Source organism: Balaenoptera borealis (genome assembly GCF_965194805.1).
Source record: "Balaenoptera borealis genome assembly, contig: HAP1_SCAFFOLD_1510, whole genome shotgun sequence".
Taxonomy (NCBI): domain Eukaryota; kingdom Metazoa; phylum Chordata; class Mammalia; order Artiodactyla; family Balaenopteridae; genus Balaenoptera; species Balaenoptera borealis.
The window spans coordinates 1-121,715 of record NW_028122717.1 but is presented as its reverse complement, the minus strand read 5'-3'; the positions used below and the strand labels follow the sequence as shown (position 1 = coordinate 121,715).

Here is a 121,715-nt window from a genome sequence, read left to right as displayed (position 1 = left end):
CTGACACTGTACCTAACAGAGGCCCAGATGCTAGTACTAACTAAGGCCTTGACACTGTCCGTAACTAAGGCCCTGCTGCCATCAATATCTAATGTCCTGACACTATCCTGAGGTAATTTCCGGACCCATCTCTTACCAAGCTCTTGAAACTGTCCCTAAGTAAGCCCTGACGCTGTCCCTAAGGGAGGCCCTAAGGCTGTCCGTAACAGAGGCCCTGATAATGTCTTTAACAAAGCCCCTGAGGCTGATCCTACCAAGGCCCTTATACTGCTCCTAAGTCATGCCCTGATACTATCCCTAGCTAAGGCTCTGACACTAGGCCTCACTCAAGCCCTGTCGCTCTCCCTAAGTCAGGCTCTGACGCTATCCCTACCTGAAGCCCTGACACTGCTCCTAAATTAGGCCCTGATGCCCTAAGTAACTAAGGTCTTGACACTATCCCTAGGTCATTTCCTGACACGATCCCTAAACTTTACCCTAACCCTGTCCCTAGCAAATGTCCTGCCTCTTATGCTAACTAAAGCCCTTATGCTGTGACTACCTCAGGCCCTGAATTTAGTCCCAAGGCCGTGATACTGTCCCTAACTAAGACCCTAACACTATTCCTAACTCAGGACCTGACACTGTACCTAACAAAGGCTCTGATGCTAGTCCTAAGTCAGGCTGAGACACTGTCTCTAAGGCCCTGCTGCAGTCAATATCTAAAGTCCTGTCATTATCCTGAGCTAATATCCTGACCCATGTCTTACCAAGGTCCTTAAACTGTCCCTAAGTAAGCCCTGACGCTGTCCCTAAGGGAGGCCCTAAGGCTGTCCCTAACAGAGGCCCTGAAAATGTCTTTAACAAAGCCCCTGAGGCTGATCCTACCAAGGCCCGTACACTGCTCCTAAGTCATGCCCTGATACTATCCCTAGCTAAGGCTCTGACACTAGGCCTCACTCAAGCCCTGTCGCTCTCCCTAAGTCAGGCTCTGACGCTATCCCTACCTGAAGCCCTGACACTGTCCCTAACTAAGGCCCTGACACTACACCTAACTCAGTCCCTGACACTGTACCTAACAAAGGCTCTGATTCTAGTCCTAAGTCAGGTTGAGACACTATCTCTAAGGACCTGCTGCCGTCAATATCTAAAGTCCTGACATTATCCTGAGCTAATATCATGACCCATGTCTTACCAAGGTCCTGAAACTGTCCCAAAGTAAGCCCTGACACCGTCCCTAAGTGAGGCCCTGAGGCGGTCCCTAACAGAGGCCCTGATAATGTCTTTAACGAAGACCCTAATGCTGATCCTACAGAGGCCCTTATACTGCTCCTAAGTCATGCCCTGACACTGTCCCTAACTCAGGCCCTAAAGATAGGCCTCACTTAGACCCCGTTGCCGTACCTTAGTTAGGCTCTGACGCTGTCCCTACATAAAACCTTGACACTGGTCCTGATGAAGGCCCTGATGCTGTTCCTAACTAAGGTCTTGATGCTCTCAGTAACTAAGGCCTTCACGCTATCCCTCACTCATTTCCTTACACTTTCCCTGGCCTTGAACCTGACTGTGTCTGGAGCTAATGTCCTGCTTCTTATCCTAACTGAAACCCTAATGCTCTCGATAACTAAGGCTCTGACTAGTCCTAACTAAGGCCCTGGCACTGTCTCTAACTAAGGCCCGGAATCTATCTCTAATATAGTTCCTGCTGCCGGCAATAACTAAAACCCTGACACTATCCTGAGCTAATATCCTGACCCATCTCTAACCAAGGTCCTGACACCGTCCCTAAGAAAGCCCTGTCGCTGTTCCTAAGTGAAGACCTGAGGCTGTCCGTAACTCAGTCCCTGAAGCTATGCCTAACTGAGGCCTTGACGCTGTGACTAACTCAGGCCCTGATCATGTCTTTAACTAAGACCCTAATGCTGATGCAATAAAGGCCCTGATGCTGCTCCTACATCATGCCCTGACAGGGTCCCCAGCTAAGGGCCTGACGCTAGGCTTCACTCAGGCCCTGTCGCTCTCCCAGAGTCAGGCACTGATGCTGTCCCTACCTGAAGCCATGATACTGGTTCTAAGTAAGGCCCTGATACTCTCAGGGACTAAGGTCTTGACACAATCCCTAGGTCATTTCCTAACACGATCCTTAGACTTTACCCTAACGCTGTCCCTAGCAAATGTCCTGCCCCTTATGCTAACTGAAGCCCTTATGCTGTGCCTAACTCAGGCCCTGATTTTAGTCCCAAGGCCGTGACACTGTCCCTAACTAAGGCCTAGATGCTCGTCCTAAATCCGCCCCAAAACTGTCCCTAACTAATGCCCTAACTGAGGCCCTGCTGCCGTCAATATCTAAAGTCCTGACATTATCCTGAGCTAATATACTCACCCATGTCTTACTAAGGTCCTGAAACCGTCCCAAAGTAAGCCCTGACGCTGTCCCTAAGTGAGGCCCTGATGCTGTCTCTACCTCGGAATCTGACATTCTAGTGTCCTGACTCTCCCTAACTGACATCCTGACGTCAGGATGACGTCAGGATAAGTGAGGCTCCGACACTCTTCTTAACTCAGGACTTGCCGCTGTCCCTACCTAAAACCCTGACACTGTCTGTAACTAATGACCTGACTTTTTCCCTAACTAACACCCTAGTTTTGGCCCTGACTAACGCCCTGACACTGGTTCTAATTATGGCCATGATGCTGGCTCGAAGGCCCTGAAGATATCCCTAAGTAACAGCCTGAACTCTGTCTAACTAAAGCTCTCACGTTATCTCTAACTGAAGCACTGACACTGTCCCTAACTTAGGCCCTGACACTGTCCCTTATAGTCTAAGCTGTCACTAAATAATGCCCTGATCCTGTCCATAACTAAGGCCCTGAATATGTCCCTAAGTACATCTCTGATGATGTCCCTAACAGCCTGAACTCTCTTCAAGTTATCTCTGAGGCTCTGACACTGGCCCTTCCTAAGGCCTCACCCCGGGGTTGTCCCAGGCTGCTGGGCAGTTTTCTCTTGTCTGCATCTCTAGCCAGCTGCCTGCCATTGGCCACTCTAAGATTCTGTGATGCAGTGGTCCCACGTGGGATGTGCCTGTGTAGGCTCACCTGCGGGAGAAGAGTCATGGCCACTCCGCCCTCCAGGGGACTGCGGCTCAGGGTAGGAATCTCTCAGCCAGTGTCTGGACACAGGGTTCTGTGTCCTTGTTTGTTGTAAGTCCCTTGGTGTTACCTCTAACATTTTGTAAATGGATCTCCCCCTCAGCATATTTGTGATTTAAATTATTTACCACATTAAAATTCAGGAATGACATTATTAGAATGAGCAGGAAGATATCGGATGCCCCCCCCAAATGATCTATTACTTGGAGGATTTAAAATTCTAATGAGAAAACACTCACTCTCCTCACCCTCTTGGGCGTCAGCACAGGCGGGAATCAGCTGCATTCTTTATTTATCCCTCTGATTTTCCAGAACCTTTCCTTCAAGGAGAAGTCTCTGGGCTCTGCGGGAACTGTGAGTGGTGACCATCAGGTAAATCTGAGACTGAAAAGCAAGGGGAAAAGAGAGAGGGGAGGAGATGAGGATCGGTGATGGGGAGAAGCAGGATGCTGAGAGTCTGGGTTAGTCTCCAATGAAGCTAAGGACCACCAGGATCTGGCCCCACCGGCCTTGTCACCTGGTGTGGGGACTGGGGACAGCCAAACCACCATGGCCACTCTCAGAGAAATAAAGAAGGTGGGAGGGCACCCCTGAGAGCCAGGTTGAAAATGGTCATGCTGTGAAATAATAAGATGCCCTTTTCAGAAAAGTGAAGACGGTTCTCTTGGTTCTTAAAGACTTGAAAATACTCTGTGTCCTTCTGGAGGCATGCTGAAGCCGTCAGCCTTTGAGGGCAGTAATGGGAGTGCTTCTGGGCTCAAGACCATCCAGCGCTCACTCCTTGAGGGTGCAGAAGATGACCAGTGTCCACCCCTCGGGTGCTGTGGGGCCTGAGAGCCCCTGATCACCGAGGACGGGAGGGGCCACACAGACACTCCACTGGACCACCGGGGGCTTGGCTGGTGGGCTACAGTCCTTTATCAGATACATGGTTTGCAAACATTTTGTGCCATTTTGGATGGTGGATTATCTTATTCCTTGCTCCTTTTATACACAACTGTTTTTCATTTTGAGGAAGTCCAATTCATCTATTTTGTCTTTTGTTGCTTGTGCTTTTGGTAGCAGATCTAAGAAATCATGACTAAATCCAAGGTCATGAAGATTTACTCTCATGTTTTCTTCTACGAGTTTTATAATTTTGGTTCTTGCATCTAGGCCTTTGGTCCATTTTGCGTTGATTTTTGTATACAGGGTGAGGGGAGGTAAGGGTCCAAGTTTATTCTTCTGCATGTGGGTATCCAGTCGTTTCAGAACCTGTGCTAACTGTTTGGGAGAAAATACGTGCAAATGATGCAACCAACAAGGGCCTCATTCTAAAATATACAAACAGCTCATACAACTCAAAAAAGAAAAAAAATCAAAAAACAGGCAGAAGGTCTAAATAGACATTTCTGCAAAGACATACAGATGGCCAATAGGCACATGAAAAGATGCTCCACGTCGCTAATTATTAGAGAATGCAAATCAAAACTACAGTGAGTTATCACCTCATAGTGGTCAGAATGGCCATCATTAAAGTGTCTAGAAATAAATGCTCGAGGGGGTGTGGAGAAAAGGGAACCCTCCTACACTACTGGTGGGAATGTAAATTGATGCAGCCACTATGGAGAACAGTATGGAGGTTCCTCAAACACTAAAACTAGAATTACCGTATGAACCAGCAATCCCACTCCTGGGCACACATCCAGACAAAACTATAATTTGAAAAGATACACGCACCCCAGCATTCACAGCAGCACTATTCACAACAGCCAAGACATGGAAGCAACCTGAGTGTCCCTCAGCAGATGAACGGATATAGAAGATGTGGTACATATATACACTGGAATATTACTCAGCCATAAAACAGAATGAAACAATGCCATCTGCAGCTACATGGATGGACCTAGAGATTATCATACAAAGTGATGTAAGTCAGACAGAGAACGACAAATACCATATGCTATCACTTATATGTGGATTATAAAATGAGACCCAAATGAACCTATCTACAGAACAAAAACAGACTCTCAAATATAGAAAACAGACTTGTGGTTGTCAAGGGGAAGACAGGGGAGAGGGATGGATTGGGAGTTTGGGATTAGTAGATGCAAATTATTATATATAGGATGGATAAACAAGGTCTTACTGTACAGCACAGGGAACTGTATTCAATACCCTGTAATAAACCATAATGGAAAAGAATATGAAAAATATGTATATATGTATGTATGTATATATGAATCACTTTGCTGTACAGTAGAAATTAACACCACATTGTAGGTCAACTATACTTCAATATCAATTAGTTTGAAGGCACTTTTATAAATCAGGCCTTATTTCTCTTGTCCTTTCATCCTGGGACAAATGTATAACAGAAACTAACCTGGATTACTCCGGGATGAACTCATATCATACAGAACTTTAATTGTTGAACAAACCATGAATATCAGTTACACCATGGGATGTCCTGATCCAATATGAAGTTTGTATACCTTGTATCCAGCCTGCAGAATCCACTAAATTTGGAAATTCAAACTGAAATGAAGCCACCTATCCCATGACTTCTCCACAACTAGTTATACAACATCAATTGGAAACCATATACAATCAAATGAATGCAGACAGAAACAACTATAGCCTTCCTTTTTTTCCCTTTTAGATAAAGACGGTATTTAAGGTGATGTCTTGGGCCGTTTCAGGATGTTACTCAATTTCCTGGGTATCTGCCATGCACACAGGAGGTACACATGTTAGTTAACTTGTTTGTGCAACTATATGAAGGTAGTTAATACCACAAACCTGTATACGTAAAGTGAATTAAATGCTAATGTCATGTTTTGCATTTTTAATGACAAAGAAAAAAAAGTGTAGCGCTGATATTTGTTACAAAAATGAACATTAAAAACATTCTTAGTGAAAAAAGCCATACAGAAAAGGCCACCTAGATCCCATACTCATCTTGTCTGCTTCAAATCCATCAAGGTTGTCCAAATGAGGGGGAAACTCAGTAATGGTTCCAGAAAAAGAAAACTGAATCAGGATGGAAAAAGACATTTTCATACAGTTGGGACAGCAGGTGAAAGTTGAAGTGGGGCTCAGTATTAAATTATAATGTGGACATCAGGATTTCCTCATTTAGGGGTTATGTGCTGGTTCCTTGGGCAAAACACACTAAGCATTTTGTGTGAAGTGGCAAATGTGAGTACTTTTCGCCATTACTGCAACTTTTCTGTACATTTTAAATTACTGGAAAGTAAATTACTTTTCTAGACAACCATGTCAGTATCATGCCAGAAAATCAGATAAGACAGACATCAAATTTTGTTATAGAGGCCAAGACTCACCCAGACCAAGTTCAACCAAAGTTGTAACACTTATTTCCGTTGTAGGAGTCTGCATGGTATTAAGAGGCACCGTGGGAAGAGTATATTAGTAGCTACCATGTCTTGGGTCCTGTGGATTACCTGGGGTGCAGTAGACACTGAGATTTTAGTATTGCAATTTTTCACATTACTTCAAAAAATATGTTAAAAAATAAATTCAGTAAAGTTGCAAAATATGGAATCAATATACAAAAATCAGTTTTGTCTCTATACACTAATAATGAACCACCAGCAAGAAAAATTAAGAAAACAATCCCATTTACAATTCCATCAAAAAGAACAAACTATATAGCAATAAATTTAACCAAGGACATGAAAGACCTATACTCAGACAACTATAAAGCATTGATAAAGAAACTGAACACACAATAGAAAACAATATTCCATGCTCATGCATCAGAAAAATTACTACTATTAAAATGTTTATTCTACCCAAAGCCATCAACAAACAGTGCCAGGAAAACTAGACACCAGACTCCAAAGAACGACACTGGTCACCATCTACACGGCACATAAAACTAACTAAAAGCGCACAGTATTCCACATTAAACCCTTTCTCTCCTGAGGCCCCTGAAGATGCGCCCCACCCACCCAGCAGTCAGCTGCACAGGAAGATTCTCCACACTTGCTCATTTCTTCCTCTTCTGGAGTCTCCTAACCAGTGGCTCCTGAGAAAACCCAGCTGCTGTCAGTGTGGACAATGCCTCATGGTCCAGAAGCCTAAGCCCTGACAGGAGACAAAGCTCCTGTCTGCTTGTCACGGAGCAAAGTCTTTGGGCAGGGTGCACCTGTGCCCCCAGGGTCAGACAGGTGGGTTCGGCGCCCCCTGTGGGACGTCAGAGAAGAGCCGGGAGCGCCGCACTCACAAACCCAGAGGCCTCATCCGGAAGGCAGTTCTGCTGTATATACTAAGTTTGGAAATCCAAACTGAAATGGAGCCAAGTATCTCACTGCATCTTCTCAAAAGATGCTTAAGGAGCAATTAATTACAAACCATATATAATGAAATGAATGTAGACACAAACTTTACAACTTAAACCAAAATTCACTCAAAATTGCCCATAGACAAATTTAAATTACCAAACTATAAAAGTCCTAGAAAAAAAAGAGATAATCTACATGACTTTGGGTCTGGTGACCTTATTCAGAAAACCGGAAGACAAACCACAAACTGCAAGAAACTGTTTCCAAAACACATATCTGATAAAAGATTTGTACTCAAATTATGCCAACAGTGCCATTAAAATTTGGTAAAGATTGAAACACACACCTGGCCCAAGAAGATAAACAGGCAGTAAATAAGCATACAAGAATATACTCAAGATGCTGGTGGAATGCACGTACAACCAACTTTGGAAGACAGTTTGGCAGTTTTTTCCAAATCTAAAAAGTCTCACCTTAGGATCCAAGAAGTGTACCTCTTGTATTTAGACAACTGCTCTGAAAAACTGTGTTCAAACCAAAACTAGCATCAAGTAATGCACAGCAGCTCTATTCATAATGGCTAAAAACTTAAAGATATCAGGATGTCCTTCTGTAGATGAATTCATAAGCAAATTAGGGCACATACATGTCAAGGGGAGAAGAATACACCACCCCAAAATATGCCCATTTGACAAAAGGATTATTTTGGACTGATTAATTTAAGAAACAGCAGACCCAGGAGAATCTTTCAAAACCAAGTAGAAAATGCCCTTTTAGGAGGTAAATTTACATTTATTAAGGATATCTCCATTTGTAAGGGTATGTCCCTCTCTGGACGAGGAATTGAATGATGACTAAATATCAAGAAAAGCTTGTTGGGACTTCCCTGCTGGTCCAGTGGTTAAGACTCCATGCTCCCAATGCAGGGGACCAGGGTTCAATCCCTGGTCAGGGAACTAGATCCCGCATGCTGCAATTAAGAGCCCGCATGCCTCAACTAAAGATTTCACAGGCCGCAACTGAGACCCGGCACAGCCAAATAAATAAATGTTTAAAAAAAAAAAAGCTTGTCAATGAAACAGGCCTGGATGTAAATCTGTGTAACAACCATACCCTTGTTTACTGGGCTTTGACTAATAACATCCCTTAAATGGCTTCCTCCATTCCCTAACATCTTTCTTTTGTTCTCAGCAGAAGATAGCATTTAAGGTAATGGCTTGGGCCATTTCAGGGAGTGACTCAGTTTTCCTGGGTATCTTTCAAGTATACAGGAGGTACGCATGGTATATATTAAACTTCTGATTGTTTTCTCCAGTTCGTCTCTTTTTCATTACAAGGGAGATCTCAATAAAGAACATAGAAATGTAGAGGGAAAACTATTTTTCCTCTCATATACATGCAATGCAATAGTATTCAGATATATAAAGAAATGGACCATCAACCCGTGCAAAAAAAAAAAAAAAAAATAGATGCATCTAACACTTAACATTGCTAAGTGAAAGAATCCAGTCTGAAGTGCTACACACTGTATGACCTCATTTATATGACATTCTAGAAAAGGCAAAACTGACAATGGTAAACAGTTTATGGAATATGTGGTTGAAATAGTCCATATGATACTTTAGTGGTGAATACCTGTCACTATGCATTTGTCTACACCCACAGATTTTTACAACCCAACAAGTAATTTACAATCTATTCAAACTTAGCTACTTAGGATATGGGAGTGTCAAAGACTGGAATACAGAATGTAACAAAGAATCTAACTGATTCAGAAATGTATGAAAAAACTCACTGTTGGTAGTGGGACAAATGGGCTGACCTAAGTTAACTTTGGAAATGTACAGAATCTGTAGGCCAAAGACAAAATGTGCCATACATACACAGTGGACTCTGTGTTCTTTCCATGAGGGGTAGTAGCTAACGGTACCGAAACTACTATATCAGTAATCGAATGGAACAAGCACTGAATTTAATAAATGACAAATGGTGGAAGCCAGGTTTCTTACCACTGGAGTGGGATGTTACAGTCAAACAAAGGGAGAAGGTTACAATATCCATGTCATAACAGATCCGCTTGGAGATATCAGTATAAACTCTCTTTAGCCTACACATAGTTCCACATGGAAATCTTTATAATTACGGGTATATGCATAGGCTGGGATACATGCACATATTTCCATGCACTGTCAGCTGAGCATATTTAGCTCCCACGTGTAAGTTTTTAATACCATTCTCTAATAAAAGGAACAAGGGCTCTTTGAAGAAAGGGCTGATGCTAGGACTGAGACAGTAAATCTAGGAAGCAGGATAATCTTAAAATATCAGAAAGTAAAGAAGTACCAAAATTTTTTAAAATCCACAAAAGAAAAATTATGTAAAATGAAAACAGGAGCAAATGGAAAAAGCTCTCAACAGCCAAAGCAAGAATTAAGTAAGCAGTCTAATAATGTAGTGCTGGATTATAACCAAAAGTTTACAGTAATTATTCACGTGTCCAAACTGGTAAAATAAATTACATAGTTTTCGATGAATGGTGTTAAATAGAAATCTCCTATGCAGAAAGCTTCTAAGCAATGTATATAGCCACTCAGCTGTCCATCAAGGATGTGAAGCTAACCCCTCTCTCCTCAAGTGTGGGTTCTGCATTATGACTTCCTCCTAAATAAGACACACAGGATGGACATGGGGAAAAAATTAACCTCACTGTGGGAAAACTTGACACACACTACTTCAGCTAGGTGACCAAAGTTAAGAATATAAGTGAGAAGTTTCCTTAAGAGCCTGTCCTCTTGATATATAGTGAAGAGGAAGCACTTCACCTCTGTGGTCTGCTTTTTCAAAGCCAAGTCTAACCACGACAAAACCACCAAGCAAATCCCAGTGCCCGGCAGTCTATAAAATACCTGACCAGTCCTCCTCCACACTGTCAAGGTCATGGAAACAAGGAGAGTCTGAGCAACTGTCAAAGCCCAGAAGAGACTAAACAGACATGATGGCCCCATGTCCTTTGACATCCTGGAACAAGGAAAGGTATAACAAAGGGCACATGAATAGGGACTTCACTTAATAATAAAGTATCAATATTTGTTCATTATTTGTCATGATTCTGTAGAAATTTTGACAGGAAAGATTAAAAGTCGAATAAGAGAAACCTACTGTAACAAACTGGAAATCTAGAGGAAAAGGGGGATTTCTTTGTAAAAACACATTACCAAAATGCACCCTAAATTAAGGAAAATACAAAAAGACCAGTTAATCACTGAGGAACCTCTTCCCCATACTGGTTATCCTATCACTGTTCCAGGGTTTCCCTCTCCCGGGACAGGGAAGGAACAGGGACAGAGCTGTTTGGCAGCTCCCCTAGTATCTGACCCCACCCAGTGTCTTCATCTCCCCCAGCCACGCCTACCCAGTGAGGACACCTGAGGAAGGATCAGGGATTATTGATTCAGATGTATCAACCAGGACTTTTTCTTTTCCCAGCGACTGGACACACTTACTGAAGTAAAATAAATTAGTATTTATTGTAAGGGTAGAAATAAATTAATACTTGCAAGTGGCAAGTTGAAGAATGGGTTTGGACCTGGCAGGTCCAGTGGCTCACACTGTCTCAGTGTGACCTTGCTTCTCTCCAAAACTTTGTCCTGCTCAGTGCCTTTGGGGGACCCCATTCACAGGCACAGGCTCTCTCACTGCCCTTGGGCCAACAGCAATTCTAGGCTGACAACCACTCACCATCCATTTTCCAAGAAAGAGTTTCTCCTTTTCTTGGATTCCAAGAAAGTCATGGTTTTAAATGCCTTTGATCTGGCTTGGGTTGCATTCTCATCCTTGACCCATCACCAGAAGATGGAAAGTGGGACTGGCTAGATGTGGGCTGTAAACCCATCTTCGAGCTGGGTGGAACATGGGCTCATCCTTCTGCAACTGTTTGGACTGGAAGCAGGTGAGATGTAATTCCCAAAGGAAAACTGAGGCACTTGGGCCTCAGAACAGACGCTGGCTGGCAGAAAGCAGCAGATTCTAAGTCAATGACAGCTCACTGCACAGCACAGAATCTGACACAAAAGGAAGAAAGGGGTTCACTCAGGGTCAGGGGCTGCAGCTACTCATCCAGTGCTCTTACTGTCCTCCCAAGACTGCAAGAAGTTCTTTCACTTACTGAAAAGTCAGGATCGTTGGTGGTGGTAAACTCAAGTCTCTTTCCTTGGGCATCAGGTCCTCACATCTCAGAGGCGGGCCCAGAACAGCCCATGTGCCCTCAGAAGACACACAGACCTCATTCCTGCCCCTGAGAGGTGGGAGCCCTTGAGTTATGCCATCTCCATGGCCATATTAATTGCCCATCCCTGAAAAACAATACTGCTCCTTTTCCAGTTTCTTCTCTCTCCTTTACTAAGAGGAAGAAACCAAATGCTAGGGTGGTAAGGAAACTCTTGTGCAATGATGTAATGGGAGGCTCCAGAATTATTCCAAACCATGGCACCCATAATTGGCAGGCTTTCCAGAGGCCACATGGATGCATATGGCTCTCCAAGACAATGCAGTGTCAGTGTGAACCTTCCACTGGGAGGTCCAGTTGCCTCCATATCTTTGATTCTTAATGAATATGAATGTCAAAAGTTTCTAACAGGGGCTTCCCTGGTGGCACAGTGGTTTAGAATCTGCCTGCCAATGCAGGGGACACAGGTTCGAGCCCTGGTCTGGGAAGATCCCACATGCCGCGGAGCAACTAGGCCCGTGAGCCACAACTACTGAGCCTGCGCGTCTGGAGCCTGTGCTCCGCAACAAGAGAGGCCGCGATAGTGAGAGGCCCGTGCACCGCGATGAAGAGTGGCCCCCACTTGCCACAACTAGAGAAAGCCCTCGCACAGAAACGAAGACCCAACCAGCCAAAAATAAATAAATAAATAAATAAAAATTAAATTAAAAAAAAAAAGTTTCTAACGACTGACAGGACAAAGGATTGCAGGGCCATGGTCTGCTGTATGGTTGTTGTGTCAGGGACACACTCCGATGTTTAGAGGGTTATTACTTCTCTTGGCAGCCTATGAGGCTGTGAGCAGGAGGCCTTTTTCTCAACCACATGCGTGTTGGTAGTTGAAACTTCTCAAAGGAATGTCTACACTGACCAGGTAGTTCTTGAATTGCCCGGCATCCTGGTCAGCTCCGTAACTGTACATGAGGGCCTGACAATGCCCAGGATGGACTGAGCTAGAGGACCACAGAGGCCTACCTGGATTGTCAGAGGTCAAGGGCTGTCCTGCCTGAGACGTGATCATCTATTCATGCCCACTCAGATGGGACAAAGGATGCCTCCAGTGCCAGGAGGGCCCCACCAGCCCTTAAGAAGGCAGCATCTGGGGGCTGGCAGGTCACTGCACCCAGTCCTGTATAAATCCACACATGTCCACTGAGTGCCCTCCTGTCTGGGCTGTGCTGGAACCTGGGGCTGCCCAGGCAGAGTAGGGCCAGCGTCACCCTTCCCAGGTGGGCGGGCAGAAGGAAACCATGCATGACTTCTGACACCCTCCCCAATCCTTGACAGAGGTTGAGTTGGATGAGAAACAGTCCGAGACAAGAACAGACATTTCATTCTTCTCTCAGAGCCCAGGACTGGGGGAAGGGAGGCCAGAAAAACAGTTACTGACCTCAGCTCCCTGACTCCTGTTTGACCCTGGGCAAGTCCTATCCATTCTGGAGGCTTCAGAGAGAAGGAGACGGGAAGGCAATGAGGGTCAACTGTGCTTAAACCTAACTCTAACCTTTACCCTAAGAACCCTAACCTCTAACCTTAACCCCCTAACAACCCTAGCCCCAGACCCTCGCCCTTGACCCTTTAACCACAACCCTCTACCATAACTCTCCAACCATGACTCTCCAACAATGACCCATAACCCTAAACCGTGACCCCTGAACCCTCACACTGACTCAACCCCAGGCCTAAAGCCTGGCCTAGTGGGTACCAAGGGATGACTGTATGAACTCTCAAATAAACCAAGGAATTAAATCTTCCTGACCATGAATTTAGCAATGGTTTCTTAGATTTGACAGTAAAGCATAAGAAATGAAAGAAAAAAATAGATAAATTGGATTTCCTCAAAATTACAAACCTTTGTGCATCAAAAGAGGTTATCCAGAAAGTAAAAAGACAGCCCACAGAATGGAAGACAATATTGGCACATTATATATCTGATAAGACTCTTTACCTAGGATATACCCAGGGCTTTTACAACTCATCAACAAAAAGACAAACAATAAAATTTTTGAAACAGACAAATGGCTTGCATGGACTGCTCTCCAGGCAAGACATACAAATGGTCAACAAGGACATGAAAAGATGTCAAACATCAGTAGTCATGATGAAAATGCAAATTAAAGCCACAGTGTGATGCCCCTTCACACACACTAGAATAAAACTAAATTTTAAAATAAATTTTAAAATATATAAATAAAAATAACAAATGTTGGCAACAGTGTAGAGAAATTGAAACCCTTAAAAGTTACTTGTGGAGATGTACAATGGTGCAGTCTATGTGTACAAAACTTTAGCATTTACTCAAAAATATAAAATATAATTACCATGTGGTTCAACAACTCCACTCCTAGATATATACCCAAAAAATGGAAAACAGGTGTTCAAACAAAAACTTGAACACCAATTATTCATAGCAGCACTGTTCACAATAGCTCAAGGTAGAAAAGATTTAAATGTCCATCAGCAGGTAAATGGATAAGCAAAATAAGGTAGATCCATAAGCTGCATTATTCTGTCATATAAAGGAATAAAGTAAAATTATACAGTCGCTGTGGAAAACTCTATGGTGGCTCCTCAAAAACATGGAAAATGTATGAGCCCTTGATTCCACTCCAGGGTGTACACCCAAAATATTAGAAAGCAAGGACTGGAACAGATATCTGTACCCCGTATTCATAGCAACATTATTCACAATAGCCAAAAGGTGGAAGCAACACAACACATCCTTCAACAGATGAATGGATAAGTACAGTGTATTATATACACAATGGGGTATGATTCAACCTTTAAAACTAAGGTAATTCTCACACATGCTACAATGTGGATGAACCTTGACGTCATTATGCTAAGTGAAACAAGCCAGACACAAAAAGGACAAACGTTCTACGATTCCACTAGTATGAGGTATCCAGATAAGTCAAATTCAAAGACAAAGTAGAATAAGGTTGCCAGGGGTTGAGGTGAGTTAGTGTTTAATGGCTACGGTTTCACATGGGGAAAATAAAGTTCTGGAGATGGATGGTGAGGATATTTTTACAACAATGTGAATGTAGTTAATGCCACAGAACTGTATACTTAAAAATGGTTTAAATGGGGCTTCCCTCGTGGCACAGTGGTTAAGAATCCGCCTGCCAATGCAGGGGACACAGGTTCAAGCTGCTGGTCCTGGAAGATCCCACATGCCGCAGAGCAACTAAGCCGACGAGCCACAGCTACTGAGCCCTCGTGCCACAACTACTGAAGCCCATGCGCCTAGAGCCCGTGCTCCACGACAAGAGAAGCCACTGCAATGAGAAACCTGCACACGGCAACGAAGAGTAGCCCCCGCTCGCCGCAACTAGAGAAAGCCTGCACACAGCAACAAAGACCCGACACAGCCAAAAAATAAAAAATAAAATAAAATTTTTAAAGAAGCTTTAAAAAAAAGTGGTTTAAATGGTAAATGTTATGTGTTTTTAATCACGATGGAAAAAATGAATGAAATAATGATCAATGTTACAATGTGGATAAACACTGAAAACATCCTAAGTGAAAGAAGCCATACAGAAAAACCACCCAGATCATGCTCATCTTGTACACTTTAAATCCAGCAAGGTTTTTAAAGTGAGGAAAAGCCCCAGTGATGGTTCCAGGAAAAGAAAACTGTATTCGAATGGGAAAATACATTTCCACAAAGCTGGGGCAACTGGTGAAAGTTGAAGCAGGTCTGTGGATAGGATTATAATGTGGAAACCATCATTATTCCTCATTTTGGGGTTATGTGCTGGTTCTCTGGGAGAGTGGCCCTCCCACTCTCACAGGGTAAAACAAACTGGAGTATTTTGTGAATGTGGAAAACTTGATACTGTTATTTAAAGTTTTTTATACACTGGAAATTTACTAGAAAATAAAGTACTTACCAAAACAACCATGTCGTACCACGCCAGAAATACAGACATCAAACTCTGTTACAGAGGCCAAGCCCTACCCAGATCCAGCTCACCCGCAGTGGGGATGCCAGTCACCCTCATAGGAGTCCACATACTATGAGAGGCACCGTGGGAAGATTGGGAGCCACTATGTCCTGGGTGCTGTGGATGACCTGGATGTAGTTGAAACAGTGGCATTTCTGAATTCAAGTTTTCCACATTCAACCACCAAAAAACCGTTACAACTAAAAAATGAATTCAGTAAAGCTGCAGGATACAAAAAAAGAAAAATCAATGCACAAAAATCATTTGTGATTCTATACACTGATAATGAACCATCAGAAAAAGAATTCTAAAAAAAATCCCACTTACAACTGCATCCAAAAAGATAACCAGGAGTAAATTTAACCAAGGACGTGAAGGACCTGCACACTGAAAACTGGAAGACACTGATAAAGGAAACTGAACAGACAAAAATAAATGGAAAGAGACCCCGTGCTCATGGGTAAAAAGAATATTGTGAAAATATGCATTCTAAGGTGGGACTTCCCTGGCCGTCCAGGGGTTGGGACTCTGTGCTCCCACTGCAGGGGGCACAGGTTCGATCCCTGGTTGGGGAACTAAGATCCCGCATCCTGCATGCCACATGGTGTGGCCCAAAATTTTTTTTTAATTTAAAAAAAATATGCATCCTAGCCAAATTAATGTATAGATTCAATGCAATCCCTACCAAAAGTGCAATGACATTTTCCATAGAAACAGAACAAACAATCTTAAGATGTGTGTGGAACCACAAAGGACCCAGAAGAGCTAAAGCGACCCTGAGGAAGGAGAACGGGCTGGAGGCATCTCGCTCCCTGACTTCACACTTCATTACGAAGCTACAGTCCCAAAAAAGTGTGGAATCGGCACAAAAACAGGCACGCAGACCAGAGGAACAGAGCAGAGAGCCCAGGAATCAACCTACAGGTGTGTGATCAGTTAATTCACAAGAAAGGAGCCAAGAACATACACCAGGGAAAGGACAGTCCCCTCAGTAGACGGTGCTGGGAAAACCGGACGCCACACGCCAAAGAACAACACTGCACTCTGTCTACACCACACACAAAAGGGGCCCAAAACCCAGTTTTCCACATCAAGCCCTTCCCCTCCTGGCTCCTCTGAAGACAGACACCCTCAGCGGTCAGCCACGTACAGGAAGCTTCTGCCCACTTTTCCTCACCTTCTCCCTCAGCGGCGTCACCTCCCGGCAGGTCCTGAGGAGACCAGGCTCCTGTCAGAGAGAAATGGACCCCACGATGTCCCAAAGCTGAAGCCCCAGGGGGCCCTGAGGAGACTCGGCTTCTGTTAGTGTGGACTCGACCCCGGTTGTCCCGAAGCCCAGCCATCAGCGTGGACTCGGCCCCACGTGTCCCAGAAGCCAAAGCCCCAGCGGGTCCTGAGGAGACAGGGCTCCTCTCAGCGTGAACGTGAACAGCATGATCTGAACAGACATCCCACCAAAAAAGATATACAGATAGTAAAAGTCATACAGAAACAAGCTCAACATCATATACCATTAGGGAATTACAAATTAAAATCATGAGATATCACAGCACACCTATTAGCACTGCTAAGCTCCAAAAATATGACAATACCAATGGCTAGAGGGTGAGGAACAAAAGGAGCTCTCCCTCATAGCTGGGGGGAGGCATGTGCAGCCACTTTGTAAGACAATTTGGCAGTTTTTTCCAAAGCTAAACAAGTCTCACGTTGGGATCCAACAATCATGCTTCCAGCATTTAGGCAACTGCTTTGAAAATCTATGTCCAAATGCAAACAAGGATGCAATTATGCACAACAGCACTTTCATAATGGCTAAAAACTTGAAGAAATCAGGATATCCTTCAAAAGATGAATGCATAAGCAAATTGGGGTATATCCATGTCAAGGCGAGTAGAATATGCCACCCCAAAATATGTCTCTCTGGCATAAGGATTATTGGTCTGCTTTAAAAAAAAAAAAAAAAGGGCCTCCCTGGCGGCTCAGTGGTTAAGAGTCCGCCTGCCAATGCAGGGAACATGGGTTCGAGCCCTGGTCCAGGAAGATCCCACATGCCGCGGAGCAACTAAGCCCGTGAGCCACAACTACTGAGCCTGCGCTCTAGAGCCCGCGAGCCACAACTACTGAGCCCGTGTGCCACAACTACTGAAGCCTGCACACCTAGAGCCTGTGCTCCATGACAAGAAAGGCCACCACAACGAGAAGCCTGCGCACCGCAATGAAGAGTAGCCCCTGCTCGCCACAACCAGAGAAAAGCCTGCATGCAGCAACGAAGACCCAATGCAGCCAAAAATAAAATAATAAATTTATTCAAAAAAAAAATCTCAGAAAACTGAGATTGCCGTTTTATGAAGGACATTTACAATAGAGCAGTCTCCATTTATAAGGGCATGTCCCTCTTTGCACCAAAAATAGAAGGATAATTAAATCTTAAGTAACTCTTTTCACTGGAGAAGTCCTGACTTAAATGTGCAAACACTCATACCCTTGTTTACTGTGCTTTGCAGGATAACCTGCCAAAACTGGCCTTCCCCCCCTTCCCCAGCATCTTTCTTCTGTTTTTAGCTGAAGACGGTATTTAAGGGGATGGTTTTGGCCATTTCAGGGAGTGACTCAGTTTTCCTTGCTATCCCCCCTGTATTCAGAAGGTATACATGTAATTAAACTTCTGCTTTTCTCCTGGTAATCTGTCTTTTATTTCAGGGGCAGGGGGGCCTCAACCAAGAACCTAGAAAAGTAGAGGGAAATTGTCTTTCCGCCCATACACGTGCAGTGGACTACTACTCAGCAGGAAGGAATGCACCATCAGCCCATGGAAGGACATGGATAAATCCTCAGTATGTACTGCTACGTGAAAGCATCCAGGCTGAGGAGGCTGCACACAGTATGACCCCATTGGTGACACTCTGGGAAAGGCAAAGCTACACAGATGATAAGCAGATCATGGGGTGGGGGTGTGAAGCGTTCCATGTGACACTCTAGGATGGATACCTGTCACTGTGCATTTGTCTAAGCCCACAGATGTGTGTAGCCCAAGGGGCCAATCATAATCTATTCAAATTTAGTTATTTAGGATGTAGGAGTGTGGCAGGATGGAATACATAATGTGACAGAGTCTAAACGTATTAGAAATATATGGAAACAACTCACTGTAGGGGATGGGGTAAAAGGTGCTGACCTAAGTTACCTTTGGAAATGAATGGAATCTGTAGACTAAAGGCAAACTGGACCGTACATATACAGTGGGCTTCATTTTACGAAGTTCTTTCCAGGGTGTAGTAGCTAACAATTCTGAAACCTCTGCACATGTAATCTGGAAAGGAGCAATGCATACATAAACGGCAGATGGTGGGAGCCAGGCTCCTTGCTGTGGGAGTGGGAAGTTACAGATAAGCAAGGGGAGAGCCTCTGCCCTCGTAATCCTGGATCTGGGCTTCCTGGGAGGATGTTGACTGGCCAGGGGAAACACACAGATCTTCACGCTGGGAAGACCCTGCAGACATAGGAACTTCACGCCCCATCTTTCCACCCATACCTGCTGGAAACACTCAGCCCTCCATCATCAGTCAATTGCAGCGTTTAAGACATTCTCGCCCCCAGGCAGATAAAGGAGCATGAGGGTCTTGCTTACCCCTAAGCTGTCCCAGAATCCAGGCCCTGGGGATGGAGCCAGGTTGGGGCTTCCTGGGCCTCTGACCAGCAGGTGAGAGGAAGGAGGAAGACCAGTCCTGAGGACAGAGGTTCCCTCAAGTCTGTGAGCCCAGGAGCCCCGATGGGATTCATTCCCAGTGAGGACATGGGCGGGGTCTGCAGTGGTTCTGTGCTCCCCCTGGACCCCTTTGATGAAGCCATGGCAGCACTGGCCCCAGACGTCTCCTGGCAGCGTCTCAAACTCTGACACAGCGGTTTTACAAAGGAACACGAGAATGGAGCTGAGCCCCTGACGGCCACTCTTTTCTGGCTCTGAGTTGCTTCCAACAGGACCGCAGTCACCTGCACGTAGTCTGCTGTGACCTACCTGCCCCCATCGGCCTTTCCTCTCCCTCCCTGCGATGATTCCCGTGACATTTCCAGCCTGGACCCCTCCCCCAGGCCAGACGCCTCTGTCCAGTCACTGCACCCCCATCTCACCTTGGGGGCTAACAGGGCCCTCAGGGGACTGGGATCCTGCAGCTCCCCACACCCAGGAGCAGCCCCACCTTCCCTGGTTGCTGAGCCCAGGCACCGGGTGTAACCGAGCGGGACCCTATGGGGCATTCCCAGGACAGAGCCCTCCCCCACATCCTCTGCTGGAGCTCCTCTCTGAAGTACCTGGATAACAGTATCTGATGCACGCTTCCTGAGTTGTTTTACAGATGCTAAAACCACCACCAAACGGAAGAAATTAACTACCTGATGATCTTGAACAGGTAGCCCCGGAACTTATGCCTAAGAATTTAGAATGTTAACTGCCTGTTACCTCACCATCAACCAGAGAATTGTGCACCAGCTGATCTCATACCCTGCAACCCCCCTCCTTCACTTGGCCTTTAAAATTGCTGTGCTGAAATCCTTCAGGGGGTTTGGGGATTTAGAGCACAAGCCGCCTGTTCTCCTTGTATTGGCACTTTTACAATTAAAGCTGCACTTCCCTTCACCACACCCGGTGTCAGTAGACTGGCTTTACTGCACTCGGGCAAGCGGACCCAAGTTTGGTTCGGTAACACTGGGGTCTCCCAGGCTCCCACTCTCCTTGTGCCCCACTGACTGTCATCTGCTCCTCCAGAGTCTTGTTGCAGCAAAAATAGAAATGAAGTTCTCCCTCCCCTGAGAACAAGGAAAACAAAGGGAACAGCGAACAGGCTAGAGAAGAAACATAACCTGGCCTGAAAGAGTTCATCACTCCTTGTTTTACTTTGTCACTAATTTGTAGTAACTAGATTTGTACTTTACAAAGCGAACCTCACTCCCTGACACTACGTAATTTACCTCTGGCACCCATCACCCCTAACTCTGTGTGAGTCACATCCCCTGCCTCTCACTCCCTAACCTTATTATGTCCAGCACGTACATTCTATACGCCCCTTATAACAAATCACCCCCTATAGTCTTTGCATTTCAGAAACAAGGTCACCGGCCGATAAACCAGAGGCAAACGGACGCAATTACCAGACTGCTGGACCCCAATTACCGCGCGGCCTGATGCCAACTATGACTGTTTTGAAATAATGCAAAGAAAAGGAGGAATGCAAGACCTTCACTACTTTGATCCTCATCCTATACCCCGGACTGCGAGAGCCCCACGTATAAAACCTTCCCTGATTCTCAAGGAGGGCGGGCCCAGTTCTTGAGGCGCTAGCCGGCTGTGTCTTCCCTTCTGCCTGGCAGAAGAATAAAACCATCTCTCTCTTCCTCCAAAATCCCTGGCTCCGTATTTCTGTTCAGCCTCGGTGCACGGGGAAGCCGAGATTTCGACAACAGTCTGTGGCCAGTTCCCACACTAATTCACCTCTATGCCCACAGCCCTGGCCCAAGCCCGATCCTGTGCCTGGTTCCTCCATCAGGCCCTGGCAAAACTCCCTGCCCGCACGGTGCACCTCACATCCCACCCCAACGTGGTCTTTCTGAAGCATAAACGAGACTGTGACTCTCCCCCCACTGTAATCCCCCAAATGTTTCCCCACTTTCGCTAGGGTATCTGCTGGGAGAGACATCTGCCAAGGCCCTGAGAGTCCCCGGCACCCCCACGAGGCTGCTGGCTCCTGGGTTCCCTGACAATGAGCACCTCAGCCGGCCAGGCGACACGGCAGGAAACACCAGAACCGCTCACCTCAGGAGGGGACTGGCACGGCCACGGCCTGATCAGAGAGAGCAGAGAAGGGCTCCCCAGCTGGGACACAGACTCTGCACGAGTGGCCTCTCCGTGAGCCACTACATCACCTTGTGTGACTTGAGGGAAGGACCGAGGCACGCTTGGCTCCTAAGGAGGATGGGATAGGCTCAGTCACGTCCCCCCAAATTCACATGCTGAATCCCTAACCCCCAGGACCCCAGGATGTGGCTGTATTTGGAGATGGGATTTTTAAAGAGGCGATCAAGGTAAAAATGAGGTCACTAGGGTGGATCCTAATCCAATAGGATTGTTGTCCTACAAGAAGAGATTAGGACACAGATAGGCAAAGCGGGAGACCACGTGAGGACCTGGGGAGAAGATGGCTGTCTAAGCACCAAGTAGAGAGGCCTCAGGAGAAGCCAGCCTGCACACACCTTGATCTCAGACAGCATCCAGGACTGGGAGATGATAGGTCTGTTATTCAAGCTGCCCAGTCTGTGGTATTTGTTACGGCGGTCCTGAGCAGACTCACACGCAGGGTAACTCAGGGCTCAGACTGGACAGAGCCCACTCTCCATCCCCCTGTACGGGAGTTACAGGATCCTCAGGAACTGAGGAGGGGGTCCCTGAGGAGAGGCACAAGATAGAAGATGCTAGGCGTTAACACGACTGCATTCACGTTAAACGTGCCTGAAGTCCATTCACACGAGATGGTCTTGTCCTGTATGTACATCGGCACCTTCAGTCTGAACGGAGATCTTTGGCTTCACCACCTCCACTGAGAGCATTAGCTTCACCTGCTGTGGACCGTCTCCTATAGGATTTCCAGAACCACAAAGCATCGAAGCTTCACAGGACCCAGAGTCTGTGCGCTACCGTCCAGGTGACCCTCACAGCAGAGCCACGCAGCTGCCCACCAGATCCCATTTCCCTTTTTCCTGTTCACAGCTACCCTGCACCTCCCAGCCTTCCCACCCCTTACAGCTGGGGCACAGTGTCTCGTGTTACCAAGGGGGAGAGGTGGAGGTGGTGAGGGCCTTGGCCAGACTGCATCCTAGGACGGAGGGCATGATGCCCACCTGGTCACCCCACCCTGCTGGTTGGAGCCCTCACCTGGAAGCAGGGAGGAGAAACAAGGGGGACAGAGCCTGGGCCCTGCCACCCACCTGCCCTGGACTCTCACATGAAAGGGACAGAGACATCTTGAGCTTCAGCCCATTTTGGGGGGGGACACTTTGTTCCAGTAACAAACCTTTGCCCTAAAAGCCAAGGTGCTTTACAAACCCCTCCCCAGCTGTCACAGAAAGTCAGACTTAACTTCATCACACTTTTCTCAAACCCCAGCTCATGCTGAGACCACCACTCAGCCTTAGAGTCAGCATTGGGCCCCCAGAAACCCTAAATCAGTGGCTGGACACCACAGTGTTGAGGGGTCAAGTAGGAAGCCCATCCCTAAAGGTGCGGGTTGCACACGGCCTCCCGAGGTTCTTACACCGGTACATGTTGGGGGTATTTCAATCCTGACTGAGGACATTTCATGTCACCATTCATGTTGCTAATTAAGAAACCACTAGTTAGAGGAAAACCCTATCAAGATACTTGCTACACCGATGAAAATTTCTGAAGTTGGTCGGAGGCGGGGCATTTTCTCACATGCTGCCAGCAGCCCCCCACAAGGACCATCCTCATTGGAAAGCTGCTTGGGCCGTTCGGAGGCATCTCTTTGTGAACGTTAGCTGACCTCCAAGCCAGCTGCTCCTGAACTTTACCCACCCTTCCCAGGAAAGCCGCCTGAATATGTGCAAGGACCTCACAGGCTGGAGGAAAGGGCTTGCAGCCACCCCAGCGACAGCACACGTGCTACATGGGCTCCTGCACGTCACACAGGACGGTTCTGGCCCCGGCTGCTCTTCTAGAAGCTTTCCATTCCCTACCCGAGTTACCCCTCCTGTCCTGGCCCCCACTGCCCTTTTCTCGCTTCCTCACCTCTGCCTGGGGAGAACTTCCAGCAGAGCCCCACTCAGACCGGGCCACCCTCAAGGCCGTGGCCCCTCCCTCCCTCCCACCAGCCCAGCCCCGAGACTGCTGACGGGGCAGAGAATACGGCGTCAGGCACAGCTGCAGGGCTCTTGCTGCCTGGAGGGGTGTTTACATTGACCTCAGCCCAGGCACACCTGGGGAGGGCTGGCCGGCCGGGTCAGGCTGCCCAGGTCAGCCAATCCTCGCCCCTCAGGGGCTCATAATTGCAGAAAACGGGCCTTGTTGTGCCGGCCAGGCCCAAGGAACAGGTGTGGGGTCCTGAGGGTCAGGATTGACATGGGGCTACAACTCTGGCTGATTTTCTAATCATTTTAACTAGCTCGTGAGTAGGAAACAACTTCAAGAAGACCCTCTCCACACGAGAGGAACCCAGGAGTCAGGGAGAGGAGGGGTGGTGGGTGGAGACAGAGGCCTGGTGCCGGGCTGCAGCGGAAGCCCCCGGAAGACCAGGCGGACGGAAGCCGCACAGAGTGAAGCCCAGGGTCACAGACCTGTCGGAGCTGCTGTTTGTTAGTTCAGGTCCTGCTCTGAGGTGCTCAGGGTCAGCTCTGACCAACAGGTGGGCTGGGGTGCTCTGCAACGAGGGCCACGTGCACGGTTCCTGTGTGCCCAGCCCTGCCGGGTGCCTGCCCAGGTGAGCTCCATACCCTGGGAGGGGCCTGCCCACGAGAGCCCCGGGGGCTGCCGGGTGCCTGCCCAGGTGAGCTCCATACCCTGGGAGGGGTCTGCCCACGAGAGCCCCGGGGGCTGCTGTGTGCCTGCCCAGGTGAGCTCCATACCCTGGGAGGGGCCTGCCCACGAGAGCCCCGGGGGCTGCCGGGTGCCTGCCCAGGTGAGCTCCATACCCTGGGAGGGGTCTGCCCACGAGAGCCCCGGGGGCTGCTGTGTGCCTGCCCAGGTGAGCTCCATACCCTGGGAGGGGCCTGCCCACGAGAGCCCCGGGGGCTGCCGGGTGCCTGCCCAGGTGAGCTCCATACCCTGGGAGGGGCCTGCCCACGAGAGCCCCGGGGGCTGCTGGGTGCCTGCCCAGGTGAGCTCCATACCCTGGGAGGGGTCTGCCCACGAGAGCCCCGGGGGCTGCTGGGAGGAGCACGTGAATGAGCCTTCTCTCTATGCAGCCAGCACAGAGTTGCTTAGCCACTTCCCTGTGGGCGGTGCTGGGGTGAGATGAGAACCAGGAGCTACTGCGGGCCCCCTGAACCCCCATCTAGGCCCAGCCACAGTGATGAGGTCAGTAGGCGGTTGCTGGCTGCTGTGCTGCGTGACGGAGGCCCCACCAGTACCTCTTGTTTCTTCTACCTGACACCACAGAGGCCTCCCCAGGACAGAGCCGACAGCCTGCACAGGATGAGTGGGAGCTCCTGGTGACCCTGCAGGGGACGTGAGAGGGACGGACCAGGCAGGAGGGGAGTGGGCACCCAGGCAGAGCCGTGGGGCTTGGGGCCCAAGGGGGCATCTCTGGGTCTCAGCTGGGAGTGGACGGGCAGGTGGTGAGTGTCACCCAGGAAAGCTGCTCTGGTGACGTGAGGCTGAACACGCTTCAGGGTGATATAAACTTCCCGGGTGACCCCAAAAACAGGATTGTGAGATGAATCCCATGAAAGGAAGGAATCTTGCTGAAGGGAAGGTTTGCAAAGTGAATCCGCCTAAGAGGAGGCCCTGTGAGCCAGTCCCCTCAGAGGGGGGACATGGAACCTACTGGGAGCAATCATGCACCCTGGGTGGGCGATGGGCACAGACCCCACTTCCTGCTCCCACATCTGTGCTTCTGCGTACGTTACTTGGCTTCTTGGAGTCTCAACTTCCCAGTCTGTTCATCGGGTGACAGTAGCATGGATTGACTAGTAATTTGCTCAGAACAGGGTAGAAAGGGATCCCATGGAAATTCCACAGAACACCATCAGTATGGGAATCGCAGGCCCTGTTTCCCGCAGGACTGTCTTCAGGATCAGGAGAGCAAATCTGAGCAGACTTGCAGCAGAGCCCAGGGATGGGCTCAGTTTGGTGGGTCCTCCTGTTTCCTGAAGCTCAGAGAAGGGAGACTCCAGTGGGTAGTGGCATGTTTACCCCACACCTGGGAGCATCTGGACCTCAAGTCCCAGCAGCCGCTGAGCCCTATCAGCCCAGTATCTGGGGCCCCAGGAGGCAGGCGGGAAGCCTGGAGGGCTCAGGCAGGAAGCACTGGTGTGGTCATCACCCGTGCAGAAGCTTCCGAGCCAGTGTCCAGTGGGAGCTCTTGCCCTGCCCATGAGTTTCAAATCCACAGCACAGATCAGCTGCTAGCAGCTCAGTTTGTTCTCTAGACACAAAGCAAAGTCCTCAGACCAAGTATATCCATGGCCTGTGAAAAGACACGTCTGGTCTGGCACCAGGAGCTGCCTCTGGGTCCCTCCTGATTGGACGCCCAGCAGCCAGTGTCACCACGTCATGACCGTCAGGTGGTGTCGGGCATGGGGGGACGAGAGCACACGGTCCAGGCCCACAGGGGACCATGCTGTCCACGGAACCAGTGTTGTGGCTATAGGTGTGCCCTCCACCACCCCACAGGCAGAGACCACCATCCCCTTACACACTGTTACCAAATTAAGTCATATAAACCCTACTCGGGCCCTAGCCTGGCTGAGGATCACTGCCTCGACAGGGAACGTTTCCTTTTTCCATTCTGGTTCAAATAGGTGAATAACGAAACCAAAGCTGAGACCGACAGAGCACAGGCTTTATTGAGTGGCCAAAGAATGGAGAAGAGGGAACTAAGTTCACAAGTAAACTTCTCGCCCACCCGGAGAGAGTGATTTAATTTTAAAGAGTAAAGACACAATCAGCTCAGTAATTGGCCACGGGGGCTGGAGGGGCCAAGGCTAACCTGAGCTGGAGGAACGTGGGTGCCTGCCTGGATGCTCAGAGGCCAAGGGCTGTCCTGAGACCTGCTTGGACACCCGTGCAGATGGAACAAAGGATCCGTCCAGTCACAAGAGGGCCCCACCAGCCCTCACGAACGCAACACCAGACTTCCCTGGTGGCGCAGTGGTTAAGAATCCACCTGCCAATGCAGGGGACACGGGTTTGAGCCCTGGTCAGGGAAGATCCCACATGCTGTGGAGCAACTAAGCCCGTGCACCACAACTACTGAGCCTGCGCTCTAGAACCCGCGAGCCCCAACTGCTGAAGCCCACGCGCTTAGAGCCTGTGCTCTGCAACAAGAGAAGCCACCGCAATGAGAAGCCCCCACTCGCCGCAACTAGAGAAAGCCTCCGGGCAGCAATGCAGACCCAACACAGCCCAAAATTAATTAATTAATTAATTAAGAAAAAAAAAAGGCAGCACCTGGGGGCTGGCAGACTGATGCACCAAGTCTTACATCACGTCTAGTTAGTATCCTGCATGTCAGGGCCATGCTGGACCTGGGGCTGCCCAGACAGAGTGGGGCCTGCATCACCCTTCCCAGGAGGGAGGGTGGAGGGAAACCCTGCATGACCTCTGAGGCCCTAAGAACCCTTGACTAAGGCTGAGCTCAATTTGAAACAGTGGGTGACCAGAGCAGACATTTCATTCATCTATCAATGAGAATCCAGCACTGGAGGAGCAGAAAACAATGGCCTCGCTCAACCTTGACGCTAATCCTGACATGGACCCTAACCCTAAACTCTGATCCTGACCCTAAGCCCTGACCTAACCTTAGCCTAACCCGTACCGTAAACCTGTACCTTACCGTAACCCATGCTCTACCCGCATCCTACCTGTACCCCAATTCTCACCCATACCCTAACACCCACTCTAACACAGAACCCTAACACGCTGAGACCAAAACCATAAACCTTAACCAATAAGCAAAACCATAACCATAACCAAACCATAAAATATATTCATTAACCATACCCATAAATAACTCATTAACCACAAAACTTAAACCATAACAGCAACCATAAACCATACACAGCCCCAAGCCTCACACCAGCCCCAGCCCTAATGCTAACCCTCCAAACCACTTACACCAAGCCAAATCTAATCAGATTATACAAATACATCTTGAAAAAGAAAACTGGGGAATACTCTGGTGGCCCAGTGGTTAGGACTCTGTGCTTTCACTGCCAAGGGCTCGGGTTCCATCCCTGACTGGGGAACTAAGATCCCACAAGCCATGGGATGTGGCCAAAGTAAATAAATAATTAAAATGAAATAAAACCACTATTTTAAAAAAGATTTTAAAAATAAAGGAAAAAAACAAGAAAACTACCCCAGTACAACTTATAAATAGGAATGTAAAAATCTATCACACAATAATAGCAACATGAAACCAACAGAACTTTAAATGGATAATGCCATAAGCCAAGTATCTCTACACCAGGAATTTCAGGTTGCTCAACATATGAAAAGTAAGCAATGTATTCAACCACAATAATGGTGTGAAGTAAAAACACATAATCATATCAATTAATGCAAAAAATCTACAATGAAAATCCAGTGTTATTTCATGACAAACACTCAAGAAAGCAGGAATAAAAGGAAAGTTGTTCAATATGGAAAAGAGTAGTACAAAAAGCCACAGCAAACATCATGCTCAACGTTAAAGACTGAAAGATTTACTCCTGAAATCAGGAACAGGGCCAGGAAGCTGGCCTTCATCACCGTTACTCAATAGTGTACTGGAAGTTCTACCCAGAATCTCGAGGAAAGAAATAAAAGGCATCCATGGGTGAATGGCAAAATTAAAACCGTGTCTCTTCACAGAACATAGGTCACATCATCTTATATATAAAACTACCTATAATCAGCAAAGAAATTATTTGAGCTAATCAACTAATTAATAAGCAAAGTTACAGAACAAAATATCAATTCATGAAAATCTATCTTATATGCATACGCTGGCAAAAAATAATCTGAAAAAGAATTTATGAGAACAATTCCATTTTTAATAATGTCAACATCAATATTTAGGAGTATATTTAATCAAGGTACAAGACTTGTTTTTCTCTATGTAAAGTTGTATGTTTGAAATTACTGGAAAGTCAATTACTTTTCAAAACATCATGTATGTCAACAGCATGCCAGAAAAGCAGAGAAAACATCAAACTTCCATATAGAAGCCAAGCCTTACCCAGATCCAGTTCACCCAAAGTCCACATGTCATTTAGAGGCACTGTGGGAAGGTTATATTAGGAGCCGCTGTCCTCCGTGTTGTGGACGACCTGGATATGGTAGAAACAGTGGGATTTTTGAATTCCAATTTTCCACTTCATTCCACAAAAAAACTATGAGAACTAATAAATCAATTCAGTAAAGTTGCAAAATCAATACACAGAAATCAGTTGCCTTTCTAAACACTAATAATGAACCATCAGAAAGAGAAAGAAAGCAACCCTATTTACAACTGCATCAAAAAGAACAAAATACCTGGGAATAAAGTCAACCAAGGAGGTGAAAGACCTGCACACTGAAAACTTGAAGACATTGATGAAGACATTGAAAGACACACCAATAAATGGAAAGATATCCTGTTCTCATGGAATGGAACAATTAATATTGTTAAAATATCCATGCTACCCAAAGCAGTGGGCACAGTGAATGCAATCCCTCCCAAAATTCCATGGTATTTTCCCCCAAAATAGAGCAAATCCTCCTAATATCTGTGGGGAACCACAAAGGACCCCAAATAGCCAAAGAAACCCTGAAAAAAGAGAACGGGCTGGAGGCATCTCCCTCCCTGACGTCACACTCTGCTGAGAAGCTACAGTCACCAAAACAGTGTGGAACTGGCTCAAAACGGGCACAGGGACCAGAGGAACAGGACAGAGAGACCAGAATTCAACCCACACGGACGGGGTCGGTGAATTTATGACACAGGGACCAAGGACACACCAAGGAGCACGACACTCCCCACGATAAATGGTGCTGGGAAAACTGGACGCCCCATAACTCACGCTGGCTACCCTGCACCCAAACCTGACCAAAAACCCAGCTTTCCACGCCAAGCCCTCCCTCGCTCACACGAAGACGGACCCCCTCAACGGTCAGTCGCCCACAGGAAGCTTCTCCCCACTTTTCCTCACCGTCTCTTCACCTTTTCCTCAGGCATCACCTGGGTCCTCAGGAAACCTAGTTCCCTAGTCAGCGTGGACGCAGCCCCACTTTGTCCTGAAGCCGAAACCGAAGTGAGTCCTAAGGAGACGGAGACCGAGCTCCTCTCAGCAGAGACGCTGAGCCGGGCGTCCTACCCGAAGGCCCCCACCCCCGCGCCTGAGGCGGCTCAACTCCTCTCAGCTGCCCTCACAATCGAGTTCCATGGAACGAGCATGCGCTGTGGGTCAGAGAGGCGAACTCGGCGCCACCCTGTGGGCAGTGCAGGAAGTGCAGGCCGCGCCTCCCTCACAGGTCACTGGGGGCAGCGTGCCCTACTGACAGGACTGCTGAATCCATTCAACTGGAAATTCAAACGAAAACGGAGTCTCTATCCCAAAAGTTTTCTAAAAGTAGTTAAGGAACAATTAATTGGAAACCATTTGGAAGGAAGTGAATGTAGATGCAAACTTTACAACTTATACCAAATTCACTCAAAGTTATTCAGAGGCAAATTTTATTTTAGTTTATAATTTATGTTTGGCTGCGTTGGGTCTTCGTTGCTGCATGTGGGCTTCCTCTAGTTGCGTCGAGCGGGGCTACTCTTCGTTGCGGTGCACGGGCTTCTCATTGCGGTGGCTTCTCTTGTGGGCGAGCACGGGCTCTAGGCGCGCAGGCTTCAGTAGTTGTGCCGTGCAGGCTTGGTTGCTCTGCGGCATGTGGGATCTTCCCGGACCAGGGCTCGAGCCCGTGTCCCCTGCATTGGCAGGCGGACTCTTAACCACTGCGTCACCAGGGAAGTCCCCACAGACAAACTTTAAATACAAAACTATTCAAGGGGCTTCCCTGGTGGCGCAGTGGTTGAGAATCTGCCTGCTAATGCAGGGGACACGGGTTCGAGCCCTGGTCTGGGAAGATCCAACATGCCGCGGAGCAACTAGGCCCGTGAGCCACAACTCCTGAGCCTGCGCGTCTGGAGCCTATGCTCCGCAACAAGAGAGGCCGCGATAAGACACTAATGCTGATGCAACAAAGGCCCTGATGCTGCTCCTACATCATGCCCTGACAGTGTCCCCAGCTATGGGCCTGACGCTAGGCCTCACTCAGGCCCTGTTGCTCTCCCAGAGTCAGGCACTGATGCTGTCCCTACCTGAAGCCCTGACACTGGTCCTAAATAAGGCCCTGATACTGTAACTAAGCTCTTGACACTATCCCTAGGTCATTTCCTGACACGATCCCTAAACTTTACCCTAACCCTGTCCCTAGCAAATGTCCTGCCTCTTATGCTAACTAAAGCCCTTATGCTGTGACTACCTCAGGCCCTGAATTTAGTCCCAAGGCCGTGATACTGTCCCTAACTAAGGCCCTAACACTATTCCTAACTCAGGCCCTGACACTGTACCTAACAGAGGCCAAGATGCTAGTACTAACTAAGGCCTTGACACTGTCCCTAACTAAGGCCCTGCTGCCGTCAATATCTAATGTCCTGACACTATCCTGAGGTAATTTCCGCACCCATCTCTTACTAAGGTCCTGAAACTGTCCCTAAGTAAGCCCTGACATTGTCCCTAATGGAGGCCCTAAGGCTGTCCCTAACGGAGGCCCTGATAATGTCTTTAACAAAGCCCCTGAGGCTGATCCTACCAAGGCCCTTGTGCTGCTCCTAAGTCATGCCCTGATACTATCCCTAGCTAAGGCTCTGACACTAGGCCTCACTCAAGCCCTGTCGCTCTCCCTAAGTCAGGCTCTGACGCTATCCCTACCTGAAGCCCTGACACTGGTCCTAAATTAGGCCCTGATGCCCTAAGTAACTAAGGTCTTGACACTATCCCTAGGTCATGCCCTGACACAATCCCTAGACCTTAACCTAACCTTGTCTTTAACTAATGTTGAGCTTCTTATGCTAAATAAATCCCTGATGCTGTTCCTAAATAAGGCCCTAAAATTAGTCCCGAGGCCGTGACCCTGGCCCTAACTGAGGCCTGGAGGCTCGTCCTAACTCAGGCCCTGACACTGTCCCTAACTAAGGCCCTGACACTACACCTAACTCAGTCCCTGACACTGTACCTAACAAAGGCTCTGATGCTAGTCCTAAGTCAGGCTGAGACACTGTCTCTAAGGCCCTGCTGCAGTCAATATCTAAAGTCCTGACATTATCCTGAGCTAATATCCTGACCCATGTCTTACCAAGGTCCTGAAACTGTCCCAAAGTAAGCCCTGACGCCGTCCCTAAGTGAGGCCCTGAGGCGGTCCCTAACAGAGGCCCTGAGAATGTCTTTAACGAAGACCCTAATGCTGATCCTACAGAGGCCCTTATACTGCTCCTAAGTCATGCCCTGACACTGTCCCTAACTCAGGCCCTAAAGATAGGCCTCACTTAGGCCCTGTTGCCGTACCTTAGTTAGGCTCTGACGCTGTCCGTACGTGAAGCCCTGACACTGGTCTTGATGAAGGCCCTGACGCTGGTCCTAACTAAGGCCCTGATGCTCTCAATAACTAAGGTCTTCACCCTATCCCTAGCTCACATCCTGACGCTACCACTGGCCTGGAACCTGACTCTGTCCCGAGCTAATGTCCTGCCCCTTATCCTCACCGAAGCCGTAATGCTCTCCCTAACTAAGGCCCAGACTAGTCCTAATTAAGGCCCTGACACTGTCCCTAACTAAGGCCCGGAATCTATCTCTAATATAGGCCCTGCTGCCGGCAATAACTAAAATCCGGACACTATCCTGAGCTAATATCCTGACCCATTTCTAACCAAGGTCCTGACACCGTCCCTAAGAAAGCCCTGTCGCTGTTCCTAAGTGAAGACCTGAGGCTGTCCGTAACTCAGTCCCTGAAGCTATGCCTAACTGAGGCCTTGACGCTGTGACTAACTCAGGCCCTGATCACATCTGTAACGAAGACACTAATGCTGATGCAACAAATGCCCTGATGCTGCTCCTACATCATGCCCTGACAGTGTCCCCAGCTAAGGGCCTGACGCTAGGCCTCACTCAGGACCTGTCGCTCTCCCAGAGTCAGGCACTGACGCTGTCCCTACCTGAAGCCCTGACACGGGTCCTAAATAAGGCCCTGATACTGTAACTAAGCTCTTGACACTATCCCTAGGTCATTTCCTGACACGATCCCTAAACTTTACCCTAACCCTGTCCCTAGCAAATGTCCTGCCTCCTATGCTAACTAAAGCCCTTATCCTGTGACTACCTCAGGCCCTGAATTTAGTCCCAAGGCCGTGATACTGTCCCTAACTAAGGCCCTAACACTATTCCTAACTCAGGCCCTGACACTGTACCTAACAGAGGCCCAGATGCTAGTACTAACTAAGGCCTTGACACTGTCCCTAACTAAGGCCCTGCTGCCGTCAATATCTAATGTCCTGACACTATCCTGAGGTAATTTCCGGACCCATCTCTTACCAAGCTCCTGAAACTGTCCCTAAGTAAGCCCTGATGCTGTCCCTAAGGGAGGCCCTAAGGCTGTCCCTAACAGAGGCCCTGATAATGTCTTTAACAAAGCCCCTGAGGCTGATCCTACCAAGGCCCGAACACTGCTCCTAAATCATGCCCTGATACTATCCCTAGCTAAGGCTCTGACACTAGGCCTCACTCAAGCCCTGTCGCTCTCCCTAAGTCAGGCTCTGACGCTATCCCTACCTGAAGCCCTGACAATGGTCCTAAATTAGGCCCTGATGCCCTAAGTAACTAAGGTCTTGACCCTATCCCTAGGTCATGTCCTGACACGATCCCTAGACCTTAACCTAACCTTGTCTTTAACATATGTTGAGCTTCTTATGCTAAATAAATCCCTCATGCTTTTCCTAACTAAGGGCCTGAAATTAGTCCCGAGGCCGTGACCCTGTCCCTGAGGCCTGGAGGCTCGTCCTAACTCAGGCCCTGACACTGTCCCTAACTAAGGCCCTGACACTACACCTAACTCAGTCCCTGACACTGTACCTAACAAAGACTCTGATGCTAGTCCTAAGTCGGGCTGAGACACTGTCTCTAAGGCCCTGCTGCCGTCAATATCTAAAGTGCTGACATTATCCTGAGCTAATATCCTGACCCATGTCTTACCAAGGTCATGAAACTGTCCCAAAGTAAGCCCTGACACCGTCCTTAAGTGAGGCCCTGAGGCGGTCCCTAACAGAGGCCCTGAGAATGTCTTTAACGAAGACCCTAATGCTGATCCTACAGAGGCCCTTATACTGCTCCTAAGTCATGCCCTGACACTGTCCCTAACTCAGGCCCTAAAGATAGGCCTCACTTAGGCCCTGTTGCCGTACCTTAGTTAGGCTCTGACGCTGTCCCTACATAAAACCTTGACACTGGTCCTGATGAAGGCCCTGATGCTGGTCCTAACTAAGGCCCTGATGCACTCAGTAACTAAGGCCTTCACGCTATCCCTCGCTCATTTCCTTACACTTTCCCTGGCCTTGAACCTGACTCTGTCCTGAGCTAACGTCCTGCCCCATATCCTCACCGAAGCCGTAATGCTCTCCCTAACTAAGGCCCAGACTAGTCCTAATTAAGGCCCTGACACTGTCCCTAACTAAGGCCCGGAATCTATCTCTAATATAGGCCCTGCTGCCGGCAATAACTAAAATCCGGACACTATCCTGAGCTAATATCCTGACCCATTTCTAACCAAGGTCCTGACACCGTCCCTAAGAAAGCCCTGTCGCTGTTCCTAAGTGAAGACCTGAGGCTGTCCGTAACTCAGTCCCTGAAGCTATGCCTAACTGAGGCCTTGACGCTGTGACTAACTCAGGCCCTGATCATGTCTTTAACTAAGACCCTAATGCTGATGCAACAAAGGCCCTGATGCTGCTCCTACATCATGCCCTGACAGTGTCCCCAGCTAAGGGCCTGACGCTCGGCCTCACTCAGGCCCTGTCGCTCTCCCAGAGTCAGGCACTGATGCTGTCCCTACCTGAAGCCATGATACTGGTTCTAAGTAAGGCCCTGATACTCTCAGGGACTAAGGTCTTGACACAATCCCTAGGTCATTTCCTAACACGATCTTTAGACTTTACCCTAACGCTGTCCCTAGCAAATGTCCTGCCCCTTATGCTAACTGAAGCCCTTATGCTTTGCCTAACTCAGGCCCTGATTTTAGTCCCAAGGCCGTGACACTGTCCCTAACTAAGGCCTAGATGCTCGTCCTAAATCCGCCCCAAAACTGTCCCTAACTAATGCCCTAACTGAGGCCCTGCTGCCGTCAATATCTAAAGTCCTGACATTATCCTGAGCTAATATCCTCACCCATGTCTTACTAAGGTCCTGAAACCGTCCCAAAGTAAGCCCTGACGCTGTCCCTAAGTGAGGCCCTGATGCTGTCTCTACCTCGGAATCTGACATTCTAGTGTCCTGACTCTCCCTAACTGACATCCTGACGTCAGGATGACGTCAGGATAAGTGAGGCTCCGACACTCTTCTTAACTCAGGACTTGCCGCTGTCCCTACCTAAAACCCTGACACTGTCTGTAACTAATGACCTGACTTTTTCCCTAACTAACACCCTAGTTTTGGCCCTGACTAACGCCCTGACACTGGTTCTAATTATGGCCATGATGCTGGCTCGAAGGCCCTGAAGATATCCCTAAGTAACAGCCTGAACTCTGTCTAACTAAAGCTCTCACGTTATCTCTAACTGAAGCACTGACACTGTCCCTAACTTAGGCCCTGACACTGTCCCTTTTAGTCTAAGCTGTCACTAAATAATGCCCTGATCCTGTCCATAACTAAGGCCCTGAATATGTCCCTAAGTACATCTCTGATGATGTCCCTAACAGCCTGAACTCTCTTCAAGTTATCTCTGAGGCTCTAACACTGGCCCTTCCTAAGGCCTCACCCCGGGGTTGTCCCAGGCTGCTGGGCAGTTTTCTCTTGTCTGCATCTCTAGCCAGCTGCCTGCCATTGGCCACTCTAAGATTCTGTGATGCAGTGGTCCCACGTGGGATGTGCCTGTGTAGGCTCACCTGCGGGAGAAGAGTCATGGCCACTCCGCCCTCCAGGGGACTGCGGCTCAGGGTAGGAATCTCTCAGCCAGTGTCTGGACACAGGGTTCTGTGTCCTTGTTTGTTGTAAGTCCCTTGGTGTTACCTCTAACATTTTGTAAATGGATCTCCCCCTCAGCATATTTGTGATTTAAATTATTTACCACATTAAAATTCAGGAATGACATTATTAGAATGAGCAGGAAGATATCGGATGCCCCCCCCCCAAATGATCTATTACTTGGAGGATTTAAAATTCTAATGAGAAAACACTCACTCTCCTCACCCTATTGGGTGTCAGCACAGGCGGGAATCAGCTGCATTCTTTATTTATCCCTCTGATTTTCCAGAACCTTTCCATCAAGGAGAAATCTCTGGGCTCTGCGGGAACTGTGAGTGGTGACCATCAGGTAAATCTGAGACTGAAAAGCAAGGGGAAAAGAGAGAGGGGAGGAGATGAGGATCGGTGATGGGGAGAAGCAGGATGCTGAGAGTCTGGGTTAGTCTCCAATGAAGCTAAGGACCACCAGGATCTGGCCCCACCGGCCTTGTCACCTGGTGTGGGGACTGGGGACAGCCAAACCACCATGGCCACTCTCAGAGAAATAAAGAAGGTGGGAGGGCACCCCTGAGAGCCAGGTTGAAAATGGTCATGCTGTGAAATAATAAGATGCCCTTTTCAGAAAAGTGAAGACGGTTCTCTTGGTTCTTAAAGACTTGAAAATACTCTGTGTCCTTCTGGAGGCATGCTGAAGCCGTCAGCCTTTGAGGGCAGTAATGGGAGTGCATCTGGGCTCAAGACCATCCACCGCTCACTCCTTGAGGGTGCAGAAGATGACCAGTGTCCACCCCTCGGGTGCTGTGGGGCCTGAGAGCCCCTGATCACCGAGGATGGGAGGGGCCACACAGACACTCCACTGGACCACCGGGGGCTTGGCTGGTGGGCTACAGTCCTTTATCAGATACATGGTTTGCAAACATTTTGTGCCATTTTGGATGGTGGATTATCTTATTCCTTGCTCCTTTTATACACAACTGTTTTTCATTTTGAGGAAGTCCAATTCATCTATTTTGTCTTTTGTTGCTTGTGCTTTTGGTAGCAGATCTAAGAAATCATGACTAAATCCAAGGTCATGAAGATTTACTCTCATGTTTTCTTCTACGAGTTTTATAATTTTGGTTCTTGCATCTAGGCCTTTGGTCCATTTTGCGTTGATTTTTGTATACAGGGTGAGGGGAGGTAAGGGTCCAAGTTTATTCTTCTGCATGTGGGTATCCAGTCGTTCCAGAACCTGTGCTAACTGTTTGGGAGAAAATACGCGCAAATGATGCAACCAACAAGGGCCTCATTCTAAAATATACAAACAGCTCATACAACTCAAAAAAGAAAAAAAATCAAAAAACAGGCAGAAGGTCTAAATAGACATTTCCGCAAAGACATACAGATGGCCAATAGGCACATGAAAAGATGCTCCACGTCGCTAATTATTAGAGAATGCAAATCAAAACTACAGTGAGTTATCACCCCATAGTGGTCAGAATGGCCATCATTAAAGTGTCTAGAAATAAATGCTCGAGGGGGTGTGGAGAAAAGGGAACCATCCTACACTACTGGTGGGAATGTAAATTGATGCAGCCACTATGGAAAACAGTATGGAGGTTCCTCAAACACTAAAACTAGAATTACCGTATGAACCAGCAATCCCACTCCTGGGCACACATCCAGACAAAACTATAATTTGAAAAGATACACGCACCCCAGCATTCACAGCAGCACTATTCACAACAGCCAAGACATGGAAGCAACCTGAGTGTCCCTCAGCAGATGAACGGATATAGAAGATGTGGTACATATATACACTGGAATACTACTCAGCCATAAAACAGAATGAAATAATGCCATCTGCAGCTACATGGATGGACCTAGAGATTATCATACAAAGTGAAGTAAGTCAGACAGAGAACGACAAATACCATATGCTATCACTTATATGTGGATTATAAAATGAGACCCAAATGAACCTATCTACAGAACAAAAACAGACTCTCAAATATAGAAAACAGACTTGTGGTTGTCAAGGGGAAGACAGGGGAGAGGGATGGATCGGGAGTTTGGGATTAGTAGATGCAAATTATTATATATAGGATGGATAAACAAGGTCTTACTGTACAGCACAGGGAACTGTATTCAATACCCTGTAATAAACCATAATGGAAAAGAATATGAAAAATATGTATATATGTATGTATGTATATAGGAATCACTTTGCTGTACAGTAGAAATTAACACCACATTGTAGGTCAACTATACTTCAGTATCAATTAGTTTGGAGGCACTTTTATAAATCAGGCCTTATTTCTCTTGTCCTTTCATCCTGGGACAAATGTATAACAGAAACTAACCTGGATTACTCCAGGATGAACTCATATCACACAGAACTTTAACTGTTTAACAAACCATGAATATCAGTTACACCATGGGATGTCCTGATCCAATATGAAGTTTGTATACCTTGTATCAAGCCTGCAGAATCCACGAAATTTGGAAATTCAAACTGAAATGAAGCCACCTATCCCATGACTTGTCCACAACTAGTTATACAACATCAATTGGAAACCATATACAATCAAATGAATGCAGACAGAAACAACTATAGCCTTCCTTTTTTTTCCTTTTAGATAAAGACGGTGTTTAAGGTGATGTCTTGGGCCGTTTCAGGGTGTTACTCAATTTCCTGGGTATCTGCCATGCACACAGGAGGTACACGTTAGTTAACTTGTTTGTGCAACTATATGAAGGTAGTTAATACCACAAAACTGTATACGTAAAGTGAATTAAATGCTAAAGTCACGTTTTGTATTTCTAAGGACAAAGAAAAAAAAAGTGTAGCGTTTATATTTGTTACAAAAATGAACATTAAAAACATTCTTAGTTAAAAAAGCCATACAGAAAAGGCCACCTAGATCCCATACTCATCTTGTCTGCTTCAAATCCATCAAGGTTGTCCAAATGAGGAGGAAACTCAGTAATGGTTCCAGAAAAAGAAAACTGGATCAGGATGGAAAAAGACATTTTCATACAGTTGGGACAGCAGGTGAAAGTTGAAGTGGGGCTGAGTATTAAATTATAATGTGGACATCAGGATTTCCTCATTAAGCGGTTATGTGCTGGTTCCTTGGGCAAAACACACTGAGCATTTTGTGTGACGTGGCAAATGTGAGTACTTTTTGCCATTATTGCAACTTTTCTGTACATTTTAAATTACTAGAAAGTAAATTACTTTTCTAGACAACCATGTCAGTATCATGCCAGAAAATCAGATAAGACAGACATCAAATTTTGTTATAGAGGCCAAGACTCACCCAGACCAAGTTCAACCAAAGTTGTGATACTTATTTCCCTTGTAGGAGTCCGCATGGTATTAAGAGGCACCGTGGGAAGAGTATATTAGTAGCTACCATGTCTTGGGTCCTGTGGATTACCTGGGGTGCAGTAGACACTGAGATTTTAGTATTGCAATTTTTCACATTACTTCAAAAAATATGTTAAAAAATAAATTCAGTAAGGTTGCAAAATATGGAATCAATATACACAAATCAGTTTTGTTTCTATACACTAATAATGAACCACCAGCAAGAAAAATTAAGAAAACAATCCCATTTACAATTCCATCAAAGAGAACAAACTATTTAGCAATAAATTTAACCAAGGACATGAAAGATCTATACTCAGAAAACTACAAAGCATTGATAAAGAAACTGAACACACAATAGAAAACAATATTCCATGCTCATGCATCAGAAAAATTACTACTATTAAAATGTTTATTCTACCCAAAGCCATCAACAAACAGTGCCAGGAAAACTAGACACCAGACTCCAAAGAACGACACTGGTCACCATCTACACGGCACATAAAACTAACTAAAGTGCACAGTATTCCACATTAAACCCTTTCTCTCCTGAGGCCCCTGAAGATGCGCCCCACCCACCCAGCAGTCAGCTGCACAGGAAGATTCTCCACACTTGCTCATTTTTTCCTCTTGTGGAGTCTCCTCACCAGTGGTTCCTGAGAAAACCCAGCTGCTGTCAGTGTGGACAATGCCTCATGGTCCAGAAACCTAAGCCCTGACAGGAGACAAAGCTCCTGTCTGCTTGTCACGGAGCAAAGTCTGTGGGCAGGGTGCACCTGTGCCCCCAGGGTCAGACAGGTGGGTTCGGGGCCCCCTGTGGGACGTCAGAGAAGTGCCGGGAGCGCCGCACTCACAAACCCAGAGGCCTCATCCGGAAGGCAGTTCTGCTGTATATACTAAGTTTGGAAATCCAAACTGAAATGGAGCCAAGTATCTCACTGTGTCTTCTCAAAAGATGGTTAAGGAGCAATTAATTACAAACCATATATAATGAAATGAATGTAGACACAAACTTTACAACTTAAACCAAAAGTCACTCAAAATTGCCCATAGACAAATTTAAATTACCAAACTATAAAAGTCCTAGAAAAAAAAGAGATAATCTACATGACTTTGGGTCTGGTGACCTTATTCAGAAAACCGGAAGACAAACCACAAACTGCAAGAAACTATTTCCAAAACACATATCTGATAAAGGATTTGTACTCAAATTACGCCAACAACGCCATTAAAATTTGGTAAAGATTGAAACACACACCTGGCCCAAGAAGATAAACAGGCAGTAAATAAGCATACAAGAATATACTGAAGATGCTGGTGGAATGCACGTACAACCAACTTTGGAAGACAGTTTGGCAGTATTTTCCAAATCTAAAAAGTCTCACCTTAGGATCCAAGAAGTGTACCTCTTGTATTTAGACAACTGCTTTGAAAAACTGTGTTCAAACCAAAACTAGCATCAAGTAATGCACAGCAGCTCTATTCATAATGGCTAAAAACTTAAAGATATCAGGATGTCCTTCTGTAGATGAATTCATAAGCAAATTAGGGCACATACATGTCAAGGGGAGAAGAATACACCACCCCAAAATATGCCCATTTGACAAAAGGATTATTTTGGACTGATTAATTTAAGAAACAGCAGACCCAGGAGAATCTTTCAAAACCAAGTAGAAAATGCCCTTTTAGGAGGTAAATTTACATTTATTAAGGATAATAATTTGTAAGGGTATGTCCCTCTCTGGACCAGGAATTGAATGATGGCTAAATATCAAGAAAAGCTTGTTGGGACTTCCCTGCTGGTCCAGTGGTTAAGACTCTATGCTCCCAATGCAGGGGACCAGGGTTCAATCCCTGGTCAGGGAACTAGATCCTGCATGCTGCAATTAAGAGCCCGCATGCCGCAAGTGAAGATTCCGCAGGCCGCAACTGAGACCCGGCACAGCCAAATAAATAAATGTTTTAAAAAAAAAAAAGCTTCTCAATGAAATAGGCCTGGATGTAAATCTGTGTAACAACCATACCCTTGTTTACTGGGCTTTGACTAATAACATCCCTTAAATGGCTTCCTCCATTCCCTAACATCTTTCGTTTGTTCTCAGCAGAAGATAGCATTTAAGGTAATGGCTTGGGCCATTTCAAGGAGTGACTCAGTTTTCCTGGGTATCTTTTAAGTATACAGGAGGTACGCATGGTATATATTAAACTTCTGATTGTTTTCTCCAGTTCGTCTCTTTTTCATTACAAGGGAGATCTCAATAAAGAACATAGAAGTGTAGAGGGAAAACTATTTTTCCTCTCATATACATGCAATGCAATAGTATTCAGAGATAATAAAGGAATGGACCATCAACCCATGCAAAAAAAAAAAAAAAAAAAAAAGGATGCATCTAACACTTACATTGCTAAGTGAAAGAATCCAGTCTGAAGTGCTACACACTGTATGACCTCATTTATATGACATTCTAGAAAAGGCAAAACTGACAATGGTAAACAGTTTATGGAATATGTGGTTGAAATAGTCCATATGATACTTTAGTGGTGAATACCTGTCACTATGCATTTGTCTACACCCACAGATTTTTACAACCCAACAAGTAATTTACAATCTATTCAAACTTAGCTACTTAGGATATGGGAGTGTCAAAGACTGGAATACAGAAAGTAACAAAGAATTTAACTGATTCAGAAATGTATGAAAAAACTCACTGTTGGTAGTGGGACAAATGGGCTGACCTAAGTTAACTTTGGAAATGTACAGAATCTGTAGGCCAAAGACAAAATGTGCCATACATACACAGTGGACTCTATGATCTTTCCATGAGGGGTAGTAGCTAACAGTACCGAAACTACTATATCAGTAATCGAATGGAACAAGCACTGAATTTAATAAATGACAAATGGTGGAAGCCAGGTTTCTTACCACTGCAGTGGGATGTTACAGTCAAACAAAGGGAGAAGGTTACAATATCCATGTCATAACAGATCCGCTTAGAGATATCAGTATAAACTATCTTTAGCCTACACATAGTTCCACATGGAAATCTTTATAATTATGGGTATATGCATAGGCTGGGATACATGCACATATTTCCATGTACTGTCAGCTGAGCATATTTAGCTCCCATGTGTAAGTTTTTAATACCATTCTCTAATAAAAGGAACAAGGGCTCTTTGAAGAAAGGGCTAATGCTAGGACTGAGACAGTAAATATAGGAAGCAGGATAATCTTAAAATATCAGAAAGTAAAGAAGTACCAAAAAATTTTAAAACCCACAAAAGAAAAATTATGTAAAATGAAAACAGGAACAAATGGAAAAAGTGCTCAACAGCCAAAGCAAGAATTAAGTAAGCAGTCTAATAATGTAGTGCTGGATTATAACCAAAAGTTTACAGTAATTATTCACGTGTCCAAACTGGTAAAAATAAATTACATAGTTTTTGATGAATGGTGTTAAATAGAAATCTCCTATGCAGAAAGCTTCTAAGCAATGTATATAGCCACTCAGCTGTCCATCAAGGATGTGAAGCTAACCCCTCTCTCCTCAAGTGTGGGTTCTGCATTATGACTTCCTCCTAAATAAGGCACACAGGATGGACATGGGGAAAAAATTAACCTCACTGTGGGAAAACTTGACACACACTACTTCAGCTAGGTGACCAAAGTTAAGAATATAAGTGAGAAGTTTCCTTAAGAGCCTGTCCTCTTGATATATAGTGAAGAGGAAGCACTACACCTCTGTGGTCTGCTTTTTCAAAGCCAAGTCTAACCACGACAAAACCACCAAGCAAATCCCAGTGCCCGGCAGTCTATAAAATATCTGACCAGTCCTCCTCCACACTGGCAAGGTCATGGAAACAAGGAGAGTCTGAGCAACTGTCAAAGCCCAGAAGAGACTAAACAGACATGATGGCCCCATGTCCTTTGAGATCCTGGAACAAGGAAAGGTATAACAAAGGGAACGTGAATAGGGACTTCACTTAATAATAAAGTATCAATATTTGTTCATTATTTGTCATGATTCTGTAGAAAATTAGACAGGAAAGATTAAAAGTCAAATAAGAGAAACCTACTGTAACAAACTGGAAATCTAGAGGAAAAGGGGGATTTCTTTGTAAAAAACACATTACCAAAATGAACCCTAAATTAAGGAAAATACAAAAAGACCAATTAATCACTGAGGAACCTCTTCCCCATACTGGTTATCCTATCACTGTTCCAGGGTTTCCCTCTCCCGGGACAGGGAAGGAACAGGGACAGAGCTGTTTGGCAGCTCCCCTAGTATCTGACCCCACCCAGTGTCTTCATCTCCCCCAGCCACGCCTACCCAGTGAGGACACCTGAGGAAGGATCAGGGATTATTGATTCAGATGTATCAACCAGGACTTTTTCTTTTCCCAGCGACTGGACACACTTACTGAAGTAAAATAAATTAGTATTTATTGTAAGGGTAGAAATAAATTAATACTTGCAAGTGGCAAGTTGAAGAATGGGTTTGGACCTGGCAGGTCCAGTGGCTCACACTGTCTCAGTGTGACCTTGCTTCTCTCCAAAACTTTGTCCTGCTCAGTGCCTTTGGGGGACCCCATTCACAGGCACAGGCTCTCTCACTGCCCTTGGGCCAACAGCAATTCTAGGCTGACAACCACTCACCATCCATTATCTGAGAAAGAGTTTCTCCTTTTCTTGGATTCCAAGAAAGTCATGGTTTTAAGTGCCTTTGATCTGGCTTGGGTTGCATTCTCATCCTTGGCCCATCACCAGAAGATGGAAAATGGGACTGGCTAGATGTGGGCTATAAACCCATCTTCAAGCTGGGTGCAACATGGGCTCATCCTTCTGCAACCGTTTGGACTGGAAGCAGGTGAGATGTAATTCCCAAAGGAAAACTGAGGCACTTGGGCCTCAGAACAGATGCTGGCTGGCAGAAAGCAACAGATTCTAAGTCAATGACTGATCACTGCACAGCACAGAATCTGACACAAAAGGAAGAAAGGGGTTCACTCAGGGTCAGGGGCTGCAGCTACACATCCAGTGCTCTTACTGTCCTCCCAAGACTGCAAGAAGTTCTTTCACTTACTGAAAAGTCAGGATCGTTGGTGGTGGTCAAGTCAAGTCTCTTTCCTTGGGCATCAGGTCCTCACATCTCAGAGGCGGGCCCAGAAAAGCCCATGTGCCCTCAGAAGACACACGGACCTCATTCCTGCCCCTGGGAGGTGGGAGCCCTTGAGTTATGCCATCTCCCTGGCCATATTAATTGCCCATCCCTGAAAAACAATACTGCTCCTTTTCCAGTTTCTTCTCTCTCCTTTACTAAGAGGAAGAAACCAAATGCTAGGGTGGTAAGGAAACTCTGGTGCAATGATGTAATGGGAGGCTCCAGAATTATTCCAAGCCATGGCACCCATAATTGGCAGGCTTTCCAGAGGCCACATGGATGCATATGGCTCTCCAAGACAATGCAGTGTCACTGTGAACCTTCCATTGGGAGGTCCAGTTGCCTCCATATCTTTGATTCTTAATGACTATGAATGTCAAAAGTTTCTAACGGGGGCTTCCCTGGTGGCGCAGTGGTTTAGAATCTGCCTGCCAATGCAGGGGACACAGGTTCGAGCCCTGGTTTGGGAAGATCCCACATGCCGCGGAGCAACTGGGCCCCGTGAGCCACAACTACTGAGCCTGCGCATCTGGAGCCTGTGCTCCGCAACAAGGGAGGCCGCGATAATGAGAGGCCCGTGCACCGCGATGAAGAGTGGCCCCCACTTGCCACAACTAGAGAAAGCCCTTGCACAGAAACGAAGACCCAACACAGCCATAAATAAATAAATAAATAAATAAAAATTAAATGAAAAAAAAGTTTCTAACGACTGACAGGACAAAGGATTGCAGGGCCGTGGTCTGCTGTATGGTTGTTGTGTCAGGGACACACTCCGATGTTTAGAGGATTATTACTTCTCTTGGCAGCCTATGAGGCTGTGAGCAGGAGGCCTTTTTCTCAACCACATGCATGTTGGTAGTTGAAACTTCTCAAAGGAATGTCTACACTGACCAGGCAGTTCTTGAATTGCCCAGCATCCTGGTCAGCTCCGTAACTGTACGTGAGGGCCTGACAATGCCCAGGCTGGACTGAGCTAGAGGACCACGGATGCCTACCTGGATTGTCAGAGGTCAAGGGCTGTCCTGCCCGAGGCTTGGTCATCTATTCATGCCCACTCAGATGGGACAAAGGATGCCTCCAGTGCCAGGAGGGCCCCACCAGCCCTTAAGAAGGCAGCATCTGGGGGCTGGCAGGTCACTGCACCCAGTCCTGTATAAACCCACACATGTCCACTGAGTGCCCTGCTGTCTGGGCTGTGCTGGAACCTGGGGCTGCCCAGGCAGAGTAGGGCCAGCGTCACCCTTCCCAGGTGGGAGGGCAGAAGGAAACCATGCATGACTTCTGACACCCTCCCTAATCCTTGACAGAGGTTGAGTTGGATAAGAAACAGTCCGAGACAAGAACAGACATTTCATTCTTCTCTCAGAGCCCAGGACTGGGGGAAGGGAGGCCAGAAAAACTGCTACTGACCTCAGCTCCCTGACTCCTGTTTGACCCTGGGCAAGTCCTATCCATTCTGGAGGCTTCAGAGAGAAGGAGACGGGAAGGCAATGAGGGTCAACTGTGCTTAAACCTAACTCTAACCTTTACCCTAAGAACCCTAACCTCTAACCTTAACCCCCTAACAACCCTAGCCCCAGACCCTCGCCTCTGACCCTTTAACCACAATCCTCTACCATAACTCTCCAACCATGACTCTCCAACAATGACCCATAACCCTAAACTGTGACCCCTGAACCCTCACACTGACTCAACCCCAGGCCTAAAGCCTGGCCTAGTGGGTACCGAGGGATGACTGTATGAACTCTCAAATAAACCAAGGAATTAAATCTTCCTGACCATGAATTTAGCAATGGTTTCTTGGATTTGACAGTAAAGCATAAGAAATGAAAGAAAAAAATAGATAAATTGGATTTCCTCAAAATTACAAACCTTTATGCATCAAAAGAGGTTATCCAGAAAGTAAAAAGACAGCCCACAGAATGGAAGACAATATTGGCACATTATATATCTGATAAGACTCTTTACCTAGGATATACCCAGGGCTTTTACAACTCATCAACAAAAAGACAAACAATAAAATTTTTGAAACAGACAAATGACTTGCATGGACTGCTCTCCAGGCAGGACATACAAATGGTCAACAAGGACATGAAAAGATGTCAAACATCAGTAGTCATGATGAAAATGCAAATTAAAGCCACAGTGTGATGCCCCTTCATACACACTAGAATAAAAATAAATTTTAAAATATATAAATAAAAATAACAAATGTTGGCAACAATGTAGAGAAATTGAAACCCTTAAAAGTTACTTGTGGAGATGTACAATGGTGCAGTCTATGTGTACAAAACTTTAGCATTTACTCAAAAATATAAAATATAATTACCATGTGGTTCAACAACTCCACTCCTAGATATATAGCCAAAAAATGGAAAACAGGTGTTCAAACAAAACCTTGTACACCAATTATTCATAGTAGCACTCTTCACAATAGCTCAAGGTAGAAAAGATTTAAATGTCCATCAGCAGGTAAATGGATAAGCAAAATAAGGTAGATCCATAAGCTGCATTATTCTGTCATATAAAGGAATAAAGTAAAATTATACAGTCGCTGTGGAAAACTCTATGGTGGCTCCTCAAAACCGTGGAAAAAGTATGAGCCCTTGATTCCGCTCCAGGGTGTACACCCAAACTATTAGAAAGCAAGGACTGGAACAGACATTTGTACCCCATATTCATAGCAACATCATTCACAATAGCCAAAAGGTGGAAGCAACACAACACATCCTTCAACAGATGAATGGATAAGTACAGTGTAGTATATACACAATGGGATATGATTCAACCTTTAAAACTAAGGTAATTCTCACACATGCTACAATGTGGATGAACCTTGACGTCATTATGCTAAGTGAAACAAGCCAGACACAAAAAGGACAAACGTTCTATGATTCCACTAGTATGAGGTATCCAGATAAGTCAAATTCAAAGACAAAGTAGAATAAGGTTGCCAGGCGTTGAGGTGAGTTAGTGTTTAATGGCTACGGTTTCACGTGGGGAAAATAAAGTTCTGGAGATGGATGGTGAGGATATTTTTACAACAATGTGAATGTAGTTAATGCCATAGAACTGTATAGTTAAAAATGGTTTAAATGGGGCTTCCCTCGTGGCACAGTGGTTAAGAATCCGCCTGTCAATGCAGGGGACATGGGTTCAAGCGCTGGTCCTGGAAGATCCCACATGCCGCAGAGCAACTAAGCCCACGAGCCACAGCTACTGAGCCCTCGTGCCACAACTACTGAAGCCCATGAGCCTAGAGCCCGTGCTCCACAACAAGAGAAGCCACTGCAATGAGAAGTCTGCACACAGCAACAAAGAGTAGCCCCCTCTCGCCACAACTAGAGAAAGCCTGCACACAACAACAAACACCCGACACAGCCACAAAATAAAAAATAAAATAAATTTTTTTAAAAAGCTTTAAAAGAAATGGTTTAAATGGTAAATGTTATGTGTTTTTAATCACGATGGAAAAAATGAATGAAATAATGATCAATGTTACAATGTGGATAAACACTGAAAACATCCTAAGTGAAAGAAGCCATACAGAAAAACCACCCAGATCATGCTCATCTTGTACACTTTAAATCCAGCAAGGTTTTTAAAGTGAGGAAAAGCCCCAGTGATGGTTCTAGGAAAAGAAAACTGTATTCGAATGGGAAAATACATTTCCACAAAGCTGGGGCAGCTGGTGAAAGTTGAAGCAGGTCTGTGGATAGGATTATAATATGGAAACCATAATTATTCCTCATTTGGGGGTTATGTGCTGGTTCTCTGGGAGAGCGGTCCTCCCACTCTCACAGGGTAAAATAAACTGGAGTATTTTGTGAATGTGGAAAACTTGATACTGCTATTTAAAATATTTTATACATTTGAAATTTACTAGAAAATAAAGTACTTATCAAAACAACCATGTCATAGCACGCCAGAAATACAGACATCAAACTCTGTTATAGAGGCCAAGCCCTACCCAGATCCAGCTCACCCGCAGTGGGGACGCCAATCACCCTTGTAGGAGTCCACATACTATGAGAGGCACCGTGGGAAGATTACATTGGGAGCCACTATGTCTTGGGTGCTGTGGGTGACGTGGATGTAGCTGAAACAGTGGGATTTCTGAATTCTAGTTTTCCATATTCAACCACCAAAAAACTGTTACAACTAAAAAATGAATTCAGTAAAGCTGCAGGATACAAAAAAAGAAAAATCAATGCACAAAAATCATTTGTGATTCTACACACTGATAATGAACCATCAGAAAAAGAATTTAAAAAAAAATCCCACTTACAATTGTATCCAAAAAGATAACCAGGAGTAAATTTAACCAAAGACGTGAAGGACCTGCACACTGAAAACTGGAAGACACTGATAAAGGAAACCGAACAGACAAAAATAAATGGAAAGATACCCCGTGCTCATGGGTAAAAAGAATAGTGTGAAAATATGCATTCTAAGGTGGGACTTCCCTGGCCATCCAGGGGTTGGGACTCTGCGCTCCCACTGCAGGGGGCGTGGGTTCGATCCCTGGCTGGGGAACTAAGATCCCGCATCCTGCATGCCACATGGTGTGGCCCGAAATTTTTTTTTAATTAAAAAAAAATATGCCGGGCTTCCCTGGTGGCGCAGTGGTTGAGAGTCTGCCTGCTGGTGCAGGGGACACGGGTTCGAGCCCTGGTCTGGGGGGATCCCACATGCCGCGGAGCAACTAGGCCCGTGAACCACAATTACTGAGCCTGCATGTCTGGAGCCTGTGCTCCGCAACAAGAGAGGCCACGATGGTGAAGAGGCCCGTGCACCGCGATGAAGGGTGGCCCCCGCTTGCCGCAACTGGAGAGAGCCCTCGCACAGAAACGAGGACCCAACACAGCCATAAATAAATTTTAAAAAAAAATTTTTTTTAAAAATGCCTCCTAGCCAAATTAATGTACACATTCAATGCAATTCCTACCAAAAGTGCAATGACATTTTCCGTAGAAACAGAACAAACAATCTTAAGATGTGTGTGGAACCACAAAGGACCCAGAAGAGCTAAAGCGACCCTGAGGAAGGAGAACGGGCTGGAGGCATCTCGCTCCCTGACTTCACACTTCATTACGAAGCTACAGTCCCAAAAAAGTGTGGAATTGGCACAAAAACAGGCTCACAGACCAGAGGAACAGAGCAGAGAGCCCAGGAATCAACCTACAGGTATGTGATCAGTTAATTCACAAGAAAGGAGCCAAGAACATACACCAGGGAAAGGACAGTCCCCTCAATAAACGGTGCTGGGAAACCGGACGCCACACGCAAAAGAACAACACTGCACTCTGTCTACACCACACACAAAAGGGGCCAAAAACCCAGTTTTCCACATCAAGCCCCTCCTCTCCTGGCTCCTCTGAAGACAGACACCCTGGGCGGTCAGCCACGTACAGGAACCTTCTGCCCACTTTTCCTCACCTTTTCCCTCAGCGGCGTCACTTCCCGGCAGGTCCTGAGGAGACCAGGCTCCTGTCAGCATGAACTGGACCCCACAGTGTCCCAAAGCTGAAGCCCCAGGGGGTCCTGAGGAGACCCGGCTTCCGTTAGTGTGGACTCGACCCCGGCTTGTCCCGAAGCCCGGCCATCAGTGTGGACTCAGCCCCGCGTGTCCCAGAAGCCAAAGCCCCAGCGGGTCCTGAGGAGACAGGGCTCCTCTCAGCGTGAACGTGAACAGCATGATCTGAACAGACATCCCACCAAAAAAGATATACAGAGAGTAAAAGTCATACAGAAACAAGCTCAACATCATATACCATTAGGGAATTACAAATTAAAATCGTGAGATATCACAGCACACCTATTAGCACTGCTAAGCTCCAAAAATATGACAATACCAATGGCTAGAGGGTGAGGAACAAAAGGAGCTCTCCCTCATAGCTGGGGGGAGGCATGTGCAGCCACTTTGTAACACAATTTGGCAGTTTTTTCCACAGCTAAACAAGTCTCACGTTGGGATCCAACAATCATGCTTCCAGCATTTAGGCAACTGCTTTGAAAATCTATGTCCAAATGCAAACGAGGATGCAATTATGCACAACAGCACTTTCATAATGGCTAAAAACTTGAAGAAATCAGGATATCCTTCAAAAGATGAATGCGTAAGCAAATTGGGGTATATCCATGTCAAGGTGAGTAGAATATGCCACCCCAAAATATGTCTCTCTGGCAAAAGGATTATTGGTCTGCTTTGAAAAAAAAAAAAAAGGGCCTCCTTGGCGGCTCAGTGGTTAAGAGTCCGCCTGCCAATGCAGGGAACACGGGCTCGAGCCCTGGTCCGGGAAGATCCCAGATGCCGTGGAGCAACTAAGCCCATGCGCCACAACTACTGAGCCTGCGCTGTAGAGCCCGCGAGCCACAACTACTGAGCCTGTGTGCCACAACTACTGAAGCCTGCACACCTAGAGCCTGTGCTCCATGACAAGAAAGGCCACCACAATGAGAAGCCTGCGCACCGCAATGAAGAGTAGCCCCTGCTCGCCACAACCAGAGAAACGCCTGCATGCAGCAACGAAGACCCAATGCAGCCAAAAATAAAATAATAAATTTATTCTAAAAAACAATCTCAGAAAACAGAGATTGCCATTTTATGAAGGACATTTACAATAGAGAAGTCTCCATTTATAAGGGTATGTCCCTCTTTGCACTAAAAATAGAAGGATAATTAAATCTTAAGTAACTCTTTTCACTGGAGAAGTCCTGACTTAAATGTGCAAACACTCATACCCTTGTTTACTGTGCTTTGCAGGATAACCTGCCAAAACTGGCCTTCCCCCCCTTCCCCAGCATCTTTCTTCTGTTTTTAGCTGAAGACGGTATTTAAGGGGATGGTTTTGGCCATTTCAGGGAGTGACTCAGTTTTCCTTGCTATCCCCCCTGTATTCAGAAGGTATACATGTAATTAAACTTCTGCTTTTCTCCTGGTAATCTGTCTTTTATTTCAGGGGCAGGGGGGCCTCAACCAAGAACCTAGAAAAGTAGAGGGAAATTGTCTTTCCGCCCATACACATGCAATGGACTACTACTCAGCAGGAAGGAATGCACCATCAGCCCATGGAAGGACATGGATAAATCCTCAGTATATACTGCTATGTGAAAGCATCCAGGCTGAGGAGGCTGCACACAGTATGACCCCATTGGTGACACTCTGGGAAAGGCAAAGCTACACAGATGATAAGCAGATCATGGGGTGGGGGTGTGAAGCGTTCCATGTGACACTCTAGGATGGATACCTGTCACTGTGCATTTGTCTAAGCCCACAGACGTGTGTAGCCCAAGGGGTCAATCATAATCTATTCAAATTTAGTTATTTAGGATGTAGGAGTGTTGCAGGATGGAATACATAATGTGACAGAGTCTAACTGTATTGGAAATATATGGAAACAACTCACTGTAGGGGATGGGGTAAAAGGTGCTGACCTAAGTTACCTTTGGAAATGAATGGAATCTGTAGAGTAAAGGCAAACTGGACCGTACATATACAGTGGGCTTTATTTTACGAAGTTCTTTCCAGGGTGTAGTAGCTAACAATTCTGGAACCTCTGCACGTGTAACCTGGAAAGGAGCAATGCATACATAACTGGCAGATGGTGGGAGCCAGGCTCCTTGCTGTGGGAGTGGGAAGTTACAGATAAGCAAGGGGAGAGCCTCTGCCCTCATAATCCTGGATCTGGGCTTCCTGGGAGGATGTTGACTGGCCGGGGGAAACACACAGATCTTCATGCTGGGAAGACCCTGTAGACATAGGAACTTCACGCCCCATCTTTCCACCCATACCTGCTGGAAACACTCAGCCCTCCATCATCAGTCAATTGCAGCGTTTAAGACATTCTTGCCCCCAGGCAGATAAAGGAGCATGAGGGTCTTCTTTCCCCTAAGCTGTCCCAGAATCCAGGCCCTGGGGGTGGAGCCAGGTTGGGGCTTCCTGGGCCTCTGACCAACAGGTGAGAGGAAGGAGGAAGACCAGTCCTGAGGACAGAGGTTCCCTCAAGTCTGTGAGCCCAGGAGCCCCGATGGGATTCATTCCCAGTGAGGACATGGGCGGGGTCTGCAGTGGTTCTGTGCTCCCCCTGGACCCCTTTGATGAAGCCATGGCAGCACTGGCCCCAGACGTCTCCTGGCAGCGTCTCAAACTCTGACACAGCGGTTTTACAAAGGAACACGAGAATGGAGCTGAGCCCCTGATGGCTACTCTTTTCTGGCTCTGAGTTGCTTCCAACAGGACCGCAGTCACCTGCACGTAGTCTGCTGTGACCTACCTGCCCCCATTGGCCTTTCCTCTCCCTCCCTGCGATGATTCCCGTGACATTTCCAGCCTGGACCCCTCTCGCAGGCCAGACGCCTCTGTCCAGTCACTGCACCCCCATCTCACCTTGGGGGCTAACAGGGCCCTCAGGGGACTGGGATCCTGCAGCTCCCCACACCCAGGATCAACCCCACCTTCCCTGGTTGTTGAGCTCACGCACCGGGTGTAACCGAGCAGGACCCTATGGGGCCTTCCCAGGACAGAGCCCTCCCCCACATCCTCTGCTGGAGCTCCTCTCTGAAGTACCTGGATAACAGCATCTGATGCACGCTTCCTGAGTTGTTTTACAGATGCTAAAACCACCACCAAACGGAAGAAATTAACTACCTGATGATCTTGAACAGGTAGCCCCGGAACTTCTGGTGCCTAAGAATTTAGAGTGTTAACCGTCTGTTACCTCACCATCAACCAGAGAACTGTGCACCAGTTGATCCCATACCCTGTGACCCCCCTCCTTCAACTGGCCTTTAACATTGCTGTGCTGAAATCCTTCAGGGAGTTCGGGAATATAGAGCACAAGCCGCCTGTTCTCCTTGTATTGGCACTTTTACAGTTAAAGCTGCACTTCCCTTCACCACACCCGGTGTCAGTAGACTGGCTTTACTGCACTCGGGCAAGCGGACCCAAGTTTTGTTCGGTAACACTGGGGTCTCCCAGGCTCCCACTCTCCTTGTGCCCCACTGACTGTCATCTGCTCCTCCAGAGTCTTGTTGCAGCAAAAATAGAAATGAAGTTCTCCCTCCCCTGAGAACAAGGAAAACAAAGGGAACAGCGAACAGGCTAGAGAAGAAACATAACCTGGCCTGAAAGAGTTCATCACTCCTTGTTTTACTTTGTCACTAATTTGTAGTAACTAGATTTGTACTTTACAAAGCTAACCTCACTCCTTGACACTATGTAATTTACCTCTGGCACCCATCACCCCTAACTCTGTGTGAGTTACATCCCCTGCCTCATACTCCCTAACCTTATTATGTCCAGCACTTACATTCTATATGCCCCTCATAACAAATCACACCCTACAGTCTTTGCATTTCAGAAACAAGGTCACCGGCCGATAAACCAGAGGCAAAGAGACGCAATTACCAGACTGCTGGACCCCGATTACCGGGCGGCCTGATGCCAACTATGACTGTTTTGAAATAATGCAAAGAAAGGGAGGAATGCAAGACCTTCACTACTTTGATCCTCATCCTATAACCCGGACTGCGAGAGCCCCACGTATAAAACCTTCCCTGATTCTCAAGGAGGACGGGCCCAGTTCTTGAGGCGCTAGCCGGCTGTGTCTTCCCTTCTGCCTGGCAGAAAAATAAAGCCATCTCTCTCTCCCTCCAAAATCCGTCTCCGTGTTTCTGTTCGGCCTCAGTGCACAGGGAAGCCGAGATTTCGACAACAGTCTGTGGCCAGTTTCCACACTAATTCACCTCTACGCCCACAGCCCTGGCCCAAGCCCGATCTTGTGCCTGGTTCCTCCACCAGGCCCTGACAAAACTCCCTGCCCGCACGGTGCACCTCACATCCCACCCCAACGTGGTCTTTCTGAAGCATAAACGAGACTGTGACTCTCCCCCACCTGTAATCCCCCAAATGTTTCCCCACTTTCGCTAGGGTATCTGCTGGGAGAGACATCTGCCAAGGCCCTGAAAGTCCCCGGCATCCCCACGAGGCTGCTGGCTCCTGGGTTCCCTGACAATGAGCACCTCAGCGGGCCAGGAGACACGGCAGGAAACCCCAGAACTGCTCACCTCAGGAGGGGACTGGCACGGCCACGGCCTGATCAGAGAGAGCAGAGAAGGGCTCCCCAGCTGGGACACAGACTCTGCACGAGTGGCCTCTCCGTGAGCCACTACATCACCTCGTGTGACTTGAGGGAAGGAAGGACCGAGGCACACTTGGCTCCTAAGGAGGATGGGATAGGCTCAGTCATGTCCCCCCAAATTCACATGCTGAATCCCTAACCCCCAGGACCCCAGGATGTGGCTGTATTTGGAGATGGGATTTTTAAAGAGGCGATCAAGGTAAAAATGAGGTCACTAGGGTGGATCCTAATCCAATAGGATTGAGGTCCTACAAGAAGAGATTAGGACACAGATAGGCACAGGGGGAGACCACGTGAGGACCTGGGGAGAAGATGGCTGTCTAAGCACCAAGGAGAGAGGCCTCAGGAGAAGCCAGCCTGCACACACCTTGATCTCGGACAGCATCCAGGACTGGGAGATAGGTCTGCTATTCAAGCTGCCCAGTCTGTGGTATTTGTTTTGGCGGTCCTGAGCAGACTCACACGCAGGGTAACTCAGGGCTCAGACTGGACAGAGCCCACTCTCCATCCCCCTGTACGGGAGTTACAGGATCCTCAGGAACTGAGGAGGGGGTCCCTGAGGAGAGGCACAAGATAGAAGATGCCAGGCATTAACACGACTGCATTCGTGTTAAACGTGCCTGAAGTCCATTCAAACGAGATGGTCTTGTCCTGTATGTACATCGGCACCTTCAGTCTGAACTGAGATCTTTGGCTTCACCACCTCCACTGAGAGCATTAGCTTCACCTGCTGTGCACCGTCTCCTATAGGATTTCCAGAACCACAAAGCATCGACGCTTCACAGGACCCAGAGTCTGTGCGCTACCATCCAGGTGACCCTCACAGCAGAGCCACACAGCTGCCCACCAGATCCCATTTCCCTTTTTCCTGTTCACAGCTACCCTGCACCTCCCAGCCTTCCCACACCTTACAGCTGGGGCACAGTGTCTCGTGTTACCAAGGGGGAGAGGTGGAGGTGGTGAGGGCCTTGGCCAGACTGCATCCTAGGACGGAGGGCATGATGCCCACCTGGTCACCCCACCCTGCTGGTTGGAGCCCTCACCTGGAAGCAGGGAGGAGAAACAAGGGGGACAGAGCCTGGGCCCTGCCACCCACCTGCCCTGGACTCTCACATGAAAGGGACAGAGACATCTTGAGCTTCAGCCCATTTTGGGGGGGACACTTTGTTCCAGTAACAAACCTTTGCCCTAAAAGCCAAGGTGCTTTACAAACCCCTCCCCAGCTGTCACAGAAAGTCAGACTTAACTTCATCACACTTTTCTCAAACGCCAGCTCATGCTGAGACCACCACTCAGCCTTAGAGTCAGCATTGGGCCCCCAGAAACCCTAAATCAGTGGCTGGACACCACAACGTTGAGGGGTCAAGTAGGAAGCCCATCCCTAAAGGTGCGGGTTGCACACGGCCTCCCGAGGTTCTTACACCGGTACATGTTGGGGGTATTTCAATCCTGACTGAGGACATTTAATGTCACCATTCATGTTGCTAATTAAGAACCCACTAGTTAGAGGAAAACCTATCAAGATAATTGCTACACTGATGGAAATTTCTGAAGTTGGTCGGAGGCGGGGCGTTTTCTCACATGCTGCCAGCAGCCCCCCACAAGGGGCATCCTCATTGGAAAGCGGCTTGGGCCGTTCGGAGGCGTCTCTTTGTAAACGTTAGCTGACCTCCAAGCCAGCTGCTCCTGAACTTTACCCACCCTTCCCAGGAAAGCCGCCTGAATATGTGCAAGGACCTCACAGGCTGGAGGAAAGGGCTTGCAGCCACCCCAGCGACAGCACACGTGCTACGTGGGCTCCTGCATGTCACACAGGACGGTCCTGGCCCCGGCTGCTCTTCTGGAAGCTTTCCATTCCCCTACCCGAGTTACCCGTCCTGTCCTGGCCCCCACTGCCCTTTCCTTGCTTCCTCGCCTCTGCCCGGGGAGAACTTCCAGCAGAGCCTCACTCAGACCGGGCCACCCTCACGGCCGTGACCCCTCACTCCCTCCCACCAGCCCAGCCCCGAGACTGCTGACGGCGCAGAGAATACGGCGTCAGGCACAGTTGCAGGGGCTCTTGCTGCCGGGAGGAGTGTTTATATTGACCTCAGCCCAGGCACACCTGGGGAGGGCTGGCCGGCCGGGTCAGGCTGCCCAGGTCAGCCAATCCTCGCCCCTCAGGGGCTCATAATTGCAGAAAACGGGCCTTGTTGTGCTGGCCAGGCCCAAGGAACAGGTGTGGGGTCCTAAGGGTCAGGATTGACATGGGGCTACAACTCTGGCTGATTTTCTAATCATTTTAACTGGCTCATGAGTAGGAAACAACTTCAAGAAGACCCTCTCCTAATGAGAGGAACCCAGGAGTCAGGGAGAGGAGGGGTGGTGGGTGGAGACAGAGGCCTGGTGCCGGGCTGCAGCGGAAGCCCCCGGAAGACCAGGCGGACGGAGGCCGCACAGAGTGAAGCCCAGGGTCACAGACCTGTCGGAGCTGCTGTTTGTTAGTTCAGGTCCTGCTCTGAGGTGCTCAGGGTCAGCTCTGACCAACAGGTGGGCTGGGGTGCTCTGCAACGAGGGCCACGTGCACGGTTCCTGTGTGCCCAGCCCTGCCGGGTGCCTGCCCAGGTGAGCTCCATACCCTGGGAGGGGTCTGACCACGAGAGCCCCGGGGGCTGCTGGGAGGAGCATGTGAATGAGCCTCCTCTCTATGCAGCCAGCACAGAGTTGCTCAGCGACTTCCCTGTGGGCGGTGCTGGGGTGAGATGAGAACCAGGAGCTACTGCGGGCCCCCTGAACCCGCATCTAGGCCCAGCCACAGTGACGAGGTCAGCAGGCGGTTGCTGGCTGCTGTGCTGCGTGAGGGAGGCCCCACCAGTACCTCTTGTTTCTTCTACCTGACACCACGGAGGCCGCCCCAGGACAGAGCGGACAGCCTGCACAGGATGAGTGGGAGCTCCTGGTGACCCTGCAGGGGACGTGAGAGGGATGGACCAGGCAGGAGGGGAGTGGGCACCCAGGCAGAGCCGTGGGGCTTGGGGCCCAAGGGGGCACTTCTGGGTCTCAGCTGGGAGTGGACGGACAGGTGGTGAGTATCACCCAGGAAAGCTGGTCTGGTGACGTGAGTCTGAACACGCTTCAGGGTGATATAAACTTCCCGGGTGACCCCAAAAACAGGATTGTGAGATGAATCCCATGAAAGGAAGGTTTTGTAACAGGAATCTTGCTGAAGGGAAGGCTTGCAAAGTGAATCCGCCTAAGAGGAGGCCCTGTGAGCCAGTCCCCGCAGAGGGGGGACGTGGAACCTGCTGGGTGCACTCATTCACCCTGGGCAGGCGATGGGCACAGACCCCACTTCCTGCTCCCACATCTGTGATTCTGTGTAGGTTACTAGGCTTCTTGGAGTCTCAACTTCCCAGTCTGTTCATCGGGTGACAGTAGCATGGATTGACTAGTAATTTGCTCAGAACAGGGTAGAAAGGGATCCCATGGAAACTCCACAGAACACCATCACTATGGGAATCGCAGGCCCTGTTTCCCGCAGGACTGTCTTCAGGATCAGGAGAGCAAATCTGAGCAGACTTGCAGCAGAGCCCAGGGATGGGCTCAGTTTGGTGGGTCCTCCTGTTTCCTGAACCTCAGAGAAGGGAGGCTCCAGTGGGTAGTGGCATGTTTACCCCAAACCTGGGAGCATCTGGAACTCAAGTCCCAGCAGCCGCTGAGCCCTATCAGCCCAGTATCTGGGGCCCCAGGAGGTAGGCGGGAAGGCTGGAGGGCTCAGGCAGGAAGCACTGGCGTGGTCATCACCCGTGCGGAAGCTTCCGAGCCAGTGTCCAGTGGGAGCTCTTGCCCTGCCCATGAGTTTCAAATCCACAGCACAGATCAGCTGCTAGCGGCTCAGTTTCTTCTCTAGACACAAAGCAAAGTCCTCAGACCAAGTATATCCATGGCCTGTGAAAAGACACGTCTGGTCTGGCACCAGGAGCTGCCTCTGGGTCCCTCCTGATTGGACGCCCAGCAGCCAGTGTCACCACGTCATGACCGTCAGGTGGTGTCGGGCGTGGGGGGACGAGAGCACACGGTCCAGGCCCACAGGGGACCATGCTGTCCACGGAACCAGTGTTGTGGCTGTAGGTGTGCCCTCCACCACCCCACAGGCAGAGACCACCATCCCCTTACACATTGTTACCAAATTAAGTCATATAAACCCTACTCGGGCCCTAGCCTGGCTGAGAATCACTGCCTCGACAGGGAACGTTTCCTTTTTCCATTCTGGTTCAAATAGGTGAATAACGAAACCAAAGCTGAGACCGACAGAGCACAGGCTTTATTCAGTGGCCAAAGAATGGAGAAGAGGGAACTAAGTTCACAAGTAAACTTCTCGCCCACCCGGAGAGAGTGATTTAATTTTAAAGAGTAAAGACACAATCAGCTCAGTAATTGGCCACGGGGGCTGGAGGGGCCAAGGCTAACCTGAGCTGGAGGAACGTGGGTGCCTGCCTGGACGCTCAGAGGCCAAGGGCTGTCCTGAGACCTGCTTGGACACCCGTGCAGATGGAACAAAGGATCCGTCCAGTCCCAAGAGGGCCCCACCAGCCCTCACGAACGCAACACCAGACTTCCCTGGTGGCGCAGTGGTTAAGAATCCACCTGCCAATGCAGGGGACACGGGTTTGAGCCCTGGTCCGGGAAGATCCCACATGCTGTGGAGCAACTAAGCCCGTGCACCACAACTACTGAGCCTGCGCTCTAGAACCCGCGAGCCCCAACTGCTGAAGCCCACGCGCTTAGAGCCTGTGCTCTGCAACAAGAGAAGCCACTGCAATGAGAAGCCATCAAATTATGAAAAATGTTGTTAAGAGGATGCATGGGAAAGGTGGTATCTTTGGAGCAACAGAATCATATTTTTTTCTGGTATATTCTGAAAAATAATTCTATTGATATCCACAGTTTTTAGTACCCAAAAATGGATTTAGCCCTATATATTACATAAGTACATGTCTATGCAATGTAATAAAACGCCTACAAACGTACTGAAAAACTTCAAATGGAATTTGGCGACTTGAGACTTTTCAGAAATTTCCTTGCGGCCCAGTCACGTCAAGAGCCGGGGGTTCGAATTCCCTCGCCACTTCCGCCTTCACACCCTCCCACCACACGCACAGTTAAGCTCTGGAATCGTGGAGCTGACGAGAAACGCCTGCCTCTCTCACAAACTCCAAACATACACTCACCGGCCAGGGCCCCTCACAGTCTCCAGGCTGGTCCCAACCCTGGCGGAATCACTTCCAGCCTTTCCTTCCCCGGTGGCGCACCCCTCCCATGATGCCCTGGGGCGCACCCCTCCCATGATGCCCCGGGGCACACCCCTCCCATGATGCCCCGGGGCGCACCCCTCCCATGATGCCCCGGGGCCCACCGGAAGCAACTCCTCACCTCTCTGGGAAATTGAAACCGCCTTTCTTCTCGGTAGTTACCGGCTGTTTCCTTGGAAGTCCACGGCTGCTGATTTTTTCACGTGTTTTCAATACTGTGATCCACCCACCCTCCCCGAACTAGATGGTAAGCTGTTGGAGAGAACCAACTTCTAATCCCCAATGCCTGGAACGGTGTCTTTATAAGCCATTTGCTAAATGAAGAGCAGCTAAACGTTTTGTTTGACAGAGTGAAGCAAAGCTGCGTAGAAAAACAGCAGATAACAGAGCCAACGCTCAGCAGAGAATATGGAAGAATAGCGTTACCTTTATAATAACAGCTGGCATTTAAAACCCTAAATCCTTACCTTAGTTTGCAAGGCTCTAAGCCTCTGGCCCCTAGCCGCTTCTGCCACTTCATTCCTTGCTACTGTATCCCTGGCTCCTTTCATCCCTGCCCTACTGGCCTTTATTCTGTTCCTGTGCAGGCAAGTTCCCCTCCCAGAGCCTTTGCATTTGTTTCCTCTGCCTGGAATACTGTGCCCCGTTGATATTCGCCTGGCTTGCTCTTCCTCTAAGTGCTCAAATATCATCTCTTTAGAGAAACTTATCCTGATTGATCCATTTCAAACCCACACAGCCACTGTTTCCTTATCCTAATTTTCCTTTCCTTCAGAGAATTTATCACTAATTGACATTTGATATCTGTTTGTTTGTTGTCTGTCCCCACATACACACACACTAGAATAGAGTTTCCATGAGGGCAGAGACTTTGCCTGTTCTGTTCCCTAGTGCTTAAAATCTTCCCAGCATGTAGTAAGCCCTCAATGAATGTTTGGTGAATAAACAATTGAATACGTGCATGCTCCCTGTTACCGGCTCTGTGCATTACAGCTTCAAAATTAGCAATTCCATATGTGAATTTCATCACCATCCTGGTTTTGTGAGAGATCTCAAGCTGGTTCCATCTAGCCCCATCTTGGTCAAGTTTGAGGATTTTGCCATCATACCCCCAACCACCTTTTGGGTAGGGTGATAAATTTATCTGGGTTTGCCCAGGATTGTCCTGATTTTAAAACTGAAGTCTCAGGAATCTCTTCAATTCCAAGCAAATTAGGAAGGTTGGTCACCCTGCTTTGAGGTATCTAGGCTCCATCTTCCTCGTCTTGTTTTATTGTTGTGAGTGTGTGGAATGAGGGGGTGGGGGGTGGGGGGTGGCGGTGACTTAAGAGTGTTCTGGGCCATCTGGAGAGGAAATTGGCTATATGTAGTGGGTAGAATGGGAGGGCTGGATGGCCAGTAGTGAGGCTGTGGTCAGCTGATGGGCCTTACCAAACAGCAACAAAAAAGAGATGAAAGAACAACATAGAAGATGCTGTCCTGGCTTCCAGAGCCCTCTGGCACAGGCAATGGTTGGTACATTCTCTAGAGAAAGTTCCTGGCTTCTAAGTCTCAGGCTCTGCTGTTGACATGGCCTCACCCACTCCATGTCACTTTCAAAAAGTAGCCTATCATGCATTTATTAACTCAGTTGTCACAAGAACCCCATGAGTTAGGTATTGTTATTATCCCCATTTTACAGATGAAGAAACTGAGGCTCAGAAAAGTAGAATAAGTTGCGCAAATTCAAATAGTTTAAATAGTGAAGTCAGGATTTGCACCTCAGTATTCTGACTCTCAAAGTCCACTCTTAGTCACTACATTATCATGCAGCTCTTAACAATGTAAATATGCATTTGGGCTATGCCTAGCCAAGGGCATAAAATCTTTTTTTTTTTTTAGGCTATGTTGTTTCATACCCCAACAGTTGAAATTAAAAGTAATTGATCACGAGTTTCTTAGTTCTAATGAGGCTTTAAGCACTGAAGAAACCAACAAAAAAAATACAACTACTAGACAAAAAAGGGCAAATGACATGGACCCTAAGTCTCACAGGCATCAGTCAAGATTATGAGGCCAGATAAGAAAGTCTCCAGTTTACTGGACAGACCTAACTGGTAGAATTTCTTCTCTGAAAACAATGTTCCCAGGCCATGCACACACTCTCTCCATGATATATTCAGAGGATGCCTCGTTTGCGTGTAATTCTGAGAAGCATGTATAATTCTGAGAGCGTTAGTGTCTTAACAGGATCTTGCAAAGCCAGAAACAGCTGTCTTGTAGTGAAAACACAAACTGGACTTGGATTCAAACCAGACTTGTTCTAGCTCCCATTCTGCCACTTACTAGCTGTATGACTAGTCACTTAATCTTGCCAAGCCTCAGTTTTCCAACCTGTAAAACTGATAAATCTATGTCCTCACTGATTGAAGGAAAATCAGTTTAAATATTTCTCTGGATAATCCCCCATCAACTTTTTGCTTTGCAAAATTGTAGTGTAGAAATGCCAGCAGTGGGCTTCCCTGGTGGCGCAGTGGTTGAGAGTCTGCCGGCCAATGCAGGGGACACGGGTTCGAGCCCTGGTCTGGGAAGATCCCACATGCCGCAGAGCAACTGGGCCCGTGAGCTACAACTACTGAGCCTGCACGTCTGGAGCCTGTGCTCCGCAACAAGAGAGGCCTGCGCACCGCGATGAAGAGTGGCCCCTGCTCGCCGTGACTAGAGAAAGCCCTCGCACAGAAACGAAGACCCAACAGAGACAAAAATAAATAATTAGTTTAATAAATAAATAAATACATTTATTAAAAAAAAAAAAAAAAAGAAATGCCAGCAGTATGGAAGTTTATGTATTGCACTTGAAAGAGTTCTGAACTAGCGCTCTTGGATCTGAGAGTAGAATGGGAAGGGGGTCTGTCTAATTAATTAGCATTAATTAGGTAACCTGTCCAGAACCTCAGTTTCTGATTCTGTAACATCAGGGTTAGATTAGGTAATATTCAAGGTTCCCCTCTAGTTCTGGATCTAATATTCTCACTCAATATTTTTAATTAGGCGATTAAATATAAATTTGTATCATTCACTAATATACCTGTCCTGTGACTTTTGCCCAGAAATTTCTGTTTCTGGCTGGGGAACTTCTTGCTGCTTTTGGAAATTTCATCTGTTACATAGCTCTTAGATAGTTGTAACGGGTAAGGGATGATCCTCCTATCAGCACAATTAACTGCCCTTTCTTCTCAAGTAGCCCTCTGCGGAATGAACTTGATTACACTTGTTTCCTGGGCCTCTCTATTTGGCCCTGCTGCTGCTTTCTCCATCCAAATCTGCATTTCCTCTGAATGTGCCTTATATAGTGATTGGTGGAGACATTTGCTCCCAAGGAGATCAGGAAAACGTTTTCCTCCTCCTTAACACCTGCTCACTCCTTAATCCTTGGCTTCAAAGCTTCCACCCCCACCATCCTGCTGACATTAATGTCAGGATCACCTCTCTGACTGACCCAATGCCCTTTTCATGGTCCTCCTTTTCTCCATCTTCTCTGTAGAGCTTTTTACTATATCCTCTCTCTTGAAAATACCACCCTCTCGAAAATACCACCTCCCTTGACTTCTTCTGACACTAATAATGAAGTTCCCATCACTTTAGAGTTGACAAAATGATTTTGTAACAAGACTGGAGAAAACCCTCATTGACAGAACTCCTCTCAGGGCTGGGAGAGATGGAATGATGGTGTGGGGTGTGAGCTGGGGACTACAGGGTATAGTGGTGGGATAAAGATGAAGCTCCCAAAGGGAATATGTGAGTAAAAATAGGTGATCACCAAACTTGCTAAGGATAAAAGTGGTGTTCTTTACTTGAGGACTTTTATTTTGTTGAGTAACCAGATGAGTTGGCATGCAGGTCAATGGCAGAGCTAAAGGGCCCCATGTAACAGAGGAACAACTGAGTACCCGCAGGGGTCGGGCAGACACCTCAGGGGAAGAAAGGAAATCAACCACCTGCATCAGTGTGACGGAAAATGGACTTCGTGGAAGTCATTGCTGATGGAAACTGAATACTTTAGGGGATGTAATATAATCCTCTTCTAGTCTGCTCTACAAAATCTTCAGTAAAGCCTGCATTGCTCACTTATGCTTTTTGTGCTAGTGGATTATTTGCCAAGGTCTGTGTCAAGGTTGATAGAGATTGAAGCATACTGTTTGGCACTGGCTGGAAAGAGACTGGCTGCGGAGACAGCCACGTCTTGACAGTATCTCATTTGACCCCCACACTATCCTCATGACTTGGGCAGAAACAGAATTATGTTTCTGATTTTGCAGCGGAAGGAGAAAACATCACAGCTGCGAAGAGAGGTGATGGGACTTGCCATTTATGGCAGTAAATGACAGAAGTAAAATATGGATCCACGTGGCTCTTTTGACTCCAGCAAGATCTCACTCAGGTATTTGTTTACCTGAAGAATAACCTTTTTTTTTTCCACTCTTTTTGTCTTCATTTCCGCCTCTCACCTCCTCAACATGCAGCCTTTCTCTGAGAACCCAGCTTCCTTAATAAGTTCAACTATCAACTGCATACAGGTGACACCCTCATACTCACAGACCTACATCTTCAGTCTTAATGTCTCCTGTATGTAAACTTTGAATCCTTATCTCTACCTACTTAGCTGGATATCACCATCATCTCAATCTCAATCTGTCCAAAATCGAAATTCCTATTTCCCCCCTTCACTATTTCTCCTGGGCAGGTATCATGCCCCTAGATTTCTAGGCTGCAATGAGGGCTGGATGAAAGGTAGGATCCTCTGATTCCTTTTTCCTCCTCAAACTCAGCATCATCAAAGTCTTGTGGATCCTGCCTTCAGGGTAACCCTTGGGTTTTCTCTTTCCTTTTACATCTCATTTCTGTACTGCTTAATCAAGGCCCTCTTCATTTTACACCATGATTATTTTTATATTCAATGCAAATAGATATTACTTGCATGTTTAATATTATGTTGAGAGGATTGTAATATATTAATGTGGGATAGGGCCTCGAAAAATAAGTCTAGAGGACTTCCCAGTGGTCCAGTGGGTAAGACTGCGTGCTCCCAATGCAGGGGGCCCAGGTTCGATCCCTGGTCGGGGAACTAGATCCCACGTGCATGCCACAACTAAAGATCCCGCATGCCACAACAAAGATCTCACATGCTGCAACTAAGACCTGGAGCAGCCTAAATAAATAAATAAATGTTAAAAATAATAATAATAAGTCTAGAGCTCAGAGAGGTCTTAAATGAGAGAAACATATTCCTTTCACCTCCTGGGGTTCTCTTTTTGCCAGGCCTAAACGGGACAGTGAGGCAGACAACTTCAAGCCCACACAATACTCTTCTTGAACCTACGGGATGGACCCGGAGATACCAGGGGACAATCACTGGGAAAGCCAGCCCTCTGGTGCTATGGAGAATTTTAACACACATCTGAATTTATAGGGTCGTCCAGGGGTTAATTCTAACTGCCCACCTACTCCCATAAATCATATCAGAGCCTGTATAATCATCTTGGCAAGTTGTACACCAAGATTTTCTAAATAGTTGCTAAGTGGTTCTAGGACCTCAGGTTCTCCCTCTCCATTATATCCTACCATCAGTTCTATACTAATCTTCAGATATATGTGTGTGTCTACACACACACACACACACACACGTTCACTTTTCTGCTTAAAACCTTGAAAGCTTCCCCAATGATCTCAGAATAATGTCCTGACTCCTTCCATGGGCATTGGGAGCCCATCACAGACAAGCCCAGCCCACTTCTCCAGCCTCACCTCCGTGTTACCCCCAACCCTTCCATCCAGGCTTGCCCATTCCACCTTCCTGAAACACACCCTGGGAAGTCTTGTTTCTAACCACAATCCCCACGTTCCCTAAGCCTGGAACCTCCTCCCTGTACTCTTAAAATCTGCCTCCTTTAAGAGATAGTAGAGGATAGAGGAAAAGGCGAGGCTTTGGAATCAGCAACCTGGGGTTCCAATTCTGGCTCCATTGCCTACTAGCTGTGGGGCCTTTTGGTCAATCACTTAACTCCCTTAGGCCTCAGTTCCCCATATGGACAATGGGAATAATAAGAATATAAACAGTATAACCCCCTAAGGCTTGCAGAGAAAAATAAACATAATAAAATATACAAAAGTGCTATGTAAACAGGAAAGAACTATAAAAAGCATTATTATTATTATTTTTTATTATTATTATTATCTCCACTGTCACATCCCCTTCAGATCTCTTCTCTCCTCCAAAGCAGTATCATTATCATTAATAACAATTCTGAGAATATTTTACATAGACAACATACCTTACGGGTTTTAAATACCTTGTCCATACATCTAGTCCACTGTGCATCTCACTCATCTTGGCACTTAACCTTGGAAAAGTAATTTATCTTTTCGTGTCTATGTACTCTCTTCCCATGTCCATTATCTCCTCCTTTGGAACAATGTCCCTATTTCATATCTCCTTTCCCCATTGCCAGCACTCAAAAGTGATGGGCTTGCAAAAGTGAAAGGTTATAGGCATTGGCTCTAGAGCCAGAGAGAATTTGAATCCCATTTCTGCCACTTACTAGTTGTGTGGCCTTAGGCAGTTTATTTAAACTCTCACTGGCCCAAATTTCTTCAGCCATAAAATGGGAATGATGTTAGCACCTACCCCACAAAACTATTATGATGCTTAAGTGAGTCAATATGGATAAAGCCTGGCACGTAGTGAGTTCTTAATAAATATAAACTATTACTATTAAGTGAGACTGAGTCTGATTCCATTCTTTTCTGCCTTATCACTTCAGCCCTCTTTCAACACAGAATCCCCATGAATCATCCTTATTCATTTATACACAGGAACAAAATCTACTGAGCATCTGTTACATACAAAAGACTGTCCCTTGGATAAAAGCAGCTGTGTTTATGCCTGATCACTTTCTGTTGCTTTCTCCTGGGCCAAATGGTACTAAGAATGAGACAAGTTCTCTGTGGATTGCAGCCTTCAGCTTTCTCCTCTTGTTTTCTCAAGCAGGGAGTAAGATGGTGTTCCAACATCAGATCACCAGGTACAAAAATTTCTTCATATTTTTTTACTGAAAGGCTTCTCAGGCCCCTTAACATGCTAGTATTTATGGTGAATCTCCAACAACAGGGAATAGAGTTGGCCACATTTCCTGAACTCATTTAGCCACGGGACCTTTTATTTCACAGTTTCTCTCAGAATCAGCATTCTGTCAAATCTACTTTGGAAAATGCTACGTGGAAGTCCTATTCCTATCTGTTTCTCCTTTGTCCACAATTTCATTTTGACTAATGCAAACTGTCCTTGGAAATGCCTAACTATATGAGACTACCCACTGGAAGACTAGAGAATCTTTTTTTCTTTTTAATTGAAGTATAGTTGATTTACAATATTGTGTTAGTTTCAGGTGTACGGAAAAGTGACTCAGTTATATTGTTTTCAGATTATATTCCATCATAGGTTATTACAAAATATTGAGTATAATTCAGTACACATTGATCATATACAACATAAACAAGTCAGGCTGTATTGCTGTAAATGGCTCTAACTTCTAAAATGTATGGTAATTCCTACATAGTCAAACATTACTTATGTTTCAGCCAAAAAACAACCCCGAGCAACCATAAGAGTTGTCACAAAGACCATGTATTTTCATTAGAACTTCCCATGGAACTTATGACTCCTTTTGTTTGTTTGTTTTTTCCTTTAGCTTGTTCATCTGTTTCCCATTCTATAGCAGATTAGAAAAAGGAAGATTGGGCTCACAGAGGCAAACACACTAACCACAGACAGAATACAGCTGAGTACCTTGCCGTGAAGGTGTAGATATAAAAACTAGAAAGGTGACACAAAAATTCATTGCAACCTAGGAACAATTAGTGCAGGGTAAAATCCGCGAAGAAACTATAATATCCCTGACGACTTTATTACATCACCTCCCAGGCCCCTGAGTGATCAAGGAAAAGTTGAAGTCTATTCAAGATACTAGATTAAATAAATCAAGATAATATATAATACATTTTAGAAAGTTTTCCATCTACAATGGATTTTTTAAAAAAATAAATTAATGGATAAGAATAGATAGGTTAGATGGACCTAGAGATTATCACACTAAGTGAAGTAAGCCAGACAAAGACAAATACACGATATCGCTTATATGTGGAATCTAAAAAAAAACATGATAGAAATGAACTTATTTACAAAACAGACGTAGACCTACAGATATAGAAAACAAATTTATGGTTACCTAAGGGGAAAGGGAGGTGGGGGATAAATTAGGAGTTTGGGATTAACACATACACACTACTATATATAAAATAGAAAAACAACAAGGACCTACTGTATAGCACAGGGAACTATATACTCAGTATTTTGTAATAACCTATAAGGGAAATGAATCTGAAAAAGAATATATAGATATATGTGTGTGTGTGCGTGTGTGTGTGTGTGTGTATATATATATATACACATACATGAATCTCTTTGCTGTACACCTGAAACTAACACAACATTGTAAATCAAATATACTTCAATTAAAAAATAACGTTTTAAAAAAAAGAATGGATGTGTTAAATGGCCAATCTTATGTTTTCCGGAGATTTCTGAGAAGAGGCGCACACCACCTCATGTTTACGATGCTGGGTAAAGGAGACGTACTTAGTATCCATGCTATTGATCATCCATCGCTTGACAATTCACCCTGTGGCTCTGCCCTTCACTGACCTTCTTAGCACACTCTGCCCCAGTTCTGCTCAGCCTCTAGAACTCTCTAAGTCTCAAAGATCTGTGTCCAACGTCAAAATCCCTACGCAGCTGACTTGGCATTATACAGCCTCCGCTGGTCATTTATCCAAGTAACTTAACAAGAGTGAAAGATCAGGGCTACGATGCATTTACATCTAAGGAGTAAATGGTGATCCCCCAATACAGCCACGTTAGAGTGCTGGGCTTGCGCATTTGGGAGTATAAAGGGAGTTGGGGGGCCACACTTTCGAAACTGCTTCGACCACAGCACCGCAAGGTAAGTGCTCACAAGTGCCCGCTTTTTTGCTCCATGTAGCTGTGATTATACCTGATCAGGTTACCTGGAGAGGAGAGAAGGCAACACAGCAGCCTTTGCTGAGGGCCTACTAAGCGTAAGGAACTGTGTTAAGGGCAATATGGGAGACAAGATGGCGAGGCCTTTCAAGAAGCTTCTACAAAGAGTAAAAAGACAAGAATATAAGCAATTATGACACCAAAAAAAAAAAAAAAAAAACTAACCTGCAGGATATAAAGCTGAATATAATACGTGCTTACCCCTATAATTGTTTAGGTCAGTATTATAATTGCAGTTAACAAATAAACATGCTAATTTGTGATATCTCTTCTGTGATTGCCTTGAAGTATTATTTGAAATTTTTGTGGTTGGTTATGTAAATTTTTTTCTTATGTCAGGATTTCTGGGAGATGATTGCGGGAAGAAATTCTCCCATGCATTTGATCCATCTCAGAATGCATCCTCGTTTGCTTATTAATGACCAGTGTCCAGACTGCTCATTCATGGCATGCCTTGTGGACTTCGGGCTGGGTCGTGTCTGACACTGCAGGAGCATCCCTCAGAGGGGTTCTGTAGCTCTAGGAGCTTGCGATGCTTCGATTTCTGGCCACCATCTTCACCAGAATACCTTCTGTCATACATTCACAGGGTTAAGAGAAACCTTGGGGATTTTCTGGTCCATCTGTCTCATTTACAGAAGGAAACCAAAGCTCAAGGAAATTACAACAGCTACTTTACAGAGCTGGCATTAGAAAACCGAGGTTCTGCCTCCAAGTGTGATTTCGTTTGAACCAAGGATTCAGAATATGATACTTAATCATTTAATCTTTTCCTGAGAAAGTTGTGAGAAATTTAGGATATAGCTGGAGATTATTAGGGACTCATAAAAGGAAGAGACCAAGAGTACACGACCAAAGTAGGAAAGCAAGTGTTGAAATGTCTCTTCCTGCCTAAATGGTATTTCACGACATGTTCCCCAGGTTCCATAAAAGTACTGTGTGGTAAATGGGAAGTTTAAGTTAAATTTGATATTGAAAATTATTCAGACTCTTACGGTATCCTGAGATCTTCATGTAGGTTATCAACTTCTGGACTGAGATTCCTTAGTCCCAAATAAGTTATCAGCTACCCTACCTTCATATTCTCCAAGAGAATATAGGATATTTAAGAGAGTGCCCTTCCTGGACCTCTTAAAGAAGTCTTGCCCATAATTCACAACTTTTCTCTCATTGCCAAAGAATTCAACTTCTGGTCTAAAAGCATCCAAGTTACAATCCGGATCATTCCCCTCCCTCCTTCCTTTCTTTTTTGACCCCTCACGGCCCCCTACCCTCAGCCAGAAGCATCATCTCTCTAAGTCCCCATAACACTTCATTTAGACGCTTACAGAATTTGTATTATTCTTCCTTGTTCAAAGATTTATTTGAGCATTTCCTTTAACTGTTCCTAAATTTTGCATTCCTTTAGGGTAGAGAGTGTCTTTATCCTTTTTTATATCCCCTTAAGGAGCTGACATGGTACTTTGCACACACAGAAGATACTCAAAAAAAATGTTAATCAGTGCTGTAATTACCCAATTATTTAAAGAATGATGACTTAACCGAAGGGAAAAATGGAAAATGTATTTCCATCCCACACCATCCACTGTGTACTATTTAAATGTAGCTAAACTTAGAAAAGTACAAATTCTAGATTTATTTAAACTCTTCATAGTTCATTTGTTCTTTGTTTTGTTTAGTTTTGATTTCTGGAATCACTCTCTCAGAAGCCACTTCATTCCTGAAGGACACTAACCATTGCTTTGGAAACCAAGAAGGTAAGAGTCACTTTCATCTTGATTGGGAATACAATAATTGAAATTAGCAAACAGTGTTTTACACATTCTCATTCTTGCCACACTCATAGGAATCTGAAACTGATGAAATTAAAATCCATTACTTAAGTATTTCTAAAGGCAGATTACAAAATATGCAGCTAAGGAAGCAGGTCTTCCCAAATTTGCTCATCACACTAACAGGAATAAAACACACTGCAGAACTTTGACACACAAGCTCCAGGTCAATATACTTAGGTTGGCCCCAAACATGATGTTCGTAGGCTCAAGATTCAGTCTTCACACAAGTCTAACTTTGCTGTTTTTTGAGCAGAGGCCGCACCCATGAATCCCCTCAGCTGTGTCTTTACTCACAAATGATGCTGAGAGAATAAGGAGAAATGGATTCAAACCTATGTCCACTGTAGTAATAAAAAAAAAATTACTCGCCCACCTCAAGATTTGTGTTTATTGGAAGTAATTCTAGATGAATTAGGACCAAGGAAACCAAAGTATAATTAAGTCATGACCACACCATTGCTGACAAGATGCAGTAGCTGAGAAATTCCCAGGAGAGGGCTGAAAGTTGAGAGCAGTGTCATAGCGCACTGACAGCAGTAAGAGGGGTTGGGGAACACTCAGAAGGTGGTGCTGGAGGTCAGGGAGACTGGGATGGCCATCCCCATTGGAAGACCCCTAAAGACAGGAACAGAGGGGATGGTTGGAGGGACACAGCTGTGTAGGGCTGGAAGCAGGTCAAGCTCTCAAAACCAAGAAGCAGATAATTAGGGGACTTTCTGGGGGTAGAGTTTCCAGGGACACCATGAGTCATGCCAAGAGAGTTGGATGAGACCTAACAAGGGAAAGTTTTATCAGCCAAGAATACATGGTTTTAGCCCTGGGTCCCAGAGTACAGTTGTATAAATATGGGGACAAGATCTGACTTAGCAACCGGACGCACACAGCGTGCGTTGAGGGGCTTCGCTTGACAGTGAGTGGTGAGCCATCGGTGTGAGGAGGCTGCCAGAGGGCAGTCACCACCTCGGGCATGACACCTAGGTCAGGAGAGGTGAGGGCACATGCTGATGGAGGACAACATGTGGTCTGGATGTCACACTTAAGAGATTAACAGAAGTGAGCTCACTGTGATGGTAAAGGAGATGCAGAAGCACATCACGGAAGAAACAGATGAAGACAGCACTGGAGCTACTTAGCCTGGAAAAGAAAAAGCTAAGGAGGGACTTCCCTGGAGGTCCAGTGGTTAAGACTTCGCCTTCCAGGCTCAATCCCTGGTCGGGGAGCTAAGATCCTACATGCCTTGCAGCCAAAAAACCAAAACATAAAACAGAAGCAATACTGTAACAAATTCAATAAAGACTTGAAAAATGGTCCACATTAAAAAAAAAAAAAAAAAAAAAAAGCTAAGGAGAACGCAGAGCAGCCATCAAATGGGTGAAGAGTTGTCTTGTGGGGAGAAGGTTTGAACTCTTTCTGTTGTTACCAAGAGCCGAAAGGAGGATCAAACATCCTGAAGTCACAGAGAGCCAGATTTCAGTTTAAAGCAAGAAGTATCTTTGGCCTGCAGAAACTACCCCAAATGATTTTCCAAAATTTTCAAAAGGGAAAAAAGTCATCTTGAAGGCATTTGAGTAGGCTGGACAACACATTTGCAAGAATATCGCTGAGACAACTCATGCATCATCTAGGCAGTAAAAGTAGGAGATACTGGATTCTGAGTCATGGTTAGAGCTGTGGGTGGAAGAAGAAAAATCTTCCCCTCAACACACGCAGTGACTTGAATCCCAGACGGAAAGTCTTGTTTTTCTAAGAGACCTAAAGGTATAGTTTGACCATGAGTCATTGTAGTCTTTCCCCAACTTCAGACTTCATTCTTATACTACTATCACAAATTTTGCAATACCCATTTAAGACCAGTACTGCTAATTCACTTAATATTTTGATTTACCTTGATTCCTTTTTCTTCTTAGATGTGTTTTTCAAAGTTAGCCTATATGCTTGCTATGAAAGTCTGGACCGTCTATCTCAGCATCAGCTGAGACATTTAGATATTCAAAATCTCAAACTCTACTCCAGCTCTGCTGAATCAGAATATCTATTTCAACAAGATTCCCAGTTGGATTCCTATGCCCACCAAAGTTTGAGAAACACTGCTTTATATCACTACTATAAACAGATATTTCACTGTCTCTAAGTCGTTAGCACATATTATTCTATTTTATTCTAACTTTCTTCACATTTTCACAAAATATTATCTCTAAACTTGGGATGCATCTTATAATCAATGAAAGGAGCACTGTAATTAGCAGGGTGTTTTCCTTTATTAGTGGGACACAAAATAGGTTATCTTACAATCGATGGCATCTTACATTTTGCTAAAATAAGGTAATAGACTTTAATATAACTATTAAAATTAAGAAATAGTTGCCTAAAATCATTTTGTATTGGACCATTGGGACTATGCCATGGTTTTGGAAAGAGTGGCTTTATAAAAGCAAAATAATGCTCCCAAACATCACTGTGTTTGAGGCCCTTGAGAACAATTCAGTTTCCTCAGTCCCAACCACAGAGATTCTGTTGCAGATGATTTTGATGTGGATCAACTTTCGACACTTTGGGTAGCAGGCTGAACACTAAGTCAAGCTAAATGACATCAGATCATACACTTGCAGCCTGATGAGATTCCCTCACACTATAGTGCAACCATTCTCAAACTGTGGCCCATGGATCCTTGGAGATTCCTAAGAACTTTTCAAGAGGTACATGAGGTCAAAACAATTTTCATAATACCCAGATGCCATGTGCTTTCTTCACTGTGTTGACTTAATGATGCAAAAGCAAGGATGGATAGACAATCTGACACTTTATTACAAATCAAGATATGGCACCAAGCTGTACTAATAGTCATAGTATTCTTCACAGCCATACACTGACAGTGAAAAAGAATTTTTTTTTAATTTAAAAAGCCAGCTTCAGGACTTCCCTTGTGGCACAGTGGCTAAGAATCCGCCTGCCAATGCAGGGGACACGGGTTCGAGCCCTGGTCTGGGAAGATCCCACATGCTGCGGAGCAACTAAGCCCGTGAGCCACAACCACTGAGCCCGTGTGCCACAACTACCGAAGCCCACACGCCTAGAGCCCATGCTCCGCAACAAGAGAAGCCACCGCAATTAGAAGCCCGCGCACCGCAACGAAGACTAGCGCTCGCCGCAACTAGAGAAAGCCTGCACGCAGCAACAAAGACCCAACGCAGCCAAAAATAAATATAAATAAATAAATAATTTTTTTAAAAAGCCAGCTTCATTGAAAAATAACCTAAAATTTGCAGCAGTGGAGAGTATTAATTTGATTACATCTCAATTTTATCCACATCTTTATAATATTCTACATGATCAAACAGGAAGTCCATGAAAAGCACTCCTTTTGCACACTGGACTTTGACATTTGTCTCAAGAAAAAACACATGTGCAGTTGTCTGAGTTGCAAGATGAACCAGCCACTTGATTCATGAAGCACCATTTTTACTTGAAAGAATGACTAGAGGACAAACTATTGTTTCTCAGACTTGTATATCTGGCACACAGTTTCTCAAAAAGCAGTGAAGTGTGTTTATCCTTTCAAGGAAAACTACTGACAGTGTTTTTTACTAATGATATAGTTGAGTTTTCAAGCAAAAATTAAAACTTTGGAAGACTTGTATCTACTATCATTAGCTTGACAACGTCCTAATATTTGAATTTTCTAATGAGATCAGTACTGATATTAATGATTGTGATTTTTTATACTGTATAATGAAACGTGCCAATATTTGGAAGTTCTGTATAATTCAGTGAACAATATTTTCCAAATGATCAATGTATGATGTTTACACATGGGTAAAAGTTTCATTCAACGTTCAACACAGACCAACAGATCATAATGTTTGTTGATATGGTTTCAGATTCCACATTGCAACTAGCCTTTAAGGAACTACCACAGAAACTACCACGTGTCAAGTTTTGGTATAGTATCTAAAAAGAATATCCGCAATTATTTGAAAGGGTAATTAAAATACTCTTTCCTTTTCCAAATTATATATCTGTGAAAGATTTTCTATATCTACTTTAACCAATAAACAAACAAAAAAAAAAACAAAAAACCATACAGCAACAGACAGAATACAGAAGCAGGCATGAAAATCCATCCATCTTCTACTCAGCAGACATTAAAGTGAGTTGCAAAAATGAAAAACAATGGTACTCTTGCCACTAATTTTTTTGTTTTGGAAAATATAGTCATTTTCATAAAAATATGTCATTAATGTTAACATGCAATGAATTTGATAGGAACTTTAAATGAATTAGATTTTCTCAATTTTGACTTCTAATACCATAAATATTGGTAGATATGACCTGCATAAACCAAACTCACTGGGTTCTCAATGGTTTTTAAGAGTGTGAAGGGGTTCTGAGAAAACAAAGCTTGAGAACTGCTGCTGTCGTAAAACTCACTTAAGCCACAAAAGTAGGGACTATCTTCACAGATGAGGAAACAATATGGATGAATTCTTCCTCTCCACCAGGCAGTAACTGAGAAAATTTAAACTGCATGAAGCCTGCAAGCCAGAGGTCCTCTTTGTGGTGCTATATTGAGTTCCAATCTCTTAACTATGAAAACTTAACCACGAGCACACAGATGGTTCAGCAGAGCCGCTGGCCAAAGTAAAATTGAAATGCAACTTATCCTGAATAAGATCCAGAGGGAAGCAGTTGCTCCTCTTTCTGTAGGACTAGATCCCCCCAGAATCTCAAGGAGGGATATTGAAACAACAGTCAGTTACCAATGAAGAGTAATTTCATAAAGTGTAAGATTGAGGGCGGGGGAAGTTCCAAGGGACAACCATAAAATGTTCAATTTTCCCACTTCTAATAGGAAACATAAAAGGCTTTATTCAAAACATATGACCTATTTCTTAAGAGAGATATGGGGATATATGTGTGTAATTGAACTCCATTTTATGGTCACTTACAGAAGAATGTATGGAAAAGAAAAAGCAGAGAAAGAAAGGGAGAAGGGGAAGAGTTGTGGGGAAAAGAAGTAGAGGGTCAGGAAGGATACGGGAAGAGGTCCAGAGGGAACAGGAAAAGCAAATGCAGATGAGGAAAAGGAACCAGAAAAGTCACACAACCTGCAGGGGCCTTAGAAATGAGCTAGGCTTGCTTCTTCATTTTAAGTGAGATTAGTGGCCCAAAGAAGTTAAGTGGTTTGACCAAGTTCAGTGCCGGGACTTTAAGCCAAATTTTCTAGCTTCTAAGCAAGGAAAACACATAAAGAGAAGGTCTGTGAAAGGGGATGGTTTGGAAAGAAGTGACAGGGGGGGATGAGCGGGAGGGTGGACAGAGAGAGAGAGGCAGAAAGATACATAAACACACCATACACGCACATGCACACACACACACACGCTAAGCAGTGAGTTCTAAAGCATTTATTAAATTAAACACTGTTTGTCACACCCCGACACTGCTACACATAACTAAAGTTTGGAGACCCCTGCCTTAAGCCCAGTACTTCTCAACTCTACTATGCCTAGAAATCACCTGGAGATCTTGTTAAAGTGCAGATTCTGGTTTTGTAATGCGGGGTGGTTCTGAGATTCTGAATGTCTAACAACTCCTCGGTGATGCTGATGCAACATGTTCAAGGACCACTCTTGGAGTCAGAAGGCCCTACACCAGCAGTTCTCAGAGTGTGGTCCCTGGACCACAATGATGAATTCACCATCAGCTGATGAATGCACCACGAGCATTGCCTAAGAACTTGCTAGAAATGCATATTCTCAGGCCCCATCCCATACCTACTGAATCAGAAGCTCTGGGGGTGAGGCCCAGAAATCTGTGTTTTAACAAGCTCTCCAGGTAATTCTGGTGCATGTTAAAGTTTGGAACCATTGCACTAGGCCATAATGTCTCCTATCACCTTGTTGCCTGTAATTGGCTAAACAAGTGTGGCAGTACTTTATGTTCAAGTCATTACTTTTCACTGGGCTATCTGAACTTTCTACTAGGAATTATCAACACTCACCAAGAGGAACATCTCAATCTTGCCAACTATTCAGTTGGATTTCATGTCTGATGTCTAAAGGAAAAGATTCTCCTTGGATACAGAGAGTCTAAATTATACTCCCAGTTAAATGCCACCCATATCCCACCCCACTCCGTTCCCACAATGATAAAAATCAGTGTTCCCAAATCTGAGTAGTTTAGAGGAATTTTAAGAATCATGATACGGAAATGAACAAACCAAAAAACCTCAGCTCTCCTATGTCAAAAGAAAACCAAACTTTCACTTCAGGGTTTGGAGGAAGCGGTTTAGAAAGGCCACCACTGACAAAACGGTGCACTGTTAGTGGAGATGTAAATTTGTGCAGCCACTACAGAAAACAGTATAGAGATTCCTTTAAAAATTAAAAATAGAACTACCATATGATCCAGCAATTCCACTTCTGGGTATATACCCAAAGGAAATGAAATTACTATCCCAAAGAGATACTCCCACGTTCATTGTGGCATTATTTAGAATAGCCAAGACATGGAAACGATCTAAGTGTCCACTGATGGATAACTGGATAAAGAAAAGGTCATATATAATGGAATATTATTCAGCCATAGAAAAGAATGAAATCTTGCCATTGGCAACAGTGGACCTTGAGGGCATTATGCTATGTGAAATAAGTCAGACACAGAAAGACAGATCCTGTATAATCTCACGTATATGTGGAATCTTAAAAAACCAAACTCATAGCAACAGAGATCAGATCAGTGGTTGCCAGAGGTGGCGGGTGAGAGGTGGAAGAACTGGTTGAAAGGGGTTAAAAGGTACAAACTTCCAATTATGACATAAATAAGTTCCGTGGTTGTTAAGTACAGCATGGTAACTGTAGTTAATTACACTGTGTTGTATATTTGAAAGTTGCTAAGAGAGTCGAGCTTAAAAGCTCTCATCACAATGGCTTCCCTGGTGGTGCAGTGGTTGAGAGTCTGCCTGCCAATGCAGGGGACACGGGTTCGAGCCTTGGTCTGGGAGGATCCCACAAGCCGCGGAGCAACTGGGCCCGTGAGCCACAACTCCTGAGCCTGCGCGTCTGGAGCCTGTGCTCGGCAACAAGAGAGGCCGCGATAATGAGAGGCCTGCGTGCCGCGATGAAGAGTGGCCCCCACTTGCCACAACTAGAGAAAGCCCTCGCACAGAAACGAAGACCCAACACAGCCATAAAAAAAAAAAAAAATATCATCACAAGAAAAAGAAACTGTAAGTGAAGGGATAGATGTTAAGTAGACCTAATGCTGTGATCATTTTGCAATATATACATATATCAAATCATTATGTTGTACACCTTAAACATATACAGTGTTATATGTCAGTTACATCTCAATAAAACTGGTGGGGCAGGTGGGTAGGAAAGGCCACCACTGTGTCCTCAGGACTCACTGGACACATCCTCTTGTGTCTGTCTCCAGGCGACGCCGGGGTGAGCAAGAAGGGCGGGAAGAAGAAGGGCTCCTCTTTCCAGACCGTGTCCGCTGTGTTCAGGGTTTGTTTTTTGGCAGCTTCCACATTCGGTTGTATTTCTGCCCAGTGCAACGGCGTTTGCTAAGGTTAATGTGCTTCTTCTGGTTTGTGTCTCAGGAAAATTTAAACAAATTGATGGCCAATTCAAGGAGCACTCATCCTCACTTTGTGCGATGTCTGATTCCCAATGAGACCAAGACTCCTGGTGAGTAAGAATCCATCAGAACAGGACTCCCTGAAACGTATGCAAAATTCTGTGGGTGTGGGTGTGGGTGCACACGTGAGTATGTACATGTGTCTGTGTGCACGTGCATGTGTGTTTCCCTGAGGACAGGCTCATGAGAGCCTTTATCACTTCTCAGTCTATGAAATAGGGCTGCCAGATTTGGCAAATTAAAACCACGAGACGCCCCATTAAATTCGAATTTCAGATGAGACAATGAAAAATTTCTTAGTATAAATATGACCCATGCAATATTTGGGATATACTTATACTAAAAAAAAAAAAAAAAGCATTTACTGTTTCTCTGAAATTCAAATTCAACTGGGCATCCTGGGCATATTTTATCTGGCATCCCTACTATGAAATTATATCCAAAATATTATGTACATATATAGGTACATTAAATCCATACCTTTCATAAAATTCTTAAAAACCTTTCCCCCCAAAGTGAAGAGCCACTATATTTGGCAAATAATCAGCTTAGGTGTTCCATAATAAAAACAGCATCAATAACAACTGTTTTCTGAGCCTAATGCAGTCCCATTATTATGTTATCTCTACTGTTTACAACACTTCACTGCAAGATAAGCATAATCATCAACATTTTATAAATGAGAAAACTGAGAGTCAGAGACCAGGTATATAGACATAGAACACCATGTGGTACAGTAGACGTTTAACCATCACCAATCCTGGATTCACAAATATGGCTGAGTTTCAGGGCCATTTGTCACAAAGGAAAGAACAAACCATCACACAGACGGTGGCTATGAGGCAGCTCTCTCACCAGCCAAGCTGTTGAATCCCAAAGGCTGGGCTTCTGGCATCAAGGTCCTGCTTCAGCAATGTTACAGGAGAGCAGAGGAATTAGATGATCAAGGAAAAGATCCCAGCTCCACCTATTACTGCCCAAGGGACCGCAGATGAGTCCTTTAGCTTTCTGGTCTATAAAAGGAGGATTAAAATGGCATTTTCTTTATGCATTCACTTAGTTATTAATTCATTTATTTATTGAGTGAGCGCTTATAAAGTGTTGACTCATTTTGTAAATATTAACTCATTTAACCCGCCTTAGAGGGCTGTTGTGAGAATTAAATAAGCCAGTACACGTAAAGCATTTGAAACAGGTCCCATCACAAGAACAAAACAATTGTAACTATGTATGTTGACGGAGGTTAACCAGACTTATTGTGGTGATCATCTCAAAATAGATACAAATATCGAATCAATATGTTGTACACCTGAAACTAGTAAAATGTTATATGCCAATTACACCTCAGTTTTTTTTTCACACACACACACTGTATTTTATTTTTACAAGAGATAAATAGACTGACACCAAGCATCGTACATGAATGACCACAACAAAAGCAACAATGATTGCAATTACCAAACATGAAACACACTCATACTATGCCATAATATTGACATTCAGTCCAGTAATCCTCCACTGTAACAGCTCCTTTACTTTGCAGTGAAAATTGATTTGTATATTCTTTGCCTCTGAGTCCTTGTGGGATGTTTTTTTTTAATTCAGACAGAAAGTCACAAAAATTATACTCATCCTCATCTGTTCACTCAGTCCCATGTAATTAATTTTTTTGTTCATCTTGATCTTTTGTTAGCACTTTTATGAGTTCATCAGTTTTTCATTAGAGTTCTGAAAATGCTTATTCATTCAGTTCAGCTGTACAGTCAGTTACCAGAAACCTGTACTTGTCAGAGTCTTTTCCATGAATTTCTTGAAGATGAAACCCTTTTATAGGAACATATTTGCAAAAGCATCAGAGTACACCCAGAACTGTCTGTAAATGACAAAAGACTTAAAAATGACCACAGTTAAAGATCTGATGAAAGTTCATAATAATGCAGTTGACAAGAAAATTAGTTATTTCTGAGATATACATTTTAAAGTAATAACTAGGATTATGACTTATAACATTATACCAGAACATATAAGATTTTTAGAAATTTCATGTGATGTCTGAAACATTTATATTAACATATTGCCATACAAATAACCCAATGAAAGTTTAGTATTAGTTGTTTTGTTTGTTTGTTTGTTTATACTGCAGGTTCTTATTAGGCATCAATTTTATACACATCAGTGTATACATGTCAATCCCAATCGCCCAATTCAGCACACCACCATCCCCACCCCACCGCAGTTTTCCCTCCTTGGTGTCCATATGTCCATTCTCTACATCTGTGTCTCAACTTCTGCCCTGCAAACCGGCTCATCTGTACCATTTTTCTAGGTTCCACATACATGCGTTAATATACGATATTTGTTTTTCTCTTTCTGACTTACTTCACTCTGTACGACAGTCTCTAGATCCATCCACGTCTCAACCAATGACTCAATTTCGGTCCTTTTTATGGCTGAGTAATATTCCATTGTATATATGTACCACACTTCTTTATCCATTCGTCTGTTGATGGGCATTTAGGTTGCTTCCATGACCTGGCTATTGTAAATAGTGCTGCAGTGAACATTCGGGTGCATGTGTCTTTTTGAATTACGGTTTTCTCTGGGTATATGCCCAGTAGTGGGATTGCTGGGTCATATGGTAATTCTAATTTTAGTTTTTTAAGGAACCTCCATATTGTTCTCCATAGTGGCTGTATCAATTTACATTCCCACCAACAGTGCAAGAGGGTTCCCTTTTCTCCACACCCTCTCCAGCATTTGTTGTTTGTAGATTTTCTGATGATGCCCATTCTAACTGGTGTGAGGTGATACCTCATTGTAGTTTTGATTTGCATTTCTCTAATAATTAGTGATGTTGAGCATCTTTTCATGTGCTTCGTGGCCGTCTGTATGACTTCTTTGGAGAAATGTCTATTTAGGTCTTCTGCCCATTTTTGGATTGGGGTGATTGTTTCTTTAATATTGAGCTGAATGAGCTGTTTATATATTTTGGAGATTAATCCTTTGTCCGTTGATTCGTTTGCAAATATTTTCTCCCATTCTGGGGGTTGTCTTTTCATCTTGTTTATGGTTTCCTTTGCTGTGCAAAAGCTTTGAAGTTTCATTAGGTCCCATTTGTTTATTTTTGTTTTTATTTCCATTACTCTAGGAGGTGGATCAAAAAAGATCTTGCTGTGATTTATGTCAAAGAGTGTTCTTCCTATGTTTTCCTCTAAGAGTATTATAGTTTCCATTCTCACATTTAGGTCTCTAATCCATTTTGAGTTTACTTTTGTGTATGGTGTTAGAGAGTATTCTAATTTCATTCTTTTACATGTAGCTTTCCAGTTTTCCCAGCACCACTTATTGAAGAGACTGTCTTTTCTCCATTGTATATCATTGCCTCCTTTTTCATAGATTAGTTGACCATAGGTGCGTGGGTTTATCTCTGGGCTTTCTATCTTGTTCCATTGATCTATGTTTCTGTTTTTGTACCAGTACCATATTGTCTTGCTTACTGTAGCTTTGTAGTATAGTCTGAAGTCAGGGAGTCTGATTCCTCCAGCTCTGTTTTTTCCCCTCAAGACTGCTTTGGCTATTACAGGTATGTGACATTCCCCATCACTCCCCCCATCACAGGTGAGTGACAGCCCCCAGCTCTCTCCCAATCACAGGTATGGGACAGCCCCCAGCTGTCTTCGCATCACAGGTGCCCGACAGCCCCCAACTCTCTCCCCATCACAGGTATGAGACAGCCCCCGGCTGTCTCCGCATCACAGGTATGTGACAGCCAGCAGCTGTCTGCGCAGCACAGGAATGTAACAGCCACCAGTACTTTCCGCATCAAAGGTATGTGACAGACCCAGCTCTCTCCCCATCACAGGTGTTTGACGGTCCCCATTTGGCTCCCCATCAGAGGTGTGTGACAGCCACCAGCTCTCTCCCCATGACAGGTGAGTGACAGCCCACAGCTCTCTACTCATCACAGGTGTCTGAAGCCCCCAGCTCTCTCCCAATCACATGTGAGAGACAGTCCCCAACTCTCTCCCCATCACAGGTATGTGAGAGCCCCCAGCTGTCTCCACATCACAGGTATGTGTGACCCCCAGCTCTCTCCCCATCACAGGTGTTTGACAGTCCCCATTTCTCCCTCCATCACAGGTATGTGACAGTACTCATCTCCCCCCCCCATAACAGGTGTGTGAGAGCCCCCAGCTCTCTCCCTATCACAGGTGAGTGATAGCCCCCAGCTCTCTCCCCATCTGAGGTATATGACAGCCCCCAGCTGTCTCTGCATCACAGGTGAATGAAAGCCCCCAACACTCTCCCCATCACAGATATGTGACAGCCTCCAGCTGTCTCCACATCACAGGTATGTGACAGCCCCCAACTGTCTCCGCATCACAGGTGAGTGACAGCCCCCAGCTCTGTCCCCATCTAAGGTATGTGAGAGCCCCCAGCACTCTCCCCATCACAGGTATGTGTCAGCTCGCAGCTATCTCCGCATCATAGGTGCCTGATAGCCCCCAACTCTCTCCCCATCACAGGTATGTGACAGCCCCCAGCTGTCTCCACATCACAGGTATGTGACAGCCACCAGTAGTCTCCGCATCAAAGGTATGTGACAGACCCCCGCTTCTCCCCATCACAGGTGTGTGACAGCTACCATCTCTCCCCGATCACAGGTGAGTGACAGCCCCCAGCTCTCTAGCAATCACAGGTGAGTGACAGAACCCAGCTCTCTCCCCATCACAGGTGATTGTAGCCCCCTGCTCTCTCCTCATCACAGGTTTGTGACAGCCCACAGGTGTCTCCACATCACAGGTGCCTGAGAGACCCCAACCCTCTCCCCATCACAGGTATGTGACAGCTCCCAGCTGTCTCCGCATCACAGGTGCCTGACAGCCCCCATCTCTCTCCCCATCACAGGTATGTTACAGACCACAGTAATTGGACATCACAGGTATGAGACAGCCACTAGTTGTCTCCGCATCAACAGTATGTGTGAGCCCCAGCTCTCTCTCTATCACAGGTGTTTCACAGTCCCCATCTCTCTCCCCTTCACAGGTGTGTGACAGCCCCCAGCTCTCTCCCGACCACAGGTGAGGGACAGCCCCCAGCTCTCTCCCCATTACAGATGTGTGACAGGCCCAAGCTCTCTCTCAGTCACAGGTGTTTGACAGTCCCCATCCCTCTCCACATCATAGGTGTGTGAAAGCCCCCAGCTCCCTCGTCATCAAAGGTGAGTTACAGCTCCCATCTGTCTCCCCATCACAGGTGTGTGACAGCACCCAGCACTCCCCCCTTCACGGGTGAGTGACAGACCCCAGCTCTCTCCCCATCACAGGTATGTTACAGCCGCCACCTGTCTCCACATCACAGGTATGAGACAGGCCACAGCTGTCTCCCCATCACAGGTGTTTGACAATCCCCATCTCTCTCCCCATCACAGATATGTGACAGCCCCAAGCTCTGTCCCCATCACAGATGTTTGACAGTCCCCATCCCTCTCCACATCACAGGTGTGTGAAAGCCTCCAGCTCTCTCGCCATTAAAGGTAAGTTACAGCCCCCATCTGTCTCCCCATCACAAGTGTGTGACAGCCCCCAGCTCTCTCCCCATCACAGGTGGGTAACAGCACCCAGCTCTCTCCCCATCACAGGTGAGTGACAGCCCCCAGCTGTCTCCACATCACAGGTATGTAACAGCCACCCGCTTTATCCGCATCACAGGTGACTGACAGCCTCCAACACCCTTCCCAATCATAGGTGTCTGACAGCCCCCTTCTCTCTCCCCAACACAGGTGTTTCACAGTCCCCATCTATCTTCCCATCACAGGTGCGTGACAGCCCCCAGCACTCTTGCCATCACAGGTATGTGAGAGCACCCAGCTGTCTCCACATCACAGGTAAGCAACAGCCACCAGCTTTCTCCGCATCACAGGTGAGTGAGAGCCCGCAGCATCATTCCCAATCACATGTATGTGACAGCCCCCAGCTCTCTCCCCATTACAGGTGTTTGACTGTCCCCATCGCTCTTCCCATCACAAGTGCCTGACAGCCCCCAACTCTCTCCCAATCACAGGTATGTGACAGCCCCCAGCTGTCTCCACATCACAGGTAAGCAACAGCCACCAGCTTTCTCCGCATCACAGGTGAGTGAGAGCCCGCAGCATCATTCCCAATCACATGTATGTGACAGCCCCCAGCTGTCTCCCCATTACAGGTGTTTGACTGTCCCCATCGCTCTTCCCATCACAGGTGCGGGACAGCCCTCAGCACTTTCCACATCACAGGTATGTGACAGCCCCCAGCTATCTCCCCATCACAGGTGTGTGACAGCCCCCATCTCTCTCCCCATCACAGGTGAGTCACAGTCCCTAGCTCTCTCCCCATCACTGGTATGTGACAACCCCCAGCTGTCTCCACATCACAGGTGTGTGACAGCACCAAGCACTCTCCCCATCACTGGTGTGTGAAACTCCCCAGCTTTCTCCATATCACAGGTGAGTCACCGCCCCCAGCTCTCTACCCATCACAGGTGAGTGACAGCCCCTAGCTCTCTCCCCATCACTGGTATGTGACAGCCCCCTGCTGTCTCAACATCACAGGAATGTGACAGCCCCCAGCTCTCTCCACATCACAGGTATGTGACAACCCCAAGCTCTCTCCCCATCACACGTGTGTGAATGTCCCCAGCTGTCTCCATATCACAGGTGCGTGAAAGGGCCCAGCTCTCTCCCCTTCACAGGTGGGTGACAGCCCCCATCTCTCTCCCCATCACAGGGGAGGGACAGCCCCCATCTCTCTCCCCATGACAGGTGAGTGACAGCCCCCAGCTTTTTCCCCATCACAGGTATGTGACAGCCCCCAGTTGTCTCTGCATCACAGTTGCCCGACAGCCCCCAACTCTCTCCCTATCACAGGAATGTGACAGCCCCCAGCTTTCTCCGCATCACAGGTGCGTGATAGCCCCCAACTCTCTCCCCATTAAAGGGAAGTAACAGCCACTGGCTGTCTCCGCATCACAGGTATGTGACAATCCCCAGCTCTCACCCCATCACAGGTGTGTTACAGCCCCCGGCTCTCTCCCCATCACAGGTATGTGACAGCCCCCAGCTATCTCCCCATCACACGTGTGTGACCGCCCCAGCTGCCTCCATATCACAGGTGCGTGACAGCACCCAGTTCTCTTCGCTTCACAGTTGGGTGACAGCCACCTGCTCTTTCCCCATCACAGGTGTGTGACAGACCACAGCCCTCCCCCCATTACAGGTGAGTGAGAGCCCCCAACACTCTCCCCATTACAGGTATGTGACAGCCACCAGCTGTCTGCGGATCACAGGTGCCTGACAACCCCCAACTCTCTCTACATCACAGGTATGTGACATCCCACAGCTCTCCCCCTATCACAGGTGAGTGACAACCCCCAGCACTCTCCCCATCACAGGTGACAGCCCCCAGCTGTCTCCACATCACAGGTATGTGAAAGACCCCAGCTCTCTCCCCATCGCAGGTATGTGACAGCCCACAGCTCTCTCCCCATTACAGGTATATCATAGCCCCCAGCTTTCTCCACATCACAGGTATGTGACAACCCCAATCTCTCTCCCCATCACAGGTGTGTGACCGTCCCCAGCTGTCTCCATATCATAGGTGCATGAAAGCCCCCAGCTGTCTCCACATTACAGGTGGCTGACAGCCCCCAACTCTCTCCCCATCACAGGTATTTGACAGCCCCCATCTCTCTTCCCATTACAGGTGAGTAACAGACCCCAGCTCTCTCCCCATCACAGGTATGTGACAGCCCATAGCTTTCTCCGCCTCACAGGTGCGTGAGAGCCCCCAACTCTCTCCCCTTCACAGGTATATGAGAGGCCCCAGCTGTCTCCACATCACAGGGATGTGACAGCCCCCAGCTCTCTCCCCATCATAGGTGTTTGACAGTCCCCAAGTCTCACCCCATCACAGCTGTGTGACAGCCCCCAGCTCTCTCCCCATCACAGGTGAGCGACAGCCCCCAGATGTCTCCGTATCACAGGTATGTGACAGCCCCCAGCTCTCTCCGTATCACAGGTGCCTGACAGCCCCCAACTCTCTCCCCATCATAAGTATGTGACAGCCCCCAGCTGTCTCCCCATCAAAGGTATGTGACAGGCCCCATCTGTCTCCGCGTCACAGGTCCCTGACAACCCCCAACTTTCTCCCCATCACAGGTATGTGACAGCCCCCAGCTGTCTCCACATCACAGGTGTGTGACCGTCCCCAGCTGTCTCCATATCACAGGTGTGTGACAGCCCCCAGCCCTCTCCCCTTCTCATTTGGTTGACAGCCCTCAGCTCTCTACCCATCACTGGTATGTGACAACCCCAAGCTGTCTCCACATCACAGGTGCGTGACAGCCCCCAGCTCTCTCCCCATCACAGGTAGGTGGCAGTCCCCATCTCTCTCCCCATCACAGGTGAGTCACAGCCCCCACGTCTCTCCCCATCACAGGTGAGTCACAGCCCCCATCTCTCTCCCCATCACCGGTGAGTCACAGCCCCCAGCTGTCTCCCAATCACAGGTAGGTGACAGCCGCCAGCTGTCTCTGCACCACAGGTGCCTGACAGCCCCCAACTCTCTCCCCATCACAGGTATGTGACAGCCCCCAGTCGTCTCTACATCACAGGTATGTGACTGCCCCCAACTGTCTCCCCATCACAGGTATGTCACAGCCCCCAGCTGTCTTCCCGTCACAGGGGTGTGACAGCCCCCAGCTCTCTCCCTATCACAGGTGTGTGACAGCCCCCCTTCTCTTCTGGCCACCACTCCCCCATTTGGCCACAGCCTCCTCCTTCCCGATTCCCCACAAAATCCTCACATCTATTCACTTTACCCTGGGACCCAAACTTCCCCAATGTAAGGCATAGTCACAGCCAAGCCTTGTTCTCGAGAACAGAGGGTTCGCTGGGCTGCTAAGCTCCGTGCTCTTCTACAGAACATATCTTCCATGGATTCTGTCTCTACATGGCTTTGTGTCCTTGATCCTGTCACTAGATCCCTTAGGATCTCAGACCGCTGTCCTACAAAACTAGACCAGACCCAATGGCCTCTAAAACCCCTTCTATTTCTGAGACCATGATTCTATGTGTTTTCTCCACAGTAGTCTCCCCCGGTCCTCTCTGTGACCCTTTTGTGTACCGTGTGAAGGTTCAGGGTCATACAGGTGTTCTGTTGTTCCTCCCTCTGCATCTTCAGGTGAGGCCACACACCTGTGTCTTGTCGACACCTCCCCCGAAAGGTTTCCCTGTCTTTGTCCTCTCCTATATGAAGGTCATGAATGAATCACCAATCCCCAAATTCCCTGGCAAATGCCGGTGCTATCAGACAGAGCCTGTGAAAACAGCCTAAATCAAGCCTGTGCTTTGCAGAAGAGATTTCCGACTTAACCATGCAGATTGCAGAAATGAGCAAGAATCTTCAGGAATTGGAGAAGACCAGGAAGCGAGTGCAGCAAGAAAAGTCAGACCTCCAGGCTGCCCTGGAAGAGGTGGAGGCACTTGTCTGAGAAGTGAAGGAGGGCGGGGTGCTGAGGAAGGGGACTAGACCACCCCCAGGGGCCCTTCCTGCAGGAGGCACTGGGGCTCCAATGGGAAGAATCCAGCCCCACCCCCACCCTGGGGGGGACCAGCTGCTCTCTGCTGCCTCGCCTCATGAGTGTTCTCTAGTCCATCGTATTTCTCCTATTGAATAAATAAACTTGTTCATTATGTCCTCAACGTCTTCTTCTCAGAAAGCAAGAACTCAATCACCAAACATCCTGAGAGCCAGCTCAGAATCCCTTAGTTTTAACAGAGAGTTATACAAGGTCATCTTTGGCTGCTGGGAATTCTGTGTGGTCCAAAGAGTGCAGGATCCTGATGCAATCACCAGCTGTGGCCAGTGAGGGGCGGATGCTTAAGAGGGTCTAGGGAAATTTGCACTATGCAGGATAACAGGAGAGCAATTCCTCTGTCTTTCTCTGTCTTTTTTGAGCAGAGGTTGGCTCCTGACTTATGGTCACTATTTAAAAAGACACAGTAATCAAAATTTTTATTAATTGAAAACGATGCTCTGTCCTTCTCAAGACATAAGATTGTTAACAACAAAGCTTCAATTCTAGTTTCATTACTAGTAACAATTTGGGAGCAAACTGTTTGACCTTTTTGAGTACTGTTCTATTTATTTGTAAAATGAGCCTAATAATACCCTTTTTATCCTAATGGGGATGAAAAACCTCATTCAAGAAGGTGGCTGCCCCCGGCAATCCCAATCACTCCTTTACTTTTATCAGGGTTCCTTGAAGCATGAAGAGGGCAAGATTTTGCGTGTCCAGCTAGAGTTGAACCAGCTGAAATCTGAGCTTGACCGCAAGATCACTGAGAAGGAAGAAGAAATCGAGCAGCTGAAAAGAAACAGCCAGCGGGCAGCAAAGGCCATGCAAAGCGTGCTGGATGCTGAGATCTGGAGCCGGAATGTTGCTCTGAGGCTGAAGAAGATGGAGAGAGACCTCAGTGAGATGGAGATTCAGCTGGGCCACTCCAACCGCCAGGTGGCAGAGACCCAGAAACACCTGTGCTCAGTCCAGAGCCAGCTCAAGGTGAGTGCACGGCCCCTGGAGGACCTGGCGGGACCTCAGCCTGCCCTGGGCTCCGGTCTCACCACTGGTTTCTCGTGAACGACTCCCAGCTGCATCTGGATGACACCCTGAGGAGCAGCGAGTACCACAAGGAGCAGCTGGCCCTCGTGGAGCGCAGGAATGGCCTCTCGCTGGAGGAGCCGGAGGAGAGGAAGGTGGCCCTGGCACGGACGGAGCGCACCCGCAAGCTGGCGGAGCACGAGCTGCTGGAGGCCAGCGACCGCGTGCAGCTCCTTCACTCCCACGTGTGTCCATCCTCACTCCACTCTGGGTCCACCCTGGAGGCAGGCAGGACCCAGGCTTGATGGAGAGGAGTTCCCACCGCTCCTTCCAGGCTAGCGGTCAAGACAAACTTTCATTAGGCCTAGTTCTTGGAATAACTTGGTCTCTAGATGGACAGATTGCTGAGCTTTCTTTTATCTGAAGATAAAAGATCATGGGGAAATCAGAGCAAGGCATGACAAATTATTGCATAAAAGGGCTGGAAAAGGCTTCACAGAGGCAGTAACATTTAAGCTGCAAGCTTAGAAAATTAGGATTGTCTTTTGAAATAATTACTTTTAGGAAAGTTCAAGAATTCCTTGTTTCATTTCTTATTTTTTTGGACCACACCACATGGCATACGGGATCTTAGTTCCCCAACCAGAGATTGAACCCGTGCCCCGCGCGGTGGAAACACAAAGCCCTAATCATTGGACTGCCAGGGAATTCCCCCAAAATTCCTTGCTTTAAAAACTATTTTTTGAATTAGCCAAAAAACTAGAAGAATACCAACCATATTGTTAGCATTTTGGGATCTCCTATTCTAGGCTCTTGTGTCTATACATAAATATGATATTTTTTGTAAACGTGATCAATCCTTTTGCAACTTTTTTTCATTTAACAACGTCTTGTGAACATATTTCTATATTTTAAAATAGTTTTCTATGATACAGTTTTTTAATGGCAGAAAAGCAGTCCATTTTAGTTGTGTATTATGGCACATTTATTTAATCAGTCTTCTACGGTTGGATATTTTTAGACTGTTCCCAATAAAAATTTTTATGATTAGAAGATTGTATGACTAACTTCTTCATAACTAAATTTTCACATATATCCATGATTACTATTTCCTTAATATTCCTAAAAGTCAGTAAATTCCTGGAAGTATATATTCATGGTCAAAACAGCAAAGACATTTATGATATGTTGTAAATTGGTCTTTCACAAAGTTGTCCCAATTTTTACTCCCATGGGGAAAATAAGTGAGAGTGCTTAGCTATTATTTTTTTTTTAATCTTCACCGATTTTATGGTTGAAAATGTCTCATTTTAAAAATTCTTATTTCTTTGATTACTAATGAGGTGGAACATTTTGTCGTATTTGTTGGCTATTTGTATTTCTTCTGGTGTGTCTTAGCTATTTGTACTTTTGCCCTTTTTTCTTAATGATTTGTCTTTTTTACATATTAAGGAAGGAACTATTTTTTCAGTAATGCACATTGCAAATGTTTCCTCGTTTGTCATCATCCTAACAACTCTGTACAATGTTTTGATCATGAGAATTATTTTTCATTTCACATAGTTATGTCAACCATTTCCTTGTTCCAGCACCTTTTACTAAATAATTTATCCTTCCTCAAATATTTGAATGTCCACATTTATCATTTACTCAATTCTTTTATGTACAATTCTCGGGCCTGTTTTGGGATATCTGTCTATCAAAAATGAAAGTCTCTTTAATTTTTTTTCACCTGTGTGAAAAATAAGAAATGGAACGTTCTCGAGCTTGACTTCTTTCCCCACCCAACCCTCTCCCTTCCAATCGTTGTAAGTGTCCAAATGTAGCCCGAACCTCTTATCTAATTTTTCTTGTAGAACACGTGCCTGATAAATACCAAGAAAAAACTGGAAGCTGACATAGCCCAATGCCAGGCAGAGGTGGAGAAGTCTATCCAGGAGTCCAAAAATGCAGAGGAGAAGGCCAAGAAGGATGTCAAGGATGTGCGCTCCATTCTTTCTTATCAGAGATGCTGTCTGGAGATAAGAAAGGGGCTTCTACGCCGCCCCTTTGGGACCTGCAAGTAGGTTTCCTCTCCTCACCCCTGCATTCAGTCAGTGGTGGCTCCCCGGAGAGACGGAAGGAGACGGAGCCTCAGCAGAGGCAAAGTGGGAGGGGAACCATGCAGCATCAGCGGTGGCTGCGGCAAGGAGGAAAGCATCAGCGTGCCTAGTACCAGCCTCACAGCACCCTCCGTGTGCCCGCATAGGAGGGGTGGGTGGCCCACTGATGCCTCTTGTGAACTTAACCAGGCGGCCATGATGGCCGAGGAGCTGACAGAGAAGGAGCAGGACACCAGCGCCCACCTGGAGCGGATGAAGAAGAACCTGGAGCAGACGGTGAAGGACCTGCAGCACCGCCTGGATGAGGCTGAGCAGCTGGCCCTGAAGGGTGGCAAGAAGCACATCCAGAAGCTGGAGGCCAGGGTGGGTCTCTCAATCTCTCTGAATCCGGAAAGTGAAAACGGCACTCCCCGATCCTTCTCTCTTCTTGTATATTGACTCCCATCCTTATCCTGTGGCTGGGGACAGCCACCCAATATCGTCAGTAGGTCCTGAGTTAATTAACATCCCCCAAGACTGACTATATAAGTATCTTTCTTGATTGTAGGTACGTGAGCTTGAAGGAGAGGTAGGTTGAAAGTGAGCAGAAACGTAATGCTGAGGCTGTTAAAGGTTTGCGGAAACACGAGAGAAGAGTAAAGGAACTCACCTACCAGGTAAGGGGAAGAGCTTTCTAGAATATCCAGACTTCCTGCACAAAGGGAAATTGAAAACCTGGTGACTATGTGGTACTCACAAATAGCTACATGTTAACTCGATATACATAAGGGGCAAATGACACAATCACCTATCACAGACCCTTTCCTAAGCTAGGAAAATCAGGAAGGCCTTTAGAAAATCGTGTAAGTGAGGAAAGAATACAGGTTTCAAAGACAGATAAACTGGTATTAGTCCTAGTTTGGCCTCTTACTTTTTAAACTCGGATAGGTTACCTAACACTCTCAACCTTAATTCATCACCTGTAAAATAGAATAAAAACATCTACTCACCAGAGTAGGCAGGTAAGGATTAGAGACGTGTATAACTCTCCAATATAGTGCCTGCACACAGTGGACATTTAACAAGAGTGGCTACTGTTAATACTATGAAGGAAGCCTCAGAGTTGACCACATTTACCCCAGGCCCACCTGCCATCATATCAAAGTGATTTACTTCACCACCTGTAGTGGGTTGATTTTGTTGGATTCAATGCAGACCATTTTTTTCAAACTTCCAGACTGAGGAAGACCGCAAGAATGTTCTCAGGCTGCAAGACCTGGTAGATAAATTACAGGCAAAGGTGAAATCATACAAGAGACAAGCTGAGGAGGCTGTAAGTATCTTTAAGCCCTTGAGGGAAGAAGGAAACTTCGTTGGGGGTAGAAAGTATATTAAGAGAATGTGTTAATGAGAAAGAAAGAGACCAAGTAAGAATATGTCATTCTTATTTTAAGAGAGAGGATATAAATATGAATTTACCCCCAAATCCTAATTATAGAATAAGACCTCAAGACGAGATATTTTTATTATTAAGCAATTTGTAGGGGTTGGGGGAAAAAAAGAAAATTCCAAATAACCCACCTTACTTGATAGCTGCAAAGAATATCCAGCAGAAAATCTAACACCATGATAAATATTCCTCTCCCTCTAGAAACGCACAAAATCAATTGTTCCCAAAAGCCAAACAGAAATCTTTTACCCCAGCTGACTCCTTCCCTCACTACCACTGTCATCAGCAGGGACTTATCCCTGCACATTCGCTGTAGCAAATTAGGATGTGTTGGGAGATTCTCCAGCTTCACTTTTCCTGGTTGTTCCCCACTCTTCCAGACACAATGTAGTGGGTAAGAGGTAAGAAAAGGGAACACGAAAGGGAGAGGCACGAATGGTAGTAAGTGCAACCAACAAAGGGCATAATTTCTTCCTATCCCCATCCCCCCACCCGCAGCGTCTCTGTATACCAGAGTTAAAATATATGGCAAAAACACTTCAACTGGGATTTTCCCAAAGTCAGAATTTGACCTTACATTTACTGTCTAACCTCTGTGAGCGAGCGCACGTGGGTCTCTTCCTCCTTTCCACTCAGTCCATACATCGTAAGTAGACTGCACGTATACATGGGTTTGACATAATGAGCTCGTCTCTTCCATTTCAAAACTATTTCTTCTTTCATTCTTTAGAGTAAAAAATGTAACTGAAGTTACAAGTTCTGTCTGGATTTGAAATCAGATATGACAAACAAACCGTAAGAAGGAAATATCTGAGTTGAGGAAATAATCCTGTTTGTGACAAGTGCAATGAGAACCACAAAGTCTAACTCTCACAACTTTATTCTTAGGAGGAACAATCCAATGCTAATCTTGCCAAATTCCGCAAGCTCCAGCACGAGCTGGAGGAGGCCAAGGAACGGGCTGACATTGCCGAGTCCCAGGTCAACAAGCTGCGGGTGAAGAGCCAGAAGATTCACACACAAGTCAGTGCAGAGTGAACATATCTGCCTGATGCTGCCAAGGGGCTGAAGAAATGCACAAAATGTGCTATTTTGGGTCACTTGCTTTGTGATGTTTTTCTCTTCATGTTGAATAAATAAAAACTACAGTGAACTGATAAACTGAACCAGACTCATTTACTTCCAAAATTACTTATTCTCAAACACAGTTCTCACCTAGCTATTATTATTCTAACATTATATATGGCTTTGTGGAACATTCAATATCTGTACCTCCCTCACCACCCCGCATCCCCTTTCCCATCTCCAGCTCCACCACACACACACACACTATTATCTTTTACTGGACTTAATTTTATTAAGTCTCTCTAGATTGTTACAAATGACTAAGGAAACCACTCACTGAGGTTACGCCTTCAGACAGGACACACTCATGCACCCACTCCACAGGTGGTTACTGAGCATCTACTATGCGCCGGGCCCTGCTCTCAGTACTATGGGAATAGCAGTGAACAAAGCATAGTTCCCTCCCTCTGGGAACTTATATTCTGCAAGGAAAGAAAGGCAGTCAACAAATAAGAAGCTGTGTCTACTATATTTAAAATAGATAATCAACAAGAACCTAGTGTATAGCACAGGGAACTCGGCTCAGTATTCTGTAATAACCTAAACGGGAAAAGAATTTGAAAAAGAATGGATACTTGTATGGGTATAAGTGAATCACTCGGCTGTACACCTGTAACTAACACATCATTGTTAATCAACTATACTCCAACATAAAATTTTTGTAAAAAGATCTACAAAAAAAATAAGAAGCTGCGTAATGTGTCAGGTAAGTGCTCATGAGAAATAAAAAAAGTAAGAGGGAGGCAGTTAGTACTATGTAGAGAGGAGTCAAGCAAGGCCTCTCTAAGAAAAACACATTTGAACTGAGACCTGAAGGAAGCAAGAGTATTCCAGGCAGAGGGAACAAAAGAAAATGCAAAGGCCCTGAGGCAGGGGCAGTTTGGCATGTCCCAGGGACAGGAAGGAGGCCAGCAGGGCTAGAGGAGAATGAGCAAGATAGTTACGGCATAAGAGAGGAACCTGGGACCCCAGGGATCATGTAGGGCTTCAGGGCCACCTGAGGACTTTTTTCTTCACTCAGAGTGAGATGGGAAGTCTTTGGAGTGTTTTGAGCAGAGGAGTGATATTAACACACATTCTAAAAGAATCACTCTGGGGACTTCCCTGGTGGCGCAGTGGTTGAGAATCTGCCTGCCAATGCAGGGGACACGGGTTCGAGCCCTGGTCCTGGAAGATCCCACATGCCACGGAGCAACTAAGCCCATGCACCACAACTACTAAGCCTGTGCTCTAGAGCCTGCAAGCCACAACTACTGAGCCCGCATGCTGCAACTACTGAAGCCCTCACACCTAGAGCCCGTGCTCTGCAACAAGAGAAGCCACCGCAATGAGAAGCCTCTGCACCGCAAGGGAGAGTAGCCCCCTCTCGCCGCAACTAGAGAAAGCCCATGCGCAGCAAAGAAGACCCAACACAGCCAAAATGGATAAATAAATAAGTCTTTAAAAAAAAAAAAAAAGAATCACTCTGCTGCATTGAGAATACACTGAAGGGGGCAGAGGTCGAAACTGTGAGACCAGTTAGGAGCCTACTGCAAAATAAAAGATAAAAAGTGACAGTGGCTTAGACCAGAGAGATAGGCACTGGGAGATGACGAGAAGCAGATGGATTCTAGGTGTACTGTGAAGGTAGCGCACATAGGGTTTTCTGACAGATTGGATGGATGAGTGGGTGAGAGAGAGAGAGAGAGAGAGAGAGAAAGGACTTATGAAAAGAGGAAGAATAAAACAAGATAGATTTAGTGCAGTATAAACATGAGAAGTTTGGTATCTAGAAAGACAGGAAGCAGTAGAACAAAAATGCAATCTAGACGAAAATTGTACTTTATGCACTCCTGTCCCTCTTCCACCTTCTACCATCCACACTCCCTTGCCTCCCAACCCCTATCAGCCTCACTCCTTTACAGTATAAACTGCACAGGCCTCAATCGCAAAAATGCTTAAATTAATAACAGTTTAAAACAAAAAAATTCAAAATACTCTCCTAAATTAAATTTTGGATCAAAGAGGAAACCACAAGTAGAATCACAAAAACTTCTAGAAGTAAACGTAAGAGTAAATCTTTGTGACCTTGGTTTACACAAAGATTTCTTAGATGCCAACACCAAAAGCACAAGCCATGAGAGAAAAAATTGATAAACTGGATTTCATCAAAATTCAGTTTCTGCACTTTGAAAAACACTGTTAAACAGAATGAAAGGACAAGCCACCGACTGAGAAAAAGTATTTGCAAATTATACCCCTGATAAAGGACTTGTGTCCAGAATACATACAGAAATCTATATCTTCACTAAAAAGAAAACAAATCACCCAATTTTTAAAGAGCCAAAAGATTTAAACAAACATTTCACCAAAGAAGATATACACAGAGCACATGAATAATGCTCATCATGAATCATTAGGGGACTAATAATTAAAACATAATGAGATATCACAACACACCTATTACAATGACTAAAAGTCCAAGTGTTGGCCAAGAGGTGGAGGTACTGGACCTCTCACACCAGCTAGTGGTCATGTAAAACAGCATAACCATTTTGGAAAATAGTTTGGCAGCCTCTTAAAAAGTTAAGAAATTACCCATTTGTTCCAGTCGTTCCACTTCTAGGTATTTACTCAAGAGAAATGAAAACGTATGTCCACACAAATATTCACAGCATATTTATCTGTAATAGCCCCAAACTGAAAACCACCCAAATGGTCATTAACAGGTGAATGGATAAACACATTGTGGTAAATCCATATAATGTAATACTACAAAATGATAAAAAATAAACTATTGGGCTTCCCTGGTGGCGCAGTGGTTAAGAATCCGCCTGCCAATGTAGGGGACACGGGTTCGAGCCCTGGTCCAGGAAGATCCCACATGCCGTGGAGCAACTAAGTCCATGCACCACAACTACTGAGCCTGCGCTCTAGAGCCCGAGAGCCACAACTACTGAAGCCCACGCACCTAGAGCCCGTGCTCCACAACAAGAGAAGCCACCGCAATGAGAAGCCCGCACACCGCAACGAAGAGTAGCCTCAGCTCGCCGCAACCAGAGAAAAGCCCGGCCGCGGCAACGAAGACCAAATGCAGCCAGAAACAATAAATAAATAAAATAATAAAATAAATAATTTTTTTTTAAAAAATGATAAATATAAACTATTAACACACACAAAAACATGGATGGATCTCAAAATAATAATGCTGATGGAAAGTAGCCAGACCAAAAAAGTGTAGACTCTATTATTCCATTTATATAAAATTCTAGGGGAAAAAAATGAATCTATAGTGACTGAAAGCTGACTAGTGGTTGCCTAGGGATAGAGAGGCAGGATTTATGGGAGGCACAGAAGGACAGTAGGATGTATTACAAAGGACCAGGAGGAAACTTTGCGGGTGATGGACATGTTCATTATCTTGATTCAGATGATGGTGTCACAGTGTATACATATGTCGAGACTCTTTAAATATGTACAGTTCGTTATACATCAATTATATCCCCGTAAAGCTGTTAAAATTTTTCATTGGGGGAAATACTACAATTATAGTGCTTTGGGAAAATAATAATTAGGATAATGTATGTCCAACTTTAAAGCCAGAGTTATAATTTTTGATAGGAATTACATTAAATCTATTTACCAGTTTGGGGAAAATTAGCTTACTTACTATGTTGATTCTTCCAATTCGTGAATAAAGTATGTTTTTCCATTTATTCAGATCCTCTTCAATTTCTGTCTTCCTTGTTTTACAGTTTCCAGCATACAAGTCCTGTACATGTTTTGTTAGATTTACACCTAAATTCTTCTTTTTCTTTCTTTTTGTTTTTAAGTAATTGTAAATTGTATTGTACTTCTTGTTTTTGTTTTTGTTTTTTTGGCTGCATTGGGCCTTTGTTGCTGCACGCAGGCTTTCTCTAGTTGCAGCGAGCGGGGGCTACTCTTCATTGCGATGCGCGCGCTTCTCACCGTGGTGGCTTCTCTTGTTGTGGAGCACGGGCTCTAGGTGCGTGGGCTTCAGTAGTTGTGGCTCTCGGGCTCTAGAGCATAGGCTCAGTTGTTGTGGTGCACGACCTGAGTTGCTCCATGGCATGTGGGATCTTCCCGGACCAGGGATCAAACCTGTGTCCCCTGCATTGGCCGGCAGATTTTTAACCACTGCGCCACCAGGGAAGTCCCTGTATTTCTAATTTTGGTGTCCACATGTTCACTGCTAGCATACAGCCTAAAGAAATACAACTGATTTTTGTATGTTTATGTTATACCCTGAAACCCTACTGAACTCACTTCATAGTTCTGAGTTTGGGGGGAAATTCTTTGGGATTTTCTACATCAACAATCATGTATCTCAGAAAACAACCACTTAAGGTGAATCGAAATTAATTAAAATGAAGTCCAAAATTACACAGTAAATTGTGGGGAAAAAGTCTGATTGGGATTTTATCATAAAAATCAAGCCAGAACTACTGAAATAAATTTATTTTCTCTTATACTTCACAAGATTTACGTTATAACTGCATCTCTGTTAATTCTTAGAACAAAGAATGAATCAATGTTGGAGTTGGGAGGAAAGGAACATCCTTCTCACAATCTTGTATGATGTGGCACCCTTTATGTTTAACTTTTGCAATGCAATCATAAAGAATGTCCTTTTTTGCAAAAACTGTATGATGTCTTCATTGATATTTTAAGGGTCTTCCTAATCCTTTGATCCTAAACTCACTCCCTTGAAGCACTTATTGGATCATCATTGTCCATGTTCAGAGTTTTATAATTATTAACTAGTTCAGTGTTGCTGCATCACCCTGGCCAGTGGCTTTGCAAAATTCAAGCAGGTTTCTAATACCACTTTCATCAACTTCATTAAATTCTGAAAATTTTGCAGTATTTGCCATTTTATTTTGCAGTCATGTTGCACTGACTATTGCATATTTACAACACCTGATAATCAGTATGCTCATGTACTAGGGAATAACAAAACTGACTCCATATCAGATCTGTTTCTTTTACTTTAACCTTTGTACTTTGTTTTTGCTACAACTTAATGTTGCCTATAGCCTGAAATATACAGGATAGCCAATTCTCAAGGCTCTGGCCTTTACAGGTGTAACACTTTTCCATTCATAGAGAGATAAAAAGTTGCAGAACAGAGAATAACGTTTGTCTTGTTGGAGGTTTACAGGAACACCATGACCTGACCTAAGTGGACAGCTACAAGAACAAAGGATTCCGACACCAAGTTTGCAACAGCTAACAACACTCCCTCCCCTTTTAGTATAAAAAAAGCCTGAATTCTACCTCGGGGAAGATGGTTCTAGCCCATCTTACCTGAGGACCCTAGCCCACCATCTTCTCGGTCTGCTGGCTTTCCGAATAAAGTCACTATTCCTTGCCCCAACCACTCGTCTCTCGATTTGTTGACCTGTTGTGCGGCAAGCAATATGAGCTTGGGCTCCGTAACGATCATTAGAGAATACTTATTGTTTTCTTATGCCACATCACTACTGTGGAGACTCTAATAACAGGCATTGTACTACTGCAAACCTTAAAACAGTCATACCCTTTGCCCAGAAAGTCTATTCTATAAATATCGTCAAGATATGCATAAACATATGCACACATATGTTTACAGGAATATTTAAAAGAAAAAAAAAAATTAGCGCACCCTAAGTGCCCCAAAATAGAAAACTGAGTACAGTCATAGGATGGAACGATATGTAACTAGTAAAAATCATGATGTAGAAGAAGAGTTAATATCATGGTAAAATTTCCCATAATCTGTTAAGTTGCAAAGGCAGAATACAAAACCATGCTTACAGGCTGATACCCTAATTGTGTATTTGTTTAAAGCACGTGTTTAAAAAAACAAAACAAAACTGTGTGTGTATTTACAAACATAAAAAAAAGTGTAAAAGGACTTAATCCAAACTCCGGTAGAGATTACTTTTATGCTAAAATCTTAGGAGTGATTTAAATTTTTCCTTCAGTATGTTTGATTATGTTTTTCAATCTTTCTACAATGTGTACCTCACTTTGGGAATTTTTTTAAAGGCTCGTATTTTTTAAATACAATAAATAAAAGGAACGTGCTTCTTAAGAGGACTTCATATCCAATTCTCATCAAAGACATGGGTATAACTGACAAGAGAAAGGTGAAGAGGAGAGGGTCATTTGATGGACGAGACCATTAGCACAACTACTAAAAGCTGTTGCCTTTCAGCCAAGTTTTCCATAAGCATTACCATTCCAGGGCTAACACAGCAGCTGTCGGTGAGCAAACTTAAATTCTGCCTCCTGGCTGTGACAGAGGTTTGGGCACATGTTACATTGACACCAGTGTCCCCAGGCACCTTCACTGCGGACTTAGTCGGTCCCATTTTCCTAAGTGGGAGGCTGAAGAATCAGCTGTGGGCAGATGCAAAGAACCTTACTTCCTTAAGGATGGAATTTACCAGCCTGATTCCTCCCTCCTGGCTCCAAGCGCCACCAAGATGCTGCTTCCGGAGCCCACGAGAGAAAAAGAAAGCCTCTTCGCTGATGAAGGAGAAAAACATTCCCCTTGGGGAACACACCCAAAACAGGGCTTTTCTTATATTATAGTAGCCTGACCTTCCCAAGAGGGCGGGCTATTTTCTCAGCTCCTCACAGAAACAACGGCTTATGGCTCTCTCTCGGGGCAACTGAGGTACAACACAGGGGGAGCCCTCAAATTATGAAAAATGTTGTTAAGAGGATGGATGGGAAAGGTGGTATCTTTGGAGCAACAGAATCATATTTTTTTCCGGTATATTCTGAAAAATAATTCTATTGATATCCACAGTTTTTAGTACCCAAAAATGGATTTAGCCCTATATATTACATAAGTACATGTCTATGCAATGTAATAAAATGCCTTTAAACGTACTGAAAAACTTCAAATGAAATTTGTCGATTTGAGAATTTTCAGAAATTTCCTTGCGGCCCAGTCATGTCAGGAGCCGGGGGTTCGAATTCCCTCGCCACTTCCGGCTTCACACACTCCCACCACACGCACAGTTAAGCTCTGGAATCGTGGAGCTGACGAGAAACGCCTGCCTCTCTCACAAACTCCAAACGTACACTCACCGGCCAGGGCCCCTCACCATCTCCAGGCTCATCCCAACACTGGCGGTATCACTTCCAGCCTTTCCTTCCCCGGTGGCGCACTCCTCCCATGATGCCCCGGGGCGCACCCCTCCCATGATGCCCCGGAGCACACCCCTCCCATGATACCCCGGGGCGCACCCCTCCCATGATGCCCCGGGGCCCACCGGAAGCAACTCCTCACCTCTCTGGGAAATTGAAACCGCCTTTCTTCTCGGTAGTTACCGGCTGTTTCCTTGGAAGTCCATGGCTGCTGATTTTTTCACGTGTTTTCAATACTGTGATCCACCCACCCTCCCCGAACTAGATGGTAAGCTGTTGGAGAGAACCAACTTCTAATCCCCAATGCCTGGAACGGTGTCTTTATAAGCCATTTGCTAAATGAAGAGCAGCTAAACGTTTTGTTTGACAGAGTGAAGCAAAGCTGCGTAGAAAAACAGCAGATAACAGAGCCAACGCTCAGCAGAGAATATGGAAGAATAGCGTTACCTTTATAATAACAGCTGGCATTTAAAACCCTAAATCCTTACCTTAGTTTGCAAGGCTCTAAGCCTCTGGCCCCTAGCCGCTTCTGCCACTTCATTCCTTGCTACTGTATCCCTGGCTCCTTTCATCCCTGCCCTACTGGCCTTTATTCTGTTCCTGTGCAGGCAAGTTCCCCTCCCAGAGCCTTTGCATTTGTTTCCTCTGCCTGGAATACTGTGCCCCGTTGATATTCGCCTGGCTTGCTCTTCCTCTAAGTGCTCAAATATCATCTCTTTAGAGAAACTTATCCTGATTGATCCATTTCAAACCCACACAGCCACTGTTTCCTTATCCTAATTTTCCTTTCCTTCAGAGAATTTATCACTAATTGACATTTGATATCTGTTTGTTTGTTGTCTGTCCCCACATACACACACACTAGAATAGAGTTTCCATGAGGGCAGAGACTTTGCCTGTTCTGTTCCCTAGTGCTTAAAATCTTCCCAGCATGTAGTAAGCCCTCAATGAATGTTTGGTGAATAAACAATTGAATACGTGCATGCTCCCTGTTACCGGCTCTGTGCATTACAGCTTCAAAATTAGCAATTCCATATGTGAATTTCATCACCATCCTGGTTTTGTGAGAGATCTCAAGCTGGTTCCATCTAGCCCCATCTTGGTCAAGTTTGAGGATTTTGCCATCATACCCCCAACCACCTTTTGGGTAGGGTGATAAATTTATCTGGGTTTGCCCAGGATTGTCCTGATTTTAAAACTGAAGTCTCAGGAATCTCTTCAATTCCAAGCAAATTAGGAAGGTTGGTCACCCTGCTTTGAGGTATCTAGGCTCCATCTTCCTCGTCTTGTTTTATTGTTGTGAGTGTGTGGAATGAGGGGGTGGGGGGTGGGGGGTGGCGGTGACTTAAGAGTGTTCTGGGCCATCTGGAGAGGAAATTGGCTATATGTAGTGGGTAGAATGGGAGGGCTGGATGGCCAGTAGTGAGGCTGTGGTCAGCTGATGGGCCTTACCAAACAGCAACAAAAAAGAGATGAAAGAACAACATAGAAGATGCTGTCCTGGCTTCCAGAGCCCTCTGGCACAGGCAATGGTTGGTACATTCTCTAGAGAAAGTTCCTGGCTTCTAAGTCTCAGGCTCTGCTGTTGACATGGCCTCACCCACTCCATGTCACTTTCAAAAAGTAGCCTATCATGCATTTATTAACTCAGTTGTCACAAGAACCCCATGAGTTAGGTATTGTTATTATCCCCATTTTACAGATGAAGAAACTGAGGCTCAGAAAAGTAGAATAAGTTGCGCAAATTCAAATAGTTTAAATAGTGAAGTCAGGATTTGCACCTCAGTATTCTGACTCTCAAAGTCCACTCTTAGTCACTACATTATCATGCAGCTCTTAACAATGTAAATATGCATTTGGGCTATGCCTAGCCAAGGGCATAAAATCTTTTTTTTTTTTTTTAGGCTATGTTGTTTCATACCCCAACAGTTGAAATTAAAAGTAATTGATCACGCGTTTCTTAGTTCTAATGAGGCTTTAAGCACTGAAGAAACCAACAAAAAAAATACAACTACTAGACAAAAATGGGCAAATGACATGGACCCTAAGTCTCACAGGCATCAGTCAAGATTATGAGGCCAGATAAGAAAGTCTCCAGTTTACTGGACAGACCTAACTGGTAGAATTTCTTCTCTGAACACAATGTTCCCAGGCCATGCACACACTCTCTCCATGATATTTTCAGAGAAGGATGCCTCGTTTGCGTGTAATTCTGAGAAGCATGTATAATTCTGAGAGCGTTAGTGTCTTAACAGGATCTTGCAAAGCCAGAAACAGCTGTCTTGTAGTGAAAACACAAACTGGACTTGGATTCAAACCAGACTTGTTCTAGCTCCCATTCTGCCACTTACTAGCTGTATGACTAGTCACTCAATCTTGCCAAGCCTCAGTTTTCCAACCTGTAAAACTGATAAATCTATGTCCTCACTGATTGAAGGAAAATCAGTTTAAATATTTCTCTGGATAATCGCCCATCAACTTTTTGCTTTGCAAAATTGTAGTGTAGAAATGCCAGCAGTATGGAAGTTTATGTATTGCACTTGAAAGAGTTCTGAACTAGCGCTCTTGGATCTGAGAGTAGAATGGGAAGGGGGTCTGTCTAATTAATTAGCATTAATTAGGTAACCTGTCCAGAACCTCAGTTTCTGATTCTGTAACATCAGGGTTAGATTAGGTAATATTCAAGGTTCCCCTCTAGTTCTGGATCTAATATTCTCACTCAATATTTTTAATTAGGCGATTAAATATAAATTTGTATCATTCACTAATATACCTGTCCTGTGACTTTTGCCCAGAAATTTCTGTTTCTGGCTGGGGAACTTCTTGCTGCTTTTGGAAATTTCATCTGTTACATAGCTCTTAGATAGTTGTAACGGGTAAGGGATGATCCTCCTATCAGCACAATTAACTGCCCTTTCTTCTCAAGTAGCCCTCTGCGGAATGAACTTGATTACACTTGTTTCCTGGGCCTCTCTATTTGGCCCTGCTGCTGCTTTCTCCATCCAAATCTGCATTTCCTCTGAATGTGCCTTATATAGTGATTGGTGGAGACATTTGCTCCCAGGGAAATCAGGAAAACGTTTTCCTCCTCCTTAACACCTGCTCACTCCTTAATCCTTGCCTTCAAAGCTTCCACCCCCACCATCCTGCTGACATTAATGTCAGGATCACCTCTCTGACTGACCCAATGCCCTTTTCATGGTTCTCCTTTTCTCCATCTTCCCTGTAGAGCTTTTTACTATATCCTCTCTCTTGAAAATACCACCCTCTCGAAAATACCACCTCCCTTGACTTCTTCTGACACTAATAATGAAGTTCCCATCACTTTAGAGTTGACAAAATGATTTTGTAACAAGACTGGAGAAAACCCTCATAGACAGAACTCCTCTCAGGGTTGGGAGAGATGGAATGATGGTGTGGGGTGTGAGCTGGGGACTACAGGGCATAGTGGTGGGATAAAGATGAAGCTCCCAAGGGGAATATGTGAGTAAAAATAGGTGATCACCAAACTTGCTAAGGATAAAAGTGGTGTTCTTTACTTGAGGACTTCTATTTTGTTGAGTAACCAGATGAGTTGGCATGCAGGTCAATGGCAGAGCTAAAGGGCCCCATGTAACAGAGGAACAACTGAGTACCCGCAGGGGTCGGGCAGACACCTCAGGGGAAGAAAGGAAATCAACCACCTGCATCAGTGTGACGGAAAATGGACTTCGTGGAAGTCATTGCTGATGGAAACTGAATACTTTAGGGGATGTAATATAATCCTCTTCTAGTCTGCTCTACAAAATCTTCAGTAAAGCCTGCATTGCTCACTTATGCTTTTTGTGCTAGTGGATTATTTGCCAAGGTCTGTGTCAAGGTTGATACTGATTGAAGCATACTGTTTGGCACTGGCTGGAAAGAGACTGCCTGCGGAGACAGCCACATCTTGACAGTATCTCATTTGATCCCCACACTATCCCCATGACTTGGGCAGAAACAGAATTATGTTTCTGATTTTGCAGCGGAAGGAGAAAACATCACAGCTGCGAAGAGAGGTGATGGGACTTGCCATTTATGGCAGTAAATGACAGAAGTAAAATATGGATCCACGTGGCTCTTTTGACTCCAGAAAGATCTCACTCAGGTATTTGTTTACCTGAAGAATAACCTTTTTTTTTTCCACCCTTTTTGTCTTCATTTCCGCCTCTCACCTCCTCAACATGCAGCCTTTCTCTGAGAACACAGCTTCCTTAATAAGTTCAACTATCAACTGCATGCAGGTGACACCCTCATACTCACAGACCTACATCTTCAGTCTTAATGTCTCCTGTATGTAAACTTTGAATCCTTATCTCTACCTACTTAGCTGGATATCACCATCATCTCAATCTCAATCTGTCCAAAATCGAAATTCCTATTTCCCCCCCTTCACTATTTCTCCTGGGCAGGTATCATGCCCCTAGATTTCTAGGCTGCAATTAGGGCTGGATGAAAGGTAGGATCCTCTGATTCCTTTTTCCTCCTCAAACTCAGCATCATCAAAGTCTTGTGGATCCTGCCTTCAGGGTATCCCTTGGGTTTTCTCTTTCCTTTTACATCTCATTTCTGTACTGCTTAATCAAGGCCCTCTTCATTTTACACCATGATTATTTTTATATTCAATGCAAATAGATATTACTTGCATGTTTAATATTATGTTGAGAGGATTGTAATATATTAATGTGGGATAGGGCCTCGAAAAATAAGTCTAGAGGACTTCCCAGTGGTCCAGTGGGTAAGACTCCACGCTCCCAATGCAGGGGGCCCGGGTTCGATCCCTGGTCGGGGAGCTAGATCCCACGTGCATGCCACAACTAAAGATCCCGCATGCCACAAAGAGGATCTCACATGCCGCAACTAAGACCTGGAGCAGCCTAAATAAATGTTAAAAATAATAATAATATGTCTAGAGCTCAGAGAGGTCTTAAATGAGAGAAACATATTCCTTTCACCTCCTGGGGTTCTCTTTTTGCCAGGCCTAAACGGGACAGTGAGGCAGACAACTTCAAGCCCACACAATACTCTTCTTGAACCTACGGGATGGACCCGGAGATACCAGGGGACAATCACTGGGAAAGCCAGCCCTCTGGTGCTATGGAGAATTTTAACACACATCTGAATTTATAGGGTCATCCAGGGGTTAATTCTAACTGCCCACCTACTCCCATAAATCGGAGCCTGTATAATCATCTTGGCAAGTTGTACACCAAGATTTTCTAAATAGTTGCTAAGTGGTTCTAGGACCTCAGGTTCTCCCTCTCCATTATATCCTACCATCAGTTCTATACTAATCTTCAGATATATGTGTGTGTCTACACACACACACACACACGTTCACTTTTCTGCTTAAAACCTTGAAAGGTTCCCCAATGATCTCAGAATAATGTCCTGACTCCTTCCATGGGCATTGGGAGCCCATCACAGACAAGCCCAGCCCACTTCTCCAGCCTCACCTCCGTGTTACCCCCAACCCTTCCATCCAGGCTTGCCCATTCCACCTTCCTGAAACACACCCTGGGAAGTCTTGTTTCTAACCACAATCCCCACGTTCCCTAAGCCTGGAACCTCCTCCCTGTACTCTTAAAATCTGCCTCCTTTAAGAGAGAGTAGAGGATAGAGGAAAAGGCGAGGCTTTGGAATCAGCAACCTGGGATTCCAATTCTGGCTCCATTGCCTACTAGCTGTGGGGCCTTTTGGTCAATCACTTAACTCCCTTAGGCCTCAGTTCCCCATATGGACAATGGGAATAATAAGAATATAAACAGTATAACCCCCTAAGGCTTGCAGAGAAAAATAAGCATAATAAAATATACAAAAGTGCTATGTAAACTGGAAAGAACTACAAAAAGCATTATTATTAGTTTTTATTATTATTATTATTATCTCCACAGTCACCATCCCCTTCAGATCTCTCCTCCAAAGCAGTATCATTATCATTAATAACAATTCGAGAATATTTTACATACACAACATACCTTATGGGTTTTAAATACCTTGTCCATACATCTAGTCCACTGTGCATCTCACTCATCTTGGCACTTAACCTTGGAAAAGTAATTTATCTTTTCGTGTCTATGTACTCTCTTCCCATGTCCATTATCACCTCCTTTGGAGCAATGTCCCTATTTCATATCTCCTTTCCCCATTGCCAGCACTCAAAAGTGATGGGCTTGCAAAAGTGAAAGGTTATAGGCATTGGCTCTAAAGCCAGAGAGGATTTGAATCCCATTTCTGCCACTTACTAGTTGTGTGGCCTTAGGCAGTTTATTTAAACTCTCAGTGGCCCAAATTTCTTCAGCCATAAAATGGGAATGATGTTAGCACCTACCCCACAAAGTTATTATGATGCTTAAGTGAGCCAATATGGATAAAGCCTGGCACGTAGTGAGTTCTTAATAAATATAAACTATTACTATTAAGTGAGACTGAGTCTGATTCCATTCTTTTCTGCCTTATCACTTCAGCCCTCTTTCAACACAGATTCCCCATGAATCGTCCTTATTCATTTATACACAGGAACAAAATCTACTGAGCATCTGTTACATACAAAAGACTGTCCCTTGGATAAAAGCAGCTGTGTTTATGCCTGATCACTCTCTGTTGCTTTCTCCTGGGCCAAATGGTACTAAGAATGAGACGAGTTCTCTGTGGATTGCAGCCTTCAGCCTTCTCCTCTTGTTTTCTCAAGCAGGGAGTAAGATGGTGTTCCAACATCAGATCACCAGGTACAAAAAAGTTCTTCATATTTTTTTACTGAAAGGCTTCTCAGGCCCCTTAACATGCTAGTATTTATGGTGAATCTCCAGCAACAGGGAATAGAGTTGGCCACATTTCCTGAACTCATTTAGCCACGGGAACTTTATTTCACAGTTTCTCTCAGAATCAGCATTCTGTCAAATCTACTTTGGAAAATGCTACGTGGAAGTCCTATTCCTATCTGTTTCTCCTTTGTCCACAATTTCATTTTGACTAATGCAAACTGTCCTTGGAAATGCCTCACCTATATGAGACTACCCACTGGAAGACTAGAGAATCTTTTTTTCTTTTTAATTGAAGTATAGTTGATTTACAATATTGTGTTAGTTACAGGTGTACGGAAAAGTGACTCAGTTATATTGTTTTTAGATTATATTCCATTATAGGTTATTACAAAATATTGATTATAATTCAGTACACATTGATCATATACAACATAAACAAGTCAGGCTGTATTGCTGTAAATGGCTCTAACTTCTAAAATGTATGGTAATTCCTACATAGTCAAACATTACTTATGTTTCAGCCAAAAAACAACCCCGAGCAACCATAAGAGTTGTCACAAAGACCATGTATTTCCATTAGAACTTCTAGAACTTCCCATGGAACTTATGACTCCTTTTTTTTTGTTTTTTTCCTTTAGCTTGCTCATCTGTTTCCCATTCTATAGCAGATTAGAAAAAGGAAGATTGGGCTCACAGAGGCAAACACACTAACCACAGACAGAATACAGCTGAGTACCTTGCCGTGAAGGTGTAGCTATAAAAACTAGAAAGGTGACACAAAAATTCATTGCAACCTAGGAACAATTAGTGCAGGGTAAAATCCGCGAAGAAACTATAATATCCCTGACGACTTTATTACATCACCTCCCAGGCCCCTGAGTGATCAAGGAAAAGTTGAAGTCTATTCAAGATACTAAATTAAATAAATCAAGATAATATATAATACATTTTAGAAAGTTTTCCATCTACAATGGATTTTTTAACAAAATAAATTAATGGCTAAGAATAGATGGGTTAGATGGACCTAGAGATTATCACACTAAGTGAAGTAAGCCAGACAAAGACAAATATACAATATCGCTTATATGTGGAATCTAAAAAAAAAAAATGATACAAATGAACTTATTTACAAAACAGAAGTAGACCTACACATATAGAAAACAAATTTATGGTTACCTAAGGGGAAAGGGAGGTGGGGGATAAATTAGGAGTTTGGGATTAACACATACACACTACTATATATAAAATAGAAAAACAACAAGGACCTACTGTATAGCACAGGGAACTATACTCAGTATTTTGTAATAACCTATAAGGGAAATGAATCTGAAAAAGAATATATAGATATATATGTGTGTGTGTGTGTGCGTGTGTGTATATATATATATATATATATATATATATATACACATACATGAATCTCCTTGCTGTACACCTGAAACTAACACAACATTGTAAATCAAATATACTTCAATTAAAAAATAATGTTTAAAAAAAAAGAATGGATGTGTTAAATGGCCAATCTTATGTTTTCCGGAGATTTCTGAGAAGAGGCGCACACCACCTCATGTTTACGATGCTGGGTAAAGGAGACGTACTTAGTATCCATGCTATTGATCATCCATCGCTTGACAATTCACCCTGTGGCTCTGCCCTTCACTGACCTTCTTAGCACACTCTGCCCCAGTTCTGCTCGGCCTCTAGGACTCTCTAAGTCTCAAAGATCTGTGTCCAACGTCAAAATCCCTACGCAGCTGACTTGGCATTATACAGCCTCCGCTGGTCATTTATCCAAGTAACTTAACAAGAGTGAAAGATCAGGGCTACGATGCATTTACATCTAAGGAGTAAATGGTGATCCCCCAATACAGCCACGTTAGAGTGCTGGGCTTGCGCATTTGGGAGTATAAAGGGAGCTGGGGGCCACACTTTCGAAACTGCTTTGACCACAGCATCGCAAGGTAAGTGCTCACAAGTGCCCGCTTTTTTGCTCCATGTAGCTGTGATTATACCTGATCAGGTTACCTGGAGAGGAGAGAAGGCAACACAGCAGCCTTTGCTGAGGGCCTACTAAGCGTAAGGAACTGTGTTAAGGGCAATATGGGAGACAAGATGGCGAGGCCTTTCAAGAAGCTTCTACAAAGAGTAAAAAGACAAGAATATAAGCAATTATGACACCAAAAAAAAAAAAAAAAACTAACCTGCAGGATATAAAGCTGAATATAATATGTGCTTACCCCTCTAATTGTTTAGGTCAGTATTATAATTGCAGTTAGCAAATAAACGTGCTAATTTGTGATATCTCTTCTGTGATTGCCTTGAAGTATTTTTTGAAATTTTTGTGGTTGGTTATGTAAATTTTTTTCTTATGTCAGGATTTCTGGGAGATGATTGCGGGAAGAAATTCTCCCATGCATTTGATCCATCTCAGAATGCATCCTAGTTTGCTTATTAATGACCAGTTTCCAGACTGCTCATTCATGGCATGCCTTGTGGACTTTGGGCTGGGTCATGTCTGACACTGCAGGAGCATCCCTCAGAGGGATTCTATAGCTTTAGGAGCTTGCGATGCTTTGATTTCTGGCCACCATCTTCACCAGAATACCTTCTGTCATACATTCACAGGGTTAAGAGAAATCTTGGGGATTTTCTGGTCCATCTATCTCATTTACAGAAGGAAACCAAAGCTCAAGGAAATTACAACAGCTACTTTACAGAGCTGGCATTAGAAAACCGAGGTTCTGCCTCCAAGTGTGATTTCGTTTGAACCAAGGTTTCAGAATATGATACTTAATCATTTAATCTTTTCCTGAGAAAGTTGTGAGAATTTTAGGATATAGCTGGAGATTATTAGAGACTCATAAAAGGTAGAGACCAAGAGTACGCGACCAAAGTAGGAAAGCAAGCGTTGAAATGTCTCTTCCTGCCTAAATGGTATTTCACGACATGTTCCCCAGGTTCCATAAAAGTACTGTGTGGTAAATGGGAAGTTTAAGTTAAATTTGATATTGAAAATTATTCAGACTCTTATGGTATCCTGAGATCTTCATGTAGGTTATAAACTTCTGGACTGAGATTCCTTAGTCCCAAATAAGTTATCAGCTACCCTACCTTCATCTTCTCCAAGAGAGTATAGGATATTTAAGAGAGTGCCCTTCCTAGACCTCTTAAAGAAGTCTTGCCCATAATTCACAACTTTTCTCTCATTGCCAAAGAATTCAACTTCTGGTCTAAAAGCATCCAAGTTACAATCCGGATCATTCCCCTCCCTCCCTCCTTTCTTTTTTGACCCCTCACGGCCCCCTACCCTCAGCCGGAAGCATCATCTCTCTAAGTCCCCATAACGCTTCATTTAGACGCTTACAGAATTTGTATTATTCTTCCTTGTTCAAAGATTTATTTGAGCATTTCTCTTAACTGTTCCCAAATTTTGCATTCCTTTAGGGTAGAGACTGTCTTTATCCTTTTTTATACCCCCTTATGGAGCTGACATGGTACTTTGCACACACATAAGATACTCAAAAAAATTGTTAATCAGTGCTGTAATTACCCAATTATTTAAAGAATGATGACTTAACCGAAGGGAAAAATGGAAAATGTATTTCCATCCCACACCATCCACTGTGTACTATTTAAATGTAGCTAAACTTAGAAAAGTACAATTTCTAGATTTATTTAAACTCTTCATAGTTCATTTGTTCTTTGTTTTGTTTAGTTTTGATTTCCGGAATCACTCTCTCAGAAGCCACTTCATTCCTGAAGGACACTAACCATTGCTTTGGAAACCAAGAAGGTAAGAGTCACTTTCATCTTGATTGGGAATACAATAATTGAAATTCGCAAACAGTGTTTTACACATTCTCATTCTTGCCACACTCATAGGAATCTGAAACTGATGAAATTAAAATCCATTACTTAAGTATTTCTAAAGGCAGATTACAAAATATGCAGCTAAGGAAGCAGGTCTTCCCAAATTTGCTCATCACACTAACAGGAATAAAACACACTGCAGAACTTTGACACACAAGCTCCAGGTCAATATACTTAGGTTGGCCCCAAACATGATGTTCGTAGGCTCAAGATTCAGTCTTCACACAAGTCTAACTTTGCTGTTTTTTGAGCAGAGGCCGCACCCGTGAATTCCCTCAGCTGTGTCTTTACTCACAAATGATGCTGAGAGAATAAGGAGAAATGGATTCAAACCTATGTCCACTGTAGTAATAAAAAAAAATTACTCCCCCACCTCAAGATTTGTGTTTATTGGAAGTAATTCTAGATGAATTAGGACCAAGGAAACCAAAGTATAATTAGGTCATGACCACACCATTGCTGACAAGATGCAGTAGCTGAGAAGTTCCCAGGAGAGGGCTGAAAGTTGAGAGCAGTGTCATAGTGCACTGACAGCAGTAAGAGGGGTTGGGGAGCACTCAGAAGGTGGTGCTGGAGGTCAGGGAGACTGGGATGGCCATCCCCATTGGAAGACCCCTAAAGACAGGAACAGAGGGGATGGTTGGAGGGACACAGCTGTGTAGGGCTGGAAGCAGGTCAAGCTCTCAAAACCAAGAAGCAGATAATTAGGGGACTTTCTGGGGGTAGAGTTTCCAGGGACACCATGAGTCATGCCAAGAGAGTTGGATGAGACCTAACAAGGGAAAGTTTTATCAGCCAAGAATACATGGTTTTAGCCCTGGGTCCCAGAGTACAGTTGTATAAATATGGGGACAAGATCTGACTTAGCAACCGGACGCACACAGCGTGCGTTGAGGGGCTTTGCTTGACAGTGAGTGGTGAGCCATCGGTGTGAGGAGGCTGCCAGAGGGCAGTCACCACCTCGGGCATGACACCTAGGTCAGGAGAGGTGAGGGCACATGCTGATGGAGGACAACATGTGGTCTGGATGTCACACTTAAGAGATTAACAGAAGTGAGCTCACTGTGATGGTAAAGGAGATGCAGAAGCACATCACGGAAGAAACAGATGAAGACAGCACTGGGGCTACTTAGCCTGGAAAAGAAAAAGCTAAGGAGGGACTTCCCTGGAGGTCCAGTGGTTAAGACTTCGCCTTCCAGGCTCAATCCCTGGTCGGGGAGCTAAGATCCTACATGCCTTGCAGCCAAAAAACCAAAACATAAAACAGAAGCAATACTGTAACAAATTCAATAAAGACTTGAAAAATGGTCCACATTAAAAAAAAAAAAAAAAGCAAAGGAGAACCCAGAGCAGCCATCAAATGGGTGAAGAGTTGTCTTGTGGGGAGAAGGTTTGAACTCTTTCTGTTGTTACCAAGAGCCGAAAGGAGGATCAAACATCCTGAAGTCACAGAGAGCCAGATTTCAGTTTAAAGCAAGAAGTATCTTTGGCCTGCAGAAACTACCCCAAATGATTTTCCAAAATTTTCAAAAGGGAAAAAAGTCATCTTGAAGGCATTTGAGTAGGCTGGACAACACATTTGCAAGAATATCGCTGAGACAACTCATGCATCATCTAGGCAGTAAAAGTAGGAGATACTGGATTCTGAGTCATGGTTAGAGCTGTGGGTGGAAGAAGAAAAATCTTCCCCTCAACACACGCAGTGACTTGAATCCCAGACGGAAAGTCTTGTTTTTCTAAGAGACCTAAAGGTATAGTTTGACCATGAGTCATTGTAGTCTTTCCCCAACTTCAGACTTCATTCTTATACTACTATCACAAATTTTGCAATACCCATTTAAGACCAGTACTGCTAATTCACTTAATATTTTGATTTACCTTGATTCCTTTTTCTTCTTAGATGTGTTTTTCAAAGTTACCCTATATGCTTGCTATGAAAGTCTGGACCGTCTATCTCAGCATCAGCTGAGACATTTAGATATTCAAAATCTCAAACTCTACTCCAGCTCTGCTGAATCAGAATATCTATTTCAACAAGATTCCCAGTTGGATTCCTATGCCCACCAAAGTTTGAGAAACACTGCTTTATATCACTACTATAAACAGATATTTCACTGTCTCTAAGTCGTTAGCACATATTATTCTATTTTATTCTAACTTTCTTCACATTTTCACAAAATATTATCTCTAAACTTGGGATGCATCTTATAATCAATGAAAGGAGTACTGTAATTAGCAGGGTGTTTTCCTTTATTAGTGGGACACAAAATAGGTTATCTTACAATCGATGGCATCTTACATTTTGCTAAAATAAGGTAATAGACTTTAATATAACTATTAAAATTAAGAAATAGTTGCCTAAAATCATTTTGTATTGGACCATTGGGACTATGCCATGGTTTTGGAAAGAGTGGCTTTATAAAAGCAAAATAATGCTCCCAAACATCACTGTGTTTGAGGCCCTTGAGAACAATTCAGTTTCCTCAGTCCTAACCACAGAGATTCTGTTGCAGATGATTTTGATGTGGATCAACTTTCGACACTTCGGGTAGCAGGCTGAATAGTAAGTCAAGCTAAATGACATCAGATCATACACTTGCAGCCTGATGAGATTCCCTCACACTATAGTGCAACCATTCTCAAACTGTGGCCCATGGATCCTTGGAGATTCCTAAGAACTTTTCAAGAGGTACATGAGGTCAAAACAATTTTCATAATACCCAGATGCCATGTGCTTTCTTCACTGTGTTGACTTAATGATGCAAAAGCAAGGATGGATAGACGATCTGACACTTTATTACAAATCAAGACTTGGCACCAAGCTGTACTAATAGTCATAGTATTCTTCACAGCCATACACTGACAGTGAAAAAGAATTTTTTTTAATTTAAAAAGCCAGCTTCAGGACTTCCCTTGTGGCACAGTGGCTAAGAATCCGCCTGCCAATGCAGGGGAGACGGGTTCGAGCCCTGGTCTGGGAAGATCCCACATGCTGCGGAGCAACTAAGCCCGTGAGCCACAACCACTGAGCCCGTGTGCCACAACTACCAAAGCCCGCATGCCTAGAGGCCATGCTCCGCAACAAGAGAAGCCACCGCAATTAGAAGCCCGCGCTCCGCAACGAAGAGTAGCACTCGCCGCAACTAGAGAAAGCCTGCACGCAGCAACAAAGACCCAACGCAGCCAAAAATAAATATAAATAAATAAATAATTTTTTTAAAAAGCCAGCTTCATTGAAAAATGACCTAAAATTTGCAGCAATGGAAAGTATTAATTTGACTACATCTCAAATGTATCCACATCTTTATAATATTCTACATGATCAAACAGGAAGTTCATGAAAAGCACTCCTTTTGCACACTGGACTTTGACATTTGTCTCAAGGAAAAACACATGTGCAGTTGTCTGAGTTGCAAGATGAACCAGCCACTTGATTCATGAAGCACCATTTTTACTTGAAAGAATGACTAGCGGACAAACTATTGTTTCTCAGACTTGTATATCTGGCACACAGTTTCTCAAAAAGCAGTGAAGTGTGTTTATCCTTTCAAGGAAAACTACTGACAGTATTTTTTACTAATGATATAGTTGAGTTTTTAAGCAAAACTTAAAATTTTGTAAGACTTGTGTCTACTATCATTAGCTTGACAACGTCCTAATATTTGAATTTTCTAATGAGATCAGTACTGATATTAATGATTGTGATTTTTTATACTGTATAATGAAACGTGCCAATATTTGGAAGTTCTGTATAATTCAGTGAACAATATTTTCCAAATGATCAACGTATGATGTTTACACATGGGTAAAAGTTTCATTCAAAGTTCAACACAGACCAACAGATCATAATGTTTGTTGATATGGTTTCAGATTCCACATTGCAACTAGCCTTTAAGGAACTACCACAGAAACTACCACGTGTCAAGTTTTGGTATAGTATCTAAAAAGAATTTCCACAATTATGTGAAAGGGCAATTAAAATACTCTTTCCTTTTCCAAATTATATATCTGTGAAAGATTTTCTATATCTACTTTAACCAAAAAACAAAAAAACAAAAAACCATACAGCAACAGACAGAATACAGAAGCAAGCATGAAAACCCATCCATCTTCTACTCAGCAGACATTAAAGTGAGTTGCAAAAATGAAAAACAATGGTACTCTTGCCACTAATTTTTTTTGTTTTGGAAAATATAGTCATTTTCATAAAAATATGTCATTAATGTTAACATGCAATGAATTTGATAGGAACTTTAAATGAATTAGATTTTCTCAATTTTGACTTCTAATACCATAAATATTGGTAGATATGACCTGCATAAACCAAACTCACTGGGTTCTCAATGGTTTTTAAGAGTGTGAAGGGGTTCTGAGAAAACAAAGCTTGAGAACTGCTGCTGTCGTAAAACTCACTTAAGCCACAAAAGTAGGGACTATCTTCACAGATGAGGAAACAATATGGATGAATTCTTCCTCTCCACCAAGCAGTAACTGAGAAAATTTAAACCGCATGAAGCCTGCAAGCCAGAGGTCCTCTTTGCGGTGCTATATTGAGTTCCAATCTCTTAACTATGAAAACTTAACCACGAGCACACAGATGGTTCAGCAGAGCCGCTGGCCAAAGTAAAATCGAAATGCAACTTATCCTGAATAAGATCCAGAGGGAAGCAGTTGCTCCTCTTTCTGTAGGACTAGATCCCCCCAGAGTCTCAAGGAGGGATATTGAAACAACAGTCAGTTACCAATGAAGAGTAATTTCATAAAGTGTAAGATTGAGGGCGGGGGAAGTTCCAAGAGACAACCATAAAATGTTCAATTTTCCCACTTCTAATAGGAAACATAAAAGGCTTTATTCAAAACATATGACCTATTTCTTAAGAGAGATATGGGGATACATGTGTGTAATTGAACTCCATTTTATGGTCACTTACAGAAGAATGTATGGAAAGGAAAAAGCAGAGAAAGAAAGGGAGAAGGGGAAGAGTTGTGGGGAAAAGAAGTAGAGGGTCAGGAAGGATACGGGAAGAGGTCCAGAAGGAACAGGAAAAGCAAATGCAGATGAGGAAAAGGAACCAGAAAAGTCACACAACCTACAGGGGCCTTAGAAATGAGCTAGGCTTGCTTCTTCATTTTAAGTGAAATTAGTGGCCCAAAGAAGTTAAGTGGTTTGACCAAGTTCAGTGCCGGGACTTTAAGCCAAATTTTTCTAGCTTCTAAGCAAGGAAAACACATAAAGAGAAGGTCTGTGAAAGGGGATGGTTTGGAAAGAAGTGACGGGGGGGATGAGCGGGAGGGTGGACAGAGAGAGAGAGGCAGAAAGATACATAAACACACCATACGTACATGCTCACACACACACACGCTAAGCAGTGAGTTCTAAAGCAGGTATTTAATTAAACACTGTTTGTCACACCCCGACACTGCTACACATAACTAAAGTTTGGAGACCCCTGCCTTAAGCCCAGTACTTCTCAACGCTACTATGCCTAGAAATCACCTGGAGATCTTGTTAAAGTGCAGATTCTGGTTTTGTAATGTGGGGTGGTTCTGAGATTCTGAATGTCTAACAACTCCTCGGTGATGCTGATGCAACATGTTCAAGGACCACTCTTGGAGTCAGAAGGCCCTACACCAGCAGTTCTCAGAGTGTGGTCCCTGGACCACAATGATGAATTCACCATCAGCTGATGAATGCACCACCAGCATTGCCTAAGAACTTGCTAGAAATGCATATTCTCAGGCCCCATCCCATACCTACTGAATCAGAAGCTCTGGGGGTGAGGCCCAGAAATCTGTGTTTTAACAAGCTGTCCAGGTAATTCTGGTGCATATTAAAGTTTGGAACCATTGCACTAGGCCATAATGTCTCCTATCACCTTGTTGCCTGTAATTGGCTAAACAAGTGTGGCAGTACTTTATGTTCAAGTCATTACTTTTCACTGGGCTATCTGAACTTTCTACTAGGAATTATCAACATTCCAGTAATTCTTTTCAGACACCCTTAAGATTTGGGAATGACACCGAGATCATGAGGCTCAAATGTGATGTGTAATTAAGGAAGTATTTTCTGAGGCCTCCTTTATTAGGCTCAGCTTGGCTTCCTCTAATTGGTTTAGACTTCCACACCTGGAGCTGGACTAAGAGATGTCCCCTCAAACTTTTTTCTTGGAGTAAAATATCTCCTTTAGCTCACCCCCACTTGCCCACTCTAGGCCCCTATACCAGGTCCTGGATTCCTCAGAACGTAGGTTAATCCCAGGAACTTTTGAATCTGGCCCCCTGTCTGAATGGAAATAACAGGATGGAGCTCCCCAAAGCTCCAGATTCAGCAGCCCTGGTCTTCCCAGCCCCTGCAGTCATGAGCTCTGATGCAGAGATGGCCATTTTTGGAGAAGCAGCTCCCTACCTGTGGAAATCAGAGAAGGAGAGAATCGAGGCTCCAAATCGCCCATTTGATTCTAAGAAAGCTTGCTTTGCAGTGGATGATAAGGAATTTTACGTGAAAGGTATGATCCAGAGCAAGGAAAATGACAAAGTCACAGTCGAGACCCTCGACAACCGGGTAAGTGTTGATCTCAGATGTCCTTGCTAACATGGGCATCCCCCTTTGCCTTTGGAGTAGAATAGTAGAAATTGCATGCTGGCCCATAGGAATCTGAAGATAGAACAAGACTCACATTGATCTACTCTGAGTGAAGTCGCAGGTAAAAACTGCCATGGCACATACCTTTCCTCTGGCTCTTTCCTTCGAGGACTTGGGCTTTGAGAGTTTTTGTGATGTTTGCTTTGGAGAAAGGGGAAGGTGGTGGTGGAAGAGTTTGGACTGTTTAAGGGAGAGATTGATACAGATTGCTGCTGGATGGGCGAATATACCAAATAGAACTCTCTAGGCTGCAGAGTGACTTACAGAGGGAGCTCCAGAGGCAATGCCTAATTTAATGCAGAGAATTACAGAGCACCATTCAATTCAATCCTTACTGGACACGCACCATGTCTAGGTCACAGTGTCTATCACTCTGCAAATATGAGCAAATCTCAGTCCCGCTTCCCCAAAGTTTATCATCTAGTGTAGGAATCAAGAGTACATGGTGGGTATGGGGACTTCCCTGGTGGCACAGAGGTTAAGAATCCGCCTGCCAATGCAGGGGACACGGGGTCAATCCCCGGTCCCAGAAGATCCCACATGCCGCGGAGCAAATAAGCCCGTGTGCCACAACTACTGAGCCTGCACTCTAGAGCCCGCGAGCCACAACTACTCAGCCCGTGTGCCACAACTACTGAAGCCCGTGTGCCTAGAGCCTGTGCTCTGCAACAAGAGAAGCCATGACAATGAGAAGACCGTGCACCGCAACGAAGAGTAGCCCCCACTCGCCACAACTAGAGAAAAGCCCGTGTGCAGTAAGGAAGACCCAACGCAGCCAAAAATAAATAAATAAAATAATTTTTTAAAAAAAGAGTACATGGTAGGTATGAATCGCAGTTCACAAATTCAAGCATACAAGACAGATGATGATGACGATGATGATGATGATGATTGTTATTATTAAACTTAACCTCTGGTGTCAGCCTCTTTTCACAGGGCCGGAAATAAATTTTCTGGAGTTACTATTGGGGTCCCCTCCCCAGAGCCATGCCACATTTTCAGTAATACCGCATGGGGTGTCACTGCCCCCCTGAAGGATTGCTAAGAAACAAGCCCCAGTTTCTTTTTTTTTTTTTTTTTGGAAAAGATTTTTTTTATCCAGTGTTTAAGTAAGATTAAAAACTACAAGATTTTGCTTGCAGTTGATGAGCAAGAAGAGAAAAGTTAAACCCAAATTATCATCTGATTGGCTAGTTAAAACGCTCTGACTCAAGATCAAATTATTCAGTGACACACCAGTTACTTTGTGTGGGCTGAGGAGTTCTGGAGCAAAACAGCCCTAAACAAAACATATCATCTGAGAGCACAGGGCTAATGGGCATATGAAATACTAAACAAGAAAGCTGATAAAGGGAGGCTGTCGCAGACCTTTTGCTATTTTAGGCTTCTAGCAGTTGGTTACCATATACAAGGACCTAGCAGCCAGTTATTTTATCTCTTGACTTATCTGAGGTTAAACAACTTTAACCCACTAAGCAGGAATAAAGAGACACTTTGTAGATGAGTTGGAAAACATAAAGCAGTCCCACTTCTCCAGTAGAATTTTAGTTGAATTAAATCATAAGAGAAACAATGATTACTGCACATATTGTCCTTGTCACACTGCATCTGTTGAGTAGAATTTCCATTCCAAGTGTTGTTTTCATCTTCACCATCGTCTTGAGTCCTCAATCTGTATATCTTGCCCTCCTTTTTAAAGTCTTCCCCCCGTTTCTCCAGCACTCTTTTTCTGACTGGTTCCCTTTTTTCTGAGTTGCTAGAGGATGCAAGGTTTGAGGATTCCAATGATGCTGCTCTCACCGAGGTCTGTGCAGGAGGAGGATTACTAAATAAGAAGTTGCTAAACAATCTCCAGATGGCAAGGAATGGGTAAAGTACTGTCCCCAAGAATGTCCAAAAGTCGCCACTGGAGGAATGTACCATGGATGTAGTTGGTCTTCCTGCTGGCAACAGTACCACTGAAGCACTTGGGGCAAGTTCCAAATCCAGTAATTTCTTTTTATAATCTTCTTTGGTAAATTCCCTCCTGGGAAACATTGTCGCTAATGAAAAATTACCGTAAGTGTTGCCAACAGTCTGTGCAGCAAACTGCCTTGTTTCTTCTAGAGGAGCATCAGAAGGGAACTGATTTGTGAAGGAAGAACCATCAGGAAGACGGAATTGAATTCTCGCAACACTGCTTCTTTCTGTTGTGGAAGAGTCTCTCTTGACTTCCATTTCTGCCTGTTTGGCCAGCAGGGCAGCAGCTTTAGCAGCTTCTACTTCTTCCTTTGTCTTTGCAAAACGAGCAGCTCTCTCTGCACGGTCCAGTGCAATCATCTGTTTTATACGCTCTCGAGCTGCCCTATCTTCTGCCTTTTCTCTGTTCCTTTCCTCTAACATTCCTTTTGTTAATTCTTCTTCTTGCTTTCTTTTATAATCCAACATTTCTTTTCCAGTTTTCCTCCTCTCAATTTCCTCCTTAATCTCTCTCTGTTCTTCCTCTTTCCTTTTCTCTTCTCTCTTTTCTTCAAGTTTTTTGGTTAGTCTTTCCACTCTGATGGTGAGCTCCTCTGTAGGTCTCTGATTTGAACATCCACCAGGCTCTGGAGACACAGTGGCCTGGCCTGAAATTTCTCCTCCTGTTGCAGAATCTGACTTTGTATCAGAAGTGGGTGGTGTCTCACAGAGCTCTACATTTCTGGACTGACAGTTTTCAGAAGTGTTGTTCTGATCAAATGAGGTGGATGGAGTAGAGACTGAACTTTCTCACTGGCCACTATTTGCCACTGATATTTCACCTTTTAACGAGTGCATCTGCCGGACTTTGTGGATTCTGCTAACAAGTTCATCTGCAGGAACACTTCCTGCTATTACTTCCAAGGGAATTCCACTGTCTCCAATAAAGAAACTGGATGGAACACACACTACAGGAAAGATCTGTGAAAACTGTAGGCAGGCTTGACTTTTGGTATCGATTTTCACAGCAACAAAACTGTTGGAAGATGCTTCGGTCACTTTCTCATCTTCCCAACTTGCAGCCATCTGTGTAGCCTGTTCATCATCACCTGCCACGAACACCACGAAGACCGCGCCGCTCCTCCTGGCCGACGCGATGGCGGCCGGAATGGCGCCCTGGAACCACAGCATCGCTGCCCTCGGGGCACAGGCGCTCGCTCGGCGTGTTGCCGCCTCGGTCCCGGAGCCGGCCCCGCCTTCTCTGTCTTTGGGCCCCCGCGGACCGCCTCCGGCTCCGCACCGGCGCGCGGGCCCGTCAGCGGCTCCCAGGACGCATGAAGCGCGCAGGCCGCGGCGCGCCCTGTGACGCATGACGCCACGCGTCGCCATTGGCAGCGCGCCCCCGTCCTTTGTCTCGCTGGCAAGTCGGTGCGTGCGGGAGCCCGGGAGACTGCAGGCCCTGCAGTCCCGGAAGTGGAAGGAGCGCCCCAGTTTCTGAACCTTCAGGACACACAGATTTTTCCATCTTCCTTATGCTATTTTGGATGTCCCTCTCTCTCTAGTTTAGGGCGGTGGGGCAGAAGGGCTTCCTTTCCTCAAGAGATTTGGTCTATATCAACAAATCTCCTCCCTTTTATCTTTTTGGTAAAACCCTCAAAGCTCTTCTGAGGATTCGGGCTTTTGGAAAACAAACGCTAGAAAGGCTTACAGGCTCTCTCGCTTTTATGCCCTATTTTCTACCTTTCCTGAGTAATGGAGTGCCAGTTGTATGCTTAAAGGGGAGGGAAAACAGAGAGGGGAAAATTAGGTAATAGTCTCAAAATACTGTTCAGGCATGGACCATGCTTCAAGTCCAAATGTTTTAACTATTAGGGCAGCGGTGCAAGGAATTCTGGAAGCCTTGAAAAGACAGG

At 45.2% G+C, this 121,715-nt stretch overlaps 1 protein-coding gene, 1 long non-coding RNA gene and 1 pseudogene across 5 annotated transcripts; 1 reads left to right on the top strand and 2 right to left on the bottom strand.

Moving 5' to 3' along the window:
- Positions 1-3,245: 3,245 nt before the first annotated feature.
- LOC309622086 lies at positions 3,246-100,563 on the bottom strand. Its single transcript, XR_014240483.1, has 3 exons — positions 100,510-100,563; positions 28,580-28,670; positions 3,246-3,516 (listed from the first exon to the last, which is right to left on the bottom strand). It is a non-coding gene; the product is annotated as an uncharacterized lncRNA (long non-coding RNA).
- Positions 86,706-93,303, top strand: LOC309622084 (myosin-13-like). Of its 3 annotated transcripts, none has more exons than XM_082409268.1 (9): positions 86,706-86,781; positions 87,256-87,648; positions 88,426-88,731; positions 88,821-89,015; positions 90,627-90,832; positions 91,062-91,235; positions 91,420-91,528; positions 92,089-92,184; positions 93,190-93,303. In XM_082409268.1, exons 2-6 carry the CDS (start codon positions 87,544-87,546, stop codon positions 91,069-91,071), a joined length of 822 nt encoding a protein of 273 aa, XP_082265394.1. In that variant the 5' UTR covers positions 86,706-86,781; positions 87,256-87,543; the 3' UTR covers positions 91,072-91,235; positions 91,420-91,528; positions 92,089-92,184; positions 93,190-93,303. The 3 variants fall into 3 exon arrangements, with proteins under 3 accessions (XP_082265394.1, XP_082265395.1, XP_082265396.1); XM_082409269.1 differs by lacking the exon at positions 86,706-86,781 and adding an exon at positions 86,841-86,886; XM_082409270.1 differs by lacking the exon at positions 86,706-86,781 and having other exon boundaries at positions 86,841-87,350; positions 87,524-87,648.
- A 17,886-nt stretch (positions 100,564-118,449) lies between the features above and the next one.
- On the bottom strand, positions 118,450-120,993 carry LOC309622087 (UBX domain-containing protein 4 pseudogene; annotated as a pseudogene). The gene has a single exon. The product of its transcript is annotated as a UBX domain-containing protein 4 pseudogene (transcript).
- Between the last annotated feature and the right edge of the window lie 722 nt (positions 120,994-121,715).

What these genes read in the sequence shown, in the direction of transcription:
- LOC309622084 (XM_082409268.1), top strand. Translation starts at nt 87,544, where the DNA reads ATGCAGATTGCAGAAATGAGCAAGAATCTTCAGGAATTGGAGAAGACC. An exon ending in CTGCCCTGGAAGAGGTGGAG is followed by an intron (nt 87,649 to 88,425) that starts GCACTTGTCTGA and finishes TACTTTTATCAG; the next exon opens with GGTTCCTTGAAGCATGAAGA. An exon ending in TGCAGCTCCTTCACTCCCAC is followed by an intron (nt 89,016 to 90,626) that starts GTGTGTCCATCC and finishes TTTTTCTTGTAG; the next exon opens with AACACGTGCCTGATAAATAC.